This window comes from Lonchura striata, chromosome 2 (genome assembly GCF_046129695.1).
Source record: "Lonchura striata isolate bLonStr1 chromosome 2, bLonStr1.mat, whole genome shotgun sequence".
Lineage (NCBI taxonomy): Eukaryota > Metazoa > Chordata > Aves > Passeriformes > Estrildidae > Lonchura > Lonchura striata.
The window spans coordinates 84,534,409-84,656,304 of NC_134604.1; the positions used below are offsets into that span (position 1 = coordinate 84,534,409).

At 37.4% G+C, this 121,896-nt stretch overlaps 1 protein-coding gene across 4 annotated transcripts; it reads left to right on the plus strand.

Annotated features, from left to right (window-relative positions):
• The first annotated feature begins 10,498 nt into the window (after nucleotides 1-10,498).
• Nucleotides 10,499-114,042, plus strand: HERC2 (HECT and RLD domain containing E3 ubiquitin protein ligase 2). 4 transcript variants are annotated; one of them, XM_077781525.1, is made up of 93 exons: nucleotides 10,499-10,600; nucleotides 11,396-11,498; nucleotides 21,939-22,053; nucleotides 29,314-29,451; nucleotides 38,707-38,926; nucleotides 40,630-40,730; nucleotides 41,478-41,634; nucleotides 42,433-42,543; nucleotides 42,862-43,033; nucleotides 43,604-43,777; nucleotides 44,382-44,570; nucleotides 45,164-45,315; nucleotides 46,113-46,270; nucleotides 46,710-46,823; nucleotides 48,119-48,370; nucleotides 49,202-49,395; nucleotides 49,925-50,125; nucleotides 50,780-51,008; nucleotides 51,083-51,207; nucleotides 51,603-51,781; nucleotides 52,703-52,887; nucleotides 53,271-53,426; nucleotides 53,690-53,875; nucleotides 54,705-54,875; nucleotides 54,974-55,077; nucleotides 55,188-55,338; nucleotides 55,940-56,154; nucleotides 57,003-57,135; nucleotides 57,232-57,359; nucleotides 57,472-57,667; nucleotides 58,255-58,391; nucleotides 58,883-59,056; nucleotides 59,146-59,282; nucleotides 59,364-59,515; nucleotides 59,931-60,122; nucleotides 60,937-61,124; nucleotides 62,731-62,923; nucleotides 63,520-63,702; nucleotides 64,236-64,420; nucleotides 66,024-66,171; nucleotides 66,258-66,454; nucleotides 66,687-66,917; nucleotides 67,519-67,654; nucleotides 68,195-68,338; nucleotides 69,729-69,871; nucleotides 70,092-70,359; nucleotides 70,519-70,661; nucleotides 72,023-72,121; nucleotides 72,217-72,385; nucleotides 72,499-72,624; nucleotides 73,207-73,315; nucleotides 73,444-73,583; nucleotides 75,028-75,218; nucleotides 76,387-76,492; nucleotides 76,659-76,750; nucleotides 77,335-77,510; nucleotides 77,980-78,091; nucleotides 78,895-78,976; nucleotides 79,074-79,217; nucleotides 79,794-79,884; nucleotides 81,281-81,458; nucleotides 81,892-81,973; nucleotides 82,056-82,227; nucleotides 84,145-84,289; nucleotides 84,940-85,165; nucleotides 85,888-86,059; nucleotides 86,604-86,790; nucleotides 87,541-87,681; nucleotides 87,837-88,028; nucleotides 89,312-89,465; nucleotides 90,158-90,265; nucleotides 91,325-91,456; nucleotides 91,972-92,130; nucleotides 92,222-92,340; nucleotides 92,727-92,852; nucleotides 93,771-93,926; nucleotides 94,073-94,188; nucleotides 94,306-94,504; nucleotides 95,653-95,867; nucleotides 96,108-96,285; nucleotides 97,090-97,251; nucleotides 98,317-98,408; nucleotides 99,302-99,441; nucleotides 100,465-100,652; nucleotides 101,297-101,494; nucleotides 103,153-103,236; nucleotides 107,423-107,564; nucleotides 108,375-108,569; nucleotides 108,667-108,779; nucleotides 109,655-109,845; nucleotides 111,546-111,651; nucleotides 112,186-112,398; nucleotides 113,048-114,042. In XM_077781525.1, exons 2-93 carry the CDS (start codon nucleotides 11,427-11,429, stop codon nucleotides 113,318-113,320), a joined length of 14,520 nt encoding a protein of 4,839 aa, XP_077637651.1. In that variant the 5' UTR covers nucleotides 10,499-10,600; nucleotides 11,396-11,426; the 3' UTR covers nucleotides 113,321-114,042. The 4 variants fall into 4 exon arrangements, with proteins under 4 accessions (XP_077637651.1, XP_077637653.1, XP_077637652.1 ...); XM_077781527.1 differs by having other exon boundaries at nucleotides 41,478-41,619; XM_077781526.1 differs by having other exon boundaries at nucleotides 10,515-10,600; nucleotides 11,400-11,498.
• Nucleotides 114,043-121,896: the final 7,854 nt, after the last annotated feature.

Here is a 121,896-nt window from a genome sequence, read left to right on the forward strand (position 1 = left end):
CAAATTTTTCTTAAAGGTCACAGAAAGAGCCATGACAAGAGTTATTCTGAGCACCATCTGTATATTTCAGTCTTACAATCTTGATTTAGGTTGCACTTCACTGTCTTTCTTTCTTGTGTAGTGAGAAGAAAGATGCCTGTACTTCTCAGTGCAATTCCTCCATCTCACTTTGGAGTAGAATGAGTTGCATTTGAGGTGTCTATCCCTTGTCACTAAAAATAGTCCAAAGGACTATCTCAGAATGGATAATGCCAGCTAAAATCAATCCTACCTGTACTTCACAACAGTGTAAGTGGGAGGAGAATTGATGGTCACTGATTACAACAAAACAATATATTTCTGGAGTATCATATCTGATATTTCTGTATTTTATATGCATAATCTTAGTGACATATATCCAATTATATCTAGTTTATATCCCTGTAAATCAGTTCTAACTTTTACTTTTTACAGTTCTAACTGATTTACTCCTGGTCAAACCTTGTGTCTGCAGCTGTATTTCTCAGACAAGAAGTAAATACAACAGCATATTTCAAATGGGATTTCAGCTGTTTGTCCTCAAAACAGGAAGGAAGGCAGGCATAATTTGAGTAACTTATAAAAGTAAGGAGACCTTTTTACCTATGACATACTGTACATTAAAAAGATATTAACAAACATTACTAATATCAGAATCAGAACTACTTCAATATAAATGTGACAGGCTGTAAAACAAGATTTACCTTTTGGCTCTGCTTTCAAATGCCTTCAAAGCCAGTTTCGATTTTCTGAGGTTCTCTTGAGGCTGTGCTAATAAATAATAGTATCAAAGAGAAAAGTGAATTATCAAGCAACTGAAAATAATTTAAAATACCATCAGTAATTGAAAGGGTTGATGGTATGAGTGACAAAGGCTAAAAACTAAAAATCACTTTTGTCTTTAATGGATTATGGTGAAAGATGGAGTCCTTCTGGAAAGAAGTAGGAGCAGGAATCAGACTCTTCAGGTGGTGGAAGATGAGTATTTGGTGTTTTGAAATGCATATGTATACAGAGCCAGAAGTGCACACAATTGCCAGGGGTTATTTGTGTGAGTGATAGGGAAGCTGTAGAGGAAGGGCTCTGAGATTTGTGATAAAGCAGGACAACTCCCACCCAGCATGGCTATCACAGCTTTCTATCACAGAGAAGCAGTCCGTCAACTTTATAGCAAAGTTTTCATAAATGTTTGTTGTAATCTTCCATGTCTGCAAATACAGCAGTAATTTGAAACTGATACAGATGAGAAGATTCATAGCAGCGTTTTCCTAGGCTCTAATTTTCTTCAAAGGAATATGAATAAGGTGGAAAAGATATTCAAGGTCTGATTTTTCAAAAATACTGATAACTGGCATGTTGAGTCTGATTTTTCAAAAAACTGGCATGTTGAAATGATGTGTCAGAGACAAATCTGTGATCTAGTTGAAAGGGCATGCAGAACTATGGCTTTGAAGAAAGCATTATATGATGGGCCCGGGTCCTGTGCAGTGGTCAGTGGTGTTAATACTTCTGTACTGAGAGCAGAAAAGACAACAGGTGCAAATGCTGTTGGTTGGGGGTTTATTGTGCTTGTAGCCAACATAACACAAATCAACAGAAGACCAAGTGCAGGAACAAGCTGAAGCACACATTGTCCCAGTAGATTGTTTTCCTTCCTGTTTGAGCTCATTTAATTTTAGATCTCTAACATTGTTGGCGTCCCAACCCCAAACTTTATTGGCGCAACATACATTATTAGCATATCTGAAATATCATGCAATTTTCCCTTGAGGAGAAAACAAGTTCCCAAAATTGTAATATGTGGGGTTGGCAAAACAGAAGAGCTGCAAAAAACTCTGTTTATGAAAGGGCATGCTGGAGAAGCCCAACACAGATTCTCCACAACATTTTTTACACCTCTCTGTAAACAGAGCTGTGGACAGTTGCTTGATTAATTAGTACAAGTAGCCTGGTTATTTTGGGCTTAGATTTATTTAAAATATTAAAGGAAAGACCTAACATTTTGTCTTTATTCCCTTTCCTCCTCCCCCACCCTAAGCATTATATCTGGGATTGTGCTTTGACCCACCTGCCCTTGACCTTTTTATTGCACTGCTAATGCCCCTCCCAAAATCCTGTAGCCAGGACAATCCATGGCAAAAGATGAACTTGTCCTAACTTTTTCTTGTTTTAAAGTAAATTGGTTCTTTTATCCTTATAAAGCATTTTGGTATGAAAGGATACCATATGGCTCTAGGTTAACAAATCCTTTGTAGGAACACCACTTCCTTTCCTGTTTAAATGAGTAAAGGTTTCCTATCAACATTCGCAGAGGATTTCCCTATATACTGAGCAATGTATAAAATCTAAAGTAGTTTTGGCCACCTTCCAGGCATTAAGAGAAATACAATACTTGGTAGCTTCTAAATGGAAGGAATTAAAATTAGCATCCCACTTCCTTCTCATATATTGGGAGATTTATCTTATGCACTGATCATTGGCTAAAGGTTACTGTTCTCATCTCTATCTAGTAAAATTTCTTTCTGCTGCAGCCACCCACGCTAAGTAAAGGGCATGATACGTTTTTATTTTTGAGATCAAATAGATTTAATGCTTTTTCTCATTCTGGCAATCACTTTCATTTTGGTTCTAAGGTTTCTGCAATGATCTAGTTGTGCATAATAAATTAGGAACAAGTTGCAACATTCATGTTTAAACTCAAAATTCAAAATGGTCTTGTTGCTGAAAGTACCTATTGATCATTCCTCCATCATTTTAAATTATTGTGAAGCACTTGTGTTGCATTGTCCATTGAAGGGTTAAGTTGAAAATTTGAATGCTGATATTTGAATACTGATAATCTATTTCTACAGTATTAGGACAATTCTGCCCTCAATAGATAGGTTAGTATAACAATAATGATACATTTCAATTTCCATAATTTAATACCATGTTGATTTTTACCACCCTTAGCATTTCCTTATGGTTTGGGTAGATTTTTATATTACATCTTGACCAGTTTTAAAATCTAATATTTTTAGGTGATCAGTTTTATGAATATACTTTAGCACTGTAATAAATCTTTAAGTAGTATTATTAGCTAACCTTATACAGAATGTTCCTTGTAATTGAAATGTAATTGAAAAGGCCTTTTAAATGCAAGAATTTTCTTATTTTCTTCTTCTCAGTTGAGAATTATATTTAATTTGAAAATGATAGACAGCCTATGGAAGTTCTATTTTCTAGTACATAGAAGAGGGTATTTTTTAGTGTATGGAATATATATATATTTCATCTGAATTGCTGACATACATTACTGTATGCCAAATGTTTTTAATTTCAACAGGTCTGTAATTGATATCTGAATATCTGTGTGATGTATGCTTCCAAAGCCTCATGAAGATCTGTCTAGTGGGCATACTCAAGCTGGCATTTCCAAAACTACTTTGCAAGTCAGAGAACAACATGCAGCTCGAATCTTTTATGAAGTGATTATTTTGAATTGATAATTTAAAGAAATAACATGAAGAGCCACAGAGAATTCATTATTGTTGATGCCTTTAGAGATGGAGGATGAAATCTGATCAGTCTGGTTTGGGCTGTAAAGCAAGAGACTCCCCAGATAGAAACACTGGGTCTGGCCTGGGGGAAGCAAAACAACTGTTCTTCTTTAATGGAAGACATAACCTGGAAAGCAAGCTTCTGGGCCTGTGTTTTTCTGGAAGACTAAAATCTAGCATGGTTAGCATTGAGTGAGTGATGCTACATGTATGAGTAAGGTTATATGAGGCTGAATTTCTGAGCTTAATGAAGCTGATGAAAATGTTACTGCATGTTTAATGAGGATGGAATTCACTATAATATTAAAAATAATTAACTATAATTTGATTAACAATGAATTCTAATTAGCTACCTGTGGAAATTGTGTCTTTATTCTCACCGTTTTTCCTTTTTTTTTCCCCACTCCTCTGTACTCTGAATTGCTTTTCCAACACCACCTCTGCAACTGAGTTGTGTCAGATTTGCAATATACTGTGATTCACACAACAGTGTTTTCAGAAAGAAAAATTGTCACAGGAGAAGAACTTGTTAAAATTTTGACTGTAAGCAATATTTGTCATTTTGAACTGGAATAATAAAAGATGGGGAGGGGCTAACCTAATTCTGTTTAATGGAGAAACAACACAGTTTCCACGCTAGAACTTACAGACTGCCCAGCAAAGGTAGGAGTGAAATCACCTTGGAAGTGCAGAAGAATGAAAAGGATTTAGGTTGGAAAGGAAATCATTAGAGAAATGGAAGAGATGTAGCAGGGCTGTTACCACTGAAAATGAGAAAGGAACAGAAAGCCATCCACAGAGATGGAAGATCTTGTTTCATTGTTCTGAGGAGCGTGAGGAAAGACAGGCTACTGATTGCAAGAGGCTTGGGTTTCTGAACATGGAAGCTGCTTCCTTTGTTTGGTTATTCTTCTCCTTATGTAAATAATATTTATTCAGTAATGAAAATGGCTAGTAGAAAGTGCTATTGTGACTGTTTAGAAATATTGGTGAATATGGGAAAGGAGGAGAATCCTCTTGTGTCCTTACTGTTCTGTTTCCCCCCTGCAGAAAGCACTGGTGTGGCATAATAATACATATTGACCAATTTGAACTGATGGCATTCTTTGCAAATAACACAGTAAAGAAATAATGGGCCTTACCATGAGCTTTTAATTGTATAAAACTTAAATTTAGGCCAACTGTTCAATTCACAGAGTATTGCAATAATAAAGGCTAATTATAGAAATTTCCTACTTTCTTTGGGAAAGCCTCCATCCTTCAGAAGTAAGCCAGGGAATTCTTTGAGACTTGTTTTAAGCCTGAAGTGGACTGGATTTTGTGTTTTGTGTATAATAATACACAAAGGCTTCCAAACTCAGTGGGACTGCTCAACACAAATGGCTCTTGACAAAAAAAAATTACAAACAAAACAGGCATTGTCTTGCAGTGAGCAGCCAGGCACTGCTCTTACAGAGATGGTTTTGTGTCCCATTCACATGCATAACACTTCTTGATATTCACTAATGAGAGACAAAAACGCCCCACATTCCATTGCTGTTATAACTAGAATGGATTCCCTAGAGTGTACACATTTAAAATAATTATTAATTAGTAAAGATTTCATGCTGACACCAAGAAGACCTGCAGGTAGGACTAGATGCTATTTTTATGTAAACATATACTTGCTTATTTTTGTCCATTTTTCATTTAAAAAAAAAAAAGTAAAAATTGTTCTCACCATTTGTTAATTGGCTTTTAGAGTTTTGCATTTAGATTTAGTTTGCTGAGAATGCAATTACTTCAATTTGTGAAACTGGTCTTATCAATACTTATGAACTAATTTTCACAACTGAAATAGAAAGAAATATGGCACTGCACAGATTGTCCAAAGATACTTCTCTTTCTTCTGCCTGTTGTGCTTCAGATTCTTATGATGGATTTACTTTATTCAATTAATGTCCCTCCTCACCTCCTTAGGCTGGCCTGACAGTGTTACAAATTGGAGGTGAGGGTACCATTCATGCTACCAGCCCTACCTTCTTCAGGTTTTCACAATTCCCATGTGCCCCACCAGACATTATTCCTCTACATCCTGCACCTCTACAGCACCTTGCCTCTTGTAGAAGGCAGTGTGGTTCCTCTACCACATTTACAACAAAATAGAGGTCTCCTGCCCACAGCCTAAAATTTTTAAAGTACTCTGTATTGTTTGTAGGTGTTCTAAGAGGTAGACCAGAAAATGTGACCCCTTGGTTTTAATGTGCCTTTCATTTTGATGTCTTTAATTTTTGCTTTAATCTATAATAAGAATTAATTGATATAGAATATGCCTAGAAGTGGATACAAGTAAATGAGTGACTGTATCTAAGCATAGAAACTAGATTTTTCCATGTCCAACAATTTCTCTGGAGGAAGAAAGAGAGATGGGGACAGATTTTGACAGACTTGTAGCGAATGCAGTGAGCTGCACCTAGCTCACTAGCTCTCTGCCCTGCAGCTCCTGAGGAGGTTGGTGACTCTAAGGCAAGGCTATCATTGGATGACAGAATGGTTTGGGCTGGAACATATCTTAAAGGTAATTTCTTTTTAAACCCCTTGCCATGGGCAGGGACACCTTCCACTAGACCAGGTTGCTCAGAGCCCCATCTAACCCGGCCTTGAACACTTCCAACTTCCAACTTCCAACAGCTTCTCTGGGCAGCCTGTACTAGTGCCTCAATGCCCTCACAGGGTAGAGTATCTTCCTAATATCTAAATGAAGATCCACGTAATGATTATCTTGGATGTAAAGCAGGTTTCTCAAGCAACCTACAGCACTAAGAATGATGCCTGGAGAACTGATTTGCAGGATCATATAACCCTGCTTTAAGATGGAAATATGCATCAGGAGAGTGAAACACAAGTCTTAGAGTGGTATCATTTCAACAGTTCCTCTTGAACTTGCTTTCTGAAGTCTGTCAGACCTTCATTACTTTGGTCAGTCTAAAGTAATACAGCTTGCCATTGTTATGTAAATAACATCAGAATAACAGCTATTGCTGGACTTAATACTGCAAATGCTCTGTATAAAGACAAATTTCAGGTTCCTGAGACTATAAATTTTCTGATTATTTGAAAAAAACCTGTTTTTAATAATGTTATCAAATAAATTATTCATGCAGTTGTACCAGACATACTTACTCTCTGGAAAATGTGGCGGATGCATATTTTTATAATTGAGAATGCCATTTGATATTGCCCCATGCTATTACAGTGCATTTCAAATGGAAAAAAAATGTTCATCAGAAGTGAAATCTAAATCTGGATATACAAAATAACCCATAAATTCTTCATAAGTATCTCTGGCTTTGAATTTCCATGGTTAATGCACTCAAATACAATTTTTCTTGAAGTGAGTGTGTACCTCCTAATTGGACCAGTGATTCAAATCTAATGAGTCGGATCATTGAGCACTTTCCAAATTCTTCACATTGAGTTCCAGCAAAATCTATTGCCATTTTTTATTTAATAAAAGAAAACTTCTGGACATCAATGTAGACTGTCTAAAGATGATAATCTTGAAAAGCAAAGCCAGAGCTGGCAGTGAATGCTGCATATACAAATTATGCTATTTAGATATGACTTGCAAACTGTTTTAGCAATCAGTAGGCACAACCAGTGGGCACTGTGGTTTCAAGCAAGTTTTCATATTTCTCTTTAGATTTGGCTCCATACATAAAATACAGAATCATAAAATATCCTGACTTGGAGAGGACCCACATGCATCATTGAGTCCACCTCCTGGTCCTGCACAGGACACTCCCAAGAGTCACACAATGTGCCTGAGAATGTTGTCCAAATACTTCTTGAACTCTGTCAGGCTGGTGCTGTGACCACTTTCCTGGGAAGCCTGTTCTGTTGCCCAACCACCCTCTGAGTGAAAATCACTTTCTTAATACCCAACATAAACCTCTCCTGGCAACTTCAGGCCATTTCCTTGGGACTTGTCACTAGCCAACACAAAGAACTGTGTCTGCCCCTCCTCTTTCCCTTATGAGGAAGTTGTAGACTGCAGTGAGGTCTCCTCTCAGTCTCCTTTTCTGGCTGAAGAGACAAAGTGACCTCAGGCCCTACTCATACAACTTCCCCTCAAGGTCCTTCACCATCACTGTGTCTCTCCTTTGGACACTCTCTAAGAGCTTGATACCTTTTCTATATTGCAGTGCCCAAAAAACGCATACAATATTCAAGGTGAAGCTGCTCCAGAGCAGAGCAGAGCAGAGCAGGACAATCCCCTCCCTTGCCCAGCTGGTGATGCTGTGCCTGATGCTCCCCAGGACACAGCTGGCCCATGGCACTGCTGACTCATGTTCAACTTGCCATCAACCAGGACCCCCAGATCTCCTGCTGCTCTCCAGCATCTTGTTCTCCACTTGGGATGCACATCCAGGGTTGCCCCATCTCAGGTGTAGAATCTGGCATTTGTCCTTGTTGAAATTCATTGCCCAGCCCTCTGATTTTTCAAGATCTCTCTGCAAGGTCTCTCTGTCTTTGGCAGAGTCCACAACTCCTTCCAATTTAGCATCACTGGCAAACTCACTTAGTATTCAAAGTCATTTATGAAAATATTGAAGAGCACTGATCTGAAAATGGAGCCCTGCCAAACTCCACTAGTGACAGGTCACAAGCCTGATTATAACCTTTTGTCTGACCCATGAGCCATTTGCTCACCCATTGCATGTGTTTATCCAGCTGAATGATGTACAGCAATGAAACTGATGGACCTGTAGTTACCAGGGCCATCCCTCTTACCCTGCTTGAAAATCAGGACAGTGATGGACTCCTGCACCTTCAAAAGGATTTTCACAGGATTTTCCCTGAACAGCTTGAAGTCTGCTCTCCTCATATCCAGAGGTGAAGTTTTGATGGTACTTTTCATTCTGCCAACTGAGAATTTAAACTGGGTTGCTTTGGGATTACTGCTGCCAAAACAGCCACCAATCACACCTCACTCATGACACCCTCTCAATTAGCAAACTGAAAAATCAAGGAGGGCACCTTTCCTAGTCAGCTGCCTTAATACTGGCATCAAGAAGTTATTGTCTGGGTGTTTTAGGAAACTTCTGGACCTGTTTGTACTGGCTGTGTGGTACTCCCAGTTAACATCTGGCAAGTTGAAGTCTGCCATAAGGACAAGGATAGTAGATTTAGAGGTTTCCCTTAGTTCCTTAAAGAATTATTCAATCAGTGTTGCCATCCTGGCTGGGTGACCTATATTAGACTCCCATTATGACATCTGCTTTATTTGTTTGTCCCTTAATCCTTATGTTTCAAAGCAGTTTTTATCCCTATCTGGATTATGTCAATATGACTACTTTCTTACATTTTCAGTCTGCCAGGTAAGACAAGAGTAAACTGTTTCCCATCCTGGTGCGCTAACATGTAGGCATTTGGGAGCATTTTTCAAAGGAAACTACTTTTGGTTTTGAAAGTCCGTATTTAAAAATTTCTACGAGTAACTTGAGGAAATTGAGTATTTCTATATTTTAATATAAATTTTGAGGCATTTCAGAAGTTTTATAGAGTATTTTACTTGAAGTGCCTACTGTATCTTGATTCAAGAGTGGTCTGTGATAAATGACAGACTAACCAAGTAGGTCATGGTTGCTTTTTTTACTTTGAAAATGAAGCCCAGAGAATCAAATTCCCTGTTTTATTACAATGCTTCTTACATAATAACAACTAAGTGTTGTGTACCTTTGCCTAAATGCCAGCAAATGGTCTCAGTTCTGTTAGCATTTCATTGACATTCAGTCTGTGGCTTCATGTTGGCCGAAGCCAATGATAGTCCCATCTGCCAAGTCTTACTCTACATTCCTAATTCCTTAGCTGCCAGGGAACAGGAGTCTAAGTATTGTGAGAAACTTGACTTTTGATTAATTAGAATTTCAAACTACTACTATTCATCCTCAACAAACTTATGCTGAAGGATGATTATTTGCCTCAGAGCAGTTTCTACCTTAAGTTTCTCTCATTTGCCTCCAGACTCCTGTCATTGCCTACCATTAGCAAGTTCACACTTTATTCCCCAGCATCCTTATTCCTTCATGTCTAGTGGCATCACTTTACTGTCCCCAGCCTCTATTCCTTCCCTGGTTACAGAAGACCCAGAGCAGGCAGAGTTACTCATGTCTTCTTTGTATTGGTCTTTACTTACAAAACCAGAGATGGGCAGAAATTTATGCACAGGAAGATCCATCTGAATGAGTTTCTTTACTGTGTGGATGACCTTGCACTGGAACAGATTGTGCAGAGGGGCTGTGGAGTCCCCTTCGTTGCAGATATCCAGGAAGCATCAGGACGATCAGAATCACAGTATTATTAGGGCTGGCAAAGACTTTGGAGGTCATCCAGTCCAACAGCTCTGCCAAGGCAGGGTCACCTAGAGCAGGTTACACAGGAACGCAGCAAGGCGGGCTCTGAATGTGCCCAGAGAGAGACACACAATCCTGTGCCCGCGTGCTCTAGGATGACCCTGCTTGAGCAGGGAGGCTGGACCAGACGCCCCAGTGTGGTCCCCTCCAACCTTACCCACCCTGTGATTCTGTTTGCCTCCGAGCTACTCGTTACTAACCTTTCTCGTCTGAAACATTTAAAAGCTACTTTTTTTTTTTAAGAAATCAACAGTGCAGTTTGCAGATGCCCTCTCAATGATTTAAATAACCTTTTTTTAATTTTTTTTTTTTTTTTTTTGTTAATCTCAGTATCCCGGCTGTAAGGATGCTCTGATCTCCGTTACTACCGGCGCGGCCCCGCCCGCCTGCCCGCGGCCCCGGCCGCTCCCCGCCCCGCTGCGGGACAGGATGTCCCGCCTCCCGCCGCTCTCCCGATTGGCAGGGAGTTCCGCTGGCGTACGGGGGCCGAGCTTTCCCCGTCTCCAGTAGCGGAGGAGCGAGGGAGGGGTCGGGAGCGCTCCGCCGGCGGAGGGGTGGGGGGTGGGCGGGCGAGGGAAGGAGGGGCGAGGATTACCCGGGGCCGAGCGGGCGGCGGTGGAGCGAGAGCGGAGCCGCCGCTGCCGCTCGGTGAGTGTGATCCCCCGGCGGCCCCGCCGGGCTCGGGGCGGGGGCGGCAGGGCAGGCGGCGGAGGGAGCGCGGCCCCCGCTGCCATCCCGGAGCCCCGCGGGGGCACAGGCGGGGCAGCGGCGGCCCCCGCGCCGTGCGCGGCGCCCCCGCCCCGGCGGGGCTGTGCCGCTCCCGCCTGTCCCCGGGCCGGCCCGGGCGGGGCTGTGCCGCTCCCGCCTGTCCCCGGGCCGGCCCGGGCGGGGCTGTGCCGCTCCCGCCTGTCCCCGGGCCGGCCCGGGCGGGGGAGCGGCGGCCGGCGGCCGGCAGGGGCGGTGGCAGCGGGCCGGCGGCGCGGGGGCGGGATGCTCCCGGAGAGGGGAGCCCCCGGGCTCGGCCGCCGCCGGGAGGAGGGGGTGCGGGTGACCCTGATAATCGCTTTATGTTGGCCTGCGGCTTGCGTAATCTGCGATCAATTATTTATTTCATGCACCACTTACGGGGCTGAGGGGCAGCGTTAAGGCCTTTGGTGTGGCTTGGTGCAGCAGAAGGGAGGCTTCCTTCCCACGGGTGTGATAGGGAAGGGATGTGGAGGCTTTTTTCTAGGTTCAGGTAGTATTCCTAATGCGTGTTCCTCTGCCCGTGCAAATTTAGGGGATGTGGACGAGGGAGGTTCTTCTTCATGATACATTTTAAAAATCAAGTAATCAAGTAGAAGCCGTCCTAGTGTGAGCAAAAATAACCTTCTGTGGTTTACTTCATGTGCTAGATTGTCTTTTTTTTTTTTTTTTTTTTTTTTTTTTTTTTTTTTTTTTCAGCCAGCCTGGAGAGTAGGCTGAAGAAGGAAACATGTCTTCTGATTCTTTTTGTCTGTCTGCTCAAGCAAGGTTTGACTCCAAATGGTTGAAGACAGACTTGCAGGTAAGGACTTTGGTGGTCATATTGCATTGTGACCTTTCAGGTGCTGTTCAAGGATGCTTTTAGTCCAAAAAGCTGACAAATAGAAGATTACAGCTCTTGAAGTAGTTTACAGGATTTCCCAAGTATGCTGATTTATAAGTGGTTTTGAAGAAACACCAAGTTATTTTGATCTGCAGATAGATCTGCATTTTCAGTCCAGTCCCTTCTGCTTTGAAACAAGCTGGGCTACATATATTTATCTTTGCTGAGTGTCAAAGCTCCTAGCAGAGTATGTGGCATTTCTGCTAGAACTATAAATTCTTATTTAGGCTGTTGCTAAATGTCTTGTCTGCATACGAGCTAACAGTTTTAATGCACAGGAGAACTGAAGCGAAAGATGATGGAAATGTAATTTATAATTTGAAGAATTCAAATTAGATTTTGCTGTAGTTGTTTACATTATGAGTAGAGGGTTTCCTTAAATTTTGTCCTTTTTGAATTTTTTGTCAAAGGTACAAGGTTGAAATGGAAGTGGTCTTCATTGAAATATACCAGTATTTGGTGAAAATTTTCTTTTGTCTTAGAGGATTTCTTCATTTAGGATAGTTGCATGATATGAGGAAGAGGAGTATATTAACATGTTTTCCCAATTCAGGCATTAAGAATAAGTGGAAAATATAAAGAAATAGAATAGTTTGGGTCAGTTATGTTTGTTTTAGATGAAATGAGTAGCTAGATTAAGTCCTTGTCTGTTTACCTTCCTTTACCCAGATGTTGCATATAGATGTCTTACTTCAAGTACCCTTTCTTAGTTTCAACTCAAAACTGTGAAATTATTTTTGGGATGGGCCAGCCAGCGTTATTCTTTTCTTACTGTTAATGATAGTGGTCCTGAAAAACTCTACAAATTCCATCTTTGTGGCTTTATCCCAGATTACCTACTGATAGCCTACATGCTTGAGTTGAGTTCTTATGGTTAGACAAGGATTTTCCCCCATGCAGCTGTGATTCGAAAGCAGCCTTCTCCAGTATTTTAGATCAAACAAGATAAATTGGAATCAGAAGTGACAGATATAGCCTAAGAGGTTCCATTATGTAGTAGGTCTTGAATGTAAATGCTATGAAATGACAGGGCTTGCTCTTGATTTGGCTAGATTAATTCTATTTTCATCTTTAGTTCCTACCTAAGTAAAAGTTTCAGACTAAAGTCAGATGTTTTTTCTAATATAGTAAATAAAGATGCTATACAACATTTTGGAGATAAGCATATTAAGAAGTATTTTTTTGTTTTCAGAAGGGTGGCCTTTAGATTACAAGTCTATTGCTTCAGTGATTTTTGAGTACAGGAAAATTTATCCGAAAAAGTGGCAACCTTTGTTTGCAACACCTGCTGACTATGCATTGCCTTTTTTTTCTTCTGTATTATAGGGGATGAAAAATATGACTGTTCATGTGATTTATCAGATTTTTCCTTTTTGCAGTGCCTTTTTTCTACATCCCTCTTTTTTCTCCCTATTTATTTAAGCTTTTCATAGGAGGGTTTCAGTTGTCATCCAAAGTTTTAGGGGTTATTTTCAGTTGTTTGTATAAATGCAGCAAAATATTTGTGATTTATGAGACTGTAGTTTAGTTGATGTGTTACAAGAATTCCTTTTAAGAATAAAAGTCATTTGCAGCATATTTCTATGAATAAATGCTCTTACTTATATGAGTTCTTTATGTGTAATAACAAGTTAGACTCTAATTGCCAGAGTACTTTTTTTTTCTTCCAATCAAGCTGTAGTCAAAATGATGAGAATAATGAAATAAGAGAACAATAACGATTTGTCGTCTGCTGGATGCAAACATCACTTCTCTGGAATCTGAAGACAAGCTAGGCCTCCTGGGTATAATATAATTTTCTTATTAGGTTACCTGTTTTTGGTATTACACAGGTCCTCATCACAGAACTCGTAATTGGGTGCCTGTGTTCAGTATTTTGAAAAATTGAGCATGTGAATCTTGAGTAGCATCTTTTAATGTATTAAATGGCAGATGCCTTCTGTAAAGGAAAGGGGTTTTGGGCTCTGGAGAATTTTTCTACTACGTGAATGATTATTTTAGCTACTGGCTGGTTAGCGTGACCTAGCTGTGTGTGGCTATTTTTTTAATAGGTATAAATCCTGTGTCTTAATCCTTTAAGTTCTATGTGTAATGAATATATAGATTTCTTAATGTGCATGTTTTTACTGCTCAGCTATAGAAGAGTCCTATTGATGCTCAAGAGGCTGTCAGCAGGAATTGAAAAGGTGAACACAATATTATGAGAGAGAGGTTTGAAGAAGACACACTAAATTTATGTGAAAGGATTAAGATGACTACAAATTGTTTGGCATTGGACCCTGGAACTCCTTACTTTGTAGATACATTTTTAACTTCTCAGTGGACAGCAGTTCAAGAATGAGGAGGTGACAGTCCTTGGAGAAATGGAATTATTCCGGGGAATTAGCTTAGGAGACATACAGAGGCTTATTAGTTTTTAAAATAAATTCTGCTGCTACAAAAATTGGGGTGTATAGCTAGGATTGGAAGTAAAATGGTTTCATTTGATGGCCTAATAGTCTCCAAAGTACTTTTTTTTTTTTATTTTTTTCTGTTGTCACTCTTGCCAGAGTTTGTTTTTTAGACTTGATAACAGGCAGTTATTGTAGATTAAGCCAATGAAATCTCCCCGAAAATTATCGTATTCTTTTTATTATAGCTCAAGAAGATGTTGCATGAATAGTGTAATACACGATATTCTAGTACTATTTGCATTAATAAGTGTTATGTTGTGGTATTGATACAATAAGAAAATAATGACATGTGGATTGTAACATGGCTTGCGTTAATCACCTGTTGCAACTGGTGTCCAGGCCAGATTTAAATGTTCTTACTCAGTTTTGGGACGTTACTGCTGTGAGACAAAGGCAGTGTGATGTAGCATGTTATTACTGCTCTTAAGTGACTGTCAAAGGCACGAGTCCTTTTTTAGTAGCAGTGAGCCTCTGGCCTGCACGATTACCTAGTGTGATGTGAAATATCGGTGGAACTGTATCTTCACAATTTTTTTAACTTACATTAATTTTTCTGAAACTGAACAATACCATTTTAGGAAGCCAAAGTGCTCTACAAAGATCCAAATGCAACCTGTAACTGCTCCATATCTTTTTACAAACTGTGTATTTGTGTGATTTATGGCTACTAGTGTAATTTTGAAGCACTCAAACATTTATTTTACTTTAAAAAATCTAAATTTGTGGAGCAAAATAAGATACTCTGCTATCTGAAAAAACCAAACTGTTACAGCAGCTGAAAAATCAGGGTAGTTCAGCTGAATATGAGAACATCAGTATACAATATGTAGTATGTTCTCCTATGACATAGCAACAGGATGTGTATAGTATCCCAATTAATGAAATAGTCCTATGGAGCTGTAAAATAGGTGAATTTTAGTGCAGGCCACTTTTTCATGTGTTATTCTTAATACAGTAGCTTGAAAAGTTAGTGTATATTTAAATTTTAAAGTTATTTATTGGGATTTGAATTAATACATTGAAAACATCTAGCTATTGATGACTATTACTAGTAGAAACCATCACATTTATAGCAAACATTGTGTATAATGGGGGATTTGTAGTTTCAATGACTGCTTTCTAAGGAAGACATCCTTTATTATAAAAAGGGAAGATTAAAATTGTTGACTTAAACCTAGGTACCCAGTTTGTGGAATCAAACTGTGCTTGAAATAATTCTGATTAAATAAATGTACTGTACAACTAAATTAGAATCTTATGCAGAGACCTTTAATTAGTGATGGATGAATAACTAAAAACTAGAATTGCTGTGAGCTAATGGGGTGCATGTGTGTGTTCAAATGGAGTTTAATTAGGCTGCTTATTCTGGATCCTGTGGAGAACTGTTGTGCTTAATAGCAGGAGTTAGAGGGAAAAACTTTCATTTTCCTGTAGTGTGGAGAAAAACTTTCGGCAACAGTCGAGGTACTAGAGCTGTCTGCAAGAAGAACATGAGGCATTTCCATCACTTTTCATTGAGTTCATGGTTGGCAGACTATTTCTGTCATTATCTTTTGCCATGGAGATGAAAATCAGTTTTTTGAAATTAAATAGCCACCTTTAAGAATTGCATTGGTTTAAAACCTTTTTACTCTTCCTTCAAAGTTACATTTGTCATTTTGATTTCCTTGAAAATCCGACCTTCCAACATTGAGATCAGTGTCTTGTGAGAAGATCATGTAAAGAAATGATGTCTTGGCTATTAAAATCAAGAAGTTGGTGAAAGTTGCCTTCTCTATTTTGTTGCTTTCCTGTTAATCTTCTTTTTTGTTTTGGTTTTCTGATCAAAAAAATGAAGGGTTTATTTGGAATTTCTTACAGCAAACAGCAAATGAGGACTTCTTTGTATTTAAAAGAAGTGAACTTGTCAATACCAATTTGTAAAAGTTGTCTTAAAAATGAAGTAATGCTGTCTCTCCTAGATAATAGATTTCCAAATGGAGGGAAAAACACCGTATATGGTGTGATAGGTTAGAGAAATTAGATTTCACACACAGGTTAAATATTTGGACTCAGAGCTATCCTTCAGATGCATAGTTTCTAAGTTTGAGGGAATTGCATAATTTTTATTTGTATATAGCTATTACCTGTTAACTTTTCCAGCAAGTGGAAGACTAACACCCTGCTATTATGGGGATGTTTCTAGTTTATCCCCAAATCTGTTGAAGTAATGTGGGGCTGCTGAACTTTCTGATTTTGCTGTCTGAGCTCTTGAGCACTGTGTTTAGGTCTAGTGATGTTGCACTGTGCTCTGCATAGGTGTGATAAGCAGCTGTGATCTCAGGGCATGCCTCGTTCAGCAGGGAAGGAAGGAAGCTAAGACAAAATACTAAGACAACAATGAAAAAGGAAACACAAATTGAATGGATTCAAAAAAGCAAAAACAAAAGAGAGACTCAGTAAAGGACTTATTCTTCTGTGATTTTCTTGACAACTGCTGGGCTGAAAGTGTTTTTCACTTAAGTATTTTTCTAGCAAGAGAAGTTTTTCCATGTAGTCTTTGCATTAGCCACTGGCTGCATTTTAAAAATAAGTGAATAGAAGAACAGATTCTCCACTACCCTTGGCAATTCTGAAGTGAAGATTGTTTAAGTAGCTTATATTTTAAATCCATATTGATGTTCTATGGTTATGAAGTCAGTTTCTTAAATTTCCAGTGCAATTATATAACCAGGAATCCTACCTAAATCAATCCTCGTCTTTTTGTGTCATTTTATTTTCCTGGCTTTTTTTTTTTTTTTTTTTTTTGAGTTCAAGTTAACTTTTATGAAGGCTTCTGTGGTTTTTGCAGGAAAGTTTATGAAACTACCTTGAGAACATAATCTAATGTATTACAGAGTTTGTCTAATTAAAATATGTTGACTTCAAAACAAAATCAGAACTGCTGATTATTCTTAAAGTAACTTACTGAAAGCAAAATTGTAGCAGTGCTCTGAGAAGTCTCAGGAGCTTACCCAGTTATGGTTGCAAGATTTAATTTTCTTGAAATGGAAGGAAATGTTAATGCCAGGGTCTTATTGTCTAGAGTTGATGGGGATGGACAGGAATTTCACTGCCAGCCCTGTTGGAGGTTGGCAGCAGCATATGTCAGTAACCAAACTAGATACCCCTTGGACTTAATCAGATGTTGTACCAGACAGAATAAATTACAGTTCTACTGCAGAGATAAGATTAACAAAAGATTAGAGTGGAGGCAGTCCAGTTCACAGCAGAAGTTCACTTTAAAGTCTCCTTAGGCCCTTGTGTTTTTAGTTTGGGATTAAGTGAGCAGGGCTGAACCTTAGGTCTGCGTGGGAAGTATGGATTTGTTGAGATACATGGATTTCAAGTGCAGGGATCAAGACGTGGTCTGGGGATGAGAAAGTGTGACAAATGATGGAAGAGGCTTGGGGTTTCTGAAGGTGAGATGTGTAGGAGGTGGGGATTGAGAAGAGGTCAGGAGATGTCATGGGAAAGGACAAGGGAGATTTTTAGCACGGGGAATGAGTAGGAACATGGGCCAAAGTCGCAAGGCAGTGGATAGTAGTAATGGAGCATAGAGCCGCTGCTGTCCTGGTGCTTGGAGGGAAGTGTATGCGTGGTGGGGCAAGCAGGGCCTTGGGGGGAGATTTAGAGAGGATGCATCTCTGGTACTGTTGTCAGTTGCAAAAGTTCAGTGAAAACTTCATTATTCTTAATTTGTTAACTTACTGAGTTTAAGTTCATCCCTTTAAACATGTGCAAATGCAGTTACTAAATTGTTAGAGGGAAAGATATTCGTATGAATCAGTCTAGTGAGAGAGACTTTATAAAACACAAGTAGCTGCCCTGGTGTTTGGAACTCCAGTATGTTAGGAACCATGAAGATACCGAGTGTGTTTTTCTTCTCTTGCCCTGTACCACCTTGTGAACATTCTTCAAATAATTTAGTGGAGGAAGTACTTTTTTTTTTTTGTTCTGAACAAAGTTTTAGTTCTACTTTGAATGCTGAGATGTATTCATAGATTCTTTATGAATGACTGAATGTGAGAGGTATTGGTGGGAGCAAAGGAAGAAAGTCATAAAATACTATAGGAAGAAAAAAAAGCAGGATTGGGAAGTTAAAGCAGACACTTTTCTGCTACACAGAGGAGTGTTATCTTCAGCTGCAAGTTTCACAGGGTCACAAATGTTTGAGATTGGAAGGGACCTCTGGAAGTCATCTGGTCTAACTCCCCTGTTCAAGCAGGGCCGCCTAGAGTCAAGTGCCCAGGTCTGTGTTTGAATGTCTCTTGAATATCTTCAAAAATCAGACATCTACAACTTCCCTGGGCACCTTGTGCCAGTGCTTGGTCACTCTCTCACAGAGAAAATGTTTCGTCGTGGTCAGAGGGAAGCTCCTGTGTTTCAGTTTATGCCGACTCCCTCTGGTCCTGTCACTGGGTACCACTGAGCAAAGCCTGGAATACATCTTTTTTACACTTTCCCTTCAGATTTTATATATATAAAAATATATGTATAGATTATGTATTTTATCTATATTATATATATGAGATATATAATTTCTATATAAAATATAGATTATATATTATATATATGATATGTATAATCTATATCTATTATATAGATTTTTATATATCTCTCTATAGATCTATTATATATATATAAAAATATATGTGTATTGATGAGGTTTCCTTCCAATTTGTTTCTTTCTGCCTTTCCTCATAAAAAGGCTGTTCCAGTCCCTTAATAGTTTTCATGATTTTTTGCTGGGCTCTCTCCTTTTCTTCCATGTCTGTCACACTGAGCCCAGCACTGGACCTGTACTGATACTTGAGGCTGTTCCTCTCCAGCTGTAGGGCTTTGTACTTCTTCATGAGGTTTAGCTTCATGAGGTCACCCCATTTCTCCAGCTTGTCAAGGGCCCTCTGGATGTCAGCACGACCCTCTCTTGTATCAACCGCTCCTCCTCATTTCTGTTGGCTAAAAGAAATATTTATCTTAAGGGACCTGTAAATTTTCTATTATGATTATGTAATTTTGAGATAATGAAAACAAAATTGCTTAAATAATTTATCACTTAAACTCAGACTTTTCTTTCACTTTTGGCTAATATATATAGCAAATGCTAGATGCCTGCTGAGTGTTGGGTGGATTAATAGTAATTTTGTTACAGCTGAAATTAACTTGCCCTGTTATGACAGATGAATTTGTTGTAAATACTATTTCTTAATTATCTGTTCAGTTGGTTGGTTTGATTATTGTTGTAAAGTCAGTCCAGTGTTTCTTTACTTTCAAACTGGTCTCCTTTTTCCCTTCCCCCATCAGAGATACTGCTGACAAAATGTTAACTACAACCTGAATAGTAGGCAAAATTGTTTATCTGAAGGCTGCTTATGGGATTTGGAGAGGGCGGTGGAACTCTGTGACCCGTAGTCTTGGTGGTTCCTCTATCTTTTTGCAACATACCAAGAAAAAGTTACTTTGATAAGACTCTGAACCAAACCCAAGGCCAAAGAAATTTTGTTTACTTTTTCAGTTTTTAGTTGCACGAAAGAGTTGAGTGAACTTTGTGCCATGTAAAAGGATTAGAGGTTGAAGTGGAGGAAACAGTTCCTGATTCTGCTTTGTATGAATGCTTTCAAAAGTAATAAGCAAGTTTTCTGAAATAGAACAGTGTTACATTATTAAGACTCTGGCATTTAAAGCCTGGAGACATGTAGATTCTGTAGGCTGTGAGAATTCTATTTTTCCATACCAAGGTGATCTGAGAATTTAAAGTAAAATGTGTGAAAAAGACAGTTTATTAGCAAAAGATCATAAATTTGTGAAAACTATAATTTATTATGCAACCCATCTGGAGGGTTGCCTCACTTGCTATTTTTCAAGCTTCTATTTTACCATAGGTTAGCATTTAACAAGTGAAAGTTTAAAAAAGTAATCTATCACCGCTATATGAACCAAAATCAGTGAAACAACTGTTTTACTTTTTTTACACAAGAAAAAACCTATGAAAAGTAAATTCCTTAGGTGTCTCACTAAAGTGTATGACCACATCTAAAGAAGGAAAAAGTGAACACCATTTTTTGTAGAAATATTCATAGACTGGGAACAATTGAGAAAATCAGTTAATGATGAATGATTTTTTTCATTATTGAAATTCAACTTCAGATTATTCCAATTTTTAAAAAATGAAGCCAAATGTAAAGCTTTTAGCAAAACACAAATCTTTGCAAAAGCTCTTTGTGCTATGTAACCCTGAGGAACAGGGACTATACCTTTCAGTAAAGCATGCTCAGAGTTTGATTCTGGTGCTGTACAATTGATAAATCATGGGTAAAGTGAATAATATCTTGCTCACACTGCATGATTCTGTCCCTGGTCAGGCAATAGTAAGCGACAGACAAGTACAATGTGTCAACTCATTTTATGCTGAAAGAAGAACTATGAAAGTCATTGGTATGTGTTGGAGTGGATTTCTGAAGGATGCAATATGAAGTCAAGAAATTACTATGGTCATTTAGTGTGTTAGAGTCTTGTCTTTTAACTCCTGTTCTGAGATGAGCTGGATCAGCAAATCTCTGCCCTGATGGTGGATGTGTCTCTTAAAACCTGTAATCCTTAATCATTATAATATACTGATTTTATTTTGAGCTATTTTCTTCAGGCAAGTGGACTTTAGTGTAGTGGTAAATATTTTATGGCAGTTGTTGTAAGCCATGTCTTTGTATTACCTCTCAGTTAAAACACTTCAGATTTGAATGCTAGTTACATAACACACAGAGGCTTCTGAATGAGCCTTCAGCAGGTGGTGTATTTTTTTTTCTTTTCTAAAAATTTTTTTGTGGTGTTGATTTATTTTTTTTTAAATGTTGTCCATTGCACCACTGTGGTATGCAGAAAGTATTCTGTTTTTCAGTTTTTTGTCCTGCCCTCCTCCCTTATGCTATACAGTTGTGAATGACAGCCTGGTTATTATGGAATTCACTTGGGATGTAGATACTTGTTCTGTAGTGTTTTATAAAGCAAAAGAACAACATCTATGGAAGAGAAGTTATCCTGGTCATTAGAATTCTCCAAGGGAGATGCAAATTCCTAAATCATTAGGAGACTTGTGTTACAGCCAGTCCTTTTGTAAGTGTTTCCAGCTAGCAGAGTCTATGTTCTGTTGCCAGTATTTGTCCTCTTGAACACAAAGTGCATTGGGAGCTGACCTGGGCTGAGGCAGCCCTTTGCTCTTCTCTGGGTGCAGCAGGTTTTAGGCTTGATCCAGTCCATAATCTGGTTCTTCGTGGGAGAGGAAGCATTGTAGCAATTGGAAAGAAGAGGGAGGGTTGTGAGAGATGCTTTGCACAGCAGGACCAGATTGAACTGGCTGAATTCATTTACAAATCTGTGCCTTGATGTCATCATTCTGGTTAAGATGCCCAGCTCTTCAGTTGCTGGTTGGCAAGAGGACTGTGAGCTTCTCTGTCTTGGGATTTTATGCAGCTTGACTTTGTTTAAATAGCTTTTCCTGAAGAGAAAAAGGACTCCCCACACGTTCTCCCTGCCCCCCCCCAGCTGATGTCCTCTTGAACGGGTGGTTAGTTCTGAGGTGACCAAATCCATGCTTTTGATGAGAATTTGTCACCAAAAAAAAGTTAATTTTGCTGGACTTGAACCTATCTAAAATTTACCATTTTGCTCTTTTAACCTGAAAATAGCATAGCTAGACAATCAAGGATTCTGAAGATTTTTTTAAATCTTTGTCATACACACACACACACATAAAATCTCATTTTCCATGAGATGGTACATGTGTGTTCTTCTGGGATGATGTATAAAATCAGGTGTGTTTTAAGTGTTAGCTTGAGTTGCCTTGAGAGAAAAGTGTGTGTAACTCTATGTAATGTATTATTTTTAACAGCTTGCTTTTACACGAGATGGATTGTGTGGCTTGTGGAATGAAATGGTAAAAGATGGAGAGATTGTATATCCTGGAACAGAATTAATACAGAGTGGTGAACTACCTCCAAGAAAAGGTATGAATTTTAAATGTCTTTTAATTTGTTTTTGTTCTTTCATTGTGATGTTGAAAATGGAATTCAGCTTTCATACTGTCACAAAAGTTGTTTATCATCACCTGTCTATACAATTTGCAGGTGTTAATGTTTTGAATTAAATACAATTGAAAGCAATTTCTAAAAAGTGTATGAAAAGGTAATGTCCAAACTTCCAAATGAAGTCTTAACTGTGTTCTAGCCTTGTGAAATTTTACTTCATAACTAGGCATGTTACTATGAGAGAGGCTTGGCAGTGTCTTTTTGTTTGGTATGCTTTGTGTGTTTACAGCTGTAGACTTCGTTTAAAGGAAGTGGACTGAGGAATGGGATAAAGCTGATACTGCTATTTCTAATTTTGTTTACAGTCTTCAGAAAGTGACTGAAAGGTCAGCTTAACAACTGTCCACAATCTGCCTGAGAATGTTGAGCGTGTTATTTTAAGTTTTCCAGTGTACTTCAGAGCAGTCCTATCACTGCAAATATTGCAAATGGCAGAGTAATACATCTGCTTAGAGAGATTACTTTGGTAGGGGTGGATTTTGTTTTGTGATGGGCAATGCTGGAATGGGATGATTGTATTTTTGCTTTTTTTTTTCATCTTTACCACAGAAGTGGTGCTCTTTTGACTCTGTATTGAACAGAAAATTAGACTAGTCAGAAAGAAAAATATTTGTTTCCTGATCTGGCTGAAATGGACTCACCAAATGGTCAGATAAGTTCTGTCAGTAATTTGTAAGATTTCCTGATAAACAAGGAGATGGGTAGAAATGCTACCTTTGTTAAGAGTGAACTATTTTTTTGGCATCTATTACTTTCTGAACTGTACTGTGGGATAGACATGATATTTCAAACCAATTACTCACATAGACAATTTTTTCATACCTATAGTATGCCTCCTTTAAAAATAGGGGAAATGGATGTGTTTTTCATTAGAGGAGGTAATTTTTACAGGAAGTAAGATAGCAGTAAATAATTTATGAAAAGAATGAATTATACATTTACTTATCAAGAGTATAAGCTTTGTAGGTTATTAGTGGCTGCATGCTGTAGTAAAAATCAGGTTATGCTCCTAACTGTTTCAGAGTTAGAAAACTCTGTCTTCCGTATGCTGCTGGCCCCTTGGAATATTATTGTTGACACTGGGTGAAAATACAGGTGATCTTATCAGGAAGGCTACTACAAAGCTGCTCATGAAATGAGTGGAGGTGGGATAATAGTTTGCATGTGTAGTTATAACAGACATTGTAAACTTGTTGCAATAAAAGGAAGTATTACCTCCTAAAGGAATTGTAGGAAATGCTTTCCCATTCACTGACAGCTCATGATAGAGGTGTTGTGGTTGTGGTATAACAATTCAGCACACTTAGTTTTCATGTAGAAGAAGGATAACAAACATCTGTAATACTGAAGGATATTTTATATATGTATATATATGTATTTTCTTTTTTGCAAATGAAATAGATGAATTGATCTTTTCATGCTGGATACTTACATCTTTTCATGGTTTTAGAGTTGTACTTGTGCTAGTTTTTTGACAGAAAACTGTTTTTCCGATATCGTTATAGCAAGTAGCTGGAGAGAATTGAGATTTTTAGTTATAATGCTTTAGTGCTTTTAGTAATTCTGAGAAAGCTTATAGAGAGATGCTATAGTATAATTATTTTTAATTTTCAGGGTAATCTTTGAAATATCAGCTAGGAAAATACAATCTGTCACTTCTGATGCAAAATATAGTCAGCACTATGAAGTAGAAATCCAGAAGTGCTAAGTCAATCATCTGTGACTTTGTTTGTTCACACTTAGCACACTTATTCTGAACAACGAGAATTTTTTATTTTAATGCTGCATGTATGTATGTACAAGTCTTAGAAGGTTCAAAAAGGTATGAAATGTTAAAGACTGCAGACCACTTATTTAAAAGTAGTTTCTGATACTTCATTGTATAAATAAGTCTTTTATGTTACTCTAAGATGTCCAAGCTTTGATGGGGCTTTTGAAAGCTTTCTCATGTACATAGTGTGGTGGTGGTGAAGGCAGACTGCTATTTGTTGTTTCCAGTTCTGTATTGTGGTGGGTTGACCTTAGCCAGGTGCCCAGATTTCCTTCCAGCTCCTTGCTTACTGCCCCTCCTTGATGGGTCAGAGGGAGAAAATAAAATATAAAAGCTTGGGAGTTGAGATAAAGCCTGGGAGATCACTTAGCAGTTACCGTCTTGGGGAAAATTAGTTTATTTTAGTGCCAGTTAAAATAGACTTGTATGGTGAGTAACAAAGGTAAAAACTAAAATGCCACATTCCACTTGTCTTTGCTTCTGGAGAAGTTAAGTGACGGTATTACATAGCATAGATCACACCTGTTCCTTTCCACAGCTGGATGGTGTATGTTCTTCTACATATTTCTTGAAACACTGCAGTAGTTCAGAAATTTAAATAACAGCTTTTTCCGGCTTTTAACTCTTAGGATTAATCTATGAACTGTTTCAGTGAAGTTAGTTTTCATAAATGCTATTGTTGGCCTGCAGGATTCTAAAATACAGCTATCTTGCTTACCAGGCTTGAGTTTTCAGAGAAAAAAAGGCTAATCAAGGCTATTTTTGGTCACTGTCAGTGAGGTTGTGTGTTTGATCATGGAACCAGAAAAGCTGATGTTCAGTTTGCACCTGTGAACTTGTAGCTCAAGTTAAGTTTCATGAAATGAAAATATAAAGTATTTATGTCTGTTTAGTTGGTACTTGCTTTTTTGCATAAATGATCTGAAAATATAATTCAAGAGGAGAGGGAAAAGTACACACAAGTAATGAGATTTATATAAAACCGAGTGGTTTTATATGAAAAGCAGTATAGATTAATGTCAATATTCAGAATTTGCTGCTAAATTGACTAATCTGGAGATGAACAAGAGTGGTTGCTCTATGTAGTCCCTTTTATTCAGTCTTTTTTAAGAAGTTTTGATTTAAGCCCATCCACTGTAAGTCTATTTCTTCACTAGTGCTCTAGGTCTCTTGCTGCTGACTGGACTGTTTAGAAGAGGCACTTCATTTTGCCAGTGGATATTAGCAGTGGCAGTAGACTGGGAGAACATGCTATTGATAGCAAAAAACATTCTCTCTAGGAAGAATATAGAAGTAGTGCATGCTTTTCTCCTGTTAGCAAGAATGTTTGGTTAGGAATAAGGTCTTTGTTTTGAATTCATGGCACTTTAAGAAAAGCATGTTTGATAAATGTGTTCAACAGAATGTGTTTGTATGTTTCCAAGTACCATCTGAGGATACAGCTGTGACAGTAGTGATGTCCAAATAGAGGTGCACTTACAGCATTGCATGTATTTCAAAGACAATCAGGCTGCCCTCAGGAAATTTGGATTAGATTAATAACTTGTATATAGGAATTTATATTGTGAAAATAATAAAAAGTATTAAATAATATTATTCATGCTAAATTTTCAAGTCAGAGAACTGCTACTTGTAAAAATTTAAGACAATACCAGTCTCTTTAAGACACACAGGTCTCTTTTGTGGGTTGATATTTTTTATTTCTTTTTGATTCCTCAAACTTCATAGGTGGAAAATTATGTTTCAATTAGCTGTTTTAAGTTCCAGGACAAAAAATATAAAATAGTCAGCTTCATAGCTCCATCCTGCCTTTGGCAAACACTATGGGCTTCCTCTTCTGTTTCCCCTTTCCTTAAAGTTGGACCTTTCTCTGCCTGTTGCCTCTAAATACACAAACCTCATGCAGCGTTGCACCTGCAAGCAGGTTAAATGAAGTCCAAATGCCACAAGCAGTTCCAGTGAGGCTGGCAGAAACAAAATATTTATGACAAGAATAACAGCATGTGGGAATTGGTTATGGTGGTTGCTGTGCAGACCATGGTATAAATCAAACTGTAGTAGTGTGTAGGGATGTGGGCTGGCTCTTGCTTTGAGCCTCCTGTTTTGTGTAAAGGAGAACTTGTTAGAAGTGAGAAGTGGCACTTTTCTCTTCAGCTTTCCCCTGACCCAGCTGTGGGTTGTTAGGGAAGTCTTTAGTCACTCTGTTGGATGGTTTGATTTCAGATGTGTAGAATGCTCTATTGTAAATTAAAAATGATTTAATGCATTTTAAAAAATGGTATACCAGGGAAGAAAAGAAAATTTATTTCTGATTAGGGTTAGGAGATCAGAATCTTATCATCTAACCTAGAAGGCTGTATAAATACGGTTTCAAATGGTAAAGCATATCTTTCCCTCACAAATAACTATCAATTTTGTGTATGTAAATATATATGTGTGTGTGTGTAAAAATTCGAGGATTTTTGACAGAAAATATATTGCATCTGAAATGTTTTCTGGATCTGGGACTACCAAATACTGGTTTAGGGAGGTTGTGAGATACAGCCCTTTGCTAAAGCACATCCCGTGTGACTTTATCCCATCAAAATCTGTAGGGAAACTGTTGCAGGCTTTCTCTTGCAGTGGAGGGATTCCCAACCACATGAGTTCATTGGCATTTCAGAGCAGCACAAGACCATACTAGAACAGGTGGTGGAGGACACTATGCAGTGTCAGTTTTTTTCCCTCATTGATTATGAAATGTAAGTTCCATTTTTAGTACTTCCTTTTTATCCTCGGTTTATACCAGATTAAGCCATGGCTGTGCAATACAGTACACACATGGTGAGCTGCCATGGTTTGATTTGGGACCTGATTTCTTGCTGAGAAGGTTTACTTCAGTTGCTCACTTTTGACTGCTGGCTGTGCCTAAGTGCCTCAGTGAAGTGTTTGTATACTAAAACTTGATGAAGAGAAAGGTCTTGTAGGGAGCTGTTTCCCCCACCACAATATTCACAAAATTAAGTTAAATCTTGTTGACACACTGCACTGTACTTTTGCATTCATTGTTTTGAGAACTGTCTTCCTACTTGTTACTTTGGTCTGTTCTGACTTTGCTCAAGATAATTTCTCCTCCCTGCCCTTCTTTCTGAAAAATCTTTGGGTCTTCCTGTTTAAAAATCTTTCATGAAGCATAAAGAACTTCCAAAATTATGATGTCTGTGTTGGTGCTTTCAATCTAGATTGATACCAGCTTTGTCTGTTATATGGCAAGTGTTTTTTTGCAAGTTTAGTGAACTGTCTTTGTGAAACAATTTGACATGGTCTTTTAATGTGATTTTTAGCTCATTTCCTTCCTACTTTTTCTCTTATTGCTCCTCTTCTTGGTTCATACAGACAATTTAAAAAAAAAAAAATCCTCCTGTGGATTTACATGCCAGAGTTGTTTTTATTCCATACAAAGCTTCAATTCCCACCTGGATTAGGATCTTCTCTATTTGCAGTGAGGAGTTTGATAAAATGACTAGGTTTGTAGCCCTTGGTTGTCATCCTTTGCCAAGGATCTTTTAAAAAGCGTGACAAGTTCTGCTGCAGCTGCCTGTAAATTGGGTGTTGGCACAGCATCCTTCTACCCACTAACTAAAATTCCAGACCCTGCAAAGTATGTCTCTAGACATGTGGGTGAGTGGAGAAACAGTGAGATTATGGTGTTACTGTGGTAATACTGTGAGCCACTGGGGCTGAGCAGGATCCTTGGTCTATGAGTTCTGTACTTTTCATGTTATTTGCTTGTGCCTTTGGAAAGAAACAGCTGGATTGAATCACATTTTGGACATTGTTATCAAACTGGTGACTCACAGGCTGTTCCTTAGTGTTTGAGGGACACAGATTCTGTTTGCCACTTACAAGAACTCTCTCCAAATTGCATTTTCCTGTTCTCAAGTGACTTTGCTATCTCTTCCTTGACCTGCAATCTCAGCTTGTCATGGATACTGCAATTATGCCTCCTTTCCTTTTTTTCATGCCCTTCAGTCTTCATCTTCCACCTCCTGAGCACCTGTCAGTTACAGGTCAGGAAACAGTGCTTTAATTTAAAATTTGTGTAATTAAGGCACCCCAAAAGAACTTTATTTTGGGAGGTCTTATTGTCTCCAGTTAAAAAAAAAAAAATAACAAAGAGGCAATCATAGCTCCAGTTCCAGCCAGATTAAGCATTAATTTTATGTTAGGCTAGATGGAAAGAATAGCTGAATGTACTTGTACATTGTGATAGGTGTATTTTGTACATTCTGAGATAATGAGAGCCTTTGATCTCACTCCATGAGTGTGAGGCAGGCTGCAGTAGATGTTCCATGTCTGGCTGCTGATGTAAACCTCTTGCTTATTATTTTCTTCTGATATATACTGGTACAAATGCATTATTTTCGTGGGGTGGGAAAGGAAAAAAAAAAACCAAAATACTAGTGCTTATCTGTTGAGTTGTGGCTGGGACATTCTGGACTAGACTGGGAGATAGGAATGAAGGATTGATCAATTCTAGGAGCCAGGTAAAAAAGGCTGGAACTAAACTCTTCATGGGCAAATTTCAAATGCTGGACTTAAGAAATTTTGAGTGGTATGGCTTGAAAAGAAGGTTAGGGTAAGGAAAGTAGCTGGCCATGTGTCTCTCAATTGCAAGGTAATCCTATGCAATGAACTGACTGGAGGTATGGATATGGAAATCTATAATCCCAATATAAATAAAGAGAAACTTCCAGCTGTCTAGTTCTACTCCATTTCGAGAATTGAGACTTTCAGGCAGCCTTTGATTATAGAGATGAGTGACTAATGTCTGTGTTCTGACTTTGTGAAAGTAGTTTCAAAAGGATTGCACATGCTGTTTCATTGCTTAGGCAGAAAATGGTGGTATTATTTTCAGTACTTGCCAGTAATTATTAAGATGCTAGTTGTTTTGCAGATGTTGACATACTGCTGCATAAAAGTAGTGTAAATGTTTAAATGCCTATGTACAGCTCTCCTTGATTTTGAAAAACAGGCTATTGCTGTCTTTTTATTCTTGGAAATGGAATATAAAACCAAGTAAATGCTACAACAATACAGATAGTTGAGAGCACAATCTGACTTCAAGTGCCTTCTTTGCAGTACTGTGTATTGCAAATCCTTTACATGATGGTATTTATATAAAATGATCATCATCCTGAAGAGGTTACAGAGGTGATTTCTGGATTGTAAGGTCACTGTGTTATGAAATGACCTGTTGACTTGTAACAGTTAACATGGTAAAATACTACTTTCCCCCACCATGTTCTCTTAATGATAGACAATAGTTCTATAAGCTTGTGGGTATTTCTAATCTAGATCTGAATTCCAACCTGACTTGAAGGTAACTTGACTGGTCTTTTTTTTCCCTTCCCTTTTGTTTTCTTTAGATGATAGCACTGAATGCCAAACTTTATCGAAGAAAGAAGAGCAGAATGACAAAGAAAAGAAAGATGAAGAAGAGACTCCACTGCCCACTTACAGGGCCAAATCAATTGTTGAGAGTTGGGTGTGGGGTAAACAACCAGGTATCACAGCTGTTTTGGTCATTTTCACTGACATTATGTATATTGATCACTTCTTTTGTAGCATCAGGAAGTATTTGTATCAAGTGTACTTGCTGACGTATGCAGCTCTTAGGTTAGTGAAATAAGTTGGATATGTGGTTTAACTGTGATTGAAATTAGACATTTGCTGTAATTAATTTCAGGTTTAATTGGACTCTTGACTTGAAGAGTCAATTTTCCCCTGTCAGGCTGCTTGAAGGAATGATAGACCCATTTGCAATAAATGAAGTTACCCAGTGAAAAGTTCCAATGTCTTCAGAATATTTCTTTTCAGTTGCAGACTGTGAGAACCCCGGGTTTGGCTGGGGTTCTCGTGTGGTGGTAGAGCTTCTCCTCCAACCCGTGTTCCCAAAGGAAAACTCCGCAGTCTCTTCTTGTTCGGTCTGAAGATGTTTTATTGCTAGTTATCTAACAGATTAAGTTCTCGGGCTGTGGCCCTTTGGTCAGCGGCCCAGGCAGAGACGCATACACTCCTGACACCCTGACTGTCCGGTGTCTTCTTCTCCTCTCTCCCCGCCTAGGGCTGCTGCTATCTTTTATAAGATATATTACGTATAACATGTTTACAATTATTCCCCAATACCTATTACCTACGTTACTAAGTGTTTTTCTATTCTAAACCAATCTGGAGTGCCAACATCATCAAGAACATGGAGGTAAGGAAGAAGAAAGAAGAAGGATGGGTTCAGCCCACTTTCCTCCATCTTAGAACTTCTGACCCCCATGTACAAAGTAAAAACCCCCCTGTACATGTACTAAAACCCCCCTGTACACTACCAAAAAATATTTCCCTCTACTTTGTGACTACATTTACTATACTATTTAGCACTTTGTGACTGCTTGTTCCACCTTCAAAGTTGGTAATTCATTCCATGGTTCAAACTCGAAATTACAGCTAAATCCAGCTGCCTGCTGGGGTCCAGACTGTGTCTAACCACGGCCTGGAACCTCTAAAAATGTTTGAGAAACATTTTGAGTTCCCACAGCAGACAAGATAAAGAAATTGCTTAGTTTCTGAAACCTGAATTTTCTGCAGGCAGTAATGGTTTAATGAGTGATTTTTCTTTGGCTTCATGATCTGGTAGATAGATTTGTGTGAATCGTGGGATGAAGGTTGCAATGGTTAGTTCAGTTAACTGTCCTCACCTTTGCTGACAGTAATTGCACCTGTGGTGGCAGTGAAAAAGCAGTTTGTGTGTTCACATCTTCGTGTAGGGGTCTATAAAATACTACTTTTGATACTGAAGCCAGTTGAAGTTCATGGCTGTTTGCTACTGTAGAGCTACGGTTCATTGTCTAAAATTGTCCATGTTTAAAAATAGCAGATCAGAAGAAGCCTCAGTTCAGTAGTTTATTTTACAGTTCCTGGTACATGATATTGCCTGATTCAGATGTTGGCATGTACAAACTTCAGAGACATCTGTTGTGTCACTTGTCTTTTTTCCTCACCCAGAAGCACTTGAAGATCCCTGGGAAAAGTATTATCTCTTCAGTGCCAGAATCTGCATCTGTGTAGCTGTGTTTGCTAGGGGAGATAATTGTTTCTGTGGAGCCACAGGTCAGCTGCCAGTCTGCTGTCCTCTGCTCTGTGCCAGCCTGCTTGCTCCCTTTCCTTGAGGACAGGAGGACAGATGGATTTGCTGTCACTCTGGTAGTAGTAGGACAGCATCTTGCAGTATATCAGGAATGACAAGAATTGCCACTACAGTGGAAGAGAGCGAGAATTGAATGTGTTAGAGAGATGTGAGCTGAAGGTCAAATTACTTATGTCTTATATTCTTATTTAATGTGTGTTGCTGAAAAGTAAAATAAAACTGTTTTACAGAATGGTAATCTATATGTCAAAGATCTTACCAAATTTCTTCCAGCTGACTGAAGTGTTTGAAACAACACTTGGTGTTTAAGCTCACCCTCCAATTATTTTTTTAAATATTGAAGAAGCAGTTTTTCAAAATAAAAAGGATGTATGTGTGTTTGGAGTTTTCAGAAAGTAATAACTTTGTCTTGTAGTTATTTCTAGAACAAGAATCCATACACATGGCAATAAACCATACTATAGAGAAGTATTAAAATAATGTGTGAATAATTTGTCAGAAATAGATTTTTATTCCTTGGTCTCTGTTACCATTTGTGCTTGAAGTTTGTATCACCTAGCTGTGACAAAAATCCTTAAACAGTGCTATGAACATGCTTGTGGTTTATTTATGCAATAAATGCATTTATTGTATAAATAAACTGCAAGTGTGGCTTTTGTTCCTGATTCTAGATTACCTTGTTAATTTTTGTTTTGCAGTTGTCTGATATATAGCTGCCTTTTGAGCCATCCTAGTTTTTGTTGCTTGGTAATTAATTTTGAAAAAAACTACAGCATCAGTTCCATTCTGATACTTTCTGTTAATATTTCATAAAATGAGAACTGTTTTAAGCATTTCTTCTGTTATCCTTCAAAAAATAAACTTTTAAACATTTCCTTGTCATAACCATGAAGGAATTTTAAAAAGGAGAGTTGTTTCTTAAATATATAATTGCTGATCAAGTAAGAATTAAAGATTTACCATGTCTTCATTTATGGTTTATATTCCTTTACAAGTAAGATATAATTCAGAGGTGGAGATTTGGGGTTATGTTACAGAAAGAACTGAAGAGGCATTTAAAGTCAGTGTTTCAGGTCAGTACACTGAAGTATTTCTACTGAGTTGAATGATTTACAGCCTTACATTATGAAAATAGTAACTAGATATTAGACACTGTATGTTTTAGAAGTGCTGTAATACAATCTTATTTTGCCAAGTGTGGGGAATCTTGGTGTTGAACTTCAGGCTAATGTAGGTCAGTGGGCCTTGTGACACCCCTCCCCCATAAGAGCTAAGAGATTTGTGAGGGCACGGAGAAAAACCTGCTCATTAAATGTGTTGAGAAACAGTACTTCATGTGCCCCTCCACTCCATGCTTGTTTTGTCATCCTGGCACAAGTTCAGAGGAGCAAAATGCTTTCCCTAGGTCTCATTTATGCTGAGATCACTGTGCTGTCAGAACAGGGCAAAGATATCATAGTGTTTTTTTCTTATTTTTTTGTAATGGTCTTACATTCCAAGTACTGTAAGAGTACATAAGATAATAATACATACATGCATAAGTTATTCTTTGACTTTAAGGTGTTTTTTCTTTCTCTTGCATCTTAGTGTTCTTCTATTTCATATTCAGCTCTTTCATGATACCACTGTTAAACTATTCCTTTTTTACATGAATGCTCCCTTAAAATATCTTCCGCCTGTTGTATTCATACCAGGTTGGGTACAGTCATAAAGCAGTTCCTCTGTTTCTTCCTGAAAATCCTTGTTTACTACCTTCTTTTATCTCACTTTTCTGAAGATATTTCAGGTTTTAACATCTTACATGATATGAGGTCCAGGTGTTCAGCCCTAGGTATGGGGAGAAAAAAAGAGGAAACTCATTGAAGTGGTTATTCAAAGCCTACAGAAAATAGAGCGGTATTTCATCTTCTTGGGCTTCTTTTTCTTAAATGAATGTGCTTGAAGTTGGCTATATTGAATCATACTTTTTACAGCGTTGCATCTTATTTTTCTGATGGTGTTAGTACAGTATCACCAAGATTGCACCAAGAAATGCTTTATGGGCACTACTGGAGAAGCAAGGTTAAAATTAACCATGTGACTTCAGTGAGCTTGTTGACATACTTGTCATTACCAAGTGCACTTGTATTCCTGCATTTGTGTTGTGAGAGAAGGAGATAGGCAGAATTTCCATCCTGTAAGGGGCTTTTAATTACATGATGAAATTTAAATTTACACTGTGTCCAGAAGTAATTAAAAAGTAGTCATGGCATTGAAAAAAACCCTAGTTTAGCCTTCTTTATTTAGATATTTTTGGCTTTTATCAAATATCTTGATTCATGCTTTTTAGATTTACAAATGCTAGTCAAAGGATAAAATTTGACACCCCACCCCCCCATTTTACATTTCTCAGAGCTCCTTTGTCCATGTATTTTTTTACCTTTTTGCCTTTGCATCATCATACCATCATCCTCTTCCCTCTACCCCAGCTTGAAACCACTTGTCCTACTCCAAATATCTGTTTGGTTGCTGTTTACACCCTTAAGGAGTGTATGTGTTAGTGTGTATTTTTATACACAGACAGGAATTTAAATTCTTGCTATTTCGTTTTGTAGAATTGTAGGCTATGCTGAGTTTGAAGGGACCTGTGAGGATCATAAAGCCCAACTCTTGGCCCTGCCCAGGCCATCCCAATAGTCACACTATGTGCCTGAGAACATTGTCCAAACACTTGCACTCGAGCAGGTTGGTGCTGTGACCACTTCCCTGGGGAACTGCAGTGCCCAACCAGCTTCTGAGTAAAAAACTTTTTCCTGATATCCAACCTAAACTTCCCGTGACTCAGCTTTATGCCATATCCTTGAGTCCTGTCACTGGTCACAAGAGTGAAGGATGGTCCTTGCCCCTCCACTTCCCCTCAGGAGGATGTTGAAGACCACAATGAGGTCTCCCCTCAGTCTCCTCCAGGCTGAACAAACCAAGTGTTCTCAGCTGCCTCTCATAAGGCTTCTCCTCCAGACACTTCACTGTCCTGCACCCAGCCACAAAATGAGATGCATTCTGAATGCACACGCAGCTGACCAATATTTCTCCTGCTGAATATTAATAAGGTGAATTCTGATGCTGTTCATCTTTTGGCTTTTAGCTTTCTTCTCCCCTGTTCAAATGCCCTTTAGGCATTATATTCTTTGTTGATATAAAATAACATTGAAAGCCCATTTTGGTTTTGCTTCTGAAGGAAATTATGTCTATGTGATGGCATTGTTGTCCTTCCCTCTAACTTTTGCATTTGCTCATTCTAGAGGTTTGAAGGGTCATTAGAAGGGACTGTTAAGTCAAGCCAACTGCATCTTCTATCTCCTGTTTGTCCAGTGGAAATAATGTGTAGTGGAAGGGGAAAAAGATGACAAAATATGAAATTCTCTAGGAAATTAGAACACATTAGTTCTGCTGGTGACAGGAATGTGTACTCATTATAACAGTAGGTTCATGCCAAATTCTGTTTGAAATGCGTTTCCAAGTCTGAAATCTCTCTGCACTGTAACATCTATATTTGCTGTTATTAAAGTTTGTGAGTCAAACTGGAAACATTGCAGCCTGATATTGGCATTTTCAAGGTGCCTAATTTATCTGTCAGAAACGTGTGGTGTTCCTTAAAAGAGCTAATGAAATGAGCATTAAGAAACCACATATCATGTTAAGTTGTTTCTTTGTGCTGTTAAAACAGGAGCAAACTGCCTTTGGACATGCTACCTATCTTAGGGCTCCTGTCAGAGATGATTTAAGAAGCTGATCTTTTCAGCTGTGTGTTTTGTCCCTGTGTTGTTCAAATAGCTGAATAACACCACTTCTTGACTCTGTTCTGTCAAATAGAAATTGGCTGGGTTGAACAATTTCAGTGTTTTTCCTTCTAATGCAGGGAGCTTTGGGCAGGAGGAATTAGGAAGTGAAGATGTGTAGTTGTGTTGTTTGCTGAGAGGAGGGAGAGATGTCATAAATTTTAACAGAAGAGGGTAAAATCCTTGCTATCTGTATTGCAGCCAGCAACATACCTGACTGTAGCTGCCAGTTAACAAGTATTCTGGTAATGGTGTTTTGAGAAATTACACTGTTGTGGTATGACTCCAACTCCTACTGTGCAGGTATAGAATAGGTAAATAATGTGTCTCTACCTTTCACAGCATAACAGGCAAAGCATAGCGTTGCAAAGGATGGCTAGCATCAAGGGCTGGTGTAGTGACATATGAACAGTTTTGTTTAAAGAGTTCCCTGTAACCTTCTCAGATGAAATTTGAATCGTTACTATTAATAAGCTATTCTCTCATTAGACTGTTCAGTTCATCTGTAACAAGCATTGCTCAGATTTGAAGGTCTATTGAACTATGTTTCACTGCATTGATTCCCAGATGTGTTTAAATCTTTTGAAAGCTTAACTAAACTTTTTGTAAAGATAAATTTACTTATTGTGGAATAAGAGAAGATATAAAGTGAGGAAGTGTATAGATAGATCTCACTTAAAAATAGTGTTACTTTTAATAAAACAAGACAGTAATTGATTCAGTTTTTAGATGTCTGAGTTATAAGGATACTATTACTTGTTCCAGCCTTTACTACACTTTGTATATTAACTTTGTTTTGCATTCTCAAAATACTAAAGGAATTTTATATAAAATATTTACAAGCAGAATTTTTAAATTTTGGTAGAAAGCCTTCCTAAAATTGTAGCCGCTCTTAACTGTGGAGGCACATCCTTCTCCCCCAGCTTTCTTAACCTCCCCCTAGGTCTGAGGTCATTGAAACATGTCAAACCCTAAACCTTAAGGCAATTGTGCTGGCAAGAAATATATCTTTCTTAATTTATGTAACACCTGGATGTCATTGTGGCTGATTGAAAGTGGTTTGAAAGGTGCGCAGTTGCAGATTTTCAGGGAAAGTTCCCTGTGAAATAATTGCTGGAGGATTGGTGAGTAGGTGGTCTCTGCTTGTCCTGTTTCTTTCTAGTAGTCCCCATGATGGATTTTTCATAAGTGTGTTGTTTTGAAACAAAGTTTTCAACTGTCACAAGCAAATTTAGAGAGTTTCCACCATTAGGTAACCTCCTGGGCAGGAATGAAGGATGAATGCTGTAGCTCTGTATTACTTGACAGACTGCTGTCTCTCTCACCCAGTGCTTATTTTCTGTAGCACCAAACACACAGTCTTTTCCCCAAACATAACTGTTAAAGGGCCTTCTTTTTTCTTCATTGACTATTTCTTTTCCTATAGATATAAAACCATAATTTGGGAATTGAAGATTCAAAATACAATTATTTGTCAAAACACACAGTGTTAAATAAAGTCTTTGTGAAGAAGAGAGCATGGTCATTTTGTAGATTGGTGTTGTAGCCTGGTGGTATTTTAGAGGGTGATGGGACTTCAGTGTTCAGGAAGGGAGGAAAAATGTCCTGACTTTGAATGGTTTGTCTAGAGGAATCATGGAACTGGGATGTCAGTATTGACTATGTTCTGTTGTGGTACTCCGCAAGATAGTTTTTTTTTGTGTTTTTGCTCTGTGCTACACTGTTTAGAAAAATTTGTAGGGCTAAAATTAAACATGGTGTGGCTTTTTGTCAAATTCTTCTTGGTTTTGTCATATTTTTTGTTGTTTGAGTCAGGGTGTGTAATTGCTGCTGCCACTTTAATCTGAGAGGTCTAGACTGTAGGAAATATTTTTAAATCTGTTCTTTCTTATTGAAGTAAATCCCTCATAGTCAGGTGGAAAGATGTGAATTGCCTAGAGAAAAGAATCTAACACATTATGAAATGGTGAAAGGTGAGTAGCAATGTTGAAAGCAGGCTGGGCTGCTGGCTGACAGCAAACCATAAGTGACTGTGCAATGTGATCCAGTTGCAGAGAGGGCTGCTTGAATTCTTTCCTGGGTACAGAAAGATGTGGGACAAAACTGAGGTACTTTTTACAGCTGCAGTTGCTAAAAAGGTTTTATACCTCCTTGTCGGAATCTGTGATATTTAAATGATCCTGGGATTGTAGAAGGTCTCTTTCAGCCCCACTGCCAAAGAAGTTGTCATAATTAATCTGTGCTGGTTTTCAAGGTTGTTTATTCTTGCTTTCCTATAACATGTTCTGTCTGTCCTGCAGGACAGTGTGTGGGGCTCTGCCCCTCAGTGGGATGTTACAAACATTATATACCAGAAACTACATGTGGTATATTTACAATAGTGTGCCAATATCTATCACCTACGTTGAACAGTGTGTCCCCAACCTAAACCAGTAGAAAAATGGTTCACTACAGTGAAACATGGAGGGCATGAAGAAGGAGAAAAAGGACAAGGCATGCCCAATTTCCTCCATCTTGCCCCCTTTGAACCCCTTATCTAGAATCCTAAATTTCTGCTTTTGCACCTGTGCCACACTAATTATTACTCATTTCAAACACTCAGAGCTTGTAATTCATCCTGTAAGATTGAAAACTCTTTTCCATGGACAGAGATCAGAGACAGTGTCTCTTGGTGCTCTGTACAGGGGGGTTCCTGACCCCCTGCCAGGGTCCCAGACTTCCCTGGATTCCCACACCTCCTTAGATAAAACCTTTAACCAGAGAGACTACCATAAATGTGTCTAAATTTCTATAGTTTGGAGGCACTTGTTAAAAAAAAAATGTTAATTTTGTATGGTTTTGGGGTTGGTTTTTTTATAATTATTTTGAAATGTGTCCTTCTCACAAGCTGTTGTTATGTATATGCAGATGTATGTGTTTTGTTTTTTTTTTTTTTCATACCCTTAGTCAGGTGTCAATTAAAACAAAGATACTTCTGTGTAGCTGCCAGGCAACAAATGTAGTTGGCTTAGGGACAAGTATAATAATGCAGTGCAAAGCAGAGTGGGGTGGCTCAGTGATCAGACTGTTAATGAAGGGACAGAAAATAACCCCTTTAGGAATGTACATTGTTGATGTTTGTCTTAGGAATTAAAGCTATGGAGTATATAGAGTTTCCAAATTTTTATTTTTGAGTGGCTTTCTTCTTGTTGTTTTTGACACTGTGCTTGTTATCATCTGTTATTAGATTAATAAGACTTTGGGCTGTTGTATACTTGCTGTGGTGAAGAGAAAGAAGAATTAATATTCTAGCATTGGTACATAAGTGAGATCTTTTATTTATTAATAGTATAGCAGCTAAAATTTATGACATTTGTTTCAGAAGCATAGCAGCTCTTAGCAATGATCCTAGAGCTTCTGGGTTTAGTTTCATAACTTCTGAGAAATTTAATATGTATCAGTGCAAAATGAAAGCAAATTCTTGTGGGGACTTGCCTGCACTTAAAAGAAGTCTGACTCTTGAGGTTGGATGATCATAAGAAGTTACCTAACTTGTTTTTTTTAAAAGCATAAATATTTTCTGTGTTTTTATTTCAGACATGAAATATGGATTTTTAGGTATGTTTAGACAAAACCAGTTTTGATGATAACCTGTGTCTAAACACCTGTTTTATTTATTTATATGCATTAAATCTATAAATGGGGAGTTCCACTGGGTTCAGACCTCTGGTCGATTTACAGTTTTCAATTTGTCTTTATTTTTCTTGATACTGTATATAACAAAGGTGAATGTTCATAGAATGGTATTTCTCTCTGATTCTCAGACGTGAATGAACTGAAGGAATGCCTCCAGGTACTAGTAAAGGAACAGCAAACTCTGGCCACACAAACTGCAACGACAGCTCTCTCAGCTATGAGGCTAAAGCAGAGGCTGGTTATCCTGGAACGATATTTCATTGCTTTGAACAGAGCAGTTCTTCAGGAGAACGTAAAAGTAAAGTGGAAAAGCAGTAGTGTTCCTCTGCCTGCAGTGGATAAGAAAAGGTAATAACAAATGCATGAACAGATTAATCTATTAGAAAAACCATAGAAAGGTTATCAACCTGTTTGTGAGGGCTTAATGTGATTTATTCCTCCTTGTGAAACATTAATGGTTAAGAAACTTCTTAGTTCTTAAGATGGCTTTACCGTATTAAGTGGTGTTGCCTGCCATCACTCCTCCTTCTTGCCTGGTGCTTTTTTATAGTGCCTCTGTTTGTATTAGTAGATTTTTATTGTAATACATTGCTGTAGATATTAAACTTCGAGCTATAAGTATACATTTATTCAAGTTTTTCTTTTGTTCTGCTCATCTAGAAAGTATGGAGAAGCCTGTTTCAGAAATGGTGCTAATGGAAATGACATTGTTTGAATAACAACATATTTTTGTCAATAGTTGCTTAGTTAAATAGTTGCTCAGCTCACATAAATTATAAAATACAAATACATAAAAGCAGAACATAGATCTTTAGCTTGGGTGAGATATGATGTAGTTGTGCATTTTATATGCAACTATTTAATACAAATACAAAAAAAAGCTGAACATAGTCTTCCTTAGTTTGAGTGAGAAATTATGTAATTATGCATTTTATATGCAACTGTTTCAAGGGAAGTAGCTGAGTAAGGAATCATCTGATTACTTTTCATGTCTGGATAGCTGTCTTGACCTAAAAATAGAAAAATCTATCAGATAAGGCATTAAATAAAGTGTTCAGTAGTTGTCTGACAGAACAAACAATTTGGCTAGGGAAATTTTTGTTAGATTTTCTTTAGATTCAGATATGACAGGAGAATGTAAGTAGATATCACAACTAGTTATTATAGAATTGGAGTTCTGACAAGGATATCTTCCTCTGAATAGACTGTTCGCTTGAAATTTTTTTTCAGCTCTGATTAAAAAGTGCACTGATATGTATCAGATTGCTAAAAATGCAAGCATAATTTCTTGAAAAAGTCCTAAGCTGTTCACTTTCATTGTAGTGTTACAACAAAACAAACTAGACTTGGTGGTTCAGTGATGGAAGTGGTGGGGAATCTCTTGTTGCTGACTATAAAGGGGAGCTTACTTAAATTCATTTGTTAGTCTGTATGAGAAGTTAACAAAAATGAATGAGTCCAGTGGATTTTACCAAAAGTTGAAGCTATGTCTTTTCCTTACACACACAAGTACGGAAAGTGCAAAGGAAGTTTTTTAGCACTGAGACTTGAATAGAAAGATGAGTAATGACAAAATGGGCGGAACTAATTATCAATAATTAAGGATTAAGAAGTCTGCAAGCTTAGTTTATGCAGTGCAAACTGACTAAAAAGATAGACTTCCTGAGTAAATGATTAGTACATGAAGTGCCTTATGTTTGTGTAGTTTGAGTAAAGCATCATTTCACTTTGAGTAACTATGGGCATTTTTTTGGTGGCAGTCCATTGTGCTGGTCTGGTTTATATTTTTCTCTGTGAAGCTGTTTGATGTTGGACATTGAATTGTTTTTTTTGCAGTGGTTGAAGTTGAATTTTGGTTGCTGACATTTTGATGTTTACCTTTGTTTCTCAAGGCACAGCTGTGATTCTTTACAAATAAAAATTGTGTAATTGCATATGCATGCATATGGCTAAATTATAAAATCATTGAATGTATGTTATAAAAAATAATCATAAATATATATTATTGTAATACAAATTTATTGAAACTATTCATATATAATTTCATTTAGCTCAAGACCTGTAGGCAAAGGTGTGGAGGGACTTGCACGTGTTGGATCCCGAGCAGCACTTTCATTTGCATTTGCTTTCCTTCGTAGAGCCTGGAGATCAGGTAGTTCTGTGTTCTATACTATGAGCATATTGCATATATATTTCATTTGAAGCCATGTGACTTACTGAAGTGTGTGTATCTGTGTTAAATATTGATATAGAGCTATAAATTTATGAATGATGGATTTGCATAATTGCACTTATGTGAGTCTATGCCCAACGATGTTGTTGTTGATCAAAGCCATCCAGGCCAGTATCAATGCTGGGTTTTTCTGAGATACTTTATGCTGAGGAAGGTAAGTTGGGATTTCATGAAAAGCATGTATTTTTAGCACTAGATTTCAGAAAAGGTAGATTTAGTCTTCAGAGAATGTCAATCCACTATCTTATTATATGATAGTAGCAGCTTAGAAAAAGCTTTGTATGTGAACCTTGTTGGTGTTCTTGTCAGCTATTGTCAAATTGCAGAAGTTGGCAGAACTGTGACCTGTGCCACTAAACCTGCCTGTCTCAGTCTGCACCATTTGGTCAGATGGCAGGTGTGGGCTTACTCCAGTCTGCTCTAGTTCTCCTCTTTTCTCAGTGGCTGCATAGTGAAATCAGCTGATTTGTGTTTTCTGAATTTCTTTTTTTTTTTTTTTTTGGTGGAGATGTCTTCAAAAGCTTGTAGTCAAATGTTCATGTAAAAATTGAGAACTTTGTCTGTAGGAAGTAACTTGTGTTGAAAAAAAGCTTCACAAAATACTGTGTACAGCAATTTCTGAATTCTGTAAAGGTGGAATGTAACTGCTCTTGCTGTGTTCCTTAGGTGAAGATGCAGACTTGTGCAGTGAATTGTTACAGGAATCACTTGATGCACTGCGAGCTCTACCAGAGGCATCCCTTTTTGATGAAGGGACTGTATCTTCTGTATGGCTGGAAGTTGTAGAAAGAGCTACTAAATTCCTAAGGTCTGTTGTGACTGGGTAAGTTTCTTTTTTTGAGCTGTTAAATAGCAAGCTTACATCTCTCAGAAGCTGGTGGTATAAACATACTGATTTTTAGAAAAATTGAAAGATTTCCTTCCTTTTGTAATGTACTTATACAAGCAAGCAAAAAATTAATGAACTATTGAAATGGTGCTCTTTAAACATGACTTAATGATTTTAGCTGCTTAAGAAAATTCTGAACTGGAACATTCTGAATCACTGCATGAAAACTTAGTAAAATAATTGTGTTTTACTAATGTAAATATATCTGTAGAAGAATGCTTTGGTAATATATGTGCACTCTTAATTGTGCCCTTCAAGTATAGTAAAGTAATACAAATTTTTGTGCATGAGGGATAATACACTTATCTTGGACTTGGAACAGTCAGTGCCTTGCTTTTCCCTGTTATTTAAGAGGGCTTCAAGTTGTTACCTTTTTATAGTAATTACTAGAAGTTCCTAGTAGTTATTAGAAATGTCTTTTCAATACTGGAACTATGTCCTTAAGGTGAATATCATAAAACATATTTGAATTTCACCTGTAAAAAAATGTTTTTCATGCTCTTAGCATATTTGATAGAACTGTAGATAGGTAATGAAGCTTGGGGTGTTCTTAATGCCTAGCTGTGTCTCTAAAATTTGATGTCATATGGAATATGTGAGCTTTTCTTGGCTGTTTTCATCACCCCTTTGATATTTTTCTGTAAGTTTAGTGGTTTGTGGGATAGATGCTTTTGGTAAGCAATTGTGTATTATTTCCTATTAGTTAATGTATATTGTTTGACTTTTAAATAGAGATGTGCATGGAGCTCCCAGTACCAAGGGGCCAGGAAACATTCCTTTGCAAGACCAGCACTTGGCACTTGCCATATTGCTTGAACTGGCAGTGCAGAGGGGTACACTAAGGTGAGAAGCATGAGCACTCTGATTTTTAGCCATCACTGTTGGAAAGGGCTGACAGGCTTCAGCTTTCATGGATTTGGTTTAATGTAATAATTGTGGTTCAAAGCATATGCACCATTTCACTAAGGCAGTGGTGATTGAGACTTAATGCTATCTAGACTGCAAAATGCATTTTTTATATTTTGATAATCTGTTTAAAACAGAAAGCCCTGACATCTGATTTACCTTAACTTCAAAATGTAGAGATTGAATTGTGTGGCTAACCTAACCCAATGGTTTTAGGAATGCTTATTAATAGAAAATGTTGATTCCCTCTTTCAGCCAAATGTTATCTGCAGTTATGTTGCTGCTTCAACTTTGGGATAATGGAACGAGGGAAACGGATAATGAGCGATCTGCACAGGGAACAAGTGCACCCCTTCTACCTTTGCTACAAAGATTCCAGAGTATAATATGTAATAAAGACATGCCCAATACTGAGGAAGAGATTCAGGTACTTTTTCTTGGATTGTTTAAAAGGGGCATTAGGTTGGAATGAGATTTTATTTACCTACTAAAATAATCATAAAATTATCCAAATAAAGTTGTTGGTGGTGTTTTTTTATGTAAGGTGTATATACACCATGGTTGTTTGGTTTTCATGTGAACATTTGAGTTTCTTGAGGAAGGGGGAAGAACGTCACAGTGTGATTAGAGGTAAGCATCATGTATAGTAGTTAATGCTGATGTGATAATGAACTTAGATGTGGCTAAAGAACTTTTCTGCATATTTGGGTTGTTTTTATTTTATGTTTAAAATTAATTGAACTATGATGCTTCTTGAATATTACTGAAGTTGATAAAACTTAATTTTATTATACTTGTAACTTTCTATTATATACACAATCTGACTATTTTGCCAACATTCATGTTTCAAATTTTTCTCTAATGTGAAAAAAAGGATGTGCAGAGTTAATTAATTTTCTCTTACACTTGTGCAGATAGTTATCTTGTCTAAACTTTATTGTGTAGTAGCATGGATATCCCTTGAATGTTTCTCTGACGGCTCTTTTCTCTTTTCCAGCTGCTGACTTACCCTCTAAGTCCAAATGAAAGTTTTTTGAGGTATTTGACTTTGCCACAGGACAATGAGCTGGCGATTGATCTGAGACAAACAGCTGTGGTGATCATGGCCCATTTAGACCGCCTTGCCACTCCATGTATGCCTCCACAGTGTAGCTCTCCTACATCTCATAAGGTGATTGTTTGCAATATCAACTACAGTAAGATGTTTTCCCTAAAAGCATAACTGAATTTCAGAATGCAAGGAAAAGAGCTCCTAAGATTCTTCAAATTCCTTTCTGATTTTCACAACATAATCTTGACTTCTGAAATTTGTCTTACTTGGGTAACTTTTATTACATCAGCCCTTTTTGAGTGAGCCTTGGAGTGCAATTTTATGGTTTATGAGCTATTCTTTCTTACCACACTGTGGCTAATTCTGCCATATTTTAAGCTCTTATTTCTCAGAATAAGTTCTCAAGACCAGACTTTATAAATGTTTGGGGTCTGACTTAATGAATAAATAAGAGAGAAAAGAGTAAATGCGAAATTTTCCAACCTGAAAAATCTCTGAATCTCTTGTTGCTTATTTAATACCAGACTGAACTGAATATGATGCATGCAAGTCTTTAATTTAGGTATCTTCTAATTAGGTTGGTTTTATTGACTATTGGAAAGAATGGTGGTCTTGGATTTGAACACATTTGGTATATAAAGTTGTAAAAAATAATTTGCTCTGTGGATTTTATTGAGCTGTATATTTCAAAATTTAAGTACTTACAGATTTTATGATTTCCTAGGGATCACTGCAAGAGGTCATTGCTTGGGGATTAATAGGTTGGAAATACTATGCTAATGTGAGTGGTCCAATTCAGTGTGAAGGACTGGCCAACCTTGGTGTCGTGCAGGTTGCTTGTGCAGAGAAACGTTTTCTGATATTATCTAGAAATGGAAGAGTTTATACACAAGCATATAACAGCGATACTCTGGTGAGAGTTTTTTACATGTTTTTAAAAATTTGTTCTGTATTACTTAATAAGTTTCCTCTTCTAAATATTTACAATTTCTGTGGAGAGTAGATGGAGACATGCTGATTTTTTGTGACCTTCTGTACTGTGATATTTGAACTTTCAGAAATAGTGGGGTTTGTCTCTTGGGTTGATTTGGTGAAAAGCATATGATTTCTGTAATTTGTATCAGACTAGAGCTTATGGATACTATGATAATTGCTTTTATTGGTATGCTGGCCCTGATAATTTCAGAAAGTGGAAGACATGAAATGGATCTTACTTTAGTGATATAACTGTTTCCAAATGGTGTAGTTTCTCAAACAAAAATATACTTGTAAACTAAGATATCCTGTAATGTTAAGATAAACACCATTTTCATGTGTACTGAAGACCTATAAGAATGGGAATGAATAACTTCAAAGCATTGTCATATTTGATCACTTTTGCTTCATGCCTTCACCTCATTAGAGAGCAAAGTTTTGATAAAACTGGAAATAGGAAAATTGTAGCTAGTTATGTCATGGAAAATGTCAGCAGATTTTGTAAGCATATTGCTTTTGCTTGGTTTACAGGGTCCACAGCTGGTGCAGAGTCTAGCTTCCAGAAATATTGTGAAGATAGCAGCACATTCAGATGGGCATCACTATTTGGCTTTGTCAGCAAATGGTGAAGTTTTCTCTTGGGGTTGTGGAGATGGTGGAAGACTAGGTCATGGGGATACAGTGTATGTATTAAAAATAATAGTAACATTTATTTGAAAGTGTTCTGAATTCATAGTAAAAATTATTTTGTTGTGTATATAAGCAATGTTGAGCATTTGACATTTTGCTCTGTTACTGAACAAAAGTTGCATTCTCCCTGCGTGTTTTCTCTGGAATATTCCTAGTTCTCTATTTATGCTACTTTCTGAAGTTCTTGTAGGTGGAAGTGTAGTAGTGACTACTGTTATCAGGTTATTTATTAATGGTTTTACAAATCCAGAGTGCATTTTCTCTGAAATGTTGACTCACATGTTGGAGAAGGGTCATTATTTTTTATGCAGTTATGTTGCAGTTAGTCCTTTTTTCTGGGACATTACTGCTCCTGCTTTTGTATAGAAGCAGTCTTCTACAGCAGTATTGCCAAGGGGCTGTGCATCCATATATTTTAGAGATTTTATGTGTCTTCCTCCCCTTGGAGGTAAGAGAGAGGCTACCCAAGGGTTATCAGTGTCATGAAATTGATTTGTCAGATACAGTAATTAAAGGTAGTATTTTTAACAATAGACAAATATTTAAAAAAAATATTTCATGAACTCAATGGGAAACAGGTTGCAGTTGTTAGACATTCCTTCAGTGGTTTGTGTATTGTTGAACAATTTGAACTTAATTTTGGCTTGTAGTTCTGCTTGTATTTTGTTACTTCAGACTAATAATAGGGCTTGCAGGTAGAATTGCAGCAATTCTAACAAGTATGTCACGCCTTTTATCACCTACTCATCAAATCACCTTTTGTAAAATATGTCACCTTCTCTTTAAATAGCCCTCTGGAGGAACCTAAGATGATATCTGCTTTATCTGGGAAGCAAGCTGGAAAACATGTTGTTCATATTGCATGTGGAAGCACCTACAGCGCAGCCATTACTGCCGAGGGAGAGCTGTATACATGGGGACGAGGAAACTATGGCAGGCTCGGTCATGGTGAGTTAGTTGATATCTTCAAATAAGTTGTTGAAAAATTTAGTGCCTGTTGCAAATGATCTTTCATCCCAGCTAAAGCTGATCTGAGAACATGTGACTTCATGTGAATTGAAATAATTATGGGAGGGATTGTCTCAAACCCATTAAATTCCCTGAGTTTTCTGGAAATACTCAATTGGATAGAGAAGAAAAATCTGCAATGTTCTGTTTCCTTCCTTGTGAAGCTAAGACTATTTTGTGGGTTAAATCCTTGTTGGATATCTCTCAGAAACCATATGGGAGCTTAGTCATGATACTCAAATCTGAAAACAAAACTAAACAATGCTGCCCTATAGTCACACAACAAAACATCCAAAAGCAAAGAAGCAACAGAAAAGAAACAAAAGAACCTGACCGGCCTTCTGGGTATTGCTTCTCACAGAACCACTTTGTTTTGAAGGTTCCAGTGAAGATCAGACCATCCCAATGCTGGTCACGGGGCTGAAAGGACTCAAAGTTATTGATGTGTCGTGTGGGAGTGGAGATGCTCAGACTCTTGCAGTTACTGAAAATGGTTAGTAGCAAAACAAAACTTAACATTTTAAGTAAGGTTACCTGTCCTTTCTTTTACTCTGAGGATATTTGTACTGCAGATATGCTTATTCTAGCAGTTTAAATTCTGTAAGAATTTGAAGCTGAAATTCCTTCTGGGGAAAAGAATATGTACATTTATACATTTTGTTTATCCTTTTGCAGAGGTATTTTCATGCATAGATATACAGTACATTCCTTATGAATATGTAAATATATTGAGTTTATGGTGTATATATATTTCATGTAGATGTGTAGTACATATATGTGCATGTGTCAAAATTTTATTGGTTACTATGTAAGTGCAAATATCTCAAGTTGTCACAAGAGCCAGAATTCAGAGTAGGAATTCTCTTAACCCTTTGGAAGTGTCAAAGAGAAACTGCATGGAAGTTCATCTTTCCAACATTCCTGACCAAGGTGCCTAGGGTGAGACTAATTTGAAACCTGCATTTCATTGTGAGGTTAAGCTCCAAAATTATCTCTTAGAAAGCAGATAATTCTTGGAGGCTAGTTGCTCCTTTGAAATACAGCTGGTTAATATGATGTGCATTATTTAAAAACTGAAATGTTTGCTCATACAGGAAATGGAAACCCAGATTTTTATCAATCTCTTTCCTCTCTTTCCTTAGGGACTCTGCTTATGCAAGCAGAGTACAGAAATGCATCAGAATGTAAAACAAGGCTTTCCATTTGGACATGCATGAGTTTATCGTTCTTGAACTATAATTTTAATTACTGCAGATGCAGAATGACTTGACTGTTTCTAAGTCCCTACATCAGGACACAGATTTAGTAGTGTATTTCAAAAAAACATGATAAATGTGATGATTTCATTTGGAGAAATGCTTGAGTGATATAAACTGAAAATGAAAATAGGTTTAAGAGAAAATTTGGCCATTTGATGTGGAAAAAATTTTGTGAGTTCTTGCAAATAACTAAAGAAAGCAGTTTTTAACTTGCTTGATTTATAGTAAATCCTATGCTTCATTTATTTTTAAGAAGGACTTTCCACACCTTGATAGATTGTCAATGAATGTTAGATACTGCACTTTTTATGTTTAGGTTTGTCAGCATGACAGTTTTTCAGATACTATTCTTTCTTATTGTCACAAACGATTAGAAATTATTTTGGAACTGCTTTTCTTAAAATACAACTTAAAACTTGTGCTTGTTATACAATCTCAGATTATGAACTTACTCGTTAAAACAGATGTCTTTATTACATGAAAAAAGCAGTGCAATTATTTTTTTTGTTTTTGTTCTCCTGATTTAAAGGCCAGGTGTGGTCTTGGGGTGATGGAGACTATGGAAAACTGGGACGAGGAGGCAGTGATGGTTGCAAAACTCCCAAGTTGATAGAAAAGCTTCAAGATCTGGACATTGTGAAAGTACGCTGTGGGAGTCAGTTTTCTATTGCTTTAACCAAAGATGGCCAGGTCTACACCTGGGGGAAGGGTGACAATCAGAGACTTGGGCATGGGACAGAAGAGCACGTTCGATATCCCAAACTGCTGGAAGGCTTGAAAGGTAATTGTCAGAGTGGGAAATATTCCAAGGCTCTTTCAGTTGTTGGAACGTTTTACCTGACACAAATGAACTCTGCTTTGAGTGATGATACCATGTACTCTGTCATATTTTATGCCGGTAGCATTGAAAAAGGTAATCATGTGCATTTCCCATCACTTGTAGGTGCATTTACACCTACAAGATTTTAGTAGACTTAAAGACACTATATTATGACTACTTTAAATTGCTGCATGTCTTGTGTTCTCTTAATTCTTACTGCTTTTCTTTTATTAGGTTCACAGAAATGCTTATTTAAAGCAAGTATGTTTGCATCGTCATGCAATTAAATATATTTAATATATGCTTAGATTAAGGCAGGAGAATAGAATAAATTAACAGGCAACAAATAATGTCATTAAAGTTATGTTTGACTTTTGACTAGTTTGTAATGGAGAGAAAATTACTTCCTTCATTTGGGAGAAGACTTGAGGTTCTGTCTTTCATTTAAATTGTTACTCATATATGTTGGATGATCTAAATGACAATAATTTTACAGTCTCTCATCATAGATGGGGAAATCTTTAAAAAATTCTTTCCCAAAACAGTTTCTAAGTAGAAGGGACACAAAGTAGAAAAATTTTTTTAAACTTGTAAATGTCTGTATTTATCTGTCTCTTGGTTTATGCTTTGCTGTACTCTTCCAATCCACTACTGAGACAGAAATGAGACTCATGACATGCATAATATGTTCCTAGTTAAGCATGGTTGTAATTAGCATAGTTTTCCTTATCTCTGCTATTTTTCTGTCAATTGTATCAAAGATATATTTCCTATATCTAACTTTCTTATCAGGAAAGAAAGTGATAGATGTGGCAGCTGGATCTACCCATTGTTTAGCACTGACTGAAGACAGTGAAGTGCACAGCTGGGGAAGCAATGATCAGTGTCAGCATTTTGATACTTTGCGTATCACTAAACCAGAGCCTGCAGCTCTCCCAGGATTAGACACAAAGCACATAGTTGGAATTGCCTGTGGACCTGCTCAGGTAGGTTTTGAGTTCTTTGGTTTTACTTCCCACTGAGGTTAGTGTTCTGTATTATAATCCTGGTCCTTCTTTCTGTGCTTGCATGACTTTTTGTATTCCTCCTTATTCTGAGTAAATTAAGGCTTTGGAAAAAATAAATCTTACACAGTTGTTCTGCCAAAAAAGTGGTGATTATTTTCCCTCTGTTGGGTATTCTGAGAAGCATCTATTTATCTGTTTTGTTTTGTGTGATACAGCAATTGAGGAATTGTCAGCAGAATGTTTCCTGTAGCAGAAGTAGTGAGATATCTGGACTGGGTATGACAACACGTTGGAAAATATGATAAGAGTGTTCTGGATCTGTATGGATTTATTATGTATGTTTACAAGGATGCAAGTTGAGCATTCTCTTTGACAGTTGTGCTGGTATAATTTCCACATCACCTATTACAGTTTGAAGGCAGATTTAGCTTTACACTCCTATCTGTAGTCAGTGTCATATTTAGAAAATAACTAACTGTGGAACTTTGTGTGTTGTTTCCATTTATAGAGTTTTGCTTGGTCATCATGTTCAGAATGGTCAATAGGCTTGCGGGTACCTTTTGTGGTGGATGTTTGTCCCATGACATTTGAGCAGCTGGATCTGTTACTGAGACAAGTGACTGAGGGAATGGATGGATCCTCTGACTGGCCCCCTCCTCAGGAAAAGGAGTGTATGGCTGTGGCAACATTAAATCTTCTAAGACTTCAGGTACCTTCAATTTCTTACACTTTCAGCAGTCATTGAACTGAATGTTTTTACTGAGTTGCTTGGATGGAAACTATGACCTTTAATGTGCCTTAAAGCACTTGTATTGATTTTAGAAAGTGAAATAACTACACTGTCATTTTATGCTCTTTGGAATTTGGCATCTAGTGGTGTTTTTTTTGTTCTCCTTGACAGCTTCTCAGTTTCATTAAGAATGAACTATAAAAACAATATATAAATGGATTAAGCAGTGTATAATTAGGGATTCTGAGCATATTTATAAATTCTAAATAGTATATTTAAAAGTGAATGATCTCTTTAATTGGTGTCTGACAGTCACTGAAAATGTGCTGTTTTTTCTAGCATGAGGTAGTGATGCAGAAACAGTTTAGGTTATTCTTTAGGTTTACTTCAGATCTTTGAGGGTTAAAGCTATCATTTGTAATCTTTGAGTATTGGTTTAAATTCAGGATGTAGGCAAGCCAGCATTTCCCTGTAATTTTATGGATTTGCAGGTGAAAGTTGTATCTCAGTCAATGAACTTGCTTACTTGCTCCAGGAGTGACTTCCCATCATCCCTACCAAGTTCATCTCCCTTATTAATTAAAATTTGCCTTTTTTTCTCCCCCCCCCCCCCCCCCCCAATATTTATTTCAGCTTCATGCTTCCATTAGTCATCAGGTGGATCCAGAATGCCTTGGCTTAGGTTTGGGCAGTATCCTGCTCAACAGCTTGAAGCAGACAGTGGTAACGTTGGCCAGCAACGCCGGGGTTCTTAACACGGTGCAGTCGGCGGCGCAGGCGGTGCTGCAGAGCGGCTGGTCTGTGCTGCTGCCCACGGCGGAGGAGCGCGCCAGGGCGCTCTCAGCGCTCCTGCCCAGCGCAGGTCAGTCCTCAGATTGCAGCTTCTTGGTTTGGGCCTTGCATTTTGACTTCATTGGTAACTTCTTCCATCCTTAGTTTCAGGAAATGAAATGAATGTCAGCCCAGGGCGTAGATTTATGATTGACCTCTTGGTGGGCAGCTTGATGGCTGATGGAGGTTTAGAGTCTGCACTGAACGCTGCTATTACTGCAGAAATTCAGGTATGGTTCATCAGCTTTGCAGTTCACATTCTTATGCAGGGTACTGGATTTGTTACTTTTCTAAATACAAGAGTAAATGTGCTTTCAACTGTGAGCTGTGCAGCAGCTCCTGGCGTGTGTCCACCATGGTTTTGTGGAGTTGCCTTCCTCTTTTTTACCTTCACCACCTTCATCCCTCACTTTGCCTTTCTTTTTACATTATAATTGTTTTTAAAAAAGTGTGCCCATATGGTGGTTACGGAATATACAGTACTCACTTTGTTTGGTAGGAATTGTTTCATTTTTGCTGTAGGTAAAAGTAACTTGATCTTATTACCATGAATGCTTGTTAGCAAAATGATTCATAATCATAGTGGAAGTTCTTGTGTTTTCTTTACCTTGATTTACTTTTTTAGGATATTGAAGCAAAGAAAGAAGCACAGAAAGAAAAAGAAATTGATGAACAAGAAGCAAATGCATCAACACTTCACAGGAGCAGAACTCCATTGGACAAAGACCTAATTAACACTGGAATCTATGAATCTGCAGGAAAACAAAGTTTACCATTAGTTCAGTTAATTCAGCAGTTACTAAGGTAATTGTTTTGTATTTAAATACAGAAGATGTATTTAAATGTTCTATGAGCTAGTCGGCTAAACAATGGTTAATTTTGGTTAGTAAATAAAGTCTTTTGCTAGCATTTTTAGCTCTTCAGAATTCAAAATATTGAACATTCTTGTAGCTTAGCTGTAGTTCTGCTGTTTGCTAAGGAGCAATGTTCTATACTAAATTACCCAATTTTAGGAAGATTGCCTTGGTTTTATGGACCTCGATACTTCTCTGAAAGAAGTATCTGAAAGTTTTTGTGGCCGATACAGGACAAATGTTTAGAAGACTGTCCTTACAAAGTGTGAGAATCACCACAAATTTGTTTAGAACTGAGTATCTTGTCCCATTTATTTAGAACTGCCTCAAGGAGACTGTCAGCGGGGAAGAAACCTCAGTTTTAAATTCTTGACTGAGAGTTACGAGTGCATGACCGATTTAGAGTGCTGAAAACAAAGCTGCTTTGTATCAGCCAGAGGAGCTGAAGGAGTACTTAACATAGAGGATGTATAGCAGGAAATAATTACAAGTTTACTAAGAAATTTATTGTACTTTTTCACTAAATTGTGATGGCAACCATGTAATTTAATCAATACTGAGGCTCTTTTGAGCTACGTAGTGTCATGGTTTTCACTGCAGCTTCTCAGTGAAGATTGTCAAATTGTGTTTTGTAGTGAGTGATGACAAAAAGCACAAATTCAAGGTATTTTACAAATCCTGTTAACCAAAATGTATGCACAAAACCATTGACTTTTTTGAGCACTACAGTGCAAAAGAGTGAAAGTTCTGGATAGAAACTTTGCAGAGGCTTCTTACATATTTATGCAAAATTGTAGCAAAAGCTTAATCCATGGACTGTGGACTGTCTTCACTCTGAGCTCCCCTTAAGTGATACTTTTATACCACTTAGGAACATCGCTTCCCAGACCATAGCCAAACTAAAAGACGTTGCTCGTCGCATTTCTTCCTGCATGGACCAGGAGCTTTATAGCAAGGAGAGATCTGCTTCTCTGGACCTGTTGCTACGTTTTCAGCGTCTGCTTGTCAGCAAACTCTACCCAGCAGATTGTGTTGGCCAGGTCCCTAATACATACAGTAAGTTGTGGTTTTAAAGATAAAAGCAAAGAACCTCTGACCCCTCCCCAAGTATTTCTGTAATAGCTTTTACAGGATAGCAGTTTATTTTAGTTTTATCTTCTTGTCTCACTTATCAGCCTAGTTGCTGTCTGAACAGTGTTTGAAAACTGTTTATTTACATTGTTTCTGTAAGTGAATCATTTTTTGGTTGGGTAATAGGGTAATAAACTTAGGATAGATAATAAACTTTTTATAAATTCTAAAAAATATGTGATTTTTCTAAATAAGTGCTAATATCCAGTGGCATAATTTCAGAAGAGTGTGTCAGCTTTTGAAGTCTGTTTCTTAAATATGACTATGTCATGGTTTTCTGTGCTCTTCCTTCCTTTATTTTTATACAGGTCCTGATCTCTTAGGTGTTGGTTCTTTACTGAAGAAATACACTGCTCTTCTGTGCACACACATTAGTGATATTCTTCCTGTGGCAACCAGCATTGCTTGTACTAGTCATAGGCATTTTGCAGAAGTATCTTTTGTTGTGGATGGAGATTTAACAGGTAGGTTTTTACTTTTTGTTCTCTTTTCTTCCCCTTCCATGGAATTTTAAGACTTTTAAGAAAGTTCTAAATGACTAAGGAGGAATCAGTTTAATTCTTTGGTTAATGGGACAGGAGGAGGGAAAATTCAGGAAGGCAAGAGCTTTGTACTCAAGACTAATCAAAGGCAGAGTATATTAATGGTGATTTACTTCTGCAATGCAATGTGCAATGAATGTAGAACTTGAACTAAATGTAAGTATCCTCTTTGTTTTTTATTTTAGGCATTCTTCTTCCAGAACTGGTGGTTTCTATAGTGCTACTCCTCAGTAAAAATGCTGGATTAATGCAGGAAGCTGGTGCTATCCCTCTATTGGCTGGCTTGCTGGAACATCTAGACAGATTTAACCACTTAGCCCCTGGAAAGGAAAGGGATGACAATGAGGATTTAGCATGGCCAGGAATAATGGGTATGAATTTAGCAGCATATGGACTGCTTTTTAATAAAGTAGCTGTATAAAAATGGTGGCTGTTCTTGAACTACTCTCAAGAAGGGAATCCTACTTCACACTACAAAGTTTTATTAACCAAATTATATGGCAGTCATAAGGCAGTATTTATTTCTGTCAGTACGTTATTAAGGAGGTTACATATAGAGGTAGCATTAAGCAGAGTACAGATGCTGCTTTTTCAAGAAGTAGTTCACATCATGTTGCATTTTGAGTACAAAAAGTTGCAGTGGAAAGCTGAGTAGTACATCTAGGCATTTAGATACTAAATTCTCTCTGTAATACAAAGGATGAGTAATATGAAAGCTTTGAAATAAAGATTATTTTCCTAGGGCACTTTGTAATATGAGCTGTGTCTGTGGTCAAAAGAAAGGCTTCTTTTATATTAAAAAAATCTGAATTTAAGCTGAAATGAAATATGCAGCAAATACCTTGCAGGCAAGTGAGTAATAAAACTACAGTAATTTGGAGGAAGAAGTGATTAGAGCAGTGATTTACCAGCAAACTGATTGTTCTACTCCACCTCCACACAAAACGGCCATATAGCTGGACGATGGTAGATGACATTAAAGGTTAGTGCCTTAGGACACAGTATTCAAACAGTTTAATTGCACAATATGTAGACAGGAACTTAAAAGCCACTTATACTTTTGAGTGTATAAAAAAAATAAGCAGCTTTTGAACAGATGTGAAGAATTGAATTAAGCAACTATTAAAAGAATGTTCAGAAAAACCCCCTTACTTTCTGATTTTCTGTTTATAAATTATTTTTTCTGTTTTATATGGATAGGTTCATTTTTTACTGGCCAGAGTTGCAGAAATAATGAGGAGGTGACACTTATACGTAAGGCTGATCTAGAGAACCACAACAAAGATGGAGGATTTTGGACAGTGATCGATGGGAAAGTGTATGATATAAAGGACTTCCAAACCCAGTCTTTAACTGGCAGTAGCATACTTGGTGAGAATTTTCATTTGAGTTAAATTACTTTTGTTTCAAAGCTACGTGGAATTAACAGATTTTTAGATATTGTATTGACTACTTCATTGTTTCATTAGCTCAGTTTGCTGGTGAGGACCCAGTTGTTGCTTTGGAAGCTGCGTTGCAGTTTGAGGACACACGGGAATCAATGCATGCCTTCTGTGTTGGCCAATATATAGAGGTAAAAATGTTAATAGTGAGTAAATGCTTATTAAAGTTAAGCATTGCTTTGCTGTCAGATTTCTTGTTGGAGCTCAGCTCTGATTTACAATTGCTATTTATTTTGTGCAGCCTGACCAGGAAGTGATTACAACGCCAGATATCAGCACTTTGTCATCGCCTCTGATAGACACAGAACGAAATTTGGGTCTTCTCCTCGGACTGCACGCTTCCTACCTAGCAATGAGCACACCACTTTCTCCTCTGGAAATTGAATGTGCCAGTAAGCAGGGTGCCATTTTGAGCTTTATTAAGTGATAAATATTTGTCAAAGCTTGCAAGAAAAAGACAAAGGACAAATAAGTTAACCGAAAATGTATCACTTTTCTAGTCTTGATGTCTTCTGTAGTTCTTTATTCTTAGCATTAGCTACCACACTCATCAACATCCCAGTAATTTAACAAGATTTAAATAGAGATTAGATAATTTTGACAGTTGAATTTAGAATTTCATTGTCTGCAACATAAAATAGAAAATGATGCTATGCAGTCTCCTATCTCACCAATTTGTTGTTATTTAAGAGTGGATCATGAGGTATTTGGTAGTTTCTTACTGGGTGTCTTGGTTTGGTGAATCGAAGATATAATTCAGTATTAATAGCAGAAAATTTGCTAAGGCCCTATATCTTTAAACATATGATGGCTGCCCTGTTAGTTAATTGTTTCTTTGTTACAGAATCCTTTTTTCCCCCTGTGAAAAAGTTTTAGCAAATGAGAAAGCTCCTAAATGTTGTTGAAGTCTGTGAATGCATTTCATTAGAGTAAATTGAGTCTTGATAGCTTGGTCTTTGATCAGAAGATTCACTCATGTTTTCTTTATTTTAGAATGGTTGAAGTCATCAATCTTTTCTGGAGGCTTGCAAACTAGTCAGATTCATTACAGTTACAATGAGGAAAAAGATGAAGACCATTGCAGCTCACCTGGTAACACCACCCCAAATAAATCAAAACTATATTCACATCGATTAACTTTGAGTGACCATTCACAACCCTTTCTCCAAGCTATTGCAGATAATAATATTCAGGATCACACTGTGAAGGTAAGCCCTCAGTAGTTCTGTGCACAAATACTGTTTCTAAAGGGTGGTAATGGTGATGAAAATTCTCCGAAGGTGGTAGCAAAACAACTGAAAAAGTTGTTTCAGAATTATTTTTTTGTGAAAGCAATGGCTGAGTACTACTAATGGAAAAATGTGTATATTTCATTTAATGGCATAATAGTATATTATTCCTCAGAATTTTTTACTGGGGGAACTGAAAAATTTGAATCTTCTTACAAAAGAATTGGTTAATACATTACTTCTCATGTCAAGTTTCAGTAGCATTGAGAGATCCTGCTCACCTCCAGTTGAACTAGGATGGAGTTTTTTTTGTCAAGATGCAAAATGTTTTATGTTTCAGGTTCACATATGCCTTTATCTTAAAGTCCCTTTGGGTCTTGAGGTTTGACATGGTTGGAATTGAGATAGTGCTCAACATAAATCACACGGTTTTTCACAATCTTCTGTAATACATTCAGGTTTTCTAACTTTCCGAGTTCAGCTCCTTCATGAAAAAACCCTAAATAAGTATTTGGGAATAGTGACAATGATGAATCATGATCAGAAGACAATTAAAAATTGTGTCAGATAACCTATCTGATGAAGACATCAAAGTAGTAGTAGCTTTATTCCTTGACTCATGTTTCTCTTGAGAAAGGATGTAGGGTATTTATAGTATTGGGTTGTAGTTGCTGTGTGTTAAATTGCACATACTGCATATTATATCTCAGGAATGTTCAGATTGTGGAGATGATTCAGTGTTATTTAAATGCTGCCTGTGGTATTTTGAGTCCTTTCATTGTATTTTAAAACTGAAATTAAACGGAGGCTGTTGTGTGTTTTCTTAGGACTTTTTGTGTCAAATAGAGAGGTACTGTAAACAGTGTCACTTAACAACACCGATCACATTCCCTCCTGAGCATCCTGTTGAAGAAGTGGGACGTCTGTTACTGTGTTGTCTTCTGAAGCATGAAGATTTGGGTAGGTAGGCTTGTGGTGTATTTGTTTTGACCAGCTTAAACTCTGCTATGGATGGCTTTAGAAATACATATTCAAACATTGTCTTTTCTCATTAAGGTCATGTAGCACTGTCTCTTGTTCATCCTGGTACCCTTGGAGTTGACCAGGTAAAGCACAAAACCCTACCAAAATCTGTAGTGGACGTGTGTCGTGTTGTCTACCAAGCAAAATGCTCACTGATTAAGGTAAGCCTCTTAGCTGCTGATGAATTTTCATTTGAAGTGTTTTATTAAAAAGTTGTATGTTGTTCATTTTATTGTGTATTATACAATACTAATCTTTCAATATTTTTTGTAGACACATCAGGAACAAGGGCGTTCTTACAAGGAAGTCTGTGCTCCTGTCATTGAGCGTTTGAGGTTCTTATTCAATGAGCTGCGTCCTGCAGTTTGCAATGATCTCTCTATAATGTCCAAATTTAAACTTCTTAGTTCCTTGCCCCGATGGCGAAGGGTAGCTCAGAAAATCATTAGAGAAAAAAGGAAAAAAAGAGGTAAGGCAGAATTAATGTTGCATTCTCTTAAAAACAATGGAAATCCATCGTATTTCAAGGTTTGCTGCTATATGAGACTCCTTAGACAAAGCATCAAAGCCATTCGCTTTCTGCTGCTTTTTCAGGACGTTTTATAAACCAGTGGTTGCGTGTCAGATCCTACAGCAAGAACTGGCAAACAAAAATGTCAGGTTTAGTTGAGACGTGTTTCTTCATGTTCCAGTGTATTAAAAATAATCCTTCAATATCAGACCCTCTGAATTGGTTTTAGTAACATTCAACTGGAAGTGACATCTTTTTAGAAATCATGTTTTATTAAAGTGTAGTCAAACAATGCTATTTCTGGAAATAAATTAATGTGGTAAACAGACACCAAAGGGCTTTTGAGTTTGTCTTTAAAGCATACTGCAAGTAATAATAGAGTTAACTTGGTAATAGTTGGACAGAGAGTTTATCAAGAATACATTTCCATTTTATTACAGACAGATCTTAAACATTGTGTGTGCTTAGATTATCATGTAAACCTAAAAATGTGATGCTGTAAAATCTAACCAGACTATATGAAAAAATAATACTTTTTTTTACAGTGCCAAAAAAATCTGAATCTGCTGATGTAGAAGAATCCAAAATAGGAAATGAAGAGAGTGATTTAGAAGAATCTTGTGTGGTACCTCACAGTCCTGTACCTATAGATAAAAAGCCTATACCGATCAAATCACCCAAGGTAGGATATTAGATTTTGAATCAATGTTGTCAATAAAAATACAAGAGAAAAATGAATGACCTAAAGTGTGTTTGCTATAACTTGACATTTAGTTTTCTGATAAGGGTGTTTGGTATGTGTAATTGTGACATGTTGTTTCAATGAAGCCTGGAATGATTTTTAAAAACAAGGTTGTACTATATATTTAGCATATGTGAAGATATCTTCTCTAATTTTTAAAGATAATCTTAGAGCTTCATTTCAAAATAAAATGTTGTGATGTGTTACTTCCTCTTTTTTTGAACATTAAGGCATTTGAAATTTTATGTAGCAGTAGTAAAAAAGATAATGAGTTAAAATAATACTAAGTTTTTTCATTACTTTTAAAAAGTTTCCCCCTCTGGTCCCCCCAGTATTTTAAATTTGAAAGTTGCTTTGCATGAAATAACTTATATTTTTAGTAATTTAAAGTTGTTTAAAAAGTTTTAACTTACTATCTTCTTGTTTTGCAGGATAAGTGGCAGCCAATTCTGAGTACAGTTACAGGTGTCCACAAATACAAATGGCTGAAGCAAAATGTTCAAGGCTTGTATCCACAGTCTGCCCTCCTTAACACCATTGTTGAATTTGCACTAAAAGAAGAGCCGGTGGATGTAGAAAAAATGAGAAAATGTTTATTAAAACAGGTGACGTGAATGAAAATTGCCACTTAGATAATTATGACAGTTATTAGCAATTTACATAAGTATGACAGTTTGTTTTTTCTCTTTGACAGCTGGAAAGAGCAGAAGTTCGTCTGGAGGGAATAGACACTATTCTGAAATTGTCAGCTAAAAATTTTTTGCTCCCATCCGTGCAGTATGCCATGTTCTGTGGATGGCAGAGGCTTATTCCAGAAGGAGCCAATATAGGGTAAAACTTCTTGTTGCTTTTACTTCCAGAATTCTTTAATAAGAAAACAATACTTATTTTTCTTGTTGTTTTTCTTTGAAGGGAGCCTCTTACCGACTGCCTAAAAGATGTCGATCTGATCCCGCCGTTTAACAGAATGCTGCTGGAAGTAACTTTTGGAAAGTTGTACGCGTGGGCTATTCAGAATGTCCGGAACATCTTGCTAGATGCTAATGCAAAGTTTAAAGAACTAGGTGAATCTCGTTGCTGTTTTCTGTGGAGAAAACTGTTTTACATTAATATTACTGCTTTTTTTTAAGTTCCCAATAATTAGGATGTTGAAATCCTAATTATTTGTTTATGTTGAGAATTACTTTGACTTTGTTTTTGTGTGTTGTTCTAACCTTCCCACCTTGACCCCCTGTTAACCCACTTCAATGTTCAAGTAAGTATATTGCTGATTTCCCAGCAGCAGGTGATTGATTACTCATTAGTAACATTTTAGCATTATAATACAGATTAGTCAGTTTCTTTGAACTTCTGCTTTTAAGTTCTCGAAGTCGAGCAGGGAATAAAAAATCATTTAAACCATCAATCAAACAAATCTATAACCTATTCTATTGTAGTTCCCAATGTCAGTTGACTTAATTTATATTATGTTTGAACTAGGTCTGCAGCCTGTTCCTCTTCAAACAATTACAAATGAGAATCCAGCAGGACCAAGTCTTGGAACTATTCCACAAGCACGTTTTCTGCTGGTCATGCTGAACATGTTGACACTGCAGCATGGTGCGAATACCTTGAGCCTGCTCCTCAATTCTGGCATGCTGGCCTTGACACAAACCACACTGCGCCTGATAGGTACTGTTCTTTCTTACTTGGAAGAAAGCATTTGCTCTACAAATCCCCTGTATTTTTTAACTGTTGGTGCACCCAAATTGCAGAATCACTTTGCTGCTTGAAGGTAGTGCTTAATGCTATTTATCTTTACCCTGATACAGAAAGCACATCTGCATGATTGAGAAAGAGGTTAATTTAATTGCAGCCTTATTAATTTTTTTTATTGTTTATTGTCCATCCTTTGCTAAAATTTCAGTTAATGTGTAGTTTTGGTGAAACTGTTGCAAATAAATTAAAAATGGAAAATTTAAAATTAAAGTAGTAAAACTCTTTAATATCCACTTCATTTGTTCTACATAGGAAAAATGTTCCCAGTCTGCATATTTAAGCTAGAAACTTTCTTTGTTCTGTTATACAAGTTCTCTAGTGTGTTTTGCTATGATTCAAATTGCCATGGTTTTTCTCTTTATTTTCTTATATAATAGCAAGCATTTGTTCTGTAAGTTGTGTTTAACTGGAGTGTGCATTGAAAGTTTTTCCAAAAGTTCTGTTTGTAGAATCATTGAGCCAGTTGAGTCATCATTATTGTCTCTTATTTATCACTTGTTTTTTCATTCAAAATTAAGTATTTAATTTCCTGTGCATTCAAAACCATTACACCTCAGTTTTCTAAAAGGTCATTTGACTTAACACCTGCAAGTCAGCTTTCCCGTTTGTTACTGGTTTTATATGACAAAGTTTACATGCCTGTAAGTTCATATGTGACTTGCATATAAAGGTAGGTATATACACATGTAGCTGGATTTAATCTCTTTTGTGTTTTTTTCTTTGTTAGGACCCAGTTCTGATAATATTGAAGAGGATATGATTGCCTCTTCTCATGGGGCTTCTGCCACAGTCCTAGAAGAGTCAAGAAAGGAGACAACACCTGTTCAGCTCCCTGTTTCTGGTCCAGAGCTGGCAGCCATGATGAAAATTGGTACCAGAGTGGTCAGAGGGGTAGACTGGAAATGGGGTGATCAGGTACAACTTCTTTCATACAGGTTTTGGATGTGTTATTATCTAGAGTCTCGTTCAGAGGACTGTGTGAAGTTTCTGGTCCATCAAACTTAAGGGAATTTTACATTCCAAAAATGTTGAACTAAGGATATGGGAAATTAGCAGAAAATAAATCTTCCATTCCAGCTGGTCCTCAGAGATCAGAGGGGCTGGCTGCAGCTGGGCTTAAATTCTGATTGTAGCCCAGTTTAGCATTGTAAGTCTGAGTCTGGAGGAGAACGTGCATGAGCATGGAAGCACAAATAGTGCAGTTTACCACTGCAGTTCTGTAGGTCTGATGGATTCAGTAAGGATTTTCATGATCCAAATTCACAAGTACTATGGTTAATTGAGGCATCAGAAAAGCAGGCTCAGGATTGCTGGTGATAAATGCTCTAACTACAGAGTGTTAGTATGTGTTGTGACACAAAGTATAGCAAGAGATCCAATAGCACTATATACATATATATGTATTTGCGTGTATGTAAATCAGTATTCCCAAGTTGTTGGAGATGTGAAGCTCACATAAAGGCTCTTTGGGAAAAAGAGAGCTGTAGCCTATGAACAGATCTTGAGCAGGCAGAATTTTCCCTCTCCAGCCCTTTCTTGCCCCTGAAGCCACTCTTTTATACTGTAAATTTTGACCTGTCCCAATGGGATGGAACAATCATGCTATAGGTGGGGTTTGGTGACTTTGGCCATATGTGCATTATTACACATCCCATGTTTACCTTCATCTGCATCCTGAGGATTGCCTAAGTTTATAATAGGCAACCTCAATGAAAATCTTAGTTACCTTCTGACAGAATTTATAGTTGACAAAAGAGGTAGAATGAACACTTTGGTTGTCCTTCATGTACTGAGGCAGCAGTAGGGGCTCTCTGACCTTCATCAGAGGGTTCATCTCCGTGTGCATCCTTATCTCTTGAAGGAACTGGATTTAGAACCAGGCTTGTTTTTCATGGTCTAGGGAGTAGTGTGGCTGTTGGTTGGGCCCTGGTGCCCTTCTGTGCCTCGCTGAAAAACAAGGGTGCACAAGAGCTCCATGTCACTCCAGACATCACTCAGTCTTTAGGCCTTGCTAGAGCCAGGTGCAAGATAAGCCAGAGGTCCAGCTCGTGTTTTTCACAACCAGCTTTATCAATCCTTCACCCTTTCACAGCAATGCTGTGCAATTCTGACCATTTACCACAAAAGCCTTGGAGAATTTACATAAAATATGTCAATTATTTGTTTAGCTTCATTTTTGGAGATGTTTAAAATTCTCTTTTAGTAAGACTGTGCTAATTTGCCATTTAACAGGAAACTGAATAACTTATTTGCTATAATAATATACATTTCCAACTATGTGGGACATAACTTCTACTTATGTAAGACATAGTAAGAGAGACCTAATAATGAGTGTCCAAATATGCAACTTACTGGGGTGTTTATTTTGGAATTCATGCTTGATTTTTGAAACCCCATTGAATGTTTACTGCCTAATCATTGGGTTAGCAGCAATAGGGAGCAAATGCATGATTATTTTATGAGCTTTGGGGTACAAATTAGCACTGCTGATTGAGTAACTTGAACCTCTCTCTTCTGTCAGGATGGACCCACACCAGGTTTGGGTCGTGTGATTGGAGAACTGGGAGAAGATGGCTGGATTAGAGTGCAGTGGGATACTGGAAGTACAAATTCTTACAGAATGGGAAAGGAGGGAAAATATGATCTCAAACTAGCTGAGCCACCACCTGCAACACAGCCCACAACAGAGGATTCAGACACTGAGGATGATTCTGGTAAAAAAAAAACAAAAACAAAAAACTGGAGACACACTTTTAGTGAATTTTAAAACTGGTATCTTGTAATATAAAAGAGTTTGTCACAGGAGCAAGTGCTTCATCAGAGAAGATTGATTTAATAGGTGCACACTTCCGACCAGAATCTTCCTTAATATAACTTTACTGTGAGAAAGACAAGGTGGTGTCCCATTGTTGCATATTCAGGGAGAGGAAATAATATTATTCAGCTGAAACAGTTTGGTACAGATACCTGAAGGTATACATTTTAACACATGTTAATAGCATCTGAAGTGGCTGTTATATATGGTCTAATTATACATTTAGTCAGAGCGTTTCACTATTCTTGACAATACTTTGGAATTCCTTTCAGCTGGGTACTGCTAGAAAAAAAAAACAACTTGAAAATATATGTGCAAAATACCTGGTTTATATTTTGGACTACTTAGGAGTTGGCAATGAGGAATTTTCTTCATGTCAGGTCATCTTAGAGAAAATATTTGACAAATCATTCACAAAATGTTTGTTTGAGGACCTTTGTGAAATAAAGTAACTCCGTATTAATGTATTCCTTTGCCTTTTGTGTCTCCCTTCAGAAGGAGAACAAGTTGAAAGGAATCTCCACCCTACTTCCATGATGCTGACAAGTACTGTGAACCTGTTGCAGACACTGTGTCTCTCTGCTGGTGTCCATGCTGAAGTCATGCAAAGTGATGCTACTAGGACTTTGTGTGGGTTACTCCGAATGCTTGTGGAGAGTGGAACAATAGATAAATCAGGTATATTACAGCACTCTGACTGTGCTGTGTGCTTGTTTTGTGCTTTCTTGTCTTGTAAGTTTGTAAATCTTTTCCTACTAGTTTTTAATCCTTTTAAGGCCAATGGCTGGAAAATGCATTTTCAGAGCTTTTAAAATCTTAATATTTAAAGGTAATGTAAGTGTATATAAACAGTAAAAGCAGAAGAAATGCATAAGATGTGAATTGATGACTTAGACAATTAATTTATTAGCAACCTTCTTGTGTTCGGATACTGCGTGTGTCATACTCCTTTTTGTAGTTTTCTTGTAATTTCAGAAGTAATGCTGTTAACTACTTTGAAATGAAGAAGAGTAATTATGAGAATTGTTATAAAGGCATATTTAATAAAATTAATTACAATAATTATAAAATTAATTGTGTTAAAATTGAACTTAATAGTGCATGTAAAGACAGTGAAATATCTCGTCCAGAAAAATCTCATGTAGCATATAGAGAACGACATAGCTGGTGAAAAGGTTTACTATTACATGTATATATCTTTTTGTTTTTAGCTTCCTTGCCCAATAAATTAGTTTATAAAGAACAGCATAGGAGTTGGTGCACGCTGGGATTCATTCGAAGCATAGCACTCATGCCTCAGATGTGCAGCACTCTTAGTACCTCTCAGTGGATAACTTTGCTAATGAAAATTGTTGAGGGGCATGAATCTTTCACTGCTGCTTCACTACAGAGACAGGTAATGTGTGTATTTCCAAATTACTTCAACAGGCAATAAAATTAGCATACTTTAGTTGTCCTAAAAAGAAAGATGTATTTTACAAAACAGCTGGGAGATGTCCATAAATCAGTTTTTGGTTAGTTGGGAAAAAGGTAATATTTTCTTTATATTTAGGACTTACTGTTTTTAATTTACACCTCTTGAATTTTTAGCCTTCAGGATACTATGGACTCACTTGTTTTGTTGAAAGGTGAAAATAGTGTTCCAGAATTCTGCTTCAGAAACTCCCGTATAATATTTCCTATAAGTTGAATAAATGAAAGAATAGCAAATATGTGGTTGGTAAAAGTTACATTTCATTTAAAGTTACCAAATTATGTATTGTCTACTTCCTATTTCTGTTGGAAACTGTTAATATTATTTAAATTACAGTCTCTCTTAAGAAGCTATATCTTTGCATCTTATTTTGGTATTGTATTTCCCTTGTCATCTTTCCCCTTTCCTCACTTTTTTTTTGATTTTTTTCTCTTTTTTTTCCTCTTTTTCTGTTACTTAGCATTTTGTTAGTACCTTCTACATGAGACTGAAAAGAAAATTTATTATGGAATAACTCTGCAAAGTTATAAGGCTTGGGGATCAAAAGGTCATCTTATTCTTTTACTTGCTAAGCCATCAGCATTTGTTAACTAAAGCCTTGTATCATAAAGGCTTGCTCATTTTTGTGTGATCTTCCAGTAAATTCTTGCCAGTATTTTTAGTATGGTGAGACTTCTGTTATCCTCCAGGACTTAGTGCAGTAGAGTCATCTGTGCTGTTCAGGGCATACTCAAGAGAAATGACCATTCCTCATGTACCAACTTAAGGACAATGAAAAGATGAGACCTTGAAGTTCTAGAAAGACATGTTATTGACAGACGTTTGCAAGAGGAGAATCATTTCTGCTGTTAGTCACTTGTATTGATTGGTCTTCTGGGTAGAAGATGAGGAAGCTCAAAACCTGAAGTGCTCCTACTCAAAATATGCAACCCCCTCTGCTCTTTGATACTGCAGTGCTGCACCTTCCCCTGTTCCTTGTCAGTCTTGCACTGAGTGTCTGGGTTCAGAGGGGCCAGACTGTTGGAGGCCCTGGTTTCACAGTGGCTACTTTTGAATGTCACTGTGGCTGCTGTTGCCTGCCTTCCACCATTCAGCTTTATATCTCATGAATTTTAACTATTATAACTTCTTTGCAGAACATTTGGAAACTTTCATTCTGAAATATATCTTAGTACTAATTTGAGTCTGCAGTCTGAACAAACTTTCCCATTCTGTATTCCTATTTTTCCTATTTGTTTCCGGTATGCCCGTCACCTGTCCTAAGAGATTGGTTCACTAATAACAGTGTACCAGTAAAATTGTTACTGACTCTGAACTGTATCCATGTCTTTTAAAATACCCCTTAGCAAACTAAAGATCAGTAGCTCTGGAATTTCCATAGCTGGAAAGAAATCAGCGTTGTGAAAAACAACTACAAAGGAAAGCAAACTTAAAAACATAATTCTTCTGTACTTAATAAGTTTGAGAGCTTCTTTAGTATTTGGTGATATAGACTAGAATAACAGTAAGTTTGTTCTCTTTTTAGATCCTTGCTGTACATTTATTGAAAGCAGTACTCCCATCCTGGGATAAAAATGAAAGGTCAAGAGACATGAAATTTCTTGTGGAAAAACTGTTTGGATTTTTAGGGAGCCTGCTTAGTACTTGTTCTTCGGATATCCCACTACTCAGAGGTAGAGGAATTTTCCATCAGTGGCTTGTTTTTCTGTATGGGAAATGTGTGCATTAAACTCATAACTGTTCTGCTTTATCTTTCCAGAATCTACTCTGAGGAGGAGAAAGGCCAGGCCCCAAGCATCTCTAACTGCCACTCATAGTAGTACTTTAGCAGAAGAGATAGTGGCACTGCTGAGGACGCTGCATTCGCTCAGCCAGTGGAATGGACTCATAAACAAGTACATCAACTCTCAGCTAACCTCCATCACCCACATCTTTGCAGGAAAACAGTCAGAAGGGGTAGTTTCCACGTTTTAAAATAAGCTCATTTTTATAGCAATATTTATTTTGAAATTATAAATACTAAATCTTTGTAAACAATATTAAGCTTAATATTGAAACCATTTTTCTACTTTTATATGTATTTGTGTTGTAATTTTTAAGTTGAAATATGTGTGATTAACTTTGTATTTTAAAGCAGATAGAAGGGTATGTTTTCTCCCTACAGTTAAATTTTATTTTTCTTTGTTAGGCTGTGTTGGATGACTACTTCCCTGACACTGAGAATCCAGAGGTGGGAGCTCTGATGGCAGTCTTGGCTGTGATTGGTGGCATAGATAGTCGCTTGAGACTGGGTGGACAAGTAGTTCATGATGAATTTGGAGAAGGCACAGTGACACGCATCACCCCAAAGGGGAAGATCACTGTGCAGTTCTACGACATGCGAACGTGCAGAGTGTGCCCTCTGAATCAACTAAAACCAGTAAGTTTGTTTTGTGAAGGCTTGAACACTGGGAAGGTGTAAAACTCCAGTATGGACCAAAGAAAACATTAGTTCTTCATTGGCTAAATGCACTGACATTCAACACACGCAATGCTCTGAATGCACATCTAAGATGGTCCTCATGCAAACCTCTGCAGGATCTTTAATTCTGTCCTCATTTGCTGGGAAGGTGAAAGGAAGAGTTGTTTAAGCTGGAGTTGTTTGATTTGAGATAAAGTCCCAAGTTATTGTAGCATGTTTTATAACTCTTAGATGAGAGGAGCTTTCTATTTAACTTGATTTGCTAGATATGGCTTTAGTGAAAGCTTGGTTTGCTTTGGAGTTCTCTCTTGTTTTGACTCTGTTCTGCTTTTTCACCAAGAAGAACTGCAATTCTGTGGTAGAAATACAGGCTTAGGAGCTGTGTAGGGAATAAAAATCGTCTCTAGTTCTTCCTGGTCAAGAGCAGTAAGACAAATACTACTTTTCCTCTTCTGCAGTTAATAACCATTGAAACTTTTTTATGACCCTGAGATTGTAGGAAAATGCTTACCTGTTTTTTTTTGTTAATTTTTTTGTCTGGTTCTTCTCCACTGTCTAGCTTCCAGTTGTGGCTTTTAATGTGAACAACTTGCCTTTCACTGAACCTATGCTATCCATTTGGGCTCAGCTAGTAAATCTGGCTGGAAGTAAAATAGAAAAACAAAGAACGAAGTCTCCCAATCAAGGCCTTTCAGGTACAGATGGGGACTTTTTGCTGTTAGTTTTCTTTGGAAGTAGATGAATATGCTATGAGAAATACTAGTATCAGCAAACATAGATAAGGAAAAGGGTGTCCTAGAACCTTACCTGTTTTCTTATTCAGCACTGGGTAATAGGCGCTTAAGAGACAAATTTAGCTAGACAGTGAATTGCTCTGCACTATAAGTGAAATATCTTTGATGTGCAAATGTAAATAAGGTGTGGGGCTGATCTTACTCTACTGAGTTGTTTAAAATATTGGATGCAAGTAACATCTCTAGCTACACTTACTGTGTTATAAATCAGCTGTATGATTGTCCAGGTTGTGGAAAGTAGGAAGGCAGTATTTCTAATACTGTGAGTCATATAACGTGTATAGACTTTTGATCCGTGTGCTGTTTAAACTAACTCATGTGGGCAGTACACAGTGAGTGAAGATGTAAACTGATGTTTGGACTGAGGTTGTATGAATTATAACCTTTCTTCCCTAATACAAGAGATTTCTAGCACTAATGGCTGCTTAATATTTCTGATAGGTCAAGTTGATCTGGATCTGCTGCGGTGCCAGCAGTTAAAGCTGTACATCCTAAAAGCTGGACGGGCTCTGCTTTCTCACCAGGATACACTAAGGCAGATCTTATCCCAGCCAGCTGTTCAGGAGTGTGCATTAAATCCTGCAGGTATTCTGGAATGCTCCCTGGCTGTGCTGGTCTTTGCTTAGATGGTAGATGAAGTATGTGACCATAACCCTTGCTCGTGGCAGTTGGACGGTAGAAATTCAGTTTGCTCTGTAAAGATGAAAAATTCAAATTTTTGTGTGTTTTAAGCTTTTGTGTCAAAAAGATTGACTTTTTAACTCAAGTTTTGAGAACTAAGAACATCAAGTGTTTGAAGCTTGAAATACTAGAGTTAGTAAAATTTGTATGTCTTCTATAGTTAGTAAGCTTTGTAAGTAATTTTAAAATACTTAATACTTTTTGCAGTAGTTTTATTTTTCTGCTTCAAAACTTAAAATTGGCTATTGATTTTACTTCTAATGTCTTGCAGCTTCCAGTGATACAAGTATAGAAATGTAATTTCTTAATCCTTGTATTAAAGGAGTTGAAGGAGTTGTAGTTCTAATAATTTGAATGATTTCTTCTACCTGCATTCCACATATAAAAATAAATACAATAACTATGTCACCTTTTGGCATAGCTATCAATGCCTTTGGAGTATGTATTAATTCCTTGGATATTTGTGAATCATGCAGTATCTTTAAATATAATAATATATTTGTCTTATATGGATATTTTTGTGGGATTTTCTTGTCAGTTGCCAGATTTTAAGTCAACAGAATCTACAGGGTTCTTTTAGGAATGGAGCAAGGTTTCACTCTTACCATCATTTTTAAAGGGGAAAAAAAAGGAACACTTTTTTTTTAACAAGAACAATATATGTAGAGGACTACTAACTGTTTTATTATTGTTTATTGAAGAGAGGACTTTTTATGTGGTAGTCAGAGTAAAGATTTAGGAAACATGAATGTTTATGCCAACAGGAATACAAAATTAAATATGAAAGTTGCAGAATTGTGAGCAAATTGGCTCAATAAAAGGATCTTGTTTTGAAGGGATAATGAATCCCTAAGGGGAGCTCTTCGAAATAGGTACATTATAGGAAAATAATTCCTATAATTAATGCATTATATTTTGAAGGACATATAGAAAGCAAGCACCATGGTTTTGGGATCACTAAAATTCTTGGTTATCTATATCAAGTGGTTTATCCTGGATATACTTCCTACTAATAGTCTTATTACAAAAAAGGTGGACTCAAATGACACAAGGTGCAAATTCACTGTCCACTGAGTAGTTTCTGTTAGGCATGTCTTGGGTGTATTTTAGTAAATATTTTGTTTATCTACATATTTATTTTTTTTTTTTTTGTACGGAGATTGTGGTACATATAGCTTAATCTTAAATGTGTTATATCTCTGGAGAAGAAATATGTGAGAAATAACAATAAGCCCTAGAATATTCTGATTGACCGTGTTATACGGTTTTGGTTAAAATAATGTTTTTCTTTAAGAGGATGGAGCAGTTGCCTCTCCTGACATCGGAGATATGTCTCCTGAAGGACCTCAGCCTCCCATGATCCTTTTGCAGCAGCTTTTGTCAGCTGCTACCCAGCCATCACCTGTGAAAGCCATATTTGACAAGCAGGAGCTTGAGGTAGAGTCTGTGTTTTCTGCTAAGTAACATAAGAAATAACTCTGTAATCCACATTCCAATTATAGCTTAATTATAGCTTAAGCTTATTAAATGATAGGTTTAAAAAAGAAGCAACACTGAACCCTTTTGGGCAGATAATGTTTAAGGCATGCATGTTCATGCACACAGATGTACTAAATATTCTTGTTCTACTTGGACTGATTGATTTCTTCTCCTCTAGGCTGCTGCTTTGGCAGTGTGCCAGTATCTGGCTGTAGAGTCTACACATCCTTCAACTCCATTGTTTGAAGACTGCAGCTCTAGTGAAGCTACAACACCCATTACAGTGCAACATATCCGACCTACAAAAGTGAAGAAACGCAAGCAGTCTCCAATTCCACCTCTCCCCATTGTAGTTCAACTTATGGAAATGGGATTTCCTAGGAAAAACATAGAATTTGCACTAAAATCTCTGTCGGGAACGTCTGGAAGTGCTTCTGGATTACCAGGTATTTTGTTTCATAAAACAAATAATATTAGAAGGAGAAGAAAAATTGCAAGCTGAATAAAACAGTACTTATGAGGGAGAAGTTATCTTCTTTTTGGATACAATCTTAACAATGTCAGAGAATCCCTTGGAGACAAACTGAGTTTGTTTTCTGTGTTAGGAGTGGAAGCCTTAGTTGGCTGGTTGTTGGATCACCCTGATGTTCAAATCACAGATCTTTCTGATGCTGATACTATCTCCGATGAATATTCAGATGAGGAAATAGCAGAAGAAGTGGAAGAAGCTGAAGCTGCTTGTCCTGTTGTGAGTATTAACTTAGTAAACCTAAGTTATGCTAGCTAGCTGCAAATTTTGTAACTCTTCCCTTTTTGGGAAAATGAAAAGAGTACAAGGACAACCTGCTGTCCCAAGCTTTAAAAACAGTAACAAGGATCATGTTTGCCCTGTGTTTCTAAGACATGACATAAAACAACCAAGAATAATCAATAAATACTTTGAGTTAGCACAGCGGAGGATAGAACACCGGTAGGTATTTCACTGGTGGTAGTTTCAAGTATCTCTGATACATGCTCTCAGTTTCTACAAAAATAGTTGATATTATAGTGTAATATTAGTAAAGGAGTTCTCCCTTCTCCTTTCCCTTGGTCTGAAAAACAAACATATATTACCTCCAAGGAAGGACTTAAGATCTAGTGAATAAATGGCAGAAAAGTCTATTAAACAACTTAGCCTTTTCCTTATAAAAACTTTTTCCACGTACTGATGATAAAATTACCATTACAGTGCCTATTGAGAGTGATAGCATTAATATGAAATTATATTAGTCTGCTGTTGACTTTCCAGAACTGTTTCAAAAAAGGACTTGTCAATAAAATTAAATGGGTTTCATTTTTCTGTTTATGCTTGAAGGACTTAGGTTGAATTTTCTTGCACATGTGGGATTTTGTAATTCAAATTAATATATATTGAAGGAAATCAACTTGACAGCTTTAGCTATCTTTATCAGGATTGCAGTGAAAAACTGCTATATATTGCCTTTAATGAAAAAAAATTAATACTCAGAACAGAACAAAGTTTTTTGAAAATTTGCCTTATAGCTGGAATGCAGTAGTTCTCTTAAAAATTAAGCTAATCAAGTCTTGAAAGAAATAATTTTTAATAAATAAAATCTAATTTTTTAGATTGTTTTTCTAAAGGAGTACTTTAAATCTCATTGTATTGTCTAAAGAAAAGTTAGTAAGCTTGAGGTTAGAGATTACCATTCACCATGTTTTTTTCCCCCTCTCCCAACAAATGTCCTAAGAAGTGAAATGTCAATGTGTATCTTCAAGAGTAATTAGAGTAGTGACAAATCCTCTCAGTTTCCTTGGCAATCAGGTTTCATAAAAGCAACTTGCAGCTTCCTTCAGACATTTTGAAAACTTGCATCTATGTTCCTTGATAAGTAATTTTGGAAAGTAAATTTTAATTTAAAATCAAGTAGATCATAGATGTTACTCTTATAGTGAGTTGAACCTGTTGAAGTTTTTTCCAATTTTGGCATGGAGCTATTCGATGGGCTCTTTTTTGTTGAGTTATCTTTAGTCTTTGCCAACAGTTTTATTTATCTGAATTGTAAACAAATTGTGTAATTGTTTGATATTTATTTTGGACTTTTTTTCCAGTCAAGTGGTGCTGTTGTAACAGAGAGCCAGACCTATAAGAAACGAGCTGATTTCTTAAGCAATGATGACTATGCTGTCTATATTAGGGAGAATATTCAGGTAAGTGTGATGATCAAAAGCAACATAGAAACTGCTTTCCTGTTGGTGCTAAAGCCTTTACAGATGTATTGCATTCTATTGTCCTTTTTCCCTAGGTGGGGATGATGGTTAGGTGCTGCAGAACCTATGAGGAGGTTTGTGAAGGAGATGTAGGCAAAGTTATTAAATTGGATCGAGATGGATTGCATGACCTGAATGTGCAGTGTGATTGGCAACAAAAGGGTGGTACTTACTGGGTCAGATACATCCATGTTGAGCTTTTAGGTGAGTTCACTTCTGACTGCTTTTTAACTGAAAAAGTGAATGGTAGACTAAGGGAGATGTAGTTTTGGAGGGGGAAGCCCCACTCACTATCCATTTATTCTTGCATCTGCTAGGATTCCCACCACAGAGTTCTGCTTCCCATATCAAGATAGGTGACAAAGTGCGTGTGAAGAGCTCTGTCACCACACCCAAATACAAATGGGGATCAGTTACTCACCGAAGTGTGGGCATCGTCAAAGGTAATGTGTATTCAACATGGGGCATGGGGAGGTAAGAAACTCAAGATCACACAGACTTTCTTCTAGACACACTTAAAAATCACACTGTTTTGTGGAGTATTGTATGATGTTAGAGAATATAGAATGCATTTGAAGCCTGTGGTGAATTCATAGACATGTACTCTGGGGCCCATTTTGTTAGCCTGTCCGTCTGCTTTTGAGCCACCTCATTTGCACATGGGAAAAGTCCTTAAGCGTCTGTGCAGCATCCAGTTGTAGTTCTCATTTACTCTTTGGATGAAGCACAAATGATTTTCCTTTAAGAAGTAATTGTAGCTTGAAAGCTTCATAAGGAAGCGAGGAGAAAGTGGGATGCACTTGTGTCAGGCTGTAAAGGATGTAATAGAAATAATCTGTCTTCGAAGAGGTACAGATTTTGGTCTTCCTGCATCTGTGCTTCGGAGTACGTACTTGCTTGCAAACCGCTTCTTAAAAAATTAAGAAATCAAAGTAGAATTGAAATGGAGTACTACTCTAAGGTTTTTTGGCTTCATTTTATAGAGATTTGCCACACCTTTTGTTTTCTCTACGTTTTTGTCACAGCATTTAGTGCCAATGGAAAAGATGTTATTGTAGACTTTCCTCAACAGTCACACTGGACTGGCTTGTTGTCAGAAATGGAATTGGTCCCCAGCATTCATCCTGGAGTCACGTAAGTCATTATTTACTTTTAGTGTACAGGGGTTATCTTTTATCTTATTGTTGTGATTCTATTATCTTGTCTCATTAACAAGTAACTTGTACCATATATATAGACTTGTTCTTCTCTTGTCAAATCAGGTGTGATGGCTGTCAGATGTTTCCTATCAATGGGCCTAGATTCAAATGCAGAAACTGTGATGATTTTGACTTCTGTGAAACGTGTTTTAAAACCAGGAAGCATAACACCCGACATACTTTTGGCAGAATAAATGAACCAGGTAAGTTTTGCAGTGTGTCTCTTAGATTAATTTAAAATGCATTTAAGTTGTTTTGAAAAATCAGGTTTAGATTTCAGCGTCTTAATATGATGAAATTAGTGTTCAGATTGACCCCCTAGACAAAAAAAACCCCCATAGCATTGCTACAATTACATGTGATGGACTACAACAAAACATTAACCCCTAAACCATTTTTGTATTGTTAAAAAGTTTAAAAAATGTCAATGTGACAGTAACTCTGCATGTCAGAGTGGCATTTTTATTTACACCAGAAATGAAATGTGTACTTTCCTAATTGTCCTGCCTTTTTCTGTCAGCCTAAATGTAGATGAATAGAATCCTCATAGTGCCAGGGGCAGCTGGAAATACCTAAATGACTTCTTATGCTTCAGTTGCTCTTCAGCTATTTTGCCTGTCAGTGTGGGATGGCTGTTGCCTCATTTCCTCTGTGATGTGGAGGCTCCAGAGTATGTAGTGGAAAAGGGAAGCCTTTTAAAAGGCTCATAATCAGATTTTCTTTCTCTAGGGCAAGAACAGGTACAACCATTTTAGCTTCAGAAATTTTGGTTTTGGGCTTTGCATTGTTATGCAAAACTTACCTGATGTTCTGTTTTACTTCTTTTCCATCCACCTATCTAACAATTAATCTTATCCCTAGTATTTGCAGGATGATGCCGACTTCTGGACTAAATTTCTTTGTATTTACACATTACCAGTGTAATTGTTCTGGAAAATGAAGAAACCTGTTTCCCCCTAGAGATTGTGAACATGGATTGTGTGTACATGATGGTTTGTCTAATGGGCAAAAAAAGCATTCTGTTAATAAGTCAGTTGAGATGGCTGTGCAACTGGAATGGCATGAATCTATAATCCTTCCCCTTTCCCTCTGTAGGAAAATATTCATTTTGTCAAGATATCTAGATGCTACAAAATCAGTGAAGTGGAAGTAAGGTTTTTGCAGGGAGGAAATCTACATCTCGCCAAACCACCTTCTTCTGGAACAAGATTTGGATTTTCCAGTCTTCCAACTTTTCTCTTTCTATTCTTTGGGAGGGGAATTTTGTTGTGGTTTAGTTGCGTGGTTTTTGTATGCTGTGGTGGTGTAAAAAATTGGTGTGCTGTGGACCTGTATTTTGAATTACACATAATCATAAATTTTGATCTGTATTTTAAACTGAAGGACCTTTTCAAGTAGCTCTCTAGTCAAGAACTTGGAAAAGTTGAAACTCCTGTAAAAAAAGAAGCTATGCCCTTTGAGCATTACTGCATAGCATCACCATGCCAATGTGACATGTGCCTGTGTCCTAAATGTAGCATTACATAACCAAAATGTTGGATTTGTTACATGTCCTTTCACCCTGCTTATGGTTCACCCTGCTTTTGGCTTTCAAAGGACCAATTTTCTTTGAGAGGTGCATGCTAAATGTGTCACTTAACCCTGCAGGTCAGTCCCCCGTGTTCAGTGGGCGCTCTGGAAAGCAGCTGAAGAGACGGCACAGTAGCCAGCGGGGAATGTTACTGGATGATTGGTCAAGGATAGTCAAGAATTTGAATGTCTCATCCTCTGTGAATCAGGCTTCCCGTCTTATTGATGGTAGTGAGCAATGCTGGCAGTCTTCTGGTTCACAAGGAAAGGTAACTTTAAGCCCTAAATGTTTTATTCTGATATACTTTATGCTTAAAAGGGTCTCCCCAGAGCCTTCCTTTCTGCAGGCTGAACAACCCCAACTCTCTCAGCCTGTGTTTGTAAGAGAGATGGCCTATCTCTGTGATTGCTTTTGTGATTCTTTTCTAATCCGCTCTACCAGATCCATGAGGGTTTTTGTTGTTGAGGACCCCAGAGCTGGTTGCATTACTCCAGGTGGGGTCTCACAGGAGCAGAGTAGAGAGGGAGAATTTCCTCCCTTGACGTGCTGGTCACTGCTTTTGATATAGCCCAGGATGTAGTTGGCTTTCTGGACTATGAGTGCGCACTGGTGACCCATGTGCAGCTGTTCATGCACTAGAACCCCATCTCTCATTCTGTGAGGCTGCTCTCCAGCCTTTTGTGCCCCAGCTTGTAAGTATAAGCAGGATTACCCCATCCCTAATGGAGAAGGCCACACTTGCCCTGGTTAAATCTCATACAATTGGTGATTACTCAGCTCTCTGGTCTATAAAGGCCACTCTGCCTTGGAGGGAGGCAACAGCTTTCTCTGGTTTGGTGTTACTGGCAAAGTTACTGAATGTTCATTTGACTCCTGCAGCCAGGTAGTTTATAAAAGATGTTGTTCCTTAGTTTATGGTTTACCAGTTTCATTGGCCTGCAGCTGTGCTTTGTGGCCAGCCTAAACACCAGGATGTGCAGCCTTTTGATCTGTCTTCTGCCTTTTGATGCTCTGTTGATGGCCATGCTGAGAATATGCCCAAGTACCCTTACTCCAGGTTTTCTATAGACTGCAACCTAATGCTGAGAATATGCCCAAGTACTCTTGCTCCAGGTTTTCTATAGACGGTTACCTTATACTTACATTATGTCCCATTACTTAACCTCCAGTGGTACTGTGCTTTTTGGCTTCTCAGTGGTGTTGGTTTTGCCTGAAATAAATTGTTTGCTGCAACTGTTTCTTTTGTAATTGGATGTAGGACAAGCAAGAAGTTCACAAGGTCATTTCTATTTGGCCAGTTGCCATATATTGCAGCTGTTGTGTACAATTCAGAGATGTTTTCCACTCTTTCTTCAAAAACATCACATATCTATTCTTGTTAATCATATGGTGATCATAATAATACTACTAAAAATGAAATTCTGTGTTTCCACTAGCACTGGATTCGCTTGGAGATTTTTCCAGATGTTCTTGTTCACAGACTCAAGATGATAGTGGACCCTGCAGACAGCAGCTACATGCCCTCCTTAGTTGTAGTTTCAGGTATGTGTATGTTCTCTAAGAAGTCAAAAATATTTTTTCTGCACCCAACAGCAGGTATTTATCTGTTTTTTTATTAACATAGCCATCTGTTTAACATGCACAGTGCCTGTTTGTGAAACAAGCACCATGTCCTAAAATGTTTTTAATTCTGTGTTTTGTTTTCTAGGAGGTAATTCCTTAAATAACCTTATAGAGCTAAAGACAATCAATATAAATCCTACAGACACCACAGTGCCTCTACTCAGTGATTGTACTGAAGTAAGTGAAGTTCATGTGAGAATTACTCTTGTGTGCAACAGAAAAAGATTGTGGTGCAAGAGATGGATGAGAATTATTGTTGTGATCATTAAAGCCTGGTATTTTATTCTTCTTCTTAACTTAGCAGTATTTCTGGCAAGTTAGACAAGTTAATTATTCTAAAAAGTTTTACCATAATCACAAAGTAACACTATAATAGACTTAGATATTTTAATGAGTTTTATGTGACTCAATATACCTGTGAACCAGTAAGACATTCCAATAAACTTAAATTTTGGGGATAATTTTGGACAGCAGTTTTGATCTTTTCTAGCAACAGCAAGGAGAAATGCATAATGAATTCTATGAGACTGGAAGTAAAATTTCTTATATGAGAAATTCTTATATTTCATATATTTCTCATGGGAATGAGGCCATAAGCTAATGATAAAGCATTAATTATTTACAGCTGAAATGACAAGCATTTAAAGTGACAAGTTTCTTTTCTTAAACTGACAAAGTCAAACAAAAGTTCTAATTATTTCCTATGTTTTATGAAGTTTCATAGAGCCTAAAAGATGTAAACAGAGTATTTTTCTTCTTAGTATCACAGATATATTGAGATTGCAATTAAGCAGTGCAGAAGCTCTGGCATTGATTGCAAAATACATGGCCTCAGCATACTGGGACGTATACGTGCTGAGGATGAAGATTTGGCTGCAGTCCCTTTCCTGGCTTCTGATAACGAGGAAGAGGATGACGATAAACCTAACACTGGGAGGTAGGTGACTACAGTGGGGAAGGCAGGGGAAATGGCAATGAACCTTAGTGTCTGTAACTTAGTCCTGTAACTCTGGAGATGATTGGAGGAAGAACACATTAATTAGGTTGAATGGTATTAATGAGAAATCAGTATCTTAGTTTACTGGAATTATAAGATAGATCCTTTGTCAATAAATACATTCTCTGAGATGATCACACTGGTGAGGTGTAACATTTTGTATGACTCATCTCCTTTTGCAGTACATATATATACTTGATACATGGCAAGTGTATTTACCACTGCTCAGCAAAACATTCGGGTTTGGTGGTGTTTTTTTTTTTTTTTCTTTTTTCAACTGTGATAGTGCAGTTTGAGTCCTGAAACTGTTCCAAACTGTAAAAATCAGTAAATACAGTAAAAAACGGTGCCTATGCTACAGCATGCTGTTTGCTAAACTGACCATGTTTTCTTTTCTCATTATGTTCAGTCTTGTCAGAAAGAAGGCAGCTGGGCTTGAATCAGCAGCTACAATAAGAACCAAAGTTTTTGTTTGGGGACTGAATGACAAAGACCAATTGGGAGGGCTAAAAGGTTCCAAGGTAGGTTGTTGTCACACTTCAGTACAGGAAAGAAATGGTGAAAAATAAGATGTACAAGTTGCACAACTTAAAATCAGCTACAAAGATTATGTTTTGGTGGGTTTTTAGTGCTAAGACATGTAGATGTCTGCTGGATGGAAAATTGGAGAAAATTTACATTTTGGTTGGTACTCTGAAATCTGGCTTGATTTTTAACAGCCACTCAATCATTTGTTTTAGATGTTAATGAGCTAATTGTTTAAAAAATATGTAAGACTGGACATTCTGTTCCTGTTGAGTCTGCACACATAAAATAAAAGTTGTGGTGAACTTTATTATGTATTACTTGTATCTGGCAATTGTGCAATAGGAATTTCAGCTCAGTGTGCAGCCATTTACATATAATATTAATATTATACAAGATGAGATACATTGCAAATACTTAATCAGTTTTAAATATCATTCATTAATCTGAAAATTATGTTCGGAGCATTTCTTCAACTGATGTTGTGAAAGTATTGTATCTATAGAGTACCTTGAAAAATCAGAAAGTTAACCTTTCCTGTATTCTTCAGTTTTCTTATGAAAACTTTACTAAAAGAAAGTCCCTGTTTATATGGCCTTTCATTTTTTCAGGTTTTATATTTATCATAGTTTCAGTATTAAATTTTTTAATTGTTTTTTGTCCTTTATTTATTAATTGGCATGGGTGAAGTATCTGAAAGTACCTGTTAGATTAACTGATTTATCATTTAAGAGCTCTTCTTTTTAGCGTGTTGAATATTGAAGTGCATTGTAATGGTTCCATCTCCTGCCTGCTCTAGATAAAAGTCCCTTCCTTTTCTGAAACCCTGTCTGCCTTGAATGTTGTGCAAGTAGCTGGAGGATCCAAAAGCCTTTTTGCAGGTAACCTAAGTTGAAAATAAATGTCAATATTTAAGGGCAGAAACAGATTCTGAATTGTGAAACACTAATGGTGTTTCAAACTTTTTTTTCATTTTAGTGACTGTAGAGGGTAAAGTGTATGCCTGTGGAGAAGCCACAAATGGGAGGCTGGGTTTAGGAATATCCAGTGGAACTGTGCCTATTCCCCGCCAGATTACAGCTCTCAGCAACTATGTGGTAAAGAAGGTGGCTGTTCACTCAGGTACTGACTATTGCTGTCCTTATATACATAAATGTAACATATTCAGCCTGAAAATAGTTCTTTGCAGTTTCCTTGGGTGCTGTGGTGCCCTAGCATATCAGATTCTTTTTTTTTGTTTTTAATAAATGCAAGTTATTGAATTCTGTCTGTTGTATACAGTGTCAGATTAAATCTAATGGTTCTGTTGCTAAATCTGTGAATTTAGACCTTACAAGTTTTCTTATTTGCTGGAGTATTACTTTGGTATTTCCATTTGGTTGAAAGTGTTTTCATTTTTAATATTTTAAAATGGTGGGTTTGTTTTTCTCATTTTTTTTTTCTTGCAGCTCTGTATATAGTAAATTGAATGATTATTGGTTTGGTGGTTTTTTGTTTTTAAGTGTGCCAGGAGACCTACTGTCACAATTTTTTTATTTAAAATTAAATCACATAAAAGCTCCAAAGAACATAAGTAATGTCTGTGGAGCTGGAAGGCTCATGCAATTGTATTGTAGAAGAACAGCAATGTTAAGTTGTTACTAAGACCTGCTGCCTGTTTGAAAGCTCAAAAATGTAAATTTATGTTTACAATTTCAGGTGGCCGGCATGCTATGGCATTGACTGTTGATGGAAAGGTGTTTTCATGGGGTGAAGGAGATGATGGAAAACTTGGTCACTTCAGTCGAATGTAAGTTTATAAATTTTTTCTATATTTCAGTAAAAGATTTGTGTTGCGTGTTGCATGTTACAGCACAATTGACCACCACTATTGACAACAACAGTATTTTTAATACATGATTTATAAGAAGACTTTCTTTTCCATGGTATATTCCAATTTATGGTGCAACATTTGTAGCAGGCTTCAGCCATTTAGATAGGAGGCATTCAATTAATATAATAAAGATGGGTAAAGTCTTAATGAGTATTTTCAAATTGCTCTAATGAAATTCCAGAAATTCTATAATTTTGGACATGCAGTTTCGGTTTACTTTTTTTTAAGGTACAGTTTTCAGAAGTGCTTCGAGGAGTAAAACCATAGCAATTTTGTATTCCTGAGCTAACAGTGTAACATAGTTTAAGCTGTCATTTTGTAGCCCTTTCTTTAGACTTCAGTTCACAGACTTGTTAGTCAGAAATAAACTTCTTCCACTTTTTAATAATAGTAGTTTAATCTTCCACGGGATAGTTTTAAGAAAAATTTGAATTTTCTAAGATTTTACTTTGTATGTACCCACAGAACAGTATTTTGAAAGAAAAAACCTTGATAAACAAAGCCCATTGGTAAATACTTTTGTCATACTGGTGTATTTTGAGGACCTGCCCATAATACATACAAAATAAAATCAGATGGGTAATATGCTACAGCAAATACATTTTTATAAGGCTGGGTCAGACTAGTGAAAAGGGAAGTCTAGATGAGAGCAGTATTACTGTTTATTGCTCAACTGACTCATGTTTTATGTAATTTTACTGAAAGTGAGATTTGGAACTTCTGGGCATTTCATAGTAGCAATATTTCCAGAGGCCATGCATAATTTGGTAGAATCTTATTAGTGGTTTTGGTACGCCAATATATTTGGATATCTTTAGTTGAATCCTTTTTTTGGAATTAAGAGAACACTGTAATCACATGAAAAATAAATGTTAGCAGTACTCGCATAGAAGTATAACAGTAAATCCTAGTTTTGATTTCTCTGTTGTGAAGAGCAAAGTTGGGGTGGGAATGTCATGTCTTAATGTTACTGTGTGTTCACTGCTAATAATGCATTAAACTTTGGGAAGTGACACTAAATTGGTTTTCACTTTCTATTATGTGCTGTTTAGTTGATTGATTTTGAATTTCTCACCTCAGTTTGGCAGCATATACATAAAATATTCTTTAAATAAACTTTGAAGTACATTAAAATAGTGTAAACCTTGGATTTATGGTGCTGCTGTAGAGTACATCTTGGAATCAGTGTGTTGCATATTACTTTATCTTGAGATTGCTGTTAGTTGTTACACAATTTGTATTGCAATAGTTGGAGTGTATTGTATGGCTATTTTATAATTAACACAATGGATTTGTTGTTAATTTTCTTCAGGAACTGTGATAAACCCAGGCTGATAGAAGCATTGAAAACCAAACGCATCCGTGATATTGCCTGTGGCAGTTCCCACAGTGCTGCTATTACCTCTAGTGGGGAGCTGTATACCTGGGGTCTTGGAGAGTATGGAAGACTAGGACATGGAGATAATACCACACAGCTGAAGCCTAAAATGGTAAAATCAATGTTTCTTGTTTCTGATGAAATGCAAACATGTTTAACAAATGATAGCAGCATGAAGTTAAAGTAGCAAAAACCGTAAAGGCAATATGAAGATGTTGCTTTGCAGTGATCTAAATTAGGTTTAGCTACCCTTACCTCTAGTGAAAGTAAAGGTATTTTAGAAAGGCCAAAAAGATCCAGTCTCTTTCTTGGGAAGTGATTAAAAATCAGCAAAAAGTGTTGCTTTCAGCATTCATGTCCTGCATCTACTTTGATGCATAGCTGGAAGCTGCCAAGTAGCAATGTTGGATTTTGGACGTGGCTGGGTAGTTCTTTCTCAGGCTGGGCACAATGACCAAGATGAGTCATAAGACCTTGGACATGTTTGTAAGGTTTTAAAACATAATTTCTTTGAAAACTTCTTTCTTACTCCTTCTGTTTTGTAGGTTAAAGTGCTCCTTGGCCACAGAGTCATTCAGGTTGCATGTGGAAGCAGAGATGCTCAGACTCTTGCTTTGACAGATGAAGGTAAGGATATCTTGTTTCAGAAACTTTCTAGCATCTGGGAGTACTGTGATCATTGTTTGACCTGCAATTTGATGTTTGTTAGGTTTGGTGTTTTCTTGGGGTGATGGTGATTTTGGAAAACTGGGCCGAGGAGGAAGTGAAGGATGCAACATTCCTCAGAACATTGAAAGACTGAACGGCCAAGGCGTTTGTCAGATTGAGTGTGGTGCACAGTTCTCATTGGCACTGACCAAGTCAGGAGTGGTATGGACATGGTATGTTACATTTGCCAGGAAGTATTACCAAAGCAGTTGCTCTGTACTGTATTTAATGCTTTTTTGACTCCATTTGTGCCTTACCTGTGTGCTTTGTCTTGTAAACTGGCAGCTCTTCCAGGCGAGCTGCATCCATTCAGTGATTGACACTGTAGCACGCTTTCTTGTTTGTCTACTCTGTTAGAATGCCTGGCTCCTATTGAATTACAGCCAGAAAGGGAAGATAATTTCTTCTCTTGATTACCGTGAGACATGTAAAGGAATGTTAAGAGTGGAGAGGAAAAGAAAACTTGAGAGCCATAGCTTGGACTATGAAGCTTACAGCTAAAGCAGAGACTTGAGAGAGTAAGGATGCAGGAGAGTAAGGAGGTAAGCTGAAATTCAGGGCAAACAAGAAAAACGTCCTTGGGAACACAGGAGCACAACAACAGCTTGTTGCTGCTCAGAAGGCCACTGACTTGTCAGTAAGGAAGTCTTGGAGCAACAATTGGTACAAGATGATTACTGAGAGCTACTCAGATATGGTTTTATTTTTCTCCTCTTGGCCTGCTTGCTTCTGCTTTGTTTTGAACACAAATCTCACTTTTAGAATTTTTAAACCTTTTTGTGAAATCTGAACGCTTACTGCAAGGCAGGTCAACTTCAGGGCACTAATCAGATCAAGGTCTTACCCCATGCTTGTGTAATAAGACTGTGACCTATTTGATGTATATCAAAACTAAGTAGACATAAACCAATAATTTTTGTTGTGTTGTAGCAGTTGCTGAGTAACATAAAGAGAAATCCTCAAAGCTTTCATTTTTATAAGTTACTCCTGTTAAAGGGAAGAGAAGTTTTTAACAGAGATGTTGTTGTGCTGAGTGGCCATTGGAAATTGTATTTCTCCTGCTTTCTGTCCAATTTTTTTTTGTAGTGACAAAAGGAGCCAAGAGGAAAGATAATTTGACAGTCTCTTTTTTTAATTAAGAACTCATGTCAAAATTCTTATTTGTTTCTTCCTTGCCCTAGTTTTTCTCAACACTGCTACATCTTGTCAAAAATCTACAGCTATTTCATGACATTACAGGTCTATAAGGAGATTTTTGGGTCTGTTTCAACTGGGGATGGCTGAATTGCTTTTAAACTTTTATTCTTCTTGAATTTGTAATGGTTTGAAGAAAAAAATCATCACTTCTGGGTTATAACTTTAGGTAGATAACAGTACTCTATATCATGCTTCTCTCCAGCATAATATAACCTTTCTTCAGAAAAATTGGTGGTGAGCAAAAGAACTGAGTGACTGGTTACCAAAAACATAGTAGAAGAAATATCAGGGTTTTTTTTTTTTTTTTCTTTAATGGCATTCTTAGTGGAAGAATTTTAAGGTGTTTACTTTTGTGTATGCTATTTTTTTAGTGCTATTTGTGTATAACAATTTTGGATGAATTTAAATTATGGAGACCTCAGAATCTATATTGAGGCTTCCAACAATGTGAAAAAAACCCACAATTCTGAAAACATTTTAGTTCCCTGTGTTATTTTTTCCATGGGAGCAGACTTAGGTTAAAGGTTCTATTGTTAGGTTTATCCTCAGTAGTTAAATATGCCCAAGGCTTACCAAACCATGTGAATTTTCAAAGTGGTTATAATTGTAATGTTTCTGCAGCAGAGGAAAATTAATGTACTATCAGTTGCTTTGCATACAAAAAATAGTAATAATTATGCACTTCTGTATTGAGGTGAGAAGCTACAGTGTAATAGAACTGCAGTTATCCTCATTCTTATTCCTTTGGGCATTCAGTTTTGAAGCATTTGCTAGTTCGTGTGTGTGTGTTTCTGGCAGTGATATATGAAGTATATTCAGTCGGGAACCTGCCTTGAAGAGGAGTGTGTAAACAGCCCAGTTGTTCTGAGTGTTACATTTACTGTCTGTTGCAGGGGTAAGGGTGACTACTTCAGGCTAGGCCATGGCACAGACGTGCATGTACGAAAGCCGCAGGTTGTGGAAGGACTGAGGGGTAAAAAAATTGTGCACGTGGCTGTAGGAGCACTCCACTGTCTGGCAGTGACTGACACTGGACAGGTATGTTGTGTGCCACCTTCCTTTGCCCCATGCAGAAAGGAATAAACTGTTCAGGAAGGAAAGTATAACAGTATTGGTGCCAATTAAATGAAATAAGAATTACCTATCTTTGCTTTTAAAAGTCCAGCATAAATGTAAGCATGATTGTAATTTAAGAAGTATGAGCATTTAAAATGTTAGCATTGGAGTTGAAACATTTTTGTCATAGTCACTTTTGTAGTGTTTTCCTTGTATTATCTCATGGTCAGTTTTCTGCTTCTTGCTTTGGAAATGCAGCAGCAGTCATAGTATTCTGGACAGATTTTTCAGCTTTATCATAGTATTGTTTCAGATCTCCAATGTAATTACTAAGTAGTTAATTCTTTTAACTTACTGTGAACATTGAGTAATTTGTGATAACTGATCAGTTATAATTTGGTGATAATTTATGAATTATCTGATAAAATGCTGCTTTGTTTTTTTTTTTTTTTCTTTTAATGTATGATAATGCCTGCATTATTTGATGGAGGTGGGAAATGTCATGACAGTAGATTGTTTACAGTGTCCTTGATTACTAGCACAAATCACAAACATTCTCCTTAGGGATTTTTAAGAAAGCCAGTTGAGATAAGAAGTGAAGCCAAGTAACACGTGGAAATTTTTCCTGGCAGGTTTATGCTTGGGGTGACAATGACCATGGCCAACAAGGCAATGGAACTACCACAGTCAATAGAAAACCCACTCTTGTCCAGGGCTTGGAAGGCCAGAAAATCACTCGGGTTGCCTGTGGGTCTTCCCACAGTGTAGCATGGACAACGGTGGATGTGGCTACACCATCTGTTCATGAGCCAGTCCTTTTCCAGACAGCGAGGGACCCTTTAGGTGCTTCTTATCTTGGTTGGTATTTGTTACCTTACATTGTTTTTCCTTTACTGCCATTGGTGTGTTTGTTTTGTGTGTGGTTTAGTAGGTGATAGAAGAGTGCTAAAGAAAACAATTTAGAAAAAAAATCACAAAACAACAAAATACACCTCTGGTAAAAAAAGCCCAACCAAAACTCTTCATTAAAGTGAAACTTTTAAATTAAAATGCAACATGCTTCCTCAAACACTCTAAGGAGTTTATCTTTATGGATGTAATGACAGATGAATGCCACGCTAATATTAATCTTATGCATTGCCTCTTGTTTCTAAGGCGAGTTAAAAATTAGGGAATCAAAACAGCAGTGTTTTGTGTTGAATATGAAAGCATCAAACATCTTGCAAATTAAGCTTTTTCATGACCAAAGCACTTTATACCTAATAAATATTCTTGTTGTTTCAGAATGTTTGTGTAAGTAAAACTTGTTTTAGGTGCTCATCACTAAAATATTTGTATGTTATTGCCTTAATCCTCATAAGTGAGCAACAAGATCAAATACTATTTTATGAAAGCCCTTGTTGGAAAGCCATGGTATTAACTTTAATATTGTAACTGTAGGCACTGCAGTTTAAGAATCTCCTGTAGAATTAGTTTCAGTCATCTCTTCTGATTTAACAGGAAATTAGATAAACCATGTCCTTTTATGTATTATACCATTAAAAAGTGCTTACCTTCTCTTTCCCCCTGCCTTGTTTTAGGTGTTCCTTCAGATGCAGATTCTTCTGCTGCCAGTAACAAAATCAGTGGGGCAAACAGTTCAAAGCCGAATCGCCCTTCCCTTGCCAAGATTCTCTTGTCACTTGATGGGAATGTTGCCAAACAGCAGGCTTTGTCTCACATACTGATAGCATTACAGATCATGTATGCCAGGTAGGCATGCAAACATTCTTCCTGTTGCAGAGCAAAAGATGACATAGCTTACCATCTATTAGGGACTCTTGAGTCAGATGTAAATTGTTTTAACAAGTTTTAGCTCTTCAGGACGGGCCTAAGCTTCATCTAAATTTTCTTTTGATGTTGATGTTAGCTTTATGTTATGCTCTAAGAAGTTTCTATTGCCTGGGGGAAAAAAATATTCATTTAGAAAGGCTCAAGTAAATAATGTACAAGGCATGTAAGAAAATCATGATGGATGATGTGGAGGAAGCAGTAGAGGGCAGAGTGGAAATAACAATAAAACTTTACAGTGCCGTCATTGTTAGTAGAGAACAGATTATTTGTGCTAAAATATATAAATAGAAACTCATGTTAAGTATTTAAGCATTAGGTCCAGAGGAGAATAACAATGAACTGCCTTCTAGATTCTACAGCTTGGAAACTTTACCTTATTTTGTTAAGACAAACTAATACAATTTTTCAAGTTCAACGAGGGAATATAATTAGGTTTCTGTTAATCCATCCTAAATGATTTCAGGGATGCAGTTGTTGGAGCCTTGATGCCTGCAAGTATGATTGCACCAGTAGAATGTCCCTCTTCATCACCAGCCCCCCCATCAGATGCCACTTCTGCAGGAAGCCCTGCAAATGGAGATGAGTGTGTGCTTGTGGGAGATATTGAGGAGCGGCTGAGCCCAAACCCATGGCAGGACAGGAGAGGGGAGGTAAAGTGTCACATTATTTTTCTTCATTAGTTTTTAACTGTAAAGCTGACAAATATCTCAGTTTGATAGCAGCAGAGATTAAAATATTCCTTCATGCTTAAATTTCAGGACTAGCTTGTCTGCACATGTCAGATTTGAAAAAAACTAAAATTTTAGTGTAAGATCAGTTTTGAACTTTCAGAAAGCATTGTGTCATTTGAATGCAATTGTGATGATTTCTACTAATATTTTAGAGATACTGAATTCATTTTACAGGAATGATATTAAAAAGAAGTCAAGAATAGCAGAATATTTGGCCATTATTTAATGAAATCTAGTTGTAAACTTAGATAACTGATGTAGACATGAGGCCCTGAATGAAATTCCACTATGTTGATTTCTAACTGCTAACAAAAACAGAAAAAAGAAAGGCTTGCTGCTGTAGAGGTCTTTTGCATTTATAAACTATGAACTTGATATGTGTTGTCAAGGCTTGCTTTCTCCTTTGTAGTCTTCTGTGCAGGCACTGATGTTTTATTGTATGCTTTTTGTAGCAGCTGCCATTGAGGGGAGTGTTTGGTGTTGTATACACACTAGGAAAATAGAATAAAAGCTAAAAATACAGGCAGTGAATCTGTTGGTTTTGAACTTATGGCTGTTTTTAAATTGCTGCTGTCTTTGAGCACTAAACCTTCTAATAAATATTTAAACTCTTAGAGGTTTTACAGTGTCTAGTTGAAGATTTCATTGGTTACTATTTGCTCTGGCTAGGTTGTTCCTTCAGAAGATGCTGTGACACCGTCTGCTGTAACTCCCTCAGCTGCTGCTGCCTCTTCCCGTCCTTTCATTCCAGTCACGGATGATCCTGGAGCTGCCAGTATTATTGCAGAAACCATGACAAAAACCAAAGAAGTAATGCTTTCAATACTCTTCTCAAAACTTAAGTCCTTACTGTGGTTTTATCAAGCAATGTTTCTGGGTTTTGAGCTTTAAAAGTTACTCTGTAAATGACTGCATTTTTAAAAATCTATGCAAAGACAGAACGATGTTTGTTGCTTGCTTTGTAGGACGTGGAAAGCCAGAGTAAGGTGTCTGGCCCAGAACCACAGTACTTGGATGAGTTTACAAGTCTGCTGGTACCAGATGACACACGAGTCATGGTTGATCTGCTTAAGCTTGCAGTGTCCAACAGAGCAGGCGAAAAGGGAAGAGATGTTCTCTCAGCTGTGCTGTCTGGCATGGGCACAGCTTACCCACAGGTCAGGTTTTGTTTCTGTTGCACTTTAACTATGCCCTTTTTATTACTAACTTGCTGGCATACTTCCTTGTAATGGAAGTACAGTTCAGCATCCTGAGAAACTTATTACACATAAAAATTTGAGCTGAAATTAAATGCATGTGAGCTTTAACTCTTTTAATGGAACTATTACATGAATATATGCATCTGCTGCCAGATGTCAGACTAATTTCTCCATTTTTGATGCTGCAATTAGACATTAAGATAGAATGTATTTGTGTATTGACCAAGTTTCGGTGGATACTGGAATGAAACTGAATTAACTAAACTCTGTTTACTCGATCTATAGAATGTTAGTTTAAAAGCTTCCATGATGAGAGTTTTTTTTTTGCATCTGAGATTATTTTTCAAATTGATGCAGTCACAACTGCTAGCTAAAAATGCTGTTAGTGTATTGTATTGTTAATGGTACAGTAAATCTTCCGAACTGTTAAGATGCACATTTCATGCATTGAAGCTTCTAACATTGTAAAAAGTATCCATGGGTGTGGGTTTTTTTTTTTGACATAGCTGGCAGAATGTAACAAATCATAAATTATTTATAGAATATGTGTGTATAGTAATAAACTGAAAGCTGTTTAATATTTCTGGTAGCTTTACCTTTCAACTAATAATTTTCCTAATGAGTAACAATACATTTTTTTTAAGATTCCTAAAACTGTTACTCCCCCTGTCCAATTTGTAGTGATTAACTATGTATATTTATGTTGAGTTTAAGTTTTCCCAGTCAAATTACGTACAGTCTGTATGTGCACTTATACATTAATTCTGGCTTTCTTTATCATTAGTAGTGAGTAACTGAACTGAACAGTGTTAGGTTTGTGTGGGGCTTTTGTACTTTGGAGCCAGAATTTTTATTAGAAACTCTTTTAAGATTAGTACCTTTGGCATTTCCTCCCTAAACAGGGTTTTGCAATATTTCATACTAGTTAAATATTTATACCTTTCCATGCTGGTGTATGCTCTATAGCTTAGAATTAATAGTTTGCTTTTTCTGTAAGGGAAAACAATTACTTGTGTTGTCATGTACTTACTGAAAACTGAAGTTTTTTGGCCTTTAGTTTTAGGAATCTTTCTAGGTCTGGCACTACCAAAAAGAGTATTTTTGAGTTAATATGATGGTTTATGAATCAGATTTCCAAAACTAAGTTACTTATTTTAAATTTGGGAAGAATGGGAATTTGCTTAGATTTCTTGGGTTAATCAAACATACAGTTTGTAAAATGTGTATTTTTCTTTTCTTAGGTTGCTGATATGTTGTTGGAGCTTTGTGTCACGGAACTAGAAGATGTAGCAACTGATTCACAAAGTGGTCGCCTCTCTTCACAACCAGTTGTGGTAGAGAGCAGCCATCCATATACTGATGATACATCTTCTAGTGGCACAGTTAAAATACCAGGTACAGAATTCTTAGAGTTATGTTGCTAAGATTCAATTATTTTGAAGCCTGCCTGCATTAAGTTGTTCCTTAGCTTACAAAAATATGTATTGAACTTTTAAAGCAATGTTGTGTCATGTTGCTATGAAAAAGTATTGATCTCTTATATGCTGATGAAAATCTCAGTTCGCTACAATGTGTGTTTCTGGGTTCACTGGATGTGATTCCAATTGCATCATTGCTGTTCTCCATTCAGTTATGAAGCTGAGAAGGACCGAGTCTTTTTCAGGTTTATTAATTGAAAACTCATCTTCTGGTCTTGAAGGGAAATACTACTTTTTTTTTAATTCTGTCTTTTCATTTAGTGCTACCTTCAGTAATTTACCTAGTACTTACCAGAAATAACAGACAACAGAGAGCTGTCTGCCTTAACTGTAAAAAGACATTTTTTGTCTTGTGCAATTTCAGTTTTGAATGTTCTGGTATGGTCTTTTGTCTGCTAGCCCTATTCACACAAGCTTGCTGTGATTTAAGCCTTGCAATGAGAAGAAATTACAGGCAAATAATGTCATTAAATCAAAATAAGTTATTTTTATTAATGGGCACTATGCTTCCAAACAACTGTTTGATTTCATGTGGATGTCTAAAATGCTGCATTTGTCTGTGATATTGATTGCTCTGTAGAAGTGTGTGAACTCTGTGTTGGTGTTCAGGTGCTGAGGGGCTGAGGGTGGAGTTTGACCGGCAGTGTTCCACCGAGCGGCGTCACGACCCACTCACCATAATGGATGGCGTCAACAGGATCGTGTCCGTCCGGTCAGGTGCGGAGAGCGGGGGCTTCCCAAATGTGTCCTGTGGGGTTCACTCCGAAATGCTGAATTAAATGTGCCCCTGCTTCTGACTGATTCTTGAGGAAAGTTAAAGAGGAAAACCTGTGTAAATTGATACTGTATTTTAAACTAAAAAGTTTGCAGGATGTAGACACAAAGATTGATTTTTGTGTCTTTGGATATGGAGAATCTCTGTGAAGTGCATGTTAGGTAGTCCCGTTCTTCCAAAGAGTGTATGGAGTGTAAAATTCAGTGTTTAGCACCCCTGCCAACATGTGTGAATTTCTGTATAATCAAAGTGTATTTTAACAAATTGGAAAAGGATACTTATTTTGCTAGCTTTTTCCTTTTTCAGGTAGTACTTAGAGAAATTTCAGCCTTCATACAGTCAAGACAAATGATGTTCTGCTGTCAAATGTCTAAAATAATACCTTGGTACTCTGTCTTTCTGTTTCCTTCTCTGGCCTTTGTGTGTAACACTACATGAATTCTTCACCTCTTTACTCTTGATGTCTCTGATTTAATTTTTAGGCACTATTAATTTCTAGCAGGTTTTTGAGGAATATTTTTAATCTCATCAAATTTTGTTGAACCTACCCATACACTACATTATGTGCAAGGGTCTTTAGCTACTGCCTGTGCAGTCATAATGTAGGCTTTTCATGCTGACCCATTTTTCCTCAAAGGTCTTTCATTACTGAGATATTTCTGGTTGGTTCCTGGTTGGAAGCTGTAAAGCTTAATTTAATTTTCAGGCTATTAAATATTTTTGTAATGTGAAAGATAAATTGAAAATAGGACAATGGATTTTAATAAGCTCTTGTCAAGAGCCTCCTACTTGTGGTATTAGGCTATCTGCTAGCAGTGCTAACTGAACTTTTTAAGACTTAATGTAACATCTTCATATTTATGTTCATGTACTTCACATAGCTGTTTTTCTTGAATGCCTTTGTGTGATGTTTATGATTTTTAACCAATTGCTATAGATGACTGGCTCTGTATTGGCTCAGACAGTATAGCTGAGTATGTTTGTCTTGCCTGCTGTACCAGGTCGTGAGTGGTCAGATTGGTCTAGTGAATTGCGAATTCCAGGGGATGAATTGAAGTGGAAGTTCATCAGTGATGGGTCTGTAAATGGATGGGGATGGCGATTCACAGTTTATCCTATCATGCCAGCTGCAGGTAAGGTATCACATGCAACATTTACAGGAGGCTAAGAGTAGATTTTATTGTTTGCTTTTTACACTGCACTTACCACTGTGTGGTATTTACATGCCGAAGTTCAATAGTTCATTTACATTTATACTAACAAAACATTTTCATTCATACTTAGGAAGCATTTTCAGCTAAGTTCTGAGAGGTGCAGGACTTGTACATTGAGAAGAGAGAAAAATATTTTGTAGCCACTCTAGTTTGCCTCTTCATCAGTGAAGAGAGGATACTTCTGGGACACAGGTCATCTGAAATGCCCTTATCTTTTAAAATCCATCTGTTTTAAAATTATGTAAATCAAGTCATGAAAGTGCATCTTTCTTCCTGTCTCTTCAAAGGGAAGTAGAGTAGATAACTCATGCAGACTAGCCCTCTAGAGTGCTGTGTTTGGTCAACTAAGTCCTGCCTATGTTCTGTTATTATTTCAGTTCGAGGACAAACCTTCCCCAGCTTTTTTTTCTGTTGTTCCTTTTTGTTTCTTGCAGGCCCTAAAGACCTTCTCTCAGATCGTTGCATTCTTTCATGTCCCTCAATGGATTTGGTTACGTGTTTGTTGGATTTCCGCTTAAATTTTGCTTCCAACAGGAGCATAGTTCCTCGCTTGGCAGCTTCTCTTGCAGCTTGTGCTCAACTGAGTGCCTTAGGTGAGTGTAGTCTTAAAATTAGGTCTGTTTTTTTGAAGCTGTGATGATTGTTTTAAGTAATTATGTTCTTTGTGTGCTTATTTTTCCTTAGCTGCTGGCCACAGAATGTGGGCCTTGCAGAGACTGCGGAAGCTGCTCACCACGGAGTTTGGCCAGTCCATTAACATCAACCGGATCTTAGGGGACAATGAGGGAGAAACACGAGCTTTGGTAAGAAGGCAGTGGTGCTCTCCTCTTCACATTTTTCATATTAAGATTAAAGTGCTAGACCTGATGTACAGTGTTTTTTTGTTCACGGCAAAATAGGAAATGGGCAGATTAAGTCTTCTTGCACAGGTCTGCAAGTCTGCTAAAAGTATTCCAGTTTAGAAAAGACAAAATGGCTAATTCCAAGACTTAACAGGTGTGCTTTTTGAATTGCCAAAAAGGAGTAGATAAAATTTCTTTTTTTGTTTTGAACAAGTGGATGGAAATGGTATTTCACACAGCTAGTTGTAGGTTGGGAAGTTATTTCTGTTTTGTCACAGTCATCTAAATAATGTACTTGCTGTAATGCATGCACTATGACTAACTTTCTAGTTGTGTGGTGTCTCTAGAGTTTCACAGGGAGTGCTTTAGCTGCTTTGGTTAAAGGTCTTCCAGAAGCTTTGCAGCGACAGTTTGACTATGAGGACCCCATTGTGAGAGGTGGCAAACAATTGCTCCACAGCCCTTTCTTTAAGGTAATGCAGAAAGATCAGTAACGACCACATTGAAGTAGTTGTGGGATTTTTTTGAGCTGTGCTAAGCTCACTTAGTCCTATATCAGTAATGTTTACTGGGCAAAATCAGAATACTGCTTCTGAAAGGAGAATCAAATATGCATAACCAGAATTCTGCTTCTAAAAGGAGACTCAAATACACAAATGAAAACTAAAGAGTACTTAGCTAGGCAGAGAAACTCAGGAAAACATCTTGTAAGAACAGTTCTTGGTAAGTGATTTGAGTTTTCCTAATAGGAATGTTGTATATTTCTATTTAGTTAGTTTAGTACTCTGAAGGTTCTTTTACGTCCAGTTGGAAAAAATGAAAATGTCTTAAATGGACCCTGTATTGTAAAGTAAAAATAAACAAGCTGAAGAAGTCTGGAGAACAGCAAGAAGAAGAGAAGGTGAAAAAAACTCATTTGTAGTATAAAAGAGAAACTAAGAGGGAGAAAATCTTGAAAGTTTATAGAAGGAAATAATATGTTGTTCACAATATTAATCTGAAACATTGATTTGAAATTGAGTCAAACTGAAAATCAGTTGAAAATTCATTGAATTGTAGAAAGGAGACTTAGTTTGGAAATGGGTAAAATGTTAAGCACATGCGATTTGATGTGGAAAAGGAAATTCATCTGAGAATGTTTTTCACAGGGAGGTTATGAAAATTTTTGTGTTGAAAGAGGAGATTAGATACCTAACCATGTGAGATCATGGAGCTACACTTGATGTTGCCCCATCCATGAGGGTAATGAAGATGGCTCTTGGTGACTTTACATGTCTTTGAGACTGTTCAGACTCTACTGACCTATGAGCTATTCATCTCTGTCAAACACATATTGCTTTTTATTGCATACTTTTTATACCTCTCTAAAAATGTTTTTTGATTGTCTGAAGGTGCTTGTGGCTCTTGCTTGTGATCTGGAGTTGGACACTCTCCCTTGCTGTGCAGAGACACACAAATGGGCCTGGTTCAGGAGATACTGCATGGCATCCAGGGTTGCTGTGGCTCTTGATAAAAGGACACCCTTACCCCGCCTTTTCCTTGATGAGGTACAGCAGGAGTACTTTGGATTGCTAATGAACATGTGAAAGTGTCTCATGTAAAAAGATACACTGAGTTTGAATTAATTTATGCCAGCTGTGATAGGAGTAATCAATAACATGAGTAATGTTGTTTAATGCAAAATATTTCACAGGTGGCAAAGAAAATCCGGGAACTAATGGCAGATAATGAAAATATGGATTCTCTTCATGAGTGCCATGACGTCTTTAAAAGAGAACAGGATGAGCAGCTTGTCCAGTGGATGAATAGGTAATTTCTTTCAACTGTTACTGGTTTGGTATTGTGATACTTTGTTGTACAACGATAGAGTGCCTTTTATGTGACGTTTAAAAAGCTCTTTAAGATTTTGTTTTGCATTTCCTGCAGACGACCTGATGATTGGACACTTTCAGCTGGAGGCAGTGGAACTATTTATGGTTGGGGTCATAATCACAGAGGACAGCTTGGTGGAATTGAAGGAGCAAAGGTTAAAGTCCCAACTCCATGTGAAGCTCTTGCCACTCTTAGACCAGTGCAATTAATTGGTGGTGAACAGACTCTGTTTGCAGTGACTGCTGATGGGAAAGTAAGGATACAACAAATGATTACTTATCAATGCTCTCTTGAAATATTTCACCATCAGTCATAATGGGTTTGACTAAATGAAAAATAGTGTGCATTTTGATAGCAGTAACTTTATTTTACTTTTTTTTTTAAGAATCAGAACTGTACCAACTCCACCAGTATTTTGTAGGACTGCAGTCACTATTGCATTAAATGGCTGAAAGAAGAAATGTATTTGAGTTCTCAATTCAAAAATGTGATCAGATTTTGTCAAACAAAGTTGGGTACAAGCAGCATGCTCACAGAATTCCCCAAAACAGGGGTGATTATTTCTGTCTAACAGGGGAGAGGTGTAATGTGAGATAGTTCACAGTTGGCTAAATGTAAGTTAGATGTTGCAGGATCTAATTTCCTGGTGCTGAAATCCTGAGTGAAAAGGAATCTCAGTGCATGCAGAAGTTTAGTGTAAGGTATAGGGGAAAAAAAATCAGTTAATTAATTTGAAAAGTTTTTTTTTTATACAGGTGGCAGCTGTTAAGGATATGATAGAGAGTTTTAGCAATAGCTTTGTGTAACAGTTACATTCATCTAGTGAGGTACTGTAATAATTCCTTAGGGTCAGTATCATGCTTGTTAATTTACAGAAGGGTAAAGAGCAGATTAGTGGCATTTCTCAACATCATTCTGTTGAAAGAAATTACTTTCAGAGAGACAGAGCGAAAAACAGTAATTAAAACTGCATCTGTGGGATGGAAAGGAAAGAAGCAACTGTGTTTAGGTGTTTATGTTCTACAGAAGAAAGAAAGAAAAGTAGAATAGTGCTGCTTGGAGGGAGAGCTACAGGCAGTAGATGATTTTGTAATGCTATCGTGCAAAGCTATGGTCTCTTGATAGTTTTACAAAATAAGCTTTAGTATTTCACAGTAAATCCATTAAGTCAGTGAGAGTTCTTATTGACTTTAATGTAGCCACATTTTCCCAAAGTTTTTCTGTGAAATATTTTAAAATATTTCCTTATTTTCCAAAAGAGAGAAAATAAGAAGCCTGTAAGAAACTGGGTTTTTAGACTTATCCTTGAACTGCATCCTGACGTACATACATTAAGAATTCTTCTCTAGAATTAATTTTGTGTGAAGCAGACAAAACTAAATTTTATTCTTTACTTTAAAGCTGTATGCCACTGGATATGGAGCAGGTGGTAGGCTTGGAATTGGAGGAACAGAATCAGTTTCTACTCCAACTTTACTGGAATCCATTCAACACGTGTTCATAAAGAAAGTTGCTGTGAACTCAGGAGGAAAGCACTGTTTAGCATTGTCATTTGAAGGAGAAGTTTATTCTTGGGGTGAAGCAGAAGATGGCAAACTTGGTCATGGAAACCGAAGGCAAGTAACACATGAAAATGTTACTTAAAAAAAACAATTAATGTATACTTATCATAGTCGCTGTCTATCACTTAATTTTTCTAGTCAAAAATAAATCATTAGGATATTAAACTGGAGAAAAGCAAATACTCAGCGATTTTAAGTGTCCTCATTCTTACTTTAAAAGAGGGCTCTCCCTACACTGGTGAATGTGAGTGATCTATCCCAGAAATTTTGTCCAGACAGATGTTTTCTTTACAGCCCCTGTGATCGCCCTCGCGTGATTGAGTCTCTGAGAGGCATAGAAGTGGTTGACATTGCTGCTGGGGGAGCCCACAGCGCCTGTATTACAGCTGCAGGAGACCTTTTCACATGGGGAAAGGGACGGTATGGACGCCTTGGCCATGGAGATAGTGAGGACCAGCTAAAACCTAAACTGGTAGGAAACCTTTGGAGCACTCAACCGTCTTAGTCCAGTTAATATCTTCGGATTTACAACTTTGTGTTTCTGCATACAAAGAATGAAAGGGCAGAACACTGGCATGTATTTGTAAGAAATAAACAAGGTGCCATGATTGAAAGGATAAAATGAGAGAGGAGCTGCTAGTGGTCACCAAACAGCTTACAAGAAATTAATTTTATATATTTAAAGAAAATTTAAAGAAATATGTGAAGTTTCATGCTGCTTTTGAATGATGGATTGTGCCACCTGGTAGTGTCAAGGATAGGAAAGATGTGATGTATGTGGGTCACCAACCTTTTACTTTGTGATTCCCCGTGCCATAATTCATCACTAGGTGGCATAATTTCAAAAGATGTTGACAAAATTCAGATTATGATGCAAGCGCCCATAAATTGTAAACTAGCAAAAGATTACTTGAAAATAAGATTTTTTTTTCACGTGCTATATTCAGTACATGGCCAAAGTGCCTGGAATTATTTCAACAGAATATAGTCTCTGATAACCTTAGGTGTTTTGTATTGTTCTCCCTGACACTGAGGTAAAAAATTCAACTACTTCACCAACTAAAAGATAATAAATCCTGTATTTAAAATACATGGCTAGTTTTCATTTTGCTGTTTGAAAAGAGCAAAGCTCTTAGAGTTGCCTTTATTTCCTTGTTCCTGTGCTATTTCAGACTTGTAGTTCCAGTCATCACCTCTCTAAGCTGAGTTTGTCATCTTTTGTGAAACTAAATAATGGAGTATTTTAGGTAAACAAAAAAGGGTGATTTCATTCCAGGTGGAAGCTCTCCAGGGTTACCGTGTGATTGATATAGCCTGTGGCAGTGGAGATGCACAGACACTGTGCCTCACTGATGATGATACAGTCTGGTCCTGGGGTGATGGAGATTATGGAAAACTTGGGAGAGGAGGTAGTGATGGCTGTAAAGTACCAATGAAGGTATTTCTGTGTAATTTTATTTTTTTGTTGCTTTAGAAACTATGATGTTGGTGAAGAATTATGACAGATTTGTCAATATGTGCAAACTTTCATCCATCCTGGAACATCAGTATTCTTCTGGTGGTGGTTAAGAGCTTTGTAGGCTACAGTAACAGGACTTTAAGCTTTGTGCTAACTGTTAAAGTTGCATTTGAAGGTTTTTCTTTGGAAAACATTGCTGCTGTAGATAGTACTGCTAATTCTAATTTTGGTTCCAGTCAAAACATTAGGTTTTGCCAAGAAATCTTCATATTTCCTTCTGTTAATAAATTTACAATAGTCTTAAGGTCAGCGCAGAAAGGGGTATCAATTAATTTAAAAGTAATCTCTTTCTGTGAATGCATAGTTGACTTGGAATTTCTTCACATGTTATGGATGAAATCCACATAACCATTAAATTTGAGTTCCAGCATTTGTTATGAAGGTGAATGTTGCTTGTGTTTGAGAAATGGGTCTGTCACTGTGTGTACTTATGCACAGTGGATTTTAGATCCTGAATCCAGAATCACTCAGACTTGAATACAAGTACCCAAGTATCGTTCTGTTTCCAAATGTTTCCAGCTTGGTGTAACAGTGTAAAAACAGCTTGTTTATGTTTCATCAGTCAATCCTGTGGGACGGATGGTAAAGCAGCGTAATGTCCTTCACAGAATAGATCTGCTGGAGATAGAAATATTTTTATTTTGTCAGCAGAATTACATGCATGTCATACAAGCTAAGGATGATTGAGTGTTAGTAGACAAAGCCTTATCATTTCTACTCTGGGAAATTGCTGAGTAACTATGGGCAAAACATTCTAGTGGTGATTTTCAGCAGTTTGGGAAATTTGAGCTCCTTTTCAGTACTTAAGCAGTAAATGGTAGAAAGATGAAAGAAAGGGAAGTCTTCTAAACCATCTACATAAATATTCTAATTTGTAAATTTGCATGTAGACATACAGTAACTTGTTATATTTTACTTAAGACCATTGAGTCTATAGTCTCCTTAATTAACTAATCTAATTTTAATTTGATATTATTTTTCTAGATTGATTCCCTTACAGGTCTCGGAGTGGTTAAAGTAGAATGTGGATCACAATTTTCTGTGGCCCTTACCAAATCTGGAGCTGTGTATACATGGTGAGTATTCTGTATTTGTTATTTTGACAGTGTTAGATGTCACCTTGTCTGTAGCAGATATCAGTGTTACGCTTCCTTCACTGTTTTGATCTTCTCTTTCAAAAATTCTTTGACTTCCTGAGTCTTGATTAGTAATAAAATCTCCCACTTGGGGGAACATTTTCTAGTGCCACGAATGAAAAATCCAATTATTTTGTCTTGGAAACCTAAGCACAGGGTTGTCATTCCAGACACTGACCACTGTAAGATGCAGAACTTCCAAGGAGGTCAGTAGGATAAGCATGAAGTGTCATGCAGGGCATAAAGTGATAACATAAATAACATTCTCATGTATTATCAAAACTGTGTTTAGCTTGTGGCTGTAGTCTGAGAATTTGATTTTAGGAATCATTGTTTTATTCTTCCTTACACCATTCCAGATTTTTTAGTTTAAACTGCTAGACTGAAATGTTTAAAAAGACTGAGCAAAATACCTTCCCAACTTTCCTCAGCTACCTTGTTTGTATAGCATTTTGGTATCCTTGAACTGTATGAAGTTCTAGTCTCTGAGATCAGTAAATACACTGATTTTGCAGATAAATGCTTCTAATACTTGACTCCTCTAAGAGTTAAAAGTAAAGACCACCCTCTGGAAAAGTGATTAAAGGAACTACCCAGATTAAGTAGAAACATTGTATTGGAGCTGTAAAGAGTCTGTACTGAGTCAGCAGAATCACATCCATACAGAGTAGTGATGATTCATGTTGAATATTTGGAGAATATTTTGGTATTTGACTTAATAAGTACATCTAAAGGTCAAGTGTCACTCTAAAGGTCAAGTGTCAGATGTAACCTGTCATTACATTTTTTTCCACAGTTAAAACTCAGTTTTAAAATGTTTATTCTCCGTGCAGGGGCAAGGGAGACTATCATCGCTTAGGCCATGGATCTGATGACCATGTTAGAAGACCACGACAAGTGCAGGGACTGCAAGGAAAGAAAGTTATTGCAATTGCTACGGGGTCTTTGCACTGTGTTTGCTGCACTGAAGATGGTATAAAAATCAAATAATTTATTTAGTTCTTAGCAATGAATTTTAAAAAACTCAAACTTTATCTTTTAGTCAACTGTTGGTAGGTTGTCCTTGCTAACAGTGCTGATTCTCTATGTTCATGGACATATTTTGTATTTGCAGATGTTGAACAGCAAGCATGACATAAAAGTGATCACATAAAACTAAATCAATGAAAATTTAAGAATTCAAGTTGCAGGAACACTGATCAAAATAAAATACAGAGCTCTAAAGATGATTACAGAATTGTCAAGCAGTAGCATTGAATAGACTTGGCCTTTTTTTTTGCAGAGTCTTGGGAGTTTGCTGAAGTGTTTAACTTACTAAATGAAGCACTGCACAAACAATATTGCTTCTTGCATAGCAGGTTGAGATAGTGAATGTTCTCTGTATCAGATTCACTCCCACAATTAACAAGTCTGCACAATAACTGAGTATTTCATAGGTGCTAGTGAAATATACAAGCTGAAAATGAATGTGAGTAATGAATATAGCTGCAGAAAATAAATGCTCAGGAATGAGGTTGTTACTTTTAAAGTATTTCCCAATTATCTTGCAACAGCAAGCACCTATTTTAGTATCTTGTCTAGTAATAGAGCTTATCATAGAATTTTTGTCTTACACAAAATATTAAGCCTTTCAATTTTTTTTTTTTTTCATATTGCTTTTGCTTTTGCTATGAAACTGTCAAACACATGCTGTTCCTGATGTTCTGTTCCAGAGTATGGTGCTCTACCATCTCCTCCTATTCTGGAGCAGAACCTTTCAGTTATACAAACTGTGAGAAAAGAAATGCATGTTATGCAGCTGCTCTGTAGAGACTGTGGACCTGACTGTGTCAATCAAGATTTATCTACGCTAGATAGTGGATTTCAGGATGGCCATCAGTCACAGGAATCTTGTTACAGCCCAAGGCCTTATCTGGTTAAATAGTTGATAACCTTTTTGCCTTTTTATAAAATTATCTCTTAGCCTCAGGATAATAAATTGTTTTTATTGGTTTAGGGGAAGTGTATACATGGGGAGATAATGATGAAGGGCAGCTTGGAGATGGAACAACTAATGCCATCCAAAGACCACGCCTGGTTGCAGCACTTCAGGGTAAAAAGATCAACAGAGTAGCATGTGGCTCAGCACATACTTTAGCTTGGTCAACCAGTAAACCTGCTAATGCTGGCAAGCTGCCTACACAGGTAATGTTTTTGGCTTATTTAATTCAGATTTTAAGCGTACTTAGTGTGCTTATTGCTGACTTTTCAGTAGATGTATTTCCTTCCCAAATCCTTGTATAAGCTCAGTGTGCTTTGGTTTGACTTTAAGTTTGAGCCAGTTACTTTGTTTTACTGCTATATTTCCAAATGATTCAATTTTGCTGAGCTGAAAAAGCCTCTTCATTCAGTTTTTAATCCAAATGTGGAACAGTAACTCCGTTTGAATATTGGCAGGAATTTAATTCTGCCTTACAGCTATGAAAATGGTATGCCTTCCAAGGGAGTTCTTAGTTGCATGCTTTATATTGTTTTTTGAATTCTATTTCAGCTATGCATGGAAGTTGTGATGACAGGATGTAAAATGTATTTGTTCATGGATAAATTGTAAGATATGGAACAGCACTTGTATTCTAGCTGTCATATAATACTTGGTTCAGTTTAGATGGATACTGTTAGTATCTTTTATAAACAGCTGAACTCCATGTATGAATTTTTGACAGAGTGAATTAGCAAATACCTGAATTTCTAATAAAGTTTACCTACACATCTAAAGATTGTTGTTCTATTGAATGCAACAAAGTGTATAATAATTATAGTTTACATTGGATATCATTGCCTCATTATAGGTTCCTATGGAGTACAATCATCTGCAGGAAATTCCCATAATTTCATTAAGAAACAGGCTTTTGCTCCTGCATCACATTTCAGAACTCTTCTGTCCATGCATTCCAATGTTTGATCTTGAAGGAAGACTTGATGAAACAGGTCAAGGACCCTCAGTTGGGTTTGACACATTGCGGGGAATACTGATATCACAGGGAAAGGTATTGTACCAAACTTTCTAAGGGAGAGATTTGTAACCATAACAGAGAAGTGCTGTTTAAGCTATTTCTGAAGAAAAAAGAACTGTATATCTCAATTTCTTCCGTAAGTTGTGTGTCAGATATTTGCAATCTGATGATGCAAACTTCTGCCTTTGTGTTCTTTCTACAGTGTTTTTCTCAGTTCATCATAGTATTTTTGTGTGTTGATCTTGAAAATAACTTTATGCTGTAAATCTTCAGTTTGTAGTAGTGCTGAATTCTTCTAGAGTATTAATATAAATGTAAGAGAGCAGACAATGATCAATTCATACCTGTTTGTGTTTCAGTTATCAAGTTCAGGTGATATACGAGTTAATCCACAGCTCTGTGCAGATACAAACTTGTTTTAGACTGAGCTAAAAGGGAAGATGGACTATTGAGGAGTTTAATCTCAGGTGGTAGTGAAAGGGGGTTGTAGTAGTTACATCAAGTCAGTCATGAGAAAATGTAGATAACTGCAATGCTTCAAAGCTGCAACACTTATTCAAAACTTCAGATACGATAAGCCATGAAAACATGGTTTGCCTTCAGTATAATCTTGAGGTTTGGGTTTGAATTTTCTCACTGTCAAAGTAATTTGTCTAACTGAGAAAGAAAACATTATGCAGACAGAATCTGCTGGGAGATATCTTTGAAAAGAGAACTGATCAAGTTTCCCCCTGCAGTGCTGTTCTGTGTCCTTAAATACAACATGTGGCTGGTAACTGGACAACTCAGTGTCTGTTGTCTCAGGTTTCTCCAGACTCAAGTAAAATTGTGTAGTAGAACAAGCAAGCTGTGTACATACTCCACAGACCAAGGGAACTCATCAAAACCTAAACTAGAGAGGAAATCCTTGCTGTTCTGTTCATGAGACTTTTATTTGTTAATGCTGTAATTCTGAGTCCTTAGATACCTAATGTTACATATAAGAATGTGTATGCAGGATGCACATTCAACCTAATTTCCTTGAGTCTGCAGAATAGTTACAGAAAGGCTTCAAACATAAGATAAAATGGGATATCAGGCATAAATACATCAGAAGCATTCACAAGACATCACAGGTTGTGATGCCATATTCATATCTAGGCATTTAAATCAGCCTGCCTTCAGAGAGTCTAAAGACTTCAAAATCTTCTTAATCTTGCTTGAAATAGGCTGTAAAATTATATCCAAATATTTAGTGAGGGAACCGTGGATACCTGAATTTGCTTTTTTAAAAAAAAATTGTTTTTATTTATTACTTTCCATAGCAAGATGATCTCATCTTTGGCTTTTGATTGTCATACTCTGTTAATTATCCTCTATATACTTACATTTTTCTAGTATAAACTAATTTATACTTGTATTCAGCAATACCTTGATTACTTAATAATTGTATCTGGGTGCAGTGGTTTTAAGCCATGGTTTTAAGTGATACAGATGGGACTTTTTTTTTACTTTTTTAGTACCCTCACTGTTTTAGACATGAAACAGATTAGCACAAATAACAAGATCATTGACTTACATCTTGCACATTGATATTCTGGTGCTTTTTTATTTCCTGGGTTGAACTGCATGTCAGCCTGCAAAATATGTGCAGGGTTCTTACTTGATTTCATTTTTCCATTATCTGTTTTTACTTTTTTTTTTTTTTTAAGGAGGCAGCTTTCAGAAAAGTTGTGCAAGCTACTATGGTGAGAGACCGTCAGCATGGGCCAGTCGTGGAGCTTAACAGGATACAGGTATCTTCAGATGAAGTTTTGATTCACTCTATGTATGTTTAGCCCACGGTGCTGTGTTGGTCAAAGCCCTTTGTTTTAGCTATTTGGTATCTGAATCCTAAAGACTTGAATTTTTATCAGAGAATCAAATAATAAAGAAGTGACTGCAGTTTTAGGGCTACTTGTATTCTTTTCAGTATGTTTTTATCCATACTACAGTTGTTTGCGGAGAGGGTGACACCTGTTGAAATGTTAAGTGAATGATTTAGACACTTAAGGAGCAAAGTATATCCTGCTTGATAAAGGACTGCCTTTTCAGAACTCACTACATTAGATAGTTTAAGAGAGTAATGATTCTGATGCTTTTCTTGCCTTTCCATATGCTCAGCTGAATGAAAGGTAAAAAAAGAAAAAAAAAGTGAAGGGTAAGAAGAAAAAAGGCAAGGAAAGAAAGAAAGCTCTTGAATATAATTGAAATTCAGGATGATACACTTTTGTCCTTTGGTGGTCATCACATGTAGTCATATTGATTGCAGAAGTCTTTGATACAAAAAGGCTTTCTTCTTTATCATTGATGTTAGAAAATGTAATGTTGTGCCTTAGGCCAGATATGCCTTTTTTCCATAGATACTTCTGTAACACAGAATAGTAAAACATTGTTTTCATTTAAATGGACTACAGCCTGATCTTAGAGTCTGTGTGCATTTCTTTCCTGTTGTGATGGGTTCTTTTTTCTTTTTTTTTCCCTTAATATGCAAAGCCATTGCCATTTGTGAGGTTAGAGTGGAGAAAATGTGAAAATTTAAACTTGTTATTTTCTGTTAGTGAACAAAAATACATCCTGTTTTGGCTGGACCCTGTTTCTACTTGACAATTTTCTATGGACATACTAAATTTCTTGTGCTAATGTTCTGTGACTGTGTTCTAGTCTATTAGAATCATACACTCACTAAGTTTTTACTCATTTGAGTCCAACTGTATTATTTGGGAAGCTGAAGAGAGTAGCAGAGATTTTTTAAATTACTTTGTAAGTGTATGAATTCAGAAAGTACAATAAATATTCCTGGTATTTTAAGCAGGAAACTAGTGATGAGTAGGTTTGGGATAGCTTCCTAGTGTCCTCCTTCATTAATTGAGATAGGTTTTCCTTTGTATTTCAATGTATTATTTAAATCTGTCTTGAACCCTAGAAAAACATTCCTTCTTCATAGCTTCTAGGGGAAATAAAATATTGCTGTGACTAACTCTGTCAGTTTAGCCAAGTGAAGACTAAAAAAAGTCATGGTCGTAATGTGCCCTGATTACACAGTACCAAATATGGCTTGCAATTTCCTGAGTTAGCTTTTGCTCAGAATGAAAATGTGGATTCTGAAACTGTTTGATCCTTTAATTGAAGGTTCAAGGCTACTTTATGTAGTCTCAAAAAAGCTAAATGTCAGTGTTAAATCTTTTACCTGCAGTGATATTTCAGGTGCAGCTGGGCTTTAAGACCCCTTGGCTTTCAGAAGACTCTTGCAGTTTATAGATTATATGGTGCAGTCAGTTCACTTCATATTCCTTGGTGTAAAAAAAAAAAAAAAGATGAGTTTTTAATTTAAACTTGTTTTCCAGGTATTGACTTGTCTTTTACAATACTTCCCCAGTGCTCCTGGCTGTTTGGTGGTTTCTTTGAAAGTACCAGAACTGAACATAACAGCAGTGTAAACACAAGCAAAGCAACACTCCCTTATCCTGGGCTCCAGTGTTACAGGGACCAGGTTCCTTTAGGGTAGATCCCATTCACCTTACATACTTCTTGGCCCCGGGTCTTTCTGTTGGGAGTCTTGTAATTGTGGGACATGGTGGATTTCTGTAGTTTTTCTGCTCAGGGTATGTGAGAAACAATATGGTGGCTGTACTGTAACTTAACTGTGTGCCACTCTTTTGTTTCTATAGCATAAAATGGAGTGTAGATATTTTATGCTTTGAACTGTAGCATGAAAGCAAGCTTGGATGCACAGAAGCATAAGGGATGCTGTTGGAGGATTGCATAGGGCAGAAGAAACCAAATTTCATGCAGGTTTATCCATACTACTTTTTGGGAATAGTCATTAAGTAAAATGTCTCAAAACAGCACCTGGGCCCTGTTCTGGAAAGGTGTAATATAAATGGTCAAAAGCTCAGCTAGCAGTTAAATGACTGGACTAGCTTCCAGTGCTCAGGTTTACTTACTGACCCTCTTACTTGCAGATCAGATTTTCCTAGTGTTTTAGTTGTGGTGTAGTTCATGCAGTGTCCAATGGATAGTGTGTTTTGACCTTTAAGCAGATACTTTCATGGTGTTAAAGTACATTTTTTGCACAGCATTGGAAAATAATTTCTTCCTTCTCAAAAGGATGCAAATTTCAGTTATTAAGGAGAATGGCTACTTTCATTAATCTAATATGGCAAAGAATCTCCTGGTTTAACATTCTTTTCTCTGAAGGGAGAATGTGATATGTATGGCTATATGAAGTACCATTTTAAGACTAGTTTCTTCCTCCTTACAAGGACTCCTTATGCAATATGGATTATAGGAATCTCACTAACATAAGTAAAAATGGTCTGATCTTAAAGTAGGCACAGCATATGAATGAATTAATGATTTGTTCTTTTGGAGTGTCATTTCAGATTAAATAACATCTCTCCATTATTGTCTCCTCCCTTATTAAATGTACTTTTAAATAACATTCATTTCATGACAGCCTTAATTTTCCTACACTGATCAGGCTAAGGTTTTTTTGTCTGCTTGTGTAAAATATTCTTTTCTATATTCTTCATGTTTTTATACACTTATTTATTCTGTAGCATTTAAGTTTGAGCATAGAAAACTGAAACTCGGGACAAGTGAGAACTGTGTACTTTTAAAATTACTACAGTGATACTTCAGTGCCTCTTCTGATGATTTTGTGACATCTTTGAATTGTGTCTTCTTCATAGATCTGTCTTAACATATATTCCTCTTATCTGATTCCAACTTAGAAGCTGTCATCTTTTTGTAAACTTTTTTAGTTAGTGTCTGAGTGCATGGCTTTATGTACTAGATTTCTCTTAGCTTCTGGGAGAGAATTCTTCTGGGTTGAAGAGAGTCTCATAGGATGGCGAGTATTTTTCAAGCTGCTTAAGACTAATAAAAAGTTTCTCAATTTGAAACTTCTTAGGCATACAAATTTCACAGAAATCCATTGAATTAAAACCAGCTTGTGCTGATGGAGAGCATCTTACACATGAAGAGGATCTGGGTGTGTCAGCCTTTCACTAAAACCTGAAAGAAGTCTGGTGGTTGTTTCATCCAGAGCCATCAGAAATACACAGCATGAGAACAACTGGATTTTGAGATGCACTGTAGCTTGTAGTGTGACTAAATATAGTGGGATAACTTTCAGCTATTTCTGAATGAATGGTCTCACAGGTGCTGAGGATCTGTGTGCACGCAGGAGCCCATTTGCAGTCAGGACAGGTTGAGAAGATGAATTGCAGAACACCAAGTGGGGGAAAAAAATCCTTTTGTTTCTTCAGCTCTCTGTTGACTTTCCATTTCTTTCCTCTTTATACTGGTGAAGTACTTTCTGTATTCTTTGTGTGCATCTCTTGCAGCAAAATCCATGGGAATTTACTTGAATACCAATGTTAGGGATCTCCATCAAATACTAAAATACTCTTTTTCTGTAGGTGCCTAAGAAAACATTATTCATGTATCTATATGTATTTTGGTAGTATTTACTCTCTTTTAGAGGCTCCTAGTAAGCATCATAGATGCATATTTAGTCATTTACTATTAATGAATATAAGAATAAAACATTCAGTTTTCTGGCCAACAGCACAATCTCTTATCTGTCTCATGTGGGAAAAAACTTACCCAGTTTTTTCAGTTGAATCTATGAGTAGAGATAAGATGAATTAACTAAATGAACTGAAATCAGAAAAACTTAATTAGCCAATTCATGAGTGGCTTCTTTAGAAACAAGAGAGGTCTTTATCATCAGACTTCATCTTTGCTATCCCTCTGTCTTTCCATTTTCCTTTAAAGCTGAACAGATACAGTGCTGATTAATGACAGATGAACAAAGAACACTTGGAGATTAAAGATAAGGCGTTGGTGGCTGGGGGAATTGAAAATTCCTTATCTGCACAGCGATGCCAGTTGAAATATGTCTTACAGTGACTTTATAATGTGCTTACTCAATAGGTAAAACGTTCCAGAAGTAAAGGAGGACTAGCTGGGCCTGATGGTACAAAGTCAGTGTTTGGACAGATGTGTGCTAAAATGAGCTCCTTTAGCCCTGATAGCCTTCTCCTTCCTCATCGTGTTTGGAAAGTCAAGTTTGTTGGTAAGAAAATTCTCAACACACCACCCCTTTCTGTTTTGCACTTTACAGTTTTTTTGGGATTTACTCTTTTGGAGAACCTGAAGGAAGGAAGAAAGGGATTCAGAAAAACAATGTATGTGTGTGGGCAGAGGAAGGTGTTTAAAATGTTGTGAAGTAAAAAATCTTTTATGATTTTAAATGAAAAATGATTTTATAAAACCCCTCAAGATTAGTGGAAGCATGTCTGTAATTCGCTTCAGGTTCTGGGGCAGCTCTTCTTCTTGCAACAAATGTTCTGCAGAATGTAAACCTAATTTTTCAGCTGTCTGAATTGGCAAATAATCTTGGCTAGCTAGTTTTAGTGGTAGGGTAGTTTAGGATAGGTAGTTTTAGTGATAGGTAGTTCACCTATCATTCTGAGCTTTTTAATAAAAAATATTTTGGATTGAGGAGCCATTTTATCTATTGTGTATGGGCTAAATAAAACTACTTCAAAAAGCCACTCATAAAAAATCAACACTATTACATTTCTATTTCTGTTGCATTTTACTGTGATTAGCATACAGCACAAAATATTTTTTGCACTCGGTTAAAATAGTATTTTTGGCATTGTGATATGTCATATAATCTAAATTATACATTTTGCAATTAACTGGGAATATCCAAATACAGAGCCAGACTTCTTGGGTTTTCATATGAAGGGATACAACACTGCAGCTTTTAGTAAACCTTTGTTTACTCAGTTATCCCCAGAGAGGAAATACATTTTATTTCAATACTTAATTAAATATTCTTTCAAAAATAACTTTTGAGCCTTTTTTCTTCTCCAAGGTGAATCTGTGGATGATTGTGGTGGAGGCTATAGTGAATCAATAGCAGAAATGTGTGAAGAACTTCAGAATGGGCTGACCCCTCTGTTAATTGTGACACCAAATGGAAGAGATGAATCTGGCGCAAACAGAGATTGTTTCCTATTAAATCCTGCTGCCAAGTCACTCCTGCATATGAACATGTTTCGTTTTCTTGGTAATTTCTTTGCAACTTTGTGACATTCTGTGTGCTTTATGTGTAGTCAGAATATTGGGAATCTAACAAAAGCAATGGACTATGTTTAAACTTACAGGTGTACTTTTGGGCATTGCTATCCGGACTGGTAGCCCTCTGAGCCTCAACCTGGCTGAGCCAGTGTGGAAACAGCTTGCGGGAATGAACCTAACAATTGCTGATCTCAGTGAGGTGAGAAGGAAGTTCCTGGGTAGGATATAACTTAGAGAAGACAGACTGTGGCATAAGTTTCTCAAGTGATTGGTTTCCTTGGTTTTTATGTCCTTCTATTTTGATTGACCTTTTATATTTTGAGCCACTATACAAGGATGATTTGTTCTGACTGTTTAAACTGTAAATTCAAGTTGTTCAAGAGTAGTTATATTTGAATTCTAGCCCATTCTCAAATTTTACCATGGGTTTGACTAGACAGTCTTTGCGGTTCAATTCCTACTTCCCAGTAGACCTTTCTGTAGCTGTTACTGTCTGTTGTACCCAGATGCAATAACTGATTTGAGAGCATGTGCTTGCACCGTTTTGAAGTAAAAGAAAGTGAGTTCAATCTGTTACTAGTTTGTTCTCACATACTGAATTTCACAAGCATTCAATTTCTGTTTACTGAGCTCAGTAAATGTGGAATAATACTTAGGTCTTCATTATGAAGATTCCTTCTCAAATACTGTCATGTAGAAATGCACTTCCTATAAAAGCATTGAGTCATTTACTTGTCATTGAGGGGATTCCTTTTGTACCAAATCCAGTGCTGGTAAGGATGATTATGCATTTAAGTTTTAAATCCCTTTTCTTATATGATACAGTTTCTTGGCAAATGCCCTCCAAAAAGATTAATATCTAGAATATGTACGCTCTCCCACATCCAACATAATGAAGCTTTATGCCAAGTACTAAGCTATTTTATGGCTTTGAATTCAAGTTAGATGAATTGTGGTCAGACATTGGTCAAAGCTTTTGGTAGGTGATACATGATGCACTGGTTTTGGTATGCAAGAGATGCTGTTGTATAGTGCTAGCATACTGGATTTAACTCAGGTTTCTTACTTTCAAAGGTTGATAAAGATTTTATTCCTGGACTTATGTACATTCGAGACAATGAAGCTACTTCAGAGGAATTTGAAGCTATGAGCCTCCCATTCACTGTGCCTAATGCAAGTGGTCAAGATATTCAGTTGAGTTCCAAGTACACCCATATTACACTGGATAACAGAGCAGAATATGTGAGGCTGGCAATAAACTACAGGTTTGTTGAATAAACCATTAAGATTACTGATATGAATATGCATTTCATTTTAAAAAATATATCAGCTTTTAAACAATATGCTACTTTAGCCTGTTATATACAAGTATATTAATATTTTCATGTGATTACAGTGTTGATTTTCTGACTTCATTTATTGTATCCAAGGAGAAAAATCTTAAACTTAATTTTTTGGAAGCAAAGTAAATGAGCAGGTGTGCCTCTAGACTTGTCCTGACTAAGCAGTTTTGGCAGCCAGTTTTAATGGTGGAGTAATGTCCTAGGCACCTAACTCTTCCTTGTGGGCTAAAGTAATAGGCTTGATCAGTTAAGCTCTTTATGAAGAGAGCTTAGATCTAGTACTGCTGCACTCATACCTTTGCATATCATCAACTGCAGTCAAGGGCAGTATCAGCTGAATTCTTACTTCAAGTTGGAGTGTACAAACCAAAATGTTCATTGCTTGGCTAGGACACTCATGCACACCCATGGGTGCTAGAAGCTGAGTATCCCACAGAAATCAGTGAGAAATAGCTGCTTGGTGTTTGAGAAGACTGCCCTTTGGTTGCTGATATGGCCAGGTAGCTTATCTAGATGAGTGCATCTCAGAAACAATCATAAGCATCTGAAGCAGAGGGCCTAGTGCCTACTGAATTATGTAAATTTAGGTAGTTTGGATAAGAAATTGGTTCAGGCTTGTTTTATTCAATCCACCATATTCCTCTTCTTTAGGAAGTGCTTGAGCAAGACTGTATCATCACAGTCTTATATACTTGCTTATTAGTTTGTAGTTACAGTGTCTGCCAACAATTGCAAATTAGAGCCTTAGTTTTTTTTTTTTTTTTTCCTCCACTGTAAGTTGTTATGAGCCAATACTTAAATCAGTTTCTGACAGTAAAGATGGAGATTTTGATTGGAGCTGATATTCCTTTGAAGAAATGTCTTTGCTGTCTTGCCAGTTCTGGCTGTCCTCAGAGGACCTGAGCATTTCTAAAGCATTTTACAGTTAAGAGGCCTTGTGGAGAAACAGTTAAAGGTTAAGTATCAAGTTTTTTAACTATATGGAGCCCTTGAGAGGGAAAACTAGCACCTGAATAGAATCCATGTAGAAAAGCAGAGGCAAAAGACCAAACTTGTCCTGGCATCTTTGTTTATTTTGGTGTTGACGGGCCTGAGGACAGCACTTGTAAGAGATGTCTCTGCTCTGGAGGGCTCTGTAAAACATCTCAGAAATTATTTGATGGAAAAAAAATAAGCCAAACACAAATCGTGTGTGGCATCAGAAGTAGCAAAATGTTCTGTGCCTGTCTTGAAATGAAAAATCCTACTGTCCCCTCAGACATCCTATTTTAGTTCAGACCCCTTTTTTAATACTATAACTTTTAGTGCTGAGAATGTTTGAAGTTAGAGTTTCAAGATACAGCCACTCTTTTCCAAGAGCATATTGTTTCCAAATGGGATATGGTTTTGTTTTTGCCAAGCATAGCACATGAAAAATACTGGAAATAAAATATCTAAAACATTGGGAGATAGCTTCCTTTGCAATAGGAATTGGTGTAGTAAATCAAGTATCTTGTAAAAAATGTTTTTAATGTTCTTTGGTACATAGCTGGACATTTGAGGAGAATGGTATAAGTTGCTTTGATAACACAGTAATTGTTAGAAATGATATTCACAGAAACTTTAAAAATGTTTATTTACAGGCTTCATGAATTTGATGAACAAGTTGCAGCAGTTCGTGAGGGGATGGCCCGTGTTGTTCCAGTTCCTCTACTTTCACTCTTTACAGGATACGAACTGGAAACTATGGTATCAATTTCTGCTTTTTTACATCTGTCAGATTAACTTGGAGTGAGATGATTCACTCACTTGCTTTACTAATAAAAACCCCACATTAAATGCTGTTTATAATGATTGCTGTGTGGTTAAAAACAAGGGAAGTTCAAGGGAAGACCAGAAAATGGTTAATTGCCCTCTTGGTGCTAGTAAAATTATTTTGACATAGCTGAGCAGTGATATAATGAATTATTTCAGGAAGAAACAAACAAGCAAAACCAAAAAAACCCCATATGCCAGTGATCTCATTCTAGTGAATCTAGAAAGTAAATTTGAGATATTTGTCCTAAAGTCAGGAGTACAAAAAAAGTTTGTTACTGTGTCCTGATGGAAGATGTATATCTAGTATTTTTGTACTAGGAGACTATGCATGGCATTTCAAAGGTCTGAATGCTCAGTTTGTCACGGTAAAAGCTGATTAGATATTTTAAAGTAAGGGAGAGAACAAATCACCTGTAATTGCTTTGATCAGACTTGTGTGGCCTATCACTGTATTTTATTTTTCAGGTATGTGGAAGCCCAGATATCCCACTTCATCTCCTGAAATCTGTAGCAACTTACAAAGGCATTGAACCAACTGCTTCCTTGATCCAGTGGTTCTGGGAAGTGATGGAGTCCTTTTCCAACACAGAGCGATCTCTCTTCCTGCGTTTTGTGTGGGGCAGAACAAGGCTCCCCAGGACTATTGCAGACTTTAGGGGGAGGGACTTTGTTATTCAGGTAATTCAGGATTGTTTTTGTGTGGGACAGGGAAAGTTGGGGCCATCTTAAAAAGCTGGTAGTGGAGAAGTAGCAGTGTGACATAACAAAATCCTGATTTCATTAAATTGTTCTACAGCTTTACATTGTAGATGCAACAGTGCAATAGTTGAATAATGTCTGTGACAGTTAATAATGTATAGAACTATTCTCTCTTGACTTGGACAAGTGGATATTCTTTTAATTTCCAAGCCATTTGTTTCTGTGAATTTTGATTTGTTTCTGTGAATTTTGATAGTTTTCCACTCTCAGGTAACTGTTTTAGCTGGCATTTATTTAGCATTTCTTTCAGTTCAGTTAATAATTTCAGCTAAATTAAAACCACACAATCTTCAAATCATTTTTGATACCATCTGAAGTAATAGAATCTTTTTGAGACTGCTCCCAACCACATATTTATAATCAAAACAGCTCATAAATGTCTAGTTTTATTTATTGATTTAGTGGAGGGAAAATGGATTTGGCCTCTTAATGGTTCTTTCAAGAAACTTCAGCATCAGAATCAAAAGTATAACAAGCTGCTAAAAAAACCCTCCAACTTATTTGTGTTTTGGACAGTGAACAAAAATCAAAAATATAGTGCTTTTTTTCTTTTTTTTTTTGCTAACAGGTATTGGATAAATACAATCCTCCAGACCACTTCCTTCCTGAGTCATACACGTGCTTCTTTCTCCTGAAGCTGCCCAGGTATTCCTGTAAGCAGGTGCTAGAGGAAAAACTGAAGTATGCCATTCACTTCTGCAAGTCCATAGACACTGATGACTATGCCCGCATAGCGCTGACGGGAGAGCCGGCGGCTGATGACAGTAGTGACGACTCTGATAATGAAGATGCAGATTCTTTTGCTTCAGATTCTACACAGGACTACTTAACAGGCCACTGAAAAGTAATATAAGGAATAGTTGTTAAAAGCACTGAGGCAAGATGCCAAAATGACAATGAAGCCAAGGACAGGTTAGGTTTCAGAATAGAGACTGTATAGTCAGAGGGATGGTAATCTTCTGAACATGGGGAGAGTGTGTTTGCTACTTAAGGATTACAGCTTAATCCATCAGCTTAAAATAAATGGCACAGTACATGGGCATTTAACATTTATTTTAAGAGCTGGAAATGGCCCCCCATAATGCTGCACTACATTTAGAAACTTTGTGTTTACTGAAGTGTTGTAAATGTTTATATAAATATGGTAGTGCAGCATCCAAAAGGAAGTGAAACCTTTAAATTGTGGGTGCAATAGGTTTTTTCATATTAAGTGTTGTGTTCTGTGCATCTTCTTGATTGTATATTGGAAATACTGTGCAACAATGAAATAGTATTATAAATATTTCAATTAACTTTACTAGAAGTTTGTTAAAAGTTTTTGAACATTGAATAAACATTATTCCTTGAAATTCTTCTATAGAAAATTAAAAATGGCCAATAGTTTCACCTCCACCCCTGGTTTGTATATTTTAGCTTATGCATTATTTATCTCAAATTTGATACCTTTCTGTGAACAGCATCATAATTCTTATCATGGAAAGTGTACTGTATATAATTGGTGCCATGTAAATGCAAAAATTATAATTTCCCTCTCAATAAAAGTTCTGCCACATTAAGAACAAAGATGTGTTTTTTCATTGTAATGCAGCTTGGCTGTGGGATGAACATTGAAACAGCTCTGCTAAGAAATGTTTTTGCAATGTACAGCTTTTGACCAAACTGCTCCACCAGTAATACAGAGATTTTGTCAACTACAGTAAACTTGAGCAAGTCCAGATAACGTATAGTGATTCTTTAATTATTAGGATAGGTATATGTGAGTATTCAACATTTTACAGTTTAACATTTTATAATTATGAGTGGATTCATTCTTTTTTAGTGTGTGTTTGACTTCTGTTCCAACTAGATTAAATATTAACTGTGATCATGAACTAAGTCTTCATGAGACAAACTTGGTATTTCAGTATAGTGGTGAAACTAGTGGTAGTCAGATGTCAGTTTGAAATACCTTACCTTTAGAGTCCTCTGTTTAGTGCTAAAGATCTCTTGCAATAAATGCCCCTTTCCTGATCTTCTATCTCATGAGAGGTTCCAGAATTCAGGCCTGTGTTTGGTCCTCCAAATTTTCTCTGTCTTCTGGTGAAAAATGCTCTGTCTTTTTGAGTCTTTAAGATGCAAAACTCAAAAACCTTTAAGAAACCTCTTGTATTTTTGTTGCTAAATTGAATTTCTCCTGAGGGTAAGGAGTGAAGAAGTAGTATAGAAGTGCTCATGTGGTTGTCTGCTGCCCTTCATCATGCTAACACCGGAGCCCTGTAGGCGTCCAACCCAATCAAAGAGATTCTGTAGTCAGCTTTTCAGGAGAGGGGATGAATGAGTCATGCCCAAACCTCAGTACAAGGTCTGTGACCAAGTTCAATTGCTGTTGTTGAATTTCAAGCCCCATTTCAGAAGCATATGGACTTCTGTAACGTGGAGTTTATAACTTGCTTATAGGAAGGAAAAACAGTGTCAGGATCTTCTATCCAAGAAAAGCAAAAAGGAAGTATGCTTAAGGTAAGGAATCTATAAGCGTTGTTGCACTAAACATTGCATAGTTGAATACAGTTGCATTGAACTGTAAAAGTTTCTTAAGCTGCCTTCTTTGCTTTCCAATCCTAACAGAAGAGTGGCAGGCAACTTTTACAGTGTGGTGCTTGTGACCTGTGGCCTGACTTACAGCATTTCATAAATTAGCAGGTTGGAAGGGGCCTCAAGAGTCTGTTCCAACCTTTTTTGGCAAAAGCACAATTTAGACAAGACAGTTTAGCATTCAGTCCAACTGAATCTTAAAAGTGTCCATGCTGGGGAAATCTGCCACCTCCCTGGTGAGATTATTCTGTGAAATTTTTTTTCTCTTCTGTGTAATAATAATCTCAAGAATAATTTGTACCATTACTCATTTTCTTTTCCATGGCACTCCTTGTAAAAAAAGGAGTCTATCTTTGTAAGCACCCTTTATGTACTGAAAGATGTTGATAAGGTCTCCCATAAAGCTTCCTGTCAGAAGGCTGAACAACTCCAGTTCTTACAGCCTTTCCTCACATGACAGGCTTTCCAATCCTCTGGTCCTTTTTGTGGTCTTTCTCTGGATCCTTAGCAGCCTGTCCACATCTTTTTGCACAGTAGGGACCAAAACAGCACAGTGTGGCTTCACAAGTGTTAAGTGGAATAAAGACTACTTTTATCAGTGCTGGTGATTCCATCTTGATGTAACCTGGTATCTCGTTGGGTTTCTTTGCTGCAGCATCATGCTATTCATTTGTATTGAGTAGACATTGTTCACCCCCATCAGCCAAGCCAGCGAACGTGTCATAAAAGGTGAACAGGTTTGTCAAGCACGATTTGCCCTTCACAAATCCCTGGTCGCTTTTCCCAGTCATGGGCTTCATCCGACTTGTGATATCCAGCCAGGAGGATTTTTTTCCATAATTTTCTCAGGGACTTAAGTAAGACTGATGAGCCTATAACTTTCTGGATCATCCTTTTAAGACCTTCTTTTAGATGGGGGTCGCATTAGCCTTCTTGCTGCCTTCTGGGATATCTTCTGATCTCCACAGGATCGTGGAAAGTGCACTCAAAATTATGTCAGCCAGCTCTCTTCAACACTCTCAGGTGGATAATGTCAGGGTCCATTGATTTGTAGGGATGGAGCTCCTGCAACAGCTCACACACCAGCTTCACTGACGGTGAGTCTAGGTTTGCATCAAACTCGATTTTTGTTCCAAAGGTTAGAGGACCAACAGTGCAGGTAAAGACCAAGGTGAAGGAAGTATTGAGAACTGCCTTTTAAGCATTGCTGGTGACTAATTCATCTTGCCTGTTGCACAGCAAGTCCACGTTTTCCTTCTGTTTTTACAGGTTGTTTACATATCTGAAAAAACCTTTTTTGTGTTTTTATTTTTTTTTTTTTGTATCTCTGGCCAATTTCAGTTCAAGCTGAGCTTTTGTTTTTCTAACTGCATTTCTGCAAAGCCTGGAAACGCCCTTGTAGTTCTCAGTGGGTATTCATCCCCTTTTCCTCTAGCCAGTGTGATCCTACAGCCATGTGAGTTGTCGTACCATGTTTGCATTATTCCTGTGACATACATTTCTGACTGGGTGCAGAGGCCCAGTTCCTTGTGTTTGTTCCCCAGGCTGCATTCACTAATATACTTGAGGTGGTTAGTCCTGAGGAACATTTGTCCCTGCTCAAGTCTGGAGCTAGACGAGCTTTACCATCCCTTCCAACTCAAATCATTCTGTGAGCCAGCAAACTTAATGAAAGATTCACCTTTCCAGAGAACATGGGAAAAAGCAACCCCCCCAGGCAGAAGTGCAGCAAGAAAAACTCTGGCAGCCAACCCCATGGCTTTTGTTTTCAGGATGAGTCTAAGACAGAGCTAGTACCTCTTTCTGTCCTTTGTAATATTAAACAAACCTACCCTGCACTCTGCTACTATTGGAGGTCTCCGAGTGTTTCATATCATGCTATGATTGTAATTGCACTGCTCAGCTCAGCACTGTGTGCCTCGACAGCCCTGTGGGATGGCCACAGGGAAAGCAAAGCATCCATGAAATTTTGATCTTTGCTCACAGTGCGCTGATAGCAAGGGCAGGGACACACATCCCAGCCTTGTTCACTGTGCCTGGATGTACTCTGAAAGGCTCCACTAACAGGTCATGGGATGTGGTCAGGAAGGAATGCAGATAACAACAGTACCCTTTCAGCTCTGGGCTCTGAAAGGTGGCATTCAGTGCCTGTCTGACAGTGCTCCTGCCCCTGGCCATAGCCCCTGGCTATGCAGCTGCTCCACAGGCCAAGTGCTGCCCATCTTCGTAGGTCAGGGCGCTGCTGGACATTTATACCTTGCTTCAGGGGCATAAGGGCAGGACAGCAGTGTCCAGGTGATGCAGGAAAGTCAACCTTCCTGTAGTAATGTAGTGGAAGGACCACTACATTACTCTGTGTATAAGAAGATACAAGAGGAAATGCCCTTTTATGCACCAGTACATACGTCAAAAGAAGCATGAGACAGTACATATTACACAAAGGGAGCTTCATGTCCAGAAGTCATCCCTTATCCTTAGGATTAATCATAAATCAGCTGAGGCAATGACAAAGATAAATCTTTATCTGTGTGGATCTCTTATTTACATAGAGAAACAAATCCTGAATGGCTTCAAATTCTGCATCTCTCTGCACCTATGCTAGTCTCCACATCTATTCCATAGTAACCACATATGCCCTCTCTCCAGCTTCCCACTCTGCACTGGTCTGGAATAGGGCAAGATAAATAATTACACTGTTACACTGGTGTCCATGCAGAGGTAAATCTTAGTCTTGAATGGAGTTATGGAGCCATTATTTCTGTGTGTGAGGCAGAGCAGAGAATAATGTTTCTAGCAGAGGTGAAACTAATTTGTCTAAACTGGGAAGTTTTCTGAATTTTCCATAAAAGGAGTTATTTGACTGCCAAGATTTTTCAGTAAAGTTTAATAGTGGTTAAGAAGGCTTTTCCCTCCCTTCAAAGTTACATATTCCTCTACCTTTTTTTTTTTCAAAATATGTGTATAATTAATAGCAATACATTATGATAATTCACACCTATTTTATATATGATTCTGCTAGGCAAGTCATAACATTATTAAATATTACTTAACATGTCCCAGTCTGTTTTACAAAATCCATTGTGTCACTTTTGTTGAGCAGAAACATCTCTACCTCAGCATTTGCCAAACTGGTGAGAAGAATTTTCTTTCCAGATTGTTTAAAGCGGAGGTGACTCCCATAAGGTCATTGGTAAGAACATGTCCCCATAAATCCTTGTCTCCACGTTGGACTTGGACAGAGGAGTTGTATTTCACAAGACACTCACTTTCACCTCACTTGACAGTTTTTTGTTTCTGACCTTTACTTTCCACTGACGTAACTCCATCAAACCAAAAAGCCATACTGAGAAGAAAACAGCTCTGCAACATCACCAGGGACCTTGGCCTTTACATTTCTGAACTGCAAACACATGTTCATCTCTGAAGGATGGATCTGATCACAGCGTGCTGAGGGCTGCTCAACGCTGGCAATGCAAAGTCTATCTCAGTGGCAGGAAACCATCATATCACATGGATAGCTCACCAGAGGAAAGACCTCTGTTGTGCCAAAATTATACACAGTATAACCCCTTCTCAGAGCGGACTGTCATTCCCAAGTTGGCTTTTCAGGCTGGTAGATGTTAACCCAGAGCAGATACTTTGCAAACCCTCCCAACCAGCAGTACCATGGTTATGATGTTATTAGGAACTTCTGTCTTCATCAGACAAGTTACTGAAAACTCCTGAAATGACCACAAGACCAGCCATGTCAGTAAATGAGTGCTCAGTAGTTTCAATTCACCTCTTTCCCAAAAGCAGCAGAAGTGAATCCAGGCCCTGACAGGTAGAGAGGATACTGACTGCTATTGCCTCAGAGTTGTTTTGAGACCATAAAATAACTGAACCTCCCAGAAGTGCCACAGAACAGTTGTTTTACCATCTGCTGTGAGGCCTTAGCAGCAACTATTGCCACTCCATAAGGGATGAGAAGGTGATACTGCCTTGCAAGAATGAAGCCTTGGCTGCGTCAAAGAATTGAGTGTAGATAATTCTCATCAATGCAGCCTATGTGATGAAACAGCTTTTCTGTACAAAACAAGAACTTTGATCTCCTGACTCCTGGTCCTGTGCCTTAACCACACAGGAAGCTTTCAAATCTCCCATGGACTTGTCTTCCCCTATACATGGGTATTTTATCCACACTGCAAACTGCCTGAGACCAAGCAAGACCATCTTGGAAACAGCTATCAACCCCTTACTGACATCCTGCAGCATGCAAGGCAGTATTTTTTTGTGGAATCCAGACTGAGAGGCAAAATCAGGGCTGAAACCCAAAGTAATTTCACTGCAGTTTGTCTTGTCTTCTTTCATCTTCTTATTAAATCTTTTTGTTAGTAACTCTCCCTCTGCCATGACTGCACTCTCTATCCCGTGTGCACACTCAGCCACAAGGACTGAATGCCAGCCCCCAGAGATCTGTGTGGGAAAGGGGGTGCTAGCTGCTGGCACAAGTAGAGCCTTGGCATCAGCTGCTGGAACAGTTGAGGGTCTTTAATTCCTTTGTTCCAAAATGAAAGATTCCAAAGGTGATGCCCTACATGGGTAACTGATACGCCTATCCCTCGCAGCCCCCCAATCACTAGGCTAGCTTGAGGGCCTTGAGGGAAGGTGGATCAGGAGCTGGGTAAAGATTCTAAAAAGGGCTCTGATCCTTTGATGTGGTTGTCTAAGCTCTTTATTCTATAGGAGGAAGGGGAAAAGATAGTGAACTAGGAAGGGACAGAGCCTTATCTAGGCTCAGGACAGGGAGGGCTCTTTGGCCCCACCAACCCTGTTGGGGCAGGAAAGAGGGGTCTATCAGGTCCTAGCTACAGGGGTCTCTGGGGAGGGAAAAACCATTGCCCGAGAGGAATGCAACAGGTAATTCTTGTCATAAGTACCACAGACTGAAGCCTGGTCAGTGTCTCTGCCAGGAGGCCCAGGATCACAGGGATGAAGGTGTGTGATTTGAACTCCAAAGTTCATTTATTTCCTGGTTCTGATCAGACAGTTTTTGCCCAGGAAACCCTGTCCTCTGCAGGACTATGGAGGAAGAGCAACTCATCCAAGGCAGCCCATATCTCACTACAGATACCCACACAGGTATTTAATGCATTTCATTTCTTTCTCCTGCTATGTACAGCACTTCATAACCCACTGACTACTGCATTGCTCAGGTCAGACAGCCCTTCTATCAACTTAATTTTGGAGATCAACCCTTTCTCCAGGATGTTGCTAGGTCAATGTGATGAAACTAATGAAAAACATGAGAAGCAACAGAACTAGCAAGGACATATGCAGTCTTTCCAGTCTAGGAGAAACCTTCACATTTTGCCTGTAGTTTTACCTGCAAAATTTTGATGTTACACTTTCTTGCTTTTTTTTCCCCTATGTGTTTCTGCCAAACAGCATAACAAAGCTCATTTGACCACCAAACCACACTGGCACTTTTTGTCCCCACATGCTGATGAAGTTTTCACTGGGAAACGAGAAGGTTTATACTCCTAGCTTAGACTTTATTTTCTAGAAGTGATGTATCCCATCCTTATTATGGCTTATTGGCAGTAATAAGTACATGCAAGTGCCCAGTAAAACTTAGGTTTCCTTTCACTTAACACTGACTATTTACAAAATGGAATCCTAGAGTATTTTATATTATATCCATGTTCTCCAAACAAATTTCTAAAAACGCTTCTGTTGAAAACTTTTTCACATATTATGTTAGTGCACCACATGTAAACTCAGTGGAGAGAGCTGATCAAAGAGGAGCAGAGTCAGGAAACAACTGAGACAATTCTACTCTGTCTTTTTGAGAAATCTTTGCACAATCGTAGTCGCTGACCATCAGATGACTAAATGCAAAGAAGAGTGGTGCCTTGCAGATAAACCATTAGCATTCAAATTTGAGATGGATACTCAAATCAGCAGAATCTTTTCCAAGGATCAGGAGCATCAATTCACAAATAGTTTCTTTATCACATTCATAGTTGTGTTGCTTTGCTGCAGTTTTCACTTAAGACAAGGACATGACACCATGACAGAATATTTTTTCCACCAATTCCACACCTTTCAACTCCAGCTGAGTAAAAGAACTATGTTGGCATGCTTTAGTTAACACCACAATTTTTAATAAAAATGTTTGCTGGGAGATTAGCCTTGAAAGGTAACATCTGCAAGAAACTCTACATCTACACATTTTCTTTGATTTAAAAAAGCAAAATGTTTTATCAATGAGATCTTTGGAAACCACTGCTTCTGCTTTTTCTAGAAGAGTACTGTGTGATTTACTTTTCCACATATGCTGATTAAGATGCTTGCAGGGGAGTCAAGTATATACTGGCCTGAAGACTTCTTTCACTAACATGTTGAGGAACATACCCTATGATTATAAATGGGTCACGTGCCTAAACTCCCTGATGTGACTCAGTGACCTTCTGTCTTTATTCAAAGGTTGTTTAGTCTTTAAATATAGTTTTGGGAGGTTGATTCCTTTTCCTTCTCAGACTATGAATTTGCACGTAAAAGCCCATTAAGAGCAAATCCCATTTTTTGATGACTTGAAACATTTTTTTTTCAAGGACAACTGGCTACTCAGAAATACTGCAGCCTGTTAGTAGTGGTGGTATCCACCTGTCTAGAAAAGGCAAAGGAATCTCTGGCCGCAGGCTGGGCAGCTTGGTGAAGCAGGCTTTAGGCTGCAGGACTCAGGTGTTACAATCCAAAGTGGCAACACTCCCACCATCACACCCCACGGGGGAATGAATAAGCCAGGTGTCTAAAGTGAAGGTCCCATCTGTGAACTCAGGGTCTGTTCTCCACATTTTGGGA

What these genes read in the sequence shown, in the direction of transcription:
- HERC2 (XM_077781525.1), top strand. Translation starts at nt 11,427, where the DNA reads ATGTCTTCTGATTCTTTTTGTCTGTCTGCTCAAGCAAGGTTTGACTCC. An exon ending in CTAAGGTCTGTTGTGACTGG is followed by an intron (nt 41,635 to 42,432) that starts GTAAGTTTCTTT and finishes ACTTTTAAATAG; the next exon opens with AGATGTGCATGGAGCTCCCA. An exon ending in TCTGGAGCTGTGTATACATG is followed by an intron (nt 98,409 to 99,301) that starts GTGAGTATTCTG and finishes TTCTCCGTGCAG; the next exon opens with GGGCAAGGGAGACTATCATC.